We start from the raw sequence: 144,179 nt of genomic DNA, 5'->3' as shown, positions 1-144,179 counted from the left end.
CAGCCTCAAGACTTAAAAAGCAAGTTTACAGTTATAAGGGAAAAAGGACAGAGGGGAAGAATAGATTGGGAGTTTGGGTCTGACATGTTCACACTGTTATATTTAAAACAGATAACCAGCGCAGACCTATTGTGTAGCATAAGAAACACTGCTCAAAACATGGTAATAACCTAAATGGGAAAAGAATTTGAAAAACAATAGAAATATTTATATATATAACGGAATTACTTTACTGCACACCTGAAACTAACACAACACTATTAATCAACTATGCTCCAATATAAAATTTAAAAAAATTTAATATATTCTCATTCCTGACTTCTTAAAAATAATCACTGTCAGGGTGGGAGTGGGAGGAAGAAAAAAACAATCACTGTTAATTTTATATTAATGATGTAATCAATTGCTTTTAAAGTCTCATAAATACATCACTTTTCACATTACCAAGCTAATTTGGAGGAATTTTAAAGTAAATGGCAAGTCTAAAGTAGTTCTTTGCCAGCTATAATCAGAATCACCTGCCGAGATTTTTAACTACTGATCGCTAAGTCCCACTAGAGACTGATTAAAAATCAGAATCTCCGAGTGTTCTAAGAGCATCCCTGGAAAATTTGTAATGTAAAGCCAGTACAGAAAAGCTGGTAAGTCTAGATCTGTGATTCTCAAAATGTTCCCAGATTAGCAGCACCATCTCCTGGAGACTTGTCAGAAATGTGACTTCTCGCTGCTGACTCACACCTACTGACTCAGATACTACGGGACTGGGGACCGGCAGTCTATGTTTCAAGGATCCCTCCAGGTGAGCCTGGTGCACACCCGTGTTCATTTCCTAGGGCTGCCATGGCAAATTACCAGAAACCGGTAGGTTAAAGCAACAGAAATGTATTTTCCCACAGTTCTGGAGGTGTCAGCAGGGCTGCCCTCCCTCCGAAGGCTCCTTCTCTTCCTGGCCTCTTCCGGTATCTGATGGCTGTTGACACTCCTTGTGGCTGCCTCACTCCAAACCTGCTGCTGTCTCCACATGGCCTTCTCTTCTCTATCTCTTATGAGGACACTCGTCATTGGATTTAGGGTTCACCTGGAGATCTTTAACTTAACGACACCTGCAAAGACATCCATTCCCATCACATTCACCGGTTCTGGAGAAAAATCTTTTAAGGAGATCACCATTCAGCCCACTTCAACACTCAAGTTTGAGAAGCCCTGCTGCTGCTGCTGCTACTATTTGCTTCAATCGTGTCCGACTCTGTGCGACCCCATAGACGGTAGCCCACCAGGCTCTCCCAACCCTGGGAATCTCTAGGCAAAAATACTGGAGGGAGTTGCCATGTCCTTGTCCAATGCATGAAAGTGAAAAGTCAAAGTGAAGTCGTTCAGTCGTGTCCGACTCTTAGCGATCACATGGACTGCAGCCTACCAGGCTCCTCCATCCGTGGGATTTTCCAGGCAAGAGTACTGGAGTGGGGTGCCATTGCCTTCTCCGTGAGAAGCACTGGTAAAGGGAAAATTAATGAAGAAATACCACATCAAAAGATACTCCCTTTAATTTCACATGAACCCTCTGCTCTCCCTTTCTCCTCTGTATAGTCTTGTTTAATCCCGTCTCTTCATTTATCTATTTGTTAAGTTTTTCTATTTATTTTCCATTATTTAACTTATTTCTATTTCCTCACATTCCCTGAGAAAAAAAAGATCTTTCCATTATTCCTGAATTCTTTTCGTTGTAATCTTATTCATACTGCAAACTTCACAGAATTTAGCAGAAAATGCAGGGTAGCCCTCAAATAAAGCTGCCTTTTTCAGAGGAAACACCAGAAATCACATTGCACATAAAATGTGATCAAACTTTATTCCAGAATTAATACTCAGTTCAGTTGCTCAGTCATGTCCGACTCTCTGCGACCCCATGAATCGCAGCACGCCAGGCCTCCCTGTTCATCACCATCTCCCGGAGTTCACTCAGACTCACGTCCATCGAGTCAGTGATGCCATCCAGCCATCTCATCCTGGGTCGTCCCCTTCTCCTCCTGCCCCCAGTCCCTCCCAGCATCAGAGTTTTTAACAATGAGTCAACTCTTCGCATGAGGTGGCCAAAGTACTGGAGTTTCAGCTAAAGCTGAAAGCATGATGCTAAAGCATCCTTCCTTCCAAAGAAATCCCAGGGTTGATCTCCTTCAGAATGGACTGGTTGGATCTCCTTGCAGTCCAAGGGACTCTCAAGAGTCTTCTCCAACACCACACTTCAAAAGCATCAATTCTTCAGTGCTCAGCTTTCTTCACAGTCCAACTCTCACATCCATACATGACCACTGGAAAAACCATAGCCTTGACTAGATGGACCTTAGTCGGCAATGTCTCTGCTTTTGAATATACTATCTAGGTTGCTCTTAACTTTTCTTCCAAGGAGTAAGCATCTTTTAATTTCATGGCTGCAGTCACCATCTGCAGTGATTCTGGAGCCCCAAAAAATAAAGTCTGACACTGTTTCCACTGTTTCCCCATCTATTTGCCATGAAGTGATGGGACCGGATGCCATGATCTTCGTTTTCTGAATGTTGAGCTTTAAGCCAACGTTTTCACACTCCTCTTTCACTTTCCTCAAGAAGCTTTTTAGTTCCTCTTCACTTTCTGCCATAAGGGTGGTGTCATCTGCATGTCTGAGGTTATGGATATTTCTCCCAGCGATCTTGATTCCAGCTTGTGCTTCTTCCAGTCCAGCGTTTCTCATGATGTACTTACTCTGCATAGAAGTTAAATAAGCAGGGTGACAATATACAGCCTTGACGTACTCCTTTTCCTATTTGGAACCAGTCTGTTGTTCCATGTCCAGTTCGAACTATTGCTTCCTGACCTGCATACAGATTTCTCAAGAGGCAGGTCAGGTGGTCTGGTATTCCCATCTCTTTCAGAATTTTCCACAGTTTATTGTGATCCACACAGTGAAAGACTTTGGCATAGTCAATAAAGCAGAAATAGATGTTTTTCTGGAACTCTCTTGCTTTTTCGATGATCCAGCGGATGTTGGCAATTTGATCTCTGGTTCCTCTGCCTTTTCTAAAACCAGCTTGAACGTCAGGGAGTTCACAGTTCACGTATTGCTAAAGCCTGGCTTGGAGAATTTTGAGCATTACTTTACTAGCATGTGAGATGAGTGCAGTTGTGCGGTGGTTTGAACATTCTTTGGCATTGCCTTTCTTTGGAATTGGAATGAAAAGTGACCTTTTCCAGTCCTGTGGCCACTGCTGAGTTTTCCATATTTGCTGGCATATTGAGTGCAGCACTTTCACAGCATCATCTTTCAGGATTTGAAACAGCTCAATTGGAATTCCATCACCTCCACTAGCTTTGTTCATAGTGATGCTTTCTAAGGCCCACTTGACTTCACATTCCAAGATGTCTGGTTCTAGATTAGTGATCACATCATCATGACTATCTGGGTCGTGAAGATTTTTTTGGACAGTTCTTCCGTGTATTCTTGCCACCTCTTCTTATTATCTTCTGCTTCTGTTAGGTCCATACCATTTCTGTCCTTTATCGAGCCCATCTTTGCATGAAATATTCCCTCGGTATCTCTAATTTTCTTGAAGAGATCTCTAGTCTTTCCCATTCTTTTGTTTTCCTCTATTTCTTTGCATTCATCACTGAAGAAGGCTTTCTTATCTCTTCTTGCTATTCTTTGGAACTCTGCATTTAGATGCCTATATCTTTCCTTTTCTCCTTTGCTTTCCGCCTCTCTTCTCTTCACAGCTATTTGTAAGGCCTCTCCAGACAGCCATTTTGCTTTTTTGCATTTCTTTTCCATGGGGATGGTCTTAATCCCTGTCTCCTGTACAATGTCACGAACTTCATTCCATAGTTCATCAGGCACTCTATCTATCAGATCTAGGCCCTTAAATCTATTTCTCACTTCCACTGTATAATCATAAGGGATTTGATTTAGGTCATATCTGAATGGTCTAGCAGTTTTCCCTACTTTCTTCAATTTAAGTCCAAATTTGGCAATAAGGAGTTCATGATCTGAGCCACAGTCAGCTCCTGGTCTTGTTTTTGTTGACTGTATAGAGCTTCTCCATCTTTGGCTGCATATAATATAATCAATCTGATTTCAATGTTGACCATCTGGTGATGTCCATGTGTAGAGTCTTCTCTTGCATTGTTGGAAGAGGGTGTTTGCTATGATCAGCGCATTTTCTTGACAAAACTCTATTAGTCTTTGCCCTGCTTCATTCAGTATTCCAAGGCCAAATTTGCCTGTTACTCCAGGTGTTTCTTGACTTCCTACTTTTGATTTCCAGTCCCCTATAATGAAAAGGACATCTTTTTTGGGTGTCAGTTCTAAAAGGTCTTGTAGGTCTTCATAAAATCATTCAACTTCAGCTTCTTCAGCATTACTGGTTGGGGCATAGACTTGGATAACTGTGATATTGAATGGTTTGCCTTGGAGACGAACAGAGATCATTCTGTCATTTTTGAGATTGCATCCAAGTACTGCATTGTGGACTCTTTTGTTGACCATGATGGCTACTCCATTTCTTCTGAGGGATTCCTGCCCGCAGTAGTAGATATAATGGTCATCTGAGTTAAATTCATCCATTCCAGTCCACTTGAGTTCGCTGATTCCTAGAATGTTGACGTTCACCCTTGCCATCTCTTGTTTGACCACTTCCAATTTGCCTTGATTCATGGACCTGACATTCCAGGTTCCTATGCAATATTGCTCTCTACAGCATCGGACCTTGCTTCTATCACCAGTCACATCCACAACTGGGTATTGTTTTTGCTTTGGCTCCATCCCTTCGTTCTTTCTGTATTTATTTCTCCTCTGATCTCCAGTAGCATATTGAGCACCTAATGACCTGGGGAGTTCCTCTTTTGGTATCCTATCATTTTGCCTTTTCATACTGTTCATGGGGTTCTCAAGGCAAGAATACTGAAGTGGTTTGCCATTCCCTTCTCCAGTGGACCACATTCTGTCAGGCCTCTCTACCATAACCTGCCCGTCTTGGGTTGCCCCACAGGCATGGCTTGGTTTCATTGAGTTAGACAAGGCTGTGGTCCTAGTGTGATTAGATTGACTAGTTTTCTGTGAGTATGGTTTCAGTGTGTCTGCCCTCTGATGCCCTCTTGCAACACCTACCATCTTACTTGGGTTTCTCTTACCTTGGATGTGGGGTTATCTCTTCACGGCTGCTCCAGCAAAGCACAGCCGCTGCTCCTTACCTTGGATGAGGGGTGTCTTCTTACCACCACCATTCCTGACCTTCAACGTGGGATAGCTCCTCTAGGCCCTCCAACGCCTGCGCAGCCACCGCTCCTCAGGTTGCTCCTCCCGGCTGTGGGCCCTGGCCTTGGGTGCATGGGTGGCTCCTTCCAGCTGCCATCCCTAGCCTCGGGCTCAGCGCGGCTCCTCAGGGTCCCAAATTCTGAATATAACTTTTTAGGAATACTAATTTTTAATCATTGCAACTAGTGCCCTCTAGTGGCCAATATCAGAACTGATAAAAACTAAAGCCTTTTACTTGCTCGTTGACTAAACATATTGAGCATCAAATGTATATCAGATACTGTAGAAATCTATGTGAGATACCTAGACAAATAAACTACATATCCTGACCTCCAGTTGTTCAGATTTTTTCCCACAGTTTTCTTGGTATTTGGGGTTAGCTGACTGGACATACTGCACTTCTGATCAAGCAAAGCATTTACAGGGACACAAAAAATCCACATTTCAGTTTCCTGATTTGGCACCCCAGGCCATTGCAGCTCCATCTTGGGTGTAGAAATTTATTTCAGTAAGTAATTGCAACACAAACCAGAAATCATGGGTGTGGTTTAATGAATCATGAATGTTGCTATGGAAATTTTTAACTCTTTGACATTCTTTTACCTATGATATAATCACTTACCTTTTTTCCCTTTAAAAACTAGCAGTGATGGCTACTTTTCAAGATACCTAGCCAAGCATACACATTTTCCTCTCTCTCCTTCCCAATCATATCAAATATAAATAATTTTAAAAATATACCAGTTGTAAAAGAATGAAACTAGATCACTTTCTAACACCCCACACAAAAATAAACTCAAAATGGATTAAAGATCTAAATGTAAGACCAGAAACTATAAAACTCCTAGAGGAGAACATAGGCAAAACACTCTCAGACATAAATCACAGCAGGATCCTCTATGATCCACCTCCCAGAATTCTGGAAATAAAAGCAAAAATAAACAAATGGGATCTAATTAAAATTAAAAGCTTCTGCACAACAAAGGAAAATATAAGCAAGGTGAAAAGACAGCCTTCTGAATGGGAGAAAATAATAGCAAATGAAGCAACTGACAAACAACTAATCTCAAAAATTTACAAACGACTTCTGCAGCTCAATTCCAGAAAAATAAACGACCCAATCAAAAAATGGGCCAAAGAACTAAATAGACATTTCTCCAAAGAAGACATACAGATGGCTAACAAACACATGAAAAGATGCTCAACATCACTCATTATTAGAGAAATGCAAATCAAAACCACAATGAGGTACCACTTCACACCAGTCAGAATGGCTGTGATCCAAAAATCTGCAAGCAATAAATGCTGGAGAGGGTGTGGAGAAAAGGGAACCCTCCTACACTGTTGGTGGGAATGCAAACTAGTACAGCCACTATGGAGAACAGTGTGGAGATTCCTTAAAAAATTGCAAATAGAACTACCTTATGACCCAGCAATCCCACTGCTGGGCATACACACCGAGGAAACCAGAATTGAAAGAGACACATGTACCCCAATGTTCATCGCAGCACTGTTTAGAATAGCCAGGACATGGAAACAACCTAGATGTCCATCAGCAGATGAATGGATAAGAAAGCTGTGGTACATATACACAATGGAGTATTACTCAGCCGTTAAAAAGAATTCATTTGAATCAGTTCTGATGAGATGGATGAAACTGGAGCCGATTATACAGAGTGAAGTAAGCCAGAAAGAAAAACACCAATACAGTATACTAACACATATATATGGAATTTAGGAAGATGGCAATGATGACCCTGTATGCAAGACAGGGAAAGAGACACAAATGTGTATAATGGACTTTTGGACTCAGAGGGAGAGGGAGAGGGCGGGATGATTTGGGAGAATGACATTCTAACATGTATACTATCATGTAAGAATTGAATCGCCAGTCTATGTCTGATGCAGGATACAGCCTGCTTGGAGCAGGTGCATGGGGATGACCCAGAGAGATGTTATGGGGAGGGAGGTGGGAGGGGGGTTCATGTTTGGGAACGCATGTAAGAATTAAAGATTTTAAAATTTAAAAAAATAAATAAATAAAAAATAAAACATTTTAAATCTTAAAAAAAATTAAAAAATAAAAAAATAAAAATATAAACATGAGAATAACTCTGTAGAGAGTTGAAAGATGAGAAAGGTGACAGTAGACCAAAAGGAAATGGAATTTTGAAAGAATGTATACATGGCAAATATATAGAAGATCCATGTAAGGCATGTGATCTTGTGGTTACTATAGGGCTTTCCAAGGGCTATGCTGGTATTCACAACAAGAAGAAATTAATAGGGAAGATGAGATCATAGCAGGGAAAAATCTAGGAGGATTCAGAAGAAACAAGAAATTAGAGCAGGTGTGACCTAAAGAAACATAAATTTCTAGAGAACTCCGGAGATACTGGGGATAACACAGATTTCCAACAGCATGTGGGACTAATGTTGAAATAATTCTATTAGGACCACATAATCTCCAAGGATATGAAGACAACCAGACAACAAATTGATGAGTATCAAAGAGCTAAAGTTTGAAAATTATTCGTGTGTTTTTCTAAAAAAAATAAAGTAGAATGGTCTTGTTCTCTTAAGGGTCTAGTATCACCCTTATTTACTTGCACTTAACATACTTAACTGATTGAAAAAGGCAAAGTAAGCGTTAGCTTGAGGGCAGTAAGAATGTGACCATGGTTATACTGTACTGGAGAATATTATCCATCATGTTTCAATGCAGGAGAAAAAACTGAGATGATTCATTTCATGGAAGTCACTGAGGGAGCCTGTCCTGATGATTCACCTGATATGTTGTTTGTAACTCCGCAGTTGAGGAATACTCAACCAAGTGTTGGCGCATACTTCCCTGCATGATGAGAGCAGAGAACCAAGGAAAAAAGATTGCTCCTTCAGTGCCCTCACACCCAAACCAGTATTCTTACCCAAAACAGCCCCAAACATCTATGTTCCTTGTTACAGGCTGTGCTGTATACCCCTCAAATTCACATTGGGTGTTCAAGGCCTAACACCCAATATTTCTGAATGTGATTGTATCTGAAGACATCTTTATGCCAGAACAAGAGTGATATTCTTGGGGGGATGGTCCTAAGATGGCAGAGGAATAGGAGGGGGAGACCACTTTCTCCCCCACAAATTCATCAAAAGAACATTTCAACGCTGAGTAAATTCTACAAAACAACTTCTGAATGCTGGCAGAGGACATCAGGCACCCAGAAAAGCAGATCATTGTCTTCAAAAACAGGTAGGAAAAATATAAAAGACGAAAAAAAAGAGACAAAGGAGGTGGGGAGGGAGCTCCATCATGGGAAGGGAGTCCTGTCCTGAGAAGGGAGTCTTAAAAAGAGAGAAGTTTCCAAACACCAGGAAACACTCTCACTGCCGAGTCTGGCGAGCCTTGGAAGCACAGAGGGCAACATAATAGGGAAGAAAAATAAATAAATAATTAAAACCAACAGATTACGAGCCCAACAGTAACTCCCCCAGCGGAGAAGTAGCACAGACACCTGCATCCACCACTAGCAAGTGGAGTCTGGGCAGGGAGGTGCGGGCTACAGTGCTTTTTAAGAATCGGGCCGGAATGCCCCAAATGTAACCAGAGCAAACTAACTTGGGCTAGCATATCAGACTGTGGGGTAGCTACCATGCGAAAAGCTCTAACATAAGACACCGCCAGGACTGTGCATAGAACAAAGGATGGAACAGAAATAGCCAGCTGCAGACTATCTCCCACTGGTGACAGGCAGCCAGAGCCGTAAGGGCTGGAAGGGGGCAATCGCAGCCCTGGAGAGACTTTACCTACCAAACTGCAAGCAGGCTTCTTTGCTAACTAAGACTTCTTGGGGTCCTGGACAGTCACCATCTGCCTGGCAAGGGGTGCCAGCGGTACACCCAGAGAACTGAGCAGCAGGGACAGGCGATAAGTCGCAGCGACCGCGCTCGCCAGACACCGAGCTACTCGGTCCTGGGAAGGGCACAAAAGGCAGGCCGAACCGAATCTGTGCCTCTGGGGTGAGGGCTACCTGAGAGCCGAGGCTGAGCGGCTTAGACCGGGGAGGTGCATGCAGCCTAGGGCTGGCCTCAGACAGTTCCCGGGGGAGCAACTAGAGCCTGAGCGGTGTGCGCCATGTGCAGGGGCATGCCCCGCATGGCTGAGACACTGCAAGCACACGCCAGTGTTGTTTGTTTGCAGCATCCCTCCCTCCCCAGAGCGCGACTGAACAAGTGAGGCTAAAAAAAAAAAAGTTTCCACCACCGCCCCCCCTTGTGTCAGGGCGGAAATCAGACACCGAAGAGACCAGCAAACAGAAGAAGCTAAACAGAGGGAACCGCCTTGGAAGTGACCCCACACTGCCCACAACACCAGAGAAAGGACTAGATATATCTTTACTATTTTTACGACCATTCTCTTTTTTGTTGTTGTTGTTGATGTTGTTGTTTGATTGTTTTTTCTTCTTTTCTTTTTCTTCTCCTTTTTTTAAAACTTTTTAAAATTTTTAAGTCCTCTGTCTCTCCCTTAATTTTTTTCTCTTTTTTCTTTTTTTCTCCTTTAATTTTAATTTTTATAACCTACTATCACTTTTCAAAAAAAAAGACCCTATTTTTAAAGCAAATGCCGTATTTTGTGTGTGTGTGGTTGTTGTTGTTTTTTAATAATTCTCGTGACTTTTTTTTTCTTGTTCTTTTTCTTTTCTTTAATATTGTATTTTTGAAAATCCAACTTCTACTCTAGATTTTTGGTATTTGTTGTCAAGTTTGTATATTTAAAAACCCAATCTTCAGTACCCAATTTTACCTGAGAGCGAGATTACTGGCTTGACCACTCTCTCCTCCTTTGCACTCTCCTTTTTCTCCACCAGGTGTCCTCTGTCTCTTTCCTCCCCCTTCTCTTCTCTACCCAACTCTGAATCTCTGTGTTCCAGACGATGGAGAACACTTAGGGAACTGGTTACTGGCTGGATCTGTCTCTCTCCTTTTCATTTCCCTCTTTTATCCTCCTGGCCACCTCTGTCTACTTCCTCCCTCTCCTCTTCCCTGTATAACTCCGTGAACATCTCTGAGCTGTCCAGACTGTGGAGAGCATATAAGGAAGTGATTACTGACTAGCTTGCTCTCTCCTCTTTTGATCCCACCTCATCTCATTCCAGTCACCTCTAACTACCCCCTCCCTCTTCTCTTCTCCATGTAACTGAGTGAGCCTCTCTGGGTGTCCCTCAATGTGGAGAAACTTTTCATCTTTAACCTAGATGTTTTATCATCGGTGCTGTATAGATGGAGAAGTCTTGAGGCTACTGTAAAAATAAAACTGAAAACCAGAAGCAGGAGACGTCAGTCCAAATCCTGAGAACATCAAGGAACTCCTGAATCCAGGGAACATTAATCGATAGGAGCTTATCAAATGCGTCCATACCTACACTGAAACCAAGCACCACCCAAGGGCCAACAAGTTCCAGAGCAAGACATACCACACAAATTCTCCAGCAACACAGGAACACACCCCTGAGCTTCAATATACAGGCAGCTCAAGTTACTCCAAAATCATAGACGTCTCATAACACATTACTGGACACTTCATTGCACTCCAGAGAGAACAAATCCAGCTCTACCCACCAGAACTCCAACACAGCTTCCCTAACCAAGAAACCTTGACAAGCCACTGATACAACCCCATCCACAGTGAGGAAAATCCATAATAAAGAGAACTCCACAAATTCCCAGAATACAGAAAGGCCACCCCAAACCCAGCAATATAACCAACATGAAGAGACAGAGGAATACCCAGCGGGTAAAGGAACAGAGAAATGCCCACCAAACCAAACAAAAGAGGAAGAGATAGGGAATCTACTTGAGAAAGAATTCCGGATAATGCTGGTGAAAATGATCCAAAATCTTGAAATCAAAATGGAATCACACATAAATAGCCTGGAGACAAGGACTGAGAAGATGCAAGAAAGGTTTAACAAGGACCTAGAAGAAATAAAAAAGAGTCAATATATAATGAATAATGCAATAAATGAGATCAGAAACACTCTGGAGGCAACAAATAGTAGAATATCGGAGGCAGAAGATAGGATTAGTGAAATAGAAGATAGAATGGTAGAAATAAATGAATCAGAGAGGAAAAAAAAAACGAATTAAAAGAAATGAGGACAATCTCAGAGACCTCCAGGACAATATGAAACGCTCCAACATTTGAATTATAGGAGTCCCAGAAGAAAAAGACAAAAAGAAAGACCATGAGAAAATACTTGAGGAGATAATAGTTGAAAACTTCCATAAAATGGGAAACGAAATAATCACCCAAGTCCAAGAAACCCAGAGAGTTCCAAACAGGATAAATCCAAGGCAAAACACCCCAAGACACATATTAATCAAATTAACAAAGATCAAACACAAAGAACAAATATTAAAAGCAGCAAGGGAAAAGCAACAAATAATACACAAGGGGATTCCCACAAGGATAACTGCAGATCTTTCAATAGAAACGCTTCAGGCCAGGAGGGAATGGCAAGACATACTTAAAGTGATGAAAGAAAATAACCTACAGCCCAGATAACTGTACCCAGCAAGGAGCTCATTCAAATATGAAGGAGAAATCAAAAGCTTTACAGACAAGCAAAAGCTGAGAGAATTCAGCACCACCAAACCAGCTCTCCAACAAATGCTAAAGGATATTCTCTAAACAGGAAACAAAAAAAGGGTGTATAAACCCGAGCCCAAAACAGTAAAGTAAATGGCAACGGGATCATACTTATCAATAATTACCTTAAATGTAAATGGGTTGAATGATCCAACCAAAAGACAAAAACTGGCTGAATGGATACAAAAACAAGACCCCTATATATGTTGCCTACAAGAGACCCACTGCAAAACAAGGGACACATACAGACTGAAAGTGAAAAAGATGTTCCACGCAAATAGAGACCAAAAGAAAGCAGGAGTAGCAATACTCATATCAGATAAAATAGACTTTAAAACAAAGGCTGTGAAAAGAGACAAAGAAGGACACTACATAATGATCAAAGGATTAATCCAAGAAGAAGATATAACAATTATAACTGTATATGCACTCAACCTAGGAGCACCGCAATATGTAAGACAACTGCTAACAAGCATGAAAGGGGAAATTAACAATAACACAATAATAGTGGGAGACTTTAATACCCCACTCACACCTATGGACAGATCAACCAAACAGAAAATTAACAAAGAAACGCAAACTTTAAATGATACAATAAACCAGTTAGACCTAATTGATATCTATAGGATATTTCACCCCAAAACAATGAATTTCACCTTTTTCTCAAGTGCTTCTCCAGGATGGTTCACATCATGGGACATAAATCTAGCCTTGGTAAATTCAAGAAAATTGAAATCATTCCAAGCATCTTTTCTGACAATAATGCATTAAAATTAGATCTCAATTACAGGAGAAAAACTACTAAAAATTCCAACATATGGAGGCTGAACAACACGCTTCTGAATAACCAACAAATCACAGAAGAAATCAAAAAAGAAATCCAAATATGCATAGAAATGAATGAAAATGAAAACACAACAACCCAAAACCTGTGGGACACTGTAAAAGCAGTTCTAAGACGAAACTTCATAGCAACACAGGCATACCTCAAGAAACAAGGAAAAAGTCAAATAAATAACCGACTCTACACCTAAAGCAACTAGAAAAGGAAGAAATGGAGAACCCCAGAGTTAGTAGAAGGAAAGAAATCTTAAAAATTAGGGCAGAAATAAATGCAAAAGAAACAAAAGACACCATAGCAAAAATCAACAAAGCCAAAAGCTGGTTCTTGGAAAGGATAAATAAAATTGACCAACCACTAGCCAGACTCATCAAAAAACAAAGGGAGAAAAATCAAATCAATAAAATTAGAAATGAAAATGGAGAGATCACAACAGACAACACAGAAATACAAAGGATCATAAGAGACTACTATGCGCAATTATATGCCAATAAAATGGACAACGTGGAAGAAATGGACAAATTCTTAGAAAAGTACAACTTTCCAAAACTGAACCAGGAAGAAATAGAAAATCTTAACAGAACCAATGCAAGCACAGAAATTGAAACTGTAATCAGAAATCTTCCAGCAAACAAAAGCCCAGGTCCAGATGGCTTCACAGCTGAATTCTATCAAAAATTTATAGAAGAGCTAACACCTATCCTACTCAAACTCTTCCAGAAAATTGCAGAGGAAGGTAAACTTCCAAACTCATTCTAAGAGGCCACCATTACCCTAATACCAAAACCTGACAAAGATGCCACACAAAAAGAAAACTACAGGCCAATATCACTGATGAAGATAGATGCAAAAATCCTTAACAAAATTCCAGCAATCAGAATCCAACAACACATTAAAAAGATCATACACCATGACTAAGTGGGCTCTATCCGGGGGATGCAAGGATTCTTCAATATCTGCAAATCAATCAGTGTAATTCACCACATTAACAAACTGAAAAAAGCCATATGATTATCTCAATAGATGCAGAGAAGGCCTTTGACAAAATTCAACATCCATTTATGATAAAAACTCTCCAGAAAGCAGGACTAGAAGGAACATACCTCAACATAATAAAAGCTATATATGACAAACCCACAGCAAACATTATCCTCAATGGTGAAAACTTGAAAGTATTTCCCCTAAAGTCAGGAATAAGACAAGGGTGCCCACTTTCACCGCTACTATTCAACATAGTTCTGGAAGTTTTGGCCACAGCAATCAGAGCAGAAAAAGAAATAAAAGGAATCCAGATTGGAAAAAGAAGAAGTAAAACTCTCACTGTTTGCAAATGACATGATCCTCAACATAGAAAACCCTAAAGACTCCACCAGAAAATTACTAGAGCTAATCAATGAATATAGTAAATTTCAGTTCAGTTCAGTTCAGTCGCTCAATCGTGTCCGACTATTTGTGACCCCATGAATCGCAGCACACCAGGCCTCCCTGTCCATCACCATCTCCCGGAGTTCTCACAGACTGATGTCCATCGAGTCAGTGATGCCATCCAGCCATCTCATCCTTGGTCGTCCCCTTCTCCTCCTGCCCCCAATCCCTCCCAGCATCAGAGTCTTTTCCAATGAGTCAACTCTTCTCATGAGGTGGCCAAAGTAAAGTTGCAGGATATAAAATGAACACACAGAAATCCCTTGCATTCCTATACACGAATAATGAGAAAGTGGAGAAAGAAATTAAGGAAACAATTCCATTCACCATTGCAATGAAAAGAATAAAATACTTAGGAATATACCTACCTAAAGAAACTAAAGGCCTATATATAGAAAATTATAAAACACCGATGAAAGAAATCAAAGAGGACACTAATAGATGGAGAAATATACCATGTTCATGGATCGGAAGAATCAATATAATGAAAATGAGTATACTACCCAAAGCAATTTACAGATTCAATGCAATCTCTATCAAGCTACCAGTGGTATTTTTCACAGAGCTAGAACAAATAATTTCACAATTTGTATGGAAATACAAAAAAACTCGAATAGCCAAAGCAATCTTGAGAAAGAAGAATGGAACTGGAGGAATCAACCTGCCTGACTTCAGGCTCTACTACAAAGCCAAAGTCATCTAGACAGTATGGTACTGGCACAAAGACAGAAATATAGATCAATGGAACAAAATAGAAAGCCCAGAGATAAATCCACACACCTATGGACAACTTATCTTCGACAAAGGAGGCAAGAATATACAATGGAGTAAAGACAATCTCTTTAACAAGTGGTGCTGGGAAAACTGGTCAACCACTTGTAAAAGAATGAAACTAGATCACTTTCTAACACAAGTCACAAAAATAAACTCAAAATGGATTAAAGATCTAAACATAAGACCAGAAACTATAAAACTCCTAGAGGAGAACATAGGCAAAACACTCTCAGACATAAATCACAGCAGAATCCTCTATGATCTACCTCTCAGAATACTGGAAATAAAAGCAAAAATAAACAGATGGGATCTAATTAAACTTAAAAGCTTCTGCACAACAAAGGAAACTATAAGCAAGGTGAAAAGACAGCCTTCAAAATGGGAGAAAATCATAGCAAATGAAGCAACTGACAAACAACTAATCTCAAAAATATACAAGCAACTTATGCAGCTCAAGTCCAGAAAAATAAATGACCCAATCAAAAAATGGGCCAAAGAACTAAATAGACATTTCTCCAAAGAAGACCTATGGATGGCTAACAAACACATGAATAGATGCTCAATATCACTCATTATCAGAGAAATGCAAATCAAAACCACAATGAGGTACCATTTCACACCAGTCAGAATGGCAGTGATCCAAAAGTCTACAAGCAATAAATGCTGGAGAGGGTGTGGAGAAAAGGGAACCCTCTTACACTGTTGGTGGGAATGCAAACTAGTACAGCCACTATGGAGAACAGTGTGGAGATTCCTTAAAAAATTGCAAATAGAACTGCCTTATGACCCAGCAATCCCACTGCTGGTCATACACACCAAAGAAACCAGAATTGAAAGAGACACGTGTACCCCAGTGTTCATCTCAGCACTGTTTAGAATAGCCAGGACATGGAAGCAACCTAGATGTCCATTAGCAGATGAATGGATAAGAAAGCAGTGGTACATATACACAATGGAGTATTACTAGGTCATTAAAAAGAATACATTTGAATCCATTCTAATGAGGTGGATGAAACTGGAGCCTATTATACAGAGTGAGGTAAGCCAGAAAGAAAAATACCAATACAGAATACTAACACATATATATGGAATTTAGAAAGATGGTAATGCTAACACTGTATGTGAGACAGCAAAAGAGACACAGATGTATAGAATGGACTTTTAGATTCTGTGGGAGAGGGACAGGGTGGGATGATTTGGGAGAATGGCATTGAAACATGTATACTATCAGGTAAACAACAAATTGCCAGTCTATGTTCAATACAGGATACGGGATGCTTGGGGCTGATGCACGGGGATGATCCAGAGAGATGATATGGGGTGGAAGGTGGGAGAGGGGTTCAGGATTGGGAACTCATGTACACCCGTGGCTGATTCATGTCAATGTATGGTAAAACCAATACAGTATTGTAAAGCAAAATAAAGTAAAAATAAAAGAGTGATATTCTTACTGGCAAGGGTGGAAAGTGGAGAGTGAGAGAATTCTGTACAAAGAGATCTTGTTGAAAAGTAAATATAAGATCAGCTACAACAGTGTTTTTAAAGCTGCACTGAACTTGGGAAACTCCATGTTTTAATCAGGTAACTAGGTATCTCTTCATGGCTCTGCATGTAAAGAATTGATCCACTATCATGTTAATGAGAAGGTTTCTTACTAGGTACATGAAAGACATGTACCTAGACAGCATATTAAAGAGCAGAGATGTTATTTTGCCAATAAAGTTCCATCTAGTCAAAGCTATAATTTTTCCAGTAGTCATGTAAGGATGTGAGAGTTGGACCATAAAGAAAGCTGAGCGCTGAAGAATTTATGTTTTTGAACTGTGGTGTTGGAAAATGCTCTTGAGTGTCCCTTGGTCTTCAAGGAGATCAAACCAGTCAATCCTAAAGGAAATCAGTCCTGAACATTCATTGGAAGAACTGATGCTGAAGCTCCAATACTTTGGCTACATAATGCAAAGAAATGACTCATTGTCATTTCCCTGATGCTGGGAAAGGTTGAAGGCAGGAGGAGAAGGGGACAACAGAGGATGAGATGGTTGGATGGCATCACCGACTCAATAGACATGAGTTTGAGAAAGCTCTGGGACTTGGTGAAGGACAGGGAAGCCTGGCATGCTGCAGTCTATAGGGTCAGAAAAAGTCAGACACGACTGAGCAACTGATGTGAAAAACACAAGATACAAAGTGTCCCCTCTGAGTATGGTACTGGCACAAAATCAGAAATATAGACCAATGGAACAAGACAGAGAGCCCAGAGAGAAACTCACACATCTATAGGTACCTTATTTTTGACAAAGGAGGCAAGAATATACAATGAGGCAAAGACAGTCTCTTCAATAAATGATTCTGGTAAAACTGGACAGCTATGTGTAAAAGAAGGAAATTAGAACACTTCCTAACACCATATACAAAGATAAACTCAAAATGGATTAAAGACCTAAATTTAAGACCGGATACTATAAAACTCTTAGAGGAAAACATAGGCAGAATACTTGATGACATAAATCAAAGCAAGGTCCTCTATGACCCACCTTCTAGAGTAATGGAAATAAAAACAAAAATAAACAAATGGGACCTAGTTAAACTTAAAAGCTTTTGCACAGCAAAGGAAACTATAAACAAGATGAAAAGACAGCCTTCAGAATGGGAGAAAATAATAGCAAATGAAGCAATGAACAAAGGATTAATTTCCAAAGCATACAAGCAGCTCATTTAAGTCAATACCAGATAAACAACCCAATCAAAAAATGGGAAAAAGATCTAAACAGATATTTCTCCAAAGAAGACATACAGATGGCTAGTTGTTCAGTTGCTCAGTCATGTCCAACTCTTTGTGATCCTAAGGACCGCAGCACACCAGGCCTCCCAGTCCATCACCAACTCCCAGAGTCCACCCAAGCCCATGTCCACTGAGTCGGTGATGCCATCCAACCATCTCATCCTCTTTCATCCCCTTCTCCTCCTGCCCTCAACCTTTCCCAGCATCAGGGTCTTTTCCAATGAGTCAGCTCTTCACAGCAGGTGGCCAAAGTATTGGAGTTTCAGCTTTATCATCAGTACTTCCAATGAACACCCAGGACTGATCTCCTTTGGGATGGACTGGTTGGATCTCCTTGCAGTCCAAGGGACTCTCAAGAGTCTTCTCCAACAACACAGTTCAAAAGCATCAATTCTTCAGCACTCAGCTTTCTTTGTAGTCCAACTCTCACATCCATACATGACTACTGGAAAAACCATAGCCTTGACTGCTACTGCTACTGCTAAGTCACTTCAGTCGTGTCCGACTCTATGTGACCCCATAAATGGCAGCCCACCAGGCTCCCCCATCCCTGGGATTCTCCAGGCAAGAACACTGGAGTGGGTTGCCATTTCCTTCTCCAATGCATGAAAGTGAAAAGTGAAAGGGAAGTCGCTCAGTCATGTCCGACCCCTCGCGAACCCATGGACCACAGCCTACCAGGCTCCTCTGTCCATGAGATTTTCCAGGCAAGAGTACTGGAGTGGGGTGCCATCGCCTTCTCCATAGCCTTGACTAGATGGACGCTTGTTGGTAAAGTAATGTCTCTGCTTTTTAATATGCTATCTAGGTTGGCCATAACTTTCCTTCCCAGGAGTAAGCATCTTTTAGTTTCATGGCTGCAGTCACCATCTGCAGTGATTTTGGAGCCCCCAAAAATAAAGTCAGCCACTGTTTCCTCTGTTTCCCCATCTATTTGCCCTGAAATGATGGGATGAGATGCCATGATCTTAGTTTTCTGAATGTTGAGCTTTAAGCCAATTTTTTCACTCTCCTTTATCACTTTCATCAAGAGGCTCTTTAGTTTTTGTTCACTTTCTTCCATGAGGGTGGTGTACATGAAAAAATGCACAACATCACTCATTATCAGAGAAATTCAAATCAAAACTGCAATGAGATATCACCTCACACCAGACATAATGGCCATCATCAAAAAATCTACAAACAATAAATGCTGGAGAGAGTATGGAGAAAAGGGATCCTCTTGCACTGTTCGTGGGAATGTAAATCAATAGAGCCACTATGGAAGGTGGTGTGGAGATTCCTAAAAATCTAGGAATTTACCCAGAGGAAACAAGAACTGAAAACGACATATCCCATTGTTCATTGCAGGACTACTTACAATAGCTAGAACATGGAAGCAACCTAGATGTCCTTCAAAAGATGAATGGATAAAGAAACTGTGGTACATACACAATGGAATACTACTCAGCTATAAAAAAGAATACATTTGAGTCAGTTCTAATGAGATGGATGAACCTAGAGCTATTATATAGAGTGAAGTATGTCAGAAAGAGGAAGATAAATATAGTATACTGATGCATATATATGGAGTCAAGAAACATGGTACTGATGAATTTATTTGCAGGGCAGCAATGGAGAAACAGACAAGGAGAACAGACTTAAGAACACAGTGGGGTGTGGAGAGTGCACAGAAAGGAAGGAGAGGGTGAGATGTATGGAGAGAATAACATGGAAACTTACATGTAAAGTAGATAGCCAATGGGAATTTGCTGTATGACTCCGGGGTTCTGTATCAAACAGAGGTTCTGTATCTACCTAGAGGCGTGAAATGGGGAGGGAAAAGAGAGGGTGGTTCAAGAGGGAGGAGACATATGTCTATGGCTGATTCATGTTGATATTTGGCAGAAAACAACAAAATTCTGTAAATCAATTATCCTTCAATTAAGTGTCCATTCTGAGGGGAAAAGATTTTACTCACTGTGTTATGCTTGTGGTTACATCTCTTTAAAGAGATGACTAAGTTAAAATTCAGCCACTGAGGTGAGCTCTTATCCAATCTGACTAATGTCTTTATAAGAAGAGGAAATTTGGTCACACAAAGAGACACCAGGGATATACACACACGAAAGAAAGACACAGCAAGAAGATAGCCAACTTCAGGAGAGAGGAAAGAGGCCTCAGGAGGAACCAAACCTGCCAATATCCTGATCTCAATCAAGCAGCCTTCAGAAGTAAGGAAATAAATTTTTATTCTTTAAGCCACCCAGTCCGTGATCTTTTGTTGGAGCGGCCCTGCACAGTAATATATTTCTCGAGATGTAATACCTGATTTCTCTTTTTCTATCTCACTAGTCTCTTTCTTCTGCTATTAAAGTCGACTCACTAAAAATCACCAAAACACCGTCTTGATGAAAAGGTTAGTTTCACAAGGACACACTGTATATAGCACAGGGAACTCCACTCAATGCGATGTGGCAGCCTGGATGGGAAAGGGGTCTGGGGGACAATGGATACATGTATGTGCATGGCTGAGTCGCTCTGTTGTGCACCTGGAACTACCACATTGTTAATCGGCTATGAAATCAAAGTGTTAGTTGCTCAGTCGTGTCTAACTCTTTGTGACCCCATGGACTGAGGCTCCTCAGTTTATGGAAAGTAAAATAAAAAGTTTTTTTTAAAAAAAGGTTAAGTTTATTAGTTTCCTGTAGCAAGAGGAAGCACATACATCTCAAACTAGAATAGTTAGAGAAAGGTATTTACAGGGTTTGGGAGCCTGGAATTTGTCATTCAGTGGTTTTAGGACAGAAGATAATGAGCAAGGTCTTTGGTGGGGATCAGTAAAAATTTGCCAACTAGGTGAGTTATTGGTACAATCAGTGGTTTTTATCTTTAAAAGATACAAGTCCTTATACAGTTACCATTAAATCAAGTTTGTGACTTCTCTTGAATGTAGGAGTCTGAATGAACTGGTGTTAAGGGGATCCGAGCTTAGACAGTTTGCCTTGCAGTCATGCTTTGGTACAAGTTTCTCTGCTTTGCAAGTTATGGTAGTTTTGCAAGCTGTGGTTTCTGTGTCATTTCTCACTACTCAGAACCTCTTTGTGCTTCCCTCAGTGATCTCAGATCAATCCAGAGAGCTGATATGGATAAGTGAGCACAGTATCAGTGAAGAGTGAGTATGCCTACTTTCTGGGTGATTCCAAAGTTCCTTATCTATTTATGAACCATCATAATCCTTAGATTAAAAAGAGGAAACTAAAATATGAAAAACCAAAATGTTCAATCCAATTAACACAAATTTACTTTTTCATGTTAAAGTGAAAGTCACTCAGTCATGTCTGACTCTTTGAGACCCCATGGACTATACAGTCCATGGTGTTCTTCAGGCCAGAATACTGGAGTGGGTAGCCTTTCCCTTCTCTGGGGGGTGAGGGGGTGGATCTTCCCAACCCAGGGATCGAACCCAGGTCTCCCACATTGTGGCCAGATTCTTTACCATCTGAGCCACAAGGGAAGCCCTTTTCATGTTAACTGAGACCCAAATAGTGGGACTGCATTAGCAATTTAGCTTAAAATTTGAAAACAGGGCTCTGGAGTCAGGTAGATCTTGATTCAATTCCCATCTCCATGGCTTGTTTTAGGATCTTAGGCAAATACCCAGATGGTAAGCAGGTTAGAGGATCATCAGACTTATCTAGCAGAATTTAGAAGAGAAGCAATTCTTGCCAGCGACTGCAGTATGCAGCACTGAGTAGTTACTGGAAGAACCATCCTACAGAACCTCCATGTTTGTGTCAAGGTGAAAAGTCTAAAGGTGCCATACAAATAAATGCAAATACAGATATACAGAAACTGATCATGAATAGACACGATATCTATAGGCTAAGGGGCACAGGAAAGTTGATGTACAAGTGGCTAGCTGGGTCTTCATTGTAGCTCAGTCTTCTCTAGTTTGGGTGTGCAGGTTTAATTGCCCTGAGGCATGTGGGATCTTCGTTCCTTTACCAGGGTTGAACCCATGTTCCCTGCATTGATTCTTAACCAATGAACCAGGTAAGTCCCAAGCCACAGTATCTTAAAGCAGAAGAAAAGTAGATGAGTCTGAAAGGGAACTTGAACTTAGGAGCACTTATGCAATATCTGGCTTCCTAGATGGCTCAGTGGTAAAGAATCTGCCTACTGCTACGGGAGATGCAGGAGACATAGGTTCTAACCCTGGGTCAGGAAGATGCCCTAGAGGAGGAAATGGCAACCCATTCCAGTATTCTTCCTGGAATATGCCAAGGACAGAGGAGCCTGGTGGGTTATAGTCCATGGGGTCACAATGGGTTGGACAGAATGGAGCATGCAAGCTCATGCAATATCTACAAAACCCTGCCTTGGACATGCAGTCTTAGGTAAAAGCCAATCTTGGCACGTTGATGGGAATGCTGGGAAAGGATTGATAGGCTGGGAAAGTATTTTAAGCGACTAAGTGTAAGGCTATCATAAGACTGAAGTACCCATCTCCATAAACAGCATTCTTATAGGAAAACTGCCTTATCTTTATAAGAAGAATAATTAGAATCTTAACACATGACATCCAGTCCCATCACTTCATGGCAAATAGATGGGGAAACAGGGGCAAACTTTATTTTGGGGGGCTCCAAAATCACTGCAGATGGTGACTGTAGCCATGAAATTAAAAGACACTTACTCCTTGGAAGGAAAGTTATGACCAACCTAGACAGCATATTAAAAGGCAGAGACATTACTTTGCCAACAAACGTCCATCTAGTCAAGACTATGGTTTTTCCAGTAATCATGTATGGATGTCAGAATTGGACTATAAAGAAAGCTGAGCACCGAAGAACTGATGCTTTTGAACTGTGGTGCTGGAGAAGACTCTTGAGAGTCCCTTGGACTGCAAGGAGATCCAACCAGTCCATCCTAAAGGAGATCACTCCTGGGTGTTCATTGGAAGGACTGATGTTGAAGCTGAAACTCCAATACTTTGGCCACCTGCTGTGAAGAGCTGACTCATTGGAAAAGACCCTGATGCTGGGAGGGATTAGGGGCAGGACGAGAAGGGGACGACAGACGATGAGATGGTTGGATGACATCACCAACTCAATGGACATGGGTTTGGGTGGACTCTAGGAGTTGGTGATGGACAAGGAGGCCTGGCGTGCTGCGGTCCACAGGGTTGCAAAGAGTTGGACACGACTGAGCAACTGAACTGAACTGACAGAGCATTTTGGAATCTTTGAGTTCAAGGTTAGACATTTAATGTCATTATTCTTCATTTTTACAGTCCTTAATTTGAAAGATAGAATCACAATGCATAATCTCCTGCATCATACCCTCTGAAGAAATTTTAAATAGAAAACAACTTCCCAGGGATCGAACCTGCATTGCAGGAGGATTCTTTACCAGCTGAACTACCAGGGAAGCCCTCCTTATCTTCAAGTGTAGGACTAAGACCAAATGATTTATAAAAATTTTTCCAGCTCTGGATATTTTTATTTTTACTTTTACTTTTTGTGATTGCCTGAATTGTGAACAGATGTATCTGCCAGACACAATGTTTCAAGATCAGCAAGTCAACAATTATGTCCTTTGTTGTTGGTGATCAGTTAAGTTGCGTCTGACTCTTTTGTGACCTCATGGACTGCAGCCTGCCAGGCTCCTCTGTCCAAGGGATCTCCCAGGCAAGAATACTGGAGTGTGCTGCCATTTCCTTCTCCAGGGGATCTTCCAGGGATGGAGCCCATGTCTTCTGCACTGGTGGGGGGTTGGGTGGGGTGAGGGGTTTTCACTACCATTAAGCCACCAGGGAAGCCCATTATGTTTTACATTCTCTTTTACTCTCTAGGTTTGACTCATAGACAATTTAAAATGAAATTTTAAAGATAAGGAAGTTAAATTTCAGAGAAGAAGACAAGAACTTAGTACTTATTAAATGAATAATACAACTAGTATTTTCTGTATATTATCTCGACATCTGCAAACCCATTTTGCTTGGAGCCAACAGTACTCTCATTTTAGAGATGAGGAAACAGGCTCAGAGAGGTTAAGTGACTTGCCTGAAGTCATTCACTGAATTTGCAGCTAATCCAGGACTTAAAACAACTCTCCCTGAAAATGAATGCCTTTTTCTCTATGCCGTATTTTGTAAAACATATGGCCCTCTGTTAGTAAAAGGAGAAGTCAGAGTGTTTTTTATTCTTTTGACTTTTTTTCTGAGAATGTCTTGCTCTATTTGAAATTTCTAAGAATGTCTACAGTGACAATTTCTTTAAAAAAAAAAAACAGCTATATATAAAATATTCTGTATTTCTGAATCATAGGGAATGATTCCATCAATGATATATAAACTGATATTTCAGACCGCTTGACATAAATGATATAAACAAGCATTTCAGAAATGGTCAGTGCTACATAAATCACAAATTAAATCTTTATATAAGTGCTTATATTTCCTTGATTTGCAAGGTCCAGCCTCTGTTTGGGAAGCAATTATCTGATTTCAGAATCCAAATAATATTGATCATACCTCAGTGATACCCACAATTAGCCAGAAGTAATTCTCTTTGCCTGAAATCTGAAAGATCATTGTATGACCATTTCAGAACTACTCATTATATATGCACATACAGTGTAACTTGTATGTATAATTTTTTTTATTTTAATTTTTTATTTTTTTTTTAATTTTAAAATCTTTAATTCTTACATGCGTTCCCAAACATGAACCCCCCTCCCACCTCCCTCCCCACAACATCTCTCTGGGTCATCCCCATGCACCAGCCCCAAGCAAGCTGCACCCTATGTCAGACATGGACTGGCGATTCAATTCTTACATGACAGTATACATGTTATAATTCCCATTCTCCCAAATCATCCCACCCTCTCCCTCTCCCTCTGAGTCCAAAAGTCTGGTATACACATCTGTGTCTTTTTTCCTGTCTTGCATACAGGGTCGTCATTGCCATCTTCCTAAATTCCATATATATGTGTTAGTATACTGTATTGGTGTTTTTCTTTCTGGCTTACTTCACTCTGTATAATTGGCTCCAGTTTCACCCATCTCATCAGAACTGATTCAAATGAATTCTTTTTAACGGCTGAGTAATACTCCATTGTGTATATGTACCACAGCTTTCTTATCCATTCATCTGCTGATGGACATCTAGGTTGTTTCCATGTCCTGGCTATTGTAAACAGTGCTGCGATGAACATTGGTGTACATGTGTCTCTTTCAATTCTGGTTTCCTCGGTGTGTATGCCCAGAAGTGGGATTGCTGGGTCATAAGGTAGTTCTATTTGCAATTTTTTAAGGAATCTCCACACTGTTCTCCATAGTGGCTGTACTAGTTTGCATTCCCACCAACAGTGTAGGAGGGTTCCCTTTTCTCCACACCCTCTCCAGCATTTATTGCTTGCAGATGTTTGGATCACTGCCATTCTGACTGGTGTGAAGTGGTACCTCATTGTGGTTTTGATTTGCATTTCTCTAATAATGAGTGATGTTGAACATCTTTTCATGTGTTTGTTAGCCATCCGTATGTCTTCTTTGGAGAAATGTCTATTTAGTTCTTTGGCCCATTTTTTGATTGGGTCGTTTATTTTTCTGGAATTGAGCTGCAGAAGTTGCTTGTATATTTTTGAGATTAGTTGTTTGTCAGTTGTTTCAGTTGCTATTATTTTCTCCCATTCAGAAGGCTGTCTTTTCACCTTGCTTATACTTTCCTTTGTTGTACAGAAGCTTTTAATTTTTGGCCACAGCAATCAGAGCAGAAAAAGAAATCAAAGGAATCCAAATTGGAAAAGAAGAAGTAAAACTCTCACTGTTTGCAGATGACATGATCCTCTACATGGAAAACCCTAAAGACTCCACCAGAAAATTACTAGAGCTAATCAATGAATATAGTAAAGTTGCAGGATATAAAATCAACACACAGAAATCCCTTGCATTCCTATACACGAATAATGAGAAAGTAGAAAAAGAAATTAAGGAAACAATTCCATTCACCATTGCAACGAAAAGAATAAAATACTTAGGAATATATCTACCTAAAGAAACTAAAGACCTATATATAGAAAACTATAAAACACTGATGAAAGAAATCAAAGAGGACACTAATAGATGGAGAAATATACCATGTTCATGGATCGGAAGAATCAATATAGTGAAAATGAGTATACTACCCAAAGCAATTTACAAATTCAATGCAATCCCTATCAAGCTACCAGCCACATTTTTCACAGAACTAGAACAAATAATTTCAAGATTAGTATGGAAATACAAAAAACCTCGAATAGCCAAAGCAATCTTGAGAAAGAAGAATGGAACTGGAGGAATCAACTTGCCTGACTTCAGGCTCTACTACAAAGCCACAGTCATCAAGACAGTATGGTACTGGCACAAAGACAGACATATAGATCAATGGAACAAAATAGAAAGCCCAGAGATAAATCCACACACATATGGACACCTTATCTTTGACAAAGGAGGCAAGAATATACAATGGAGTAAAGACAATCTCTTTAACAAGTGGTGCTGGGAAAACTGGTCAACCACTTGTAAAAGAATGAAACTAGATCACTTTCTATCACCGTACACAAAAATAAACTCAAAATGGATTAAAGATCTAAATGTAAGATCAGAAACTATAAAACTCCTAGAGGAGAACATAGGCAAAACACTCTCAGACATAAATCACAGCAGGATCCTCTATGATCCACCTCCCAGAATTCTGGAAATAAAAGCAAAAATAAACAAATGGGATCTAATTAAAATTAAAAGCTTCTGTATAATTTTTATGTATGTATAAGATATACATTAATTATATATATAGAGAGAAAATATGTATTAAGAAATGTGCATTTGATCTCCCTCCCCTTTTCCTGGCCCACAGTTCCTTAAAACCCTTGTAACCTCTGAAGCACTAAGTGTCTTTTTTGTATGCTAATGACATGACTAACAGCTGGGGGATCTTGGAAAGCCTCAGGATGAAGGCTGTTAATCCAGGGAAACAAGACTGTGATAAGAGGGTTGGAACTTTCAGTCCCACCTGGGAGGAAAGAGGGACTGGAGGTAGAGTTAATCACCTATGACCAATGATTTAATCAACCATGTCTGTGTAATGAAGCCTCCATTAAGAAACCCTAAGAGAAGGGGTGTGGAGAACTTTTGGGTTAGTGAACAGGTGGAGAGCACCACACTCAGAAAGGCAGGGACACCGCCGCCCCCAACCTCATTCTTTCCCCCACTCTTGGCCTTATGCAGCTCTTCCACTTGGCTGTAAACTATTTTCCCAAGTTCTGTGAGCCACTTTAGCAAATTATCACACTCAAGATGGGGCAGGAGGTCATAAGTATATCTGAATCATAACTAGCAGGTCAGAAGCACACTGGGCTTGTGCCTGGCCTCTGAAGAGTGACCAGGGGCAGTCTTGTAGGACTGAGCCTTTAACTTGTGTGATATTAGTGCTAACCCCAGGTAGAGAGTGTCAGAACTGACTGAATTACAGGGCTCTGGTTGGCCTCCAGGAAGCTGGAGAATTGCTGGTGTGAGGGAGATACACACATTGGTGTCCGAGTGTAAATAGTAAACAGATTCTCTTTTTTGGCCTCCACTGAGGCCTATCCCCAGTTTTGCTAACATAAAGCAGTCCGTAAGAGCCAGCGGTTGAAACCACGTTGACCATGTGTCATCTACTCACTGAAAAGGCGCTTAAGAGGTGGCTGGTGCCCGAGCTGGAAGTGGAGGCCTGGGCTCCAGTGCCCCAGGGCAGGGGATATGAAGACAAGGAAGCCGGCAGCCTTTCTTCGTGGAACTCACCCTCGGAAATGTGGCAACAGCAGGGATGCTGGCTGCCCCAGAGGCAGAGGGTGCAGCAGAGCACAAGACACAGTGGCAAGGCCTTCTGTTCCAGGTGCCAAAGCCACAGCTTCCCCCAAACGCCAACCTGGTGCTGCAGGTAGTGGGGAGAAACCTCCTTGCCCAGACCTCAAGAGATTAGCCGGGTCAGGTGGGAGGGGGCGGATCAGCAAGGTGAGGGCAATGGGGAGGGTCCTCCAGAGACCCACCCCACGCTGCGTCAATCCAGCCCCCTTAGTTGTGCTTCTGCCCACGGTCCCCTTCAACGACAGGTAGTCAGTAGTGGCCCGCATGGACGCCATACTAGTCTGGAGGGGAGAACCCTATGGAGACCCCCCTGGACTGGCTGCTGAATGCATCGGGAAAATCTGATTTACAAGTATAGCCTGGTTAAGGTAGCAGACATCGGAGCACCAAGCCTTGAGTGTGCAGCCAAAGAAATGTAGATTTTCAAAGTAAACAGAGAACCATTTGAAGGACAGGACGGGGAAGGAAATTATGGGCGCGGGAAAAGGTCCAAGCACCTGTGGGAGGTTAGAATTCAAGCCCCTGTTCCATTCCTGCAGCTTCACCTGCTGCTAAAGGTGGAAATACAGGGAAATCTGATTTGCTTTCCATTCTTACAAAAAAATACTAAATATGTACCTTAATGTTTATGGCTTTTCATAATTGCCAAAAACTGGAAACAACCCAAACATTTAGCAACAACTGTGTTCCATTCATAAAATGGAAGTTTAAAAAAGGATACATGCAACAAATTTGAATAACCTCAGAGATATTATGCTGAATGAAAGAAGTTTGTCTCAAAAGATTATATGCTGAATGATTCCATTTATATGCCTTTCTGGAAAAGACAGCAGGGCTGGGGAACAGATCAGTAATTGGCAGTCACTGGAGTAATTGACAGCTGGTGGAGTAGCAGGAGGGTATGACTATAAAAGGATAGCCCATGAAGTTATTTGGGGCAGGGAGCTATTCTATATCCTGATTGTGGTGGTTATGCAAATATACACATTGTTAAAATTCATAAAAAAGGGGGAAGAGTCAACTTGGCTGCATAACTTTTGTAAAGCACTTAAACTCTATGCCAGGCACTATGTTATCTGAGGCAAAAGCAATTTGCTCAATGAGATAAGGAATGAAGAGAAACACAAAGTAACTATGGCACAAAATTATTTGACACATGATAACTGAAAAGTAAAAACAGCAAATGTTACAAGAAATAAAAGGAGAAAGAGATCATTTCCAGCTTAACTAAACAGAAAGTGCTTCAGGGCAAGAGATTGCCTTGAATTTCAGTTTCAAGAACAAGAGAAGACAGATGATCATTCCCTGTGGAAAATGGTCAGTTAGATCGTTTTATCACTGGTGTGCAGGAAGGAACAGAACAGAAAGTGCCTGAGGGCAGAAAGTATGCCTGGTTAGATGGTAAGGAGTTTGGGGAGAGCCTGAGTTGGCATGCTGGCCATCTAGGACAGTGAGCCTTTCCAGGCAGCTGGACCCACCCCTGCAAGATACCTTGGAGACCATGTAGAAGGTTCACTTGGTCCACATTTTCATTTTATTACCACAAATGAGTTTTTTGCCTCATTTACAAATGTAGCACACATCTTCATCTTACTTGCTGCAACTTGCCTGAATGCTTAGTTGCTCAGTTGTATCCGGCTCTTTGCGACCCCATGGACTATCACCTGCCAGGCTCCTCTGTCTAGGGGGTTCTCCAGGCAAGAAAACTGGAGTGGGCTGCTGCAACTTCAGTTCAGTTCAGTTCAGTCGCTCAGTCATGTCCGACTCTTTGCGACTCCATGAATCGCAGCACGCCAGGCCTCCCTGTCCATCACCAACTCCCGGAGTTCACTCAGACTCAAGTCCATCAAGTCAGTGATGCCATCCAGCCATCTCATCCTCTGTCGTCCCCTTTGCCTCCTGCCCCCAATCCCTCCCAGCAGTCTCTTCCAATGAGTCAATTCTTTGCATGAGGTGGCCAAAGTACTGGAGGTTCAGCTTCAGCATCATTCCTTCCAAAGAAATCCCAGGGCTGATCTCCTTCAGAATGGACTGGTTGGATCTCCTTGCAGTCCAAAGGACTCTCAAGAGTCTTCTCCAACAACACAGTTCAAAAGCATCAATTCTTTGGTGCTCAGCTTTCTTCACAGTCCAACTCTCACATCCATACATGACCAGAGGAAAAACCATGGCCTTGACTAGACAGACCTTTGTTGGCAAAGTAATGTCTCTGCTTTTGAATATGCTATCTAGGTTGGTCAAAACTTTTCTTCCAAGGAGTAAGCATCTTTTAATTTCATGGCTGCAATCACCATCTGCAGTGATTTTGGAGCCCCCAAAAAATAAAGTCTGACACTGTTTTCACTGTTTCCCCATCTATTTCCCATGAAGTGATGGGACCAGATGCCATGATCTTAGTTTTCTAAATGTTTAGCTTTAAGACAACTTTTTCACTCTCCTCTTTCATCAAGAGGGTTTTCAGTTCCTCTTCAATTTCTGCCATAAGGGTGGTGTCATCTGCATATCTGAGGTTATTGATATTTCTCCCGGCAATCTTGATTCCAGCTTGTGCTTCTTCCAGCCCAGCGTTTCTCATGATGTACTCTGCATAGAAGTTAAGTAAGCAGGGTGACAATATACAGCCTTGACGTACTCCTTTTCCTATTTGGAACCAGAGGACCATTGCTTTACCATATATTGTTGACACTGGGAGACCAAATTCTTTAAGTGTTGACCTTACGGCGGAAACATACAATATTGCAAAACTTACCAATTTAAATAGGTTGTTTCCATTTTGAAGGCAAGGCATATATAAGAGCAAAACAGAACTAGACATGGAGCAACAGACTGGTTCAAAATTGGGGAAGGAGTACATCAAGGCTATGTACTGTCACCCTGCTTATTTAACTGCAGAGTACATCATAAGAAATGCCGGGCTGGATGAAGCACAAGCTAGAATCAAGACTGCAGGGAGAAAATATCAAAAACCTCAGATATGCAAATGATACCACTCTTACAGCTGAAAGCCAAGAGGAACTAAAGAACCTTTTGATGAAGGTGAAAGAGGAGAGTGAAAAAGCTGGCTCAAAACTGAACATTCAGAAAACTAAGATCGTGGCATCCAGTCCCATCACTACATGGCAAATAGATGGGGAAATGGTGACAGGCTTTCTTTTCTCAGACTCCAAAATTACTGCAGATGGTGACTGTGGCTATGAAATTTAATGATGCTTGCTCCTTGGAAGAAAATCTATGACAAACCTAGACAGCATATTAAAAAGCAGAAACATTACTTTGCCAACAAAGGTCTGTATAGTCAGCTATGGTTTTTCCAGTAGTTATATATGGATGTGAGAGTTGGACCATAAAGAAGGCTGAGTGCTGAAGAATCGATGCTTTTGAACTGTGCTATTGGAGAAGATACTTGTGAGTCCCTTGGACTGCAAGGAGATCAAACCAGTCAATCCTAAAAGAAATCAATCCTGAATATCCATTGGAAGGCCTGATGCTGAAGCTGAAGCTCCAATACTTTGGCCACCTGATGGGAAGAGCTCATTCATTGGAAAAGACCCTGATACTGGGGAAGACTGAAGACAGGAGTCAAGGGGATGACAGAGGATGAAATGGTTGGATGGCATCACCGACTCAATGGACATGAGTTTGAGCAGTCTCCAGGAGATGGTGAAAGTGATGTCCATGGTCTCGCAAAGAGTTGAAAACAACTGAGCAACTGAACAACAAAATAAGAGCAAAATGGTAACACCAAATAGCCTTTCAACTCAAAATAATCACATACAGGACCTATGCTCTTTCAAGCCCATCAAACCACTCCAAAGCAACAATATAAAACTGAAGTAGTGGCAGGGATAATCTCCTCACTTCAACTTTGAATTATTTCAACCAGGTTAAGCTATGCACCTCTTCCCTATACTTCACAGAAAGTATATTTATCTTGAAAACCACTACTACTATATGTAAACACACCTAAATGACTGTAAGGAAATATCATTGTCCTCCCCCCATTTTAAAAGCATTTTAGGGAATCCACTCTTCACAAATAACAGTGCTTTTGAAACACAAGTTTGTTAACACATTCTTCATCTGTACACATCAATTTGTTTTTAATGAAAACCCTCATTCAAGCCTATGAATAGCCAACATTTATTTAGCAGTTACTCTGCCAGGTACTATCCAAAGTCATCAGCGTAGATCATTTTATTTAATCCTTTTTAACGTTAGGCAATGGGTACTATTCTCCCATTTTACAGTTCAGGAATCTGAGTGTTTAGGTAACCTGTCTATGTGACTCGGCAACAGGCAACAGAACCAGACTTGAATCAGAGAATCCCACTCCAAAGCTCATACTCTTGGCCACTGCTTGAAGCATTCTTCGTTTATATAAGAACTATAGGAGATTTAGAGGTCACCATTATCTCCTTTGCTGATTAGCCTCTTTTCCTTTTTGTCTCTTCTTCCATTTCCCTTTCTGCTTCCTCTCCGTCTAACTCACACCTTCAGATTCCTCCGTTTTCTTTTCCAGCCACAGCCAGGAAACCTGGCCTCACTCAGCTCCTAGTTGGCAACAGCACAAGTTTAGATGGAAACCATAAGCAGAAGGCCACCAGCAGAACAGCAGAACTGCCTGGGAGCATGAGGTTACAACCGCGTCCACGATGAGCTCGCACACTTGTGTAAGAAACATTCCCTGACCCTTCTGAAGGGACGCACTTATTTTCATGGTGAGGTGGAAATACGTGAGGAGCTCTCAGACTATTTGAGGGAAATGGTGAAGTTAGCAGTGCAAACTCAGAGCAAGGTGAATAGCTGCTAATCTTGACTTTCCTTCTTTAACATTTATTCAGTCTACTGAGCATTAACTTAGAAATTTTGGGAACTTGAGGGTATGACCTGCTTCGTTATATCATATTTCTCCAGGGTTGTGTGTGTGTTAGTCGCTCAATCTGGTCTGACTTTTTGCGACCCCATAGACTGTAGCCTTCCAGGCTCCTCTGTGGGATTCTTCAGGCAAGAATACTGGAGTGGGTTACTATTCCCTTCTCCAGAGGATCTCCCAACCCAGGGGTTGAACTTGTGTCTCCCACATTACAGGCAGATTCTTTACTGTCTGAGCCAGCAGGGAAGAACCCAAAAATGTTGCCAAAATTTTTCTGGGGTAAAAAAAGGGGATTTTTTTTTTTAATTCTTTTTGAGGGTTAATTAAATAACACATTTAATTAAGTTAGCTCAGTTTATTTCATGCTACATCCAAAGCCTGAGTTAGAAAAGAAGCTGGTCTGCATCAATTTTTCTGGCAGGCTGCCAATGGCGTCACCCGCCAGTTGCAGTAGGCAACAGATGCATGAGCTCAGGAGTCAACCAGACCTGCTTTTCCACCTTCAAGCAGTGCAACCTTGAGACCGTTACTTAACTTCTTCAAACCTCATCTTCTTTGTAAAAAGGTAAGAGCATTAATGTTTGCTGCCTGGGGTTTTGCTGTAAAGATCAAGTGACATCATGTCTATGAAAGTGCCTAGCACAGAACTGGCAGCATAGACACTTAATAAATGGTTGTTTTATTTAATTTTATGTCATTTTAAGGGAGGAGAAGATGTACAGGCTTGTTATTAAGAAATAAAGAGACAGAAACCATAGATTTGTGGTTTGCAATTTTTCCTTCACTTAAGAAAATTGTTCACCAAAGCTATATTTTCAGTTAAAATAGCAAGAGCAGGGTCTTTTGCAATACTTCTCCCACCAAAACCTCAACTTTTAGTAATCAGACACTTTGAAGTCTGACGTGTGGTTGTCTGTGTATTACTGCTGCATATGTATTTACAACACAAAATTCAAGAGAACAAGCACAAAGTCAAACAGGGAAATGCGGAGGATCAGTGTCAATGTTAGACTCTTGTAGCCTATCAAAAGCATCATTTATAAGAAAAGAAAAAATACCAGTGAATCAGAAATTCTACACAGCAAAAAACATTTATGAAGAAAGCTTATATGGAAATATTGTTTTCTTCTGCCTAAAATTTCTTAGATTTCATTTTCAGCATTTCTAGTTTGGTTTCTAAGATGGGGGAAAAAAAATAAGGTCACCATGGCTTTGCTCAACATTTCCCTTTGGGTAAAAATATAGCCAATCCTATTTTTTAAAGTAGCCAATAGGGGTGAGGGGGGATCAGTGAAGAAACACAGAAATTGACAACTGTAATGCATGGCACTTCAACAACAAATAATTTGCGCCATAGCAGTCCTGGAAAGAAACTAAAATGGGAACCTTCGATAAAAACTGGGCTTTTTTGCATGAGGTTATGGAGTTAACTCATTAGAAAAGACTCTGATGCTGGGAGGGACTGGTGGCAGGAGGAGAAGGGGACAACAGAGCATGAGATGGCTGGATGGCATCACTGACTTGATGGACATGAGTTTGAGTGAACTCTGGGAGTTGGTGATCGACAGGGAGGCCTGGGGTGCTGGGATTCATGGGGTCGCAAAGAGTCGGACACGACTAAGTGACTGAACTGAACTGAACTGATGGGCTTCCCTGGTGGCTCAGCTGGTAAAGAATCTGCCTGCAATGCAGGAGACTGGATTCGATCCCTGGGTTGGGAAGATCCCCTGGAGGAGGGCATGGCAACCCACTCCAGTATTCTTGCCTGGAGAATCCCCATGAACAGAAGAGCCTGGCAGTCTACAGTCCATGGGGCCAAAAAAGAGTCAGATATGACTGAGCAACTAAGCACATACACTGGGCTGATAGCGGGACCATTGTCTCACTGCCCGAGGGGCTGGAAGGCATCTTCTTTGTTAAGGATGCAATGGCTGGGAAGGAGTTCAGGCCACAGTGACTATCGGAAAGCTTGGGTTGCAGTAAAACCTCCAATGTCATTTCTAGAATATAATCAAAGCTCTCCTCTGCACAGAGTCTGAGTGGTGGCAATTTCCTGGAACTGGATTTTGTTGCTGAGTTCAGCATTAAACAATCTCTGAGAAAGCTCAGATAAGCTAGACTGAATAAACAAGAAGCAAAGTAAATTTTCTCATGGAGTTTCAACCACAGCCAAATTGTATATTGTGGCTATTGCAACAGAAAAAACTGAGTATATACCTAAGTCTGCCCTGCATTGCCAAAAGAACTATATATAGTTGGCCAACTTTCTAGAATTCTCTTAATGTTAAAGCAATGACAGTAAGGCCTCTTTTCCTCAAATGCATTAAAAATCTACATCAAGTACATAGTATTTTCATTAAAATTATCTATATTTCTACAAACGTTATCTCTACCAATGTTAAAAAAAAAAAAAAAAAATTGAGTGCTTAGTTGGCAACTATCCTGACTGTCCCAGGCCCAAAGTACACAAGAATAAAAAGTCAGAGATTTCCCATTTAAAAAAATAAATACTTAAAAGGTTCTGTGGGAAAAGAATCTCAGTAAGGATTTCATATATTCAAGACTATGCTTATAAAGTAATAAAAATGTTTAAATTTAGGTGTTTCTTTTAAAAATAAAATACGCTTTTTTTTTTTTTTTTTTACTAATTTCAGATTTTGTGCTCATCTCTGACTGTTAATAATTGTACAGATATCTTTCTATTAAAATTTATTTGGGATATTTGACAGACCTTGAACAGGCTTCTCAGGGTATCCTTTCTCAAAGCACCCATGGAGAGAAAAACCAAAGTCACAGACAGAGGAAACTCCTCTACAGGCAGTTATTCATTTCCTGAGCTAGCCCACTTCCTTCTTCAAACATTCCCTTCTCTTCACCAATGTGTTTTCTGAACTTAGCATCAAAGTCCTCTTGCAAAACATACTTCTGGATCTGAGGCCTAAAATCTAGGCAAATGCCAATGGCCATGTCTTTTTTTAGTATCATCACTACTGTGATCAAAAGTAGAATCTCAAATGAAGTGTCACTGTGGTAGTACAGAAGGCTCCCTGTAATGTTACACTGATGTTTTATCAAAAGAAGCCAGATCATTATGAACTAGAGCCATGTTTAGAGAAAATAACTTACCAAAGTGAAAAATTGAATGGGGAAAAAATTTCATGGCTCATGGCTCCTCCATTATGGAAAACTACAGCATCTTTCATAATAAGGAAATAATTTTTTGTTCATCTTTCAAATCTTAAGCAAACTGTAATGAGTTGCTAGATTTTTTCACATTAAGTATAACATCGGAGAGAAAATCGAAAGTCTCACAGCGTTTAAGTTTGGGATGGACGCGTACACATTGCTGTATTTAAAATGGATAACCACCAAGGTCCTAGTGTATAGCACAGGGAACGCTACCAAATGTTATGTGGCAGCCTGGGTGGGAGGGGAATTGGGGGAAGAATGGATACATGTGTACATATGGCTGAGTCCCTTCCCTGTTCACCTTAAATTACCACAACATTGTTAATTGTCTATACCCCAATACATTATAAAAAGTTTTTTTTTAAGTTTACTTATTTTATTAGAAATGTATCTCCTCAATGATTGCTGCCTTGACTTTAATCAAAGCAGATATATCAACAGAAGGCTGAACAGAAATTCCACAGTACTATGCCAACTTGATCCCCTAACACGCTGAGAATCTCCCACGTCCACAGTTTCCATCCCACAGCCTCTGAAGAAGGGGAGGGGCTTAGGGAGCCCCACCTTGTCTTGTACCAACAATAAAGTACACTGTACCCAGAAAAAAAGAAAGAAATTTGGCTGCTATGACTTCTCTGCTAATAATACAAAATGTATTTTAAAAAATCTAATCAGGCTTTACCTAAATATAAAAAGCTTTATTTATTTATCAGCAAAGAATAATACCATAAAACAGACAAAAGAAATAAAGTCTCTTAAAATGTTTATTTTTGTCAGAATAGCTGACAATTTTCTGTTAAATCTTTTGGTTTATTATTATAATAAGCATCCCTCCCTTGAAAAATCCATTCAAAATATCTCAATCCTTGAGGTAAAGAACTTTAAAAAAAAAAAAACACCTGACTTTTTTAAAGAAAAAAATTTTTTTAATTCCATTAAGCTTGATAAATAGAAATAATCTCTTCTTGTTCTACTCTGGTGAGCAAATATGTACTTTATACAGCAAAATATCCAGTCACTTATTGGCAAACTGAAGGTGAGAACTAGTCACAAGTTTTACTCAAACACAGTGCAATACTGCCACGTTCATATAGACTTTTCTTTTTTTTTTTTTTACAGTTACCAACACTCTTCTGACAAAGACAAGGTTTTGAAATGGCAAAAGCAATAGAAGTTTTAGATCTCAAAGCTCCGGAAGGGAATTAATCTGAGTCTTCATCATCAAGATAGTCCTCGGCATTGCTTAATGATCGGACTGCATCTAAAAGGAACAGGGGGAAAAGCAAAACAGAAAAATTAGAAATGGCTTGGATTTTTTTTTTCACTTTCAAAGCTCCTAGGGGTTGTATTTCCCCCAAGGATCTTTCTCTACTTTTGCTTTCCAGGCTAATCAGCTTCTGCTGCCACAGAGGCTGACAGCTATATTGGTCTGCATGTTACCTAGACACGCACAAAAGCAACAAATGTGGTGCTGAGGTGCTGTTAGTCTGTCTCCCACCACAGAACACAACCAGCCACATGCGCCAGGACCAACGGGGGACACACCAAAAGCCCGTCCACCCTGACACCTGTGCTTCCAAACCTCCTCTCCCAGTGACAAGTGCACAGGTGGCTTCAGCCAGTCCACAACCTGTAGCCTTACCTGAAGGCAAGGTCACTGGGCAGAAAGATAACTAATGAGGGGGAAAAGGAAAAGAAAGAGAATGAAAACATAGAAGCTTCAGTTTCATTTTAGCAAACATTGATAAAGAATATGCAGAAGCAAGGAAACTGAAATGAAAAATAAATAATGTTTTAAAACAGAAAGAGCTGAACCCCATCAAATGTTGTCAACCCTAAACAGAGTTCAAAAGAAAGGTATCTGATCTTTTTACCTGTTTACCTGTCCATTCACATTCAAATAGTCTAATCAAATTCCTACAGCAACAGCTTACACAAGGTATAGTTTTAAGCGAAAAACTGAAATGCAAGTATAAACACATCATTGTTCAGTTCAGTTCAGTTCAGTCGCTCAGTCGTGTCTGACTCTGCGACCCCATGAATCGCAGCACGCCAGGCCTCACTGTCCATCACCAACTCCCGGAGTTCACTCAGACTCACGTCCATTGAGACAGTGATGCCATCCAGCCATCTCATCCTCTGTCGTCCCCTTTGCCTCCTGCCCCCAATCCCTCCCAGCATCAGAATCTTTTCCAATGAGTCAACTCTTCGCATGAGGTGGCCAAAGTACTGGAGTTTCAGCTTTAGCATTATTCCTTCCAAAGAAATCCCAGGGCTGATCTCCTTCAGAATGGACTGGTTGGATCTCCTTGCAGTCCAAGGGACTCTCAAGAGTCTTCTCCAACAACACAGTTCAAAAGCATCAATTCTTCGGTGCTCAGCCTTCTTCACAGTCCAACTCTCACATCCATACATTACCACGAGCTCAATAAATGTGTATTATAGCACCCAGAACATTGTCTCTAAATACTTTAAGCCCCTGCTCATTGGAGATATGATTGATTCCAAGTCTGGGACAGAAACTGTAAAAGATGGACCTGAAACCCCTTCTTAAGCTATAAAACAAGGATCCTAGCAAACACAGCATCATTTTAAAAGGGCTTAGGATCTAACCAGAAGGGGTCTCCACTAGCCAAAGGTAGGCTACCAGTAATTAACAATACTGGATCAAAACACAGCAAATATTTCAACACACAAAGAGAATTCATTGGTTCCCTTCAAAATAGAGATCCAGCAGGTTGCTTTGAAAACTCTTAAAGGGCTTTCAAGGGCAGAACTCTTATTCTGCCCCTGCTATACAAACTATTGCTCTAAGTAAGCAAACAGTTGATAAGGGGAAATTTTTCTTTATAGGATGTTCTAACTAATAACCGAGAAGGGAATGAAATTAAAATATCACCATTTTGTAACCATCAGTGAAACAATGGATCTAGACAATAATCATCCATGGATGCCAACATCACAGGAGAAGTGACAAACAGATATTAATATTATGATGTGCCTCTGATAGAAGAACACAATTTTCTTTATTACGTATCCTTCCCTCTACCCCTGAGACAGATAAAATCTAAGTCTAACCAAGCTTCTGGACATAACACCAATTGACAAAAAGATGAGGACAGAGGAGTGTGACAGACTACATCATGGAAATGCATGCTTGCCATGTCTAGACTGGGAAATTCAGGGAAACTGTCCCAATTTCTTTACCAAATAAAAAGCAAGGCCAAACAAAGAGGAAAATCAGAGGGGAAGGAAACATTAATTGAAAAACAAAAGCAGAGAAAAAAAGAGACATAGCTATCAATTTGGACCCTACTTAAACTATAAATAAATAGATAAGTAAGCAAAGAATAAACAAACATATGAAAGAAAATGGTAAATCTAGACTATAACAAGATATTTGATGCTACTGTAGTCTTTTAAAGAATATGTTTAGGAAAATAATGATTTTTAAAAAGGGAGGGGCAGGGGAGAGTCAATATGAGGGATATAGAAACCAACTTATCTTACATCGTATACATGGAACAAAAAGAAAGGGAAAAGAACAGTGAGTATAGGCAGAACAGAAGTATGCTTCAGCAATTTCACACCAGCTTCCAAACTACTAGAAATCTCCAGGTTGATTGCACTTGTCTCCATTCTCCTTCAAAGGAGTTCTGGAGACCTGGGAGGAAGGTATCTTCTTCTATCCCACACACACCCATGAACTTCACGACTGGCTGTGAACTGGTAGCTTTTTAAGTTAAATACAAAAAGACAAATATAGCAAAGCTCTCCCCCTTTCTTTTGTACTTTGCTACTACAATCCTATGTTTTGCTATATCGGAAATATTCTCGATCCTTCAATTGTTACTTTGGCACTTTGCTTTAAGCAAGAGAAAGATAACTTGTCATGGTACAAATGCTGACCGCACACAAAGTGAGAGATAGGCAGGCTAATAAACTCCTTCTCCTTCCTTCCTTACTCCCACAGACTCTCTGAGACACAGTTTCTCTGGAAACTTCCAACACGGCCAAGTGCTGATGAAGAGCTGTATCTTCAACAGCCCATCCTGGGGCGTCACCATCATGGTAATGTATCTCCCAACAATGTTTCTCAGCCTCTCCTGCCTCACTTCCATTTTTCCCTCAGTCTCACTGCCCTGGATTACACGTTCCAAGTCAAGCACCAGAACGTAAGACAGAAATACAAGTGAATAAATGAATGATGGAGGGAAAAACACAACATGGATAAATCTCACAGACATGTTACATGAAAGAAGTTAGACATCAAAAAGCACACACTGTTTGATTCCATTTATATTAACTTTGAAAACAAGCAAAACTAATCTATGGTGAGAGAAGCAGGGGATGCTGAGGGAGGCTTCTGGGATGTGGGAAGGGCCCTCCATCTTGATCGGGGTTGTGGTTAACAAGTGTAAGCACAGTGGGAATTCCCTGACCGTCCAGTGGTTAGGACTCTGCACTTCGACTTCAGGGACCCAGGTTCGATTCCTGATGGGGGGGACTAAGATCCCCACAAGCCTCATGATGCAGCCAAAAAACAACAAGAACAACAAAATTTCAGTTTGAATTAAACCAGGTTAATGAATTTAAAAAAAAAAAAAGGCAAAACACAGTGAAAAAAAAGAAATCACCAAGATGTTCAGTTAGGATTTACATATTTTAGTTAGTGTAAATTATACCCCAGCTTTTGAAAACTGGAAGAACAACTTAAAGGTTCAAGGTTCAGTCCTCAGTCATGGCCTGACCCTACCCCTATATCCTAAAGTTACTCTTCATGTTAGTGTAACATGTAAATTATCTTGTCCCGATAAGAAATTCAAGAGGTACTTTCAAAAGTGGCCAACAATATGAAAATATACCTTTTCTAGTTTAGAATTCATGTTGGCAATTGGCTATATGACCCAGAATTCAAGCTCTTATTCCAACTAGGATCAAAATACAAATTAAAAAAAAGTTTAACTGGATGACTAGGGGAATGAAACAAGAAAAAAAGCAGAGAAAAAAGTATTATGAAAACTGAAATATGAAAATTCATTTCTTGGTTCTGTGTGCCAGGTCCCAAGATTATACCTCAATACTGAATTGAGTATTGCACAGGTTTAGAGAGGTAGACTAGAGATACTTGGAGTAAACAGAGAAAAAGAGCATCTACCTCCTAGCCCTTTTCTACAAAGACTACAAAAAAAATCGAAGGGGAAAAAGAGAAAAGTTTTGTCACCTGCTTCTTCGTGCTCCAGTTGTTCATGTGGAGCCTTCGAGGTGTAGCCCTCTGGGGTCTGAGCAGGTGTGGTATCTTCCTTGTCTATCACAGTCACACTCAGTGTGCATGAGACTGACACCCTTTAACTCATAAGAAACTGCCACTCCTCAGTCAGGATGCTTTGGAGGTACTAATACAGCAATAGGAAGTCAGTGGCAGAGAAAGGAAATTAGGTCACAGTCCTTCTTCCTGACTCAACCAAGGCAGCAGGGAGTGGGAGATCTACCTCAAGTAAAAGGGTCTCTCCCACATGGCTTCTAACATGACTTCTGGGTCAAAATGTTGCTGGGGAGCACCACTCAGCTGGTAAAAACTTTCTTACTTTGTTAGTAGAACCTGTATAAATCTATGCATGAGTAATTTCTTTAAAGGACAACTTGCTCTGCCAGTGAACATTCATGGCTTAAATAAGTAAGAAATCCCTAACTGTTTAATGGTTTATACTATACCTGGACTGAGGTTAAATAAAAATCTGGTACAAACACTCATCTGAAATAAGGAACAGAAGGAGCAATGGATTTGTGAGGAGAACTACGATGAGAATTTGATGATAGGTAAGGAAGATGATGGGGCTTCCCAGGTGGCACTAGTGGTAAAGAACTGCCTGCCAATGCACGGGACACTGGAGATGTGGGTTCGATCCCTGGGTGGGACAACCCCCTGGAGGAGGACATGCAACCCACTCCGGTATTCTTGCTTGGAGAATCCTAAGGACAGAGGAGCCTGGCAGGCTATAGTCCAAAGGGTTGCACAGACTCAGACATGACTAACGCAACTTAGCACACATGTACGGAAGAAGGATGATTCTGGGAAGTGCCCCTGGTAAGCCAAGGAGAGAGGCAGGCTGTTTGTTTTTTTTGACTGATGAAGCCAGGAGACCAGGCAACTGACTGTACTTTGTTGCTTCTGCTAGAAATGGACTATGAGACAGCATAATACTGACTCTTCTCATATATCAAGGGATAGGAGAAATAAGTTTCCCAAGAATTCAAACATGAATTGGAATTTGATTCAAATGATTAAAACAGAAATGAGTATCTCATTGACCCAAGTTTTAGAACTCTGAAAATGATAATACCCTAAGGACAAAATGAAAATACATGCACTTACCCTCTACAATAGAAATTTCTTAAAAAGTTGTTTTGGTCATTCTCCACCAACATGGACCAGACTAAACTTTGGGCTCTAAAGCAATACTAAAAAGAGTCCACAATGATGAGCAGCAACGTGAACTCATGCAAAAGGTGAGTCTTCCATTTTTGCACCCTCCCCCGCCACCGGTAGCTCAGCTGGTAAAGAAACTGCCTGCAGTGCAGGAGACCCCAGTTTGATTCCTGAGTTAGGAAGATTCCCTGGATGAGGGAATGGCAATCCACTCTAGTATTCTTGCCTGGAGAATCCCCATGGACAGAGGAGCCTGATGGGGTGCAGTCCACGGGGTCACAAAGAGTCAGACACAACTGAGAGACTAAGCACAGCTCCTTTCTAGAAAATAGTAGTAAAAACGTATCCATGGGACTTCCCTGGTAGTCCAGTGGCTAAGACTCAATGCTCCCAATGCAGGGGGGACTGAGTTCAAATGTCCTCTCCAACCAAGCATCTTTTTTTCAAACCCCTCTGGGTTTCTCATGGGCCAGGAGGCTAATGAAGAATGAAAGAGGGACAAAGGAGAGATGGATGGGAAGAAGAGTTCAAGGCACACCGTTCTACTCCTCCCAGAACTCCTTTTTGGAAAATCACCATATCAGAATGAATGTGGAGGAGCACATTCAATAGGCTACATACTGAGAAGTCAAATAAACAGCCAGTTTCTGAATAGTATCATGAATGGCACAAATGTGTTTAACACCTTTTCTTTCTTTTAACACCTTTTCAAAACCACCAAACTGTTTAAACTTTTCAAACCTCTTCTCCCACATCAATAGATATTATCTTTGAGATCGTACACCCTATCTTTAAAAACCACCCACAAAAAATAAATAAATAAAAAATAAAAACCACCCACAGAACTGTGAACAGATAAGTTTCCAAAGTCTAGAATAATTTTGATCACAGCCTATTGATACCATCATTTACAACAGAAGCAAATTATAATCATAAAACTCCTGAATACATAAATAAAAAATATTTAGCAATAACCACTCATAAAACATTACTCGTTGGAAGGAAAGTTATGACCAACCTAGACCAACCTAGCAAATTAAAAAGGAGAGACATTACTTTGTCAACAAAGGGCTGTCTAGTCTAGGCTATGGTTTTCCCAGGAGTCATGTATGGATGTGAGAGTTGGACTATAAAGAAAGGTGAGTGCAGAAGAATTGATGCTTTTGAACTGTGCTGTTGGAGAAGACTCTTGAGAGTCCCTTGGACTGCAAGGAGATCCAACCAGTCCATCCTAAAGGAAGTCAGTCCTGGGTGTTCACTGGAAGGACTGATGTTCAAGCTGAAGCTCCAATACTTTGGCCACCAATGGAACAAGATAGAGAACCCAGAGATTAACCCACATATCTATGGGTACCTTATTTCTGACAAAGGAGGCAAGAATATACAATGGGGCAAAGACAGCCTCTTCAATAAGCGGTGCTGGGAAAACTGGTCAGCTACATGCAAGAGTGAAATTAGACCACTACCTAATGCTATACACAAAAATAAAATAGATTAAAGACTTAAATGTAGGATCAGAAACCATTAAACTCTTAGAGGAGAACATAGGCAGAACACTCAATGAAATAAATCAAAGCAAGATCTTCTATGACCCATCTCCTAGAGTAATGGAAATTAAAAACAAAAATAAACAAGTGGGATCTAATTAAGCTTAAGTGCTTTTGCACAGCAAAGGAAACTACAAACAAGGTGAAAAGACAATCCTCAGAATGAAAGGAAATAATAGCAAGGGAAACAACTGATAAAGAATTAATTTCCAAAATATATAAGCAGCTTATACAACTCAATACCAAAAAAGCAAACAACCCAATCAAAAAGAGGGAAAGGGACCTGAAGAGACATTTCTCCAAAGAAGACATACAGATATCTAACAAGCTCATGAAAAGATGCTCAACATCACTCGTTATTAGAGAAATGCAAATCAAAACTACAATGAGATACCACCTCACACCAGTCAGAATGGCCTTCATCAAAAAGTCTACAAACAATAAATGATGGAGAGGGTGTGGAGAAAAGGGAACATTCTTGCCTTTCTGGTGGGAATGTAAACTGATACAGCCACTATGGAAGACGGTACGGAGATTCCTTAAAAAGTGAAGAATAAAACCACCTTATGACACAATAATCCAACTCCTAGACATATACCCTGAGGAAATCAAAACTGAGAAAGACACAAGTACCCCAATGTTCACTGCAGCACTATTTACAATAGCCAGAATGTGAAACAGATGAATGGATAAAGAAGGCATGGTACATCTATACAATGGAATACTACTCAGCCATAAAAAGGAATGCATTTGAATCTGTTCTAATGAGGTGGATGAAACTAGAGCCCATTATACAGAGTGAAATAAGTCAGAAAGAGAAATATAAATATCATATACTGACACATATCTATGGAATCTGAAGAGATAGCACTGATGGATTTAGTTTCAGGGCAGCAATGGAGAAACAGACACAGAGAACAGACCTATGGACAAGGTGGGAGGAGAGGAGGGAGAAGGGGAGATGTACGGAAAGAGTAACAGAAATTTACAATATCATGTGTAAAACAGATAGCCAGTGGGAATTGCTGTATGACTCAGGGAACTCAAACAGGTGCTCTGCGACAGGCTGAAGGGTTGGGTGGGGAGAGAGATGGGAGGGAGGTCTGGGAGGGAGGGGACATGGGTGTACCTATGGCTGATTCTTGTTGATGTATGACAGAAAACCACAAATTCTGTAAAGCAATTATCCTTCAATTAAAAAATCTAAAAATATATATATAATCGAAAACAAGCGTATGGAAACAACGGTTCTTTGATAAAAAGAAATAGAAATATTTCTTTATATATATGATATATATAATATAATAGAAAGTAAAGTAATTAGAACTTGATTGCAAGGAGAAACATACTAATCACAGCAAAAGATCAGTGTCTCTACAAATTTATTTTTACAGATACATTTGTCCATGTTGGAGGTTCTGATTCAGACCAAGGATATAAAATCTAACTCTAGAATCATCTGTAGAATTCAGCAAGAAAAATCTTTCCTCAATACTGAATCAATAAATCTTAAATCGCGATGGCATTATGAGGGAAAAGGATTAAAATCAAGTACCTGTTCCCTGTTTCTTTTTCAGGAGAGATGCACAGACAGCATTAGTAGCCATGTCCAGGGCCAGCTTCTTCTCATTGTTTCTTAAGTCTGTTCTAGCACCTTCCCCAACACAAGAACGGAAATTAGGTGTTTTGAAGACTCTACAGTAGCAGCCAATCATTTTTTTTCTTAAGTTTCTTTTTCCTCTCTCTTTTCTTCAAGTTATACTGAGATATAATTCACACACAACACTATAAGTTTATGGTACATAGCATAATGATTTGACTTACAAACATCATGAAATGATTATCACAAGTTGAGTGGACACCCGTCATCCCATATAGATACAAAATTAAAAGAATATTAAAAAATGTTTTCCTTGAAATGAGAACTCTTAGGATTTACTCTCTTAACTTTCTTATATAACAAACAGTAATGATGTTAGTTATAGAGCAGCCAATTCTCTTTCCATCAAAACATCGCTTTTGGCAAAACTAACGACAGAATCATCTGGCCCTAAAGTAAGCTCTTTCAGTAAAACTTTCACAAGACAGCAACAGCATATTTGGCATCTTTAATCAGGGAGCTTACTGCTGCACCTATAATAATTATATACAATTGAAATACAGCCTTTCCTTTCAAGTCCCTGTAGAACTGCATGTGAAATTTTTCCTGAGAAGTTTACCGTCTCCATGTACAACACTAGGTCAGTTAGACTCAACATTCCTTGCAATAACATACCCTTTGCCTCTTTCGTTCAAGAAGGTCTTTAGAAAAGATGATGTGAGTTGAGCTTGAGGAGATTAATATTTATCTTAAGTATACTTTCAAACATTATTAGCAGAATTAGTAAACCTTGAAATCTGGAGGCAATCCATTGTTTGCATAGCTCATCTTCCACTCACCTTTTCCCCATCTTTATTATAAATTACATCAGAATTCATAAATATATTCTCATTGTCAAAGATTTGAAAATACAGACATATGCTAAACAAAAGCTTATGTCTCATTTCAGCTCTCAACTAACCCCTTCCTTCTCCATCTTCTACCTTACACATAGGTGACCATTCCCAACAAATGGGCATCAGTTCCCATCTCCCTTACATGCAAGAGTGCATTCACAGACACTAGTGGACACATATACAAAATCATACTACAGGTATTGGTCTGTAATTTGATGTGGGTTTTTTTTTTCACCAGTGGTATTTTCCTTTAAAAAAAAAAAAACTGATGTATGGTTGATGTATAATACTATTATGTTTCAGTTGTACAACAGTGATTCACAAATTTTAAAGGTTATATTCCATTTATAGTTATTATTATACACAGTACTTTGTGCCTTTTAATCCCCTAGCTCTATTTTATCCTTCCCCCTTCCCTCTTCTCACTCATAACCAATAGTTTTTATATTTTTTTGGTTTGAGAATATTGTTTCACAATATTGTACTGGCCTCTGCCATACTAGTTTTGGGTTTTTTAACTTAACAATATATCATGCTATTTGTCCCTTAGTACTTATAACTCAATTTATTTAAATATTTATAATTAATCCATTCTGTGGATGTTCCAAGATTTATTTAACCACCCCTCCCTGACAGGCACTTAGATTCTAATATTCATTATCACAATAATACTGCCATGAACCTCCTTGAAACACATCTTTTATGTATTTCTGAAGGATGTTTTTCTAGTGGTGTTGAAATATAAGGATATGTATGTTTTCATTCTGTTAGCTATTGCCAGATTGCCTTCCAAGAAGGCTTACCAATTTACACTTTCTGCCACAGTGTTTGACAGTGCCATTTTCTCTACAAACACATCCTCTTTGGTAAGCAAAAAATAAATGTCCTAAAACTCAAAGGCACAAAAATATCGCCAAGGAAGAAAAAAAAAAAAAAAACAGGAAAAAAAGCCAAAAGAAAAAGAGAGAGAAAGTACATTTAATTAGCAATATGGTGATTGTGTGTGAAAAAATCTCTCGTGAAGAGCCTGAGATCTATCCACAGCTGGGGTGATATAGAAAACCTCATTCTCTCGCTGTGCTACAAGTCAAACATCCTGCGTGTTCACAGTTCTGAGATTAATCATATCTTACTTTACACTTGAGAACTCACACACATGATTTCTGTCAGGATGGGAAATGTTCAGAGACAGGATGCCAGAGGAAAACCATTTCAACCAGTGCTGCCCAATGGAAAATTATGTGACCCATAGATGTAATTTAAACTTTTCTAGTGGCTGCATTTTCAACAAGTAAAACTCACTTAAACAATATATTTTACTTAACCCAGTATATCCAAAATGTTATCACTTCATCATGTAACCAATATAAAAATTATTGATACATCACTTTTCTTCCCCACTAGGTTTTCAAAACCTGACGTTCATTTTCCACTTCTAGCACATCTCATTTCAGACTAGCCTCATCTCAAGAGCTCAGTAGCCTGTATGGTTAGTGACTGCCATAGCAGACAACACATCTCTTGGCATATTTTTGAGGGGTACTACAGAGGTCATCAAGGTGTCTGATCTCCTATTCCTAGAGTTTACATCATCAACAAACTTCAAATTAAAAACTCACAACATTGTTCCAAGGATCCCTAATGACAGTACATCCACATGACATGCAGGCTGGGAACTCAAGTATCCTATATTATAGCCTTCTAGACCAGGGTGCAATATGTGGTGATATTCCTGGCACCCTACAAGGGTTAACTAAAGCTTGTGGGACAAACAGATGAATAGATGGTTGAGTCCATTCTTTCACTGTTCCTTCTGACTTGCGTAAAAACGCGGAATCAAGGCATCTTCTCATTTGCTGTACACTGAGCACCTGCTCAGCTCAAAAGCAGGACACCGTGCCACAGCATCCTTTCTTATCTAATCAAGACTTGCCTGTGAGAACCCGGGGCCTCAGCAACTTTACCCACACAGCTTTCTTAGAGAGATCTCCTCTGTATGTGTGTACACACACATGTATGCAAACACACACACATACCTTCTTTCTAGGTCCCTTTAAATCCTGCAGAAAAATAAATTCTTACTAAAAGTAACATATATAATGCTAAAGCTTACCAAAATTTTGATTTAAAATGAAAAACAGAAACCACCTCAATAATTTTATCTTATCAGAAAAACTCCATGATGCAGACAGAGATCAAAATCCCAGTTATAAAATAAGAAGCCCATTATTTTCCCTAAAATTTTTAAATGGTGTAATTGGATGGAGCTTGATTTTCAGAGTGATCCAAGACCAGAAAAACTAAACACTTTACCTTTTGCCAGAAGCAACTGTACAATATCTGCATAACCCTTCCAGGCAGCGGCATGCAAAGCTGTGTCTCCCAGCTTGTTCTATGGTGATAACAAGAGAGAGCAGCATTTTTAAAAAAGAGAGTGAGGATTGAAAATATACACAAATTTAGGTTTACTCTAGCCTAAAGTAAATCTAAAATGAGAACAAAGTGAAAGAAACATATAAAATTCCAAAGAGGGAAAAGAGACTCAAGAGATGAGTGATGAGTCATATGGGGAGAGGGAACGTGATGGCGGAGGAGCAACTGACTTGGCAGAGCACGTGTGGAAATGCAGATGCTCACAGAGGGAGATACCCAGAGTAAGCAAGCAGATCTGTCCCTGTAGAAATCAGCATGAAGGAGGAATTGGAGACACTGGAGACTCTGGAGCAGGAAGGAGGCATGGGAGTGAAACCAAGAGTACTAGGTGAAAGTGTTTCCACTGAATAATTAGAACCCCCAAACCCTAGATCACCTTTCTCTCTCCTTGCTGTCAGATGACCCAGTACAGATGGTAGAATTATCATATTTTGAAATTAACCGGACAGTTTCCAAGCTTATGGAACTTGGAGGTATAAGAGAAGGTAGTAATGAGGCCAGGAATTAAAAGCAGGGGGCTAGCTGAAAAACCTACACAATGAGCAGTAAGACCCCTCTCATAGCTGCCTTTACCTACCCCACATACCCTCACCCCACTGCCCCAGCTTGCACACACACACACACACACACACACACACACACACACACAGCCCCAGTGTGTATAGTCTAGCATCTACCCCAAGAAGGAGGCTGGGGAATGCTGCTCTGATAGAGCTGAACAGCCCCAACAGAGAGGAGGAAGTGACTATTTTAACTGGCATCTGGGTATAAGCCAGAAAAACAGTGAGGACCTCACCATTTCACCCTACAGAGAAACCCACCAGTCAGTAAGCCCCACAAGCACACACAGCTTCTAGTCACACTCAAACATGAATGGACAAAGGCAGTATTTGAGGCACTATATATTTGTATCCTGTATTTGAAGAAAGATCAAAACAAAACTAACAGATCTCAGAGGGAAAAGATACAGTATAGTGAATAACAGGAAATGTTTTTAAATATGTATATAATTGCTTTACTGGTAAGCGGCCTGCAGTGACCCCTAAAAATGGTTCGCTATTTATCTGACCCAGAAAACCCCAGAAAAACCTGGAAAACACCAGAAATCATGCAAATCAAGAGGTTCAAATCTTCATGTTCACTTTCAGAACACTTGTGAAACTGCCCAGGCCACTAAGGGCATGCATATCCAAAAAGCCACCAAACAGGTGAAGAATGTTGCTTTACAGAAGCAACCTGTGCCATTCGGTTGTCACCATGGCGGAGTTGGTAGGTGAGCTCAGGCCAAACAGTGGGGCAGTCGGTGGCCGAAAAAGAGTGCTGAATTATTACTGTTCGTGCTCAAAAATAGAGTAATTCAACCCAAAATTCTATCGGCCAAATAATCAAGCCCAAGCTCCCCTTTCTCAGGAATCTATTGAAGGTGTTCTTCAACTAATGGAAGATGCAGGATTCAGAAAAGTGAGGACACACTTTTCTGAAGGGCAGTGACGGGTTTCCCAGGAAGACATCAAAGAGTAGAGGAGATCAAGCTGCTCCAATCAGAGAATGAAGATGGAGGCCTTCAGCATGATTCCAGAAAAAAAACAAGAAAGCAATTATCATATACATTTTAGAAAAGTATATCAAGAGAGGACAAAAGGCTATAAATACAGAAACAAAATAAATTATATAAACAGCAAACAATATTGAAATAGCTACAATACCATGAGCATTATGTAGTAATATAACCCAAAATTATGATATTAGGAGAACCAAAGGAGGAAAGATTGGAAGTTGGGTGGTGGAAGACGACAGGCTGTTGACAAGCATGGATCGCTCTACCTGCCAGATAGGATGCCAAAACACTTATGAAGATGGTGAATTATGAGACAGCTCCACAAACATATTTCTCAGTAGTGTGAAGATAAGAGGAAAGCACTAAAAGCTTAAAGTGATATACTAGGAGGAGTGTGGCAGGCATTCTGAGCTTTATACAGTTTGCACTTTAGTGCAAAAATAATTTTTAACTATGTGCTTGAAGTATTTGGATTAAAAGTTTTATGAAAGATAATAAATGGGAAAAATTGAGTTTCAAGACCTCAAGACAGGATTTTACACACCTATAAGCTGTACTATGAGAGAAAGGCAGGCAGGTTAAATGATTTCTGCGTAAGCAAACTCACCTGTTGGTTCAGTTCAATGTTTGGTTGAGTAAACAGCATTTCCACTATATCTGAAATTCAAATAGAAACAATCTTTTTTAAACAATGGGAATAAAAGCCTGATAAGACTCTGCATAATAATTTTAAAAGGATTCTTTTTAGAAGAATCTTCAAAAAACTCCTAACAATTTTTTCAACATTTATGTAAATAGAAGACTTAAGACTCTAAAAAACAGAATTATTTAGGGATAATTTTTTTCAAATACTTTGGCTTTTGCATTTTCACATGACATCTGTGATAGGAATATTTTTACATTTGCTGGGATACTTAACAGTCATGTCACTAATTTGTGCTTAAATTTTCCTTTGGCCATGCTATTTAACTTTTTGGATTTTTTTTTTCCTAATACTATTGGGATTATTTTCTGTGTGCTGTAGAGAGAGGGAGCAAGAGAGTAGGTTGCCGTAGATTCTCGGCCAGGCTGAAATGCATCTAGAAATTCCATCTGTCATTATTATTGATTATAAGAGAGAAAGTTATCAACTTAATCACCAACTCAAGCAAATGCTGTCTTTCTGCTAAATCTTAAACTTAGAATATAAATCATAAAAGCTTTGGGGGATAAACTAAGCTAGAGGAGTCAACTGTGGCCCTTGTTTCAGTGAGGTTAGACAGTGGGGTTTGTTTTTATATTACTGTTGTTTTCCTGTTGCTCTTCCAAGCTTGAGAGAGGAAAGGAAGCTTTCACTCTTTTTAAGTGGAAAGGTGCCCACAGTGAGGCTGACCAGTCACATTCCACCTACAGTTTTACAGAACTTTCAGGAACTGGGCTTTTAAAAGGCTGATGTCCTGAAGAATTTAAAAAGAATAACCAATTTTTCTTTTTCATTTCTGTAACTCTGGGTCCCCTAGATGAAGCACATTTTCAGTGGCAAAGACATTTATGGTAACAAACAAAATGTCATACCTTTGTGACCCCCGTGACAAGCCCAGTAGAGGGCAGTGCTTCCAGCTTTGTCCAAACCGTTAACACCCACTCGGTTGTCCAAACACTCTCTCAACCAGCTCAAGTTGCCTGAAAACGTTTTATAATTATAAAAACACATGAAAAATATTTTCATTTTTTTGTTTTGTTTTGCTTTTAAATCAATTTCATCCTGCATAAATTTTTATTTGCAAAGGATTAGTCAGCAAGTCTGAAATTAAAACCTGCCCTTGTAATGCATTCTCTATGGACCATCTTGACTTCCAGTTTATTAATGGAAAGCATTAACATCAATTTTTAATGGTAGGTTAATGGGAACAGTTGCTAAAATGGGTCTACCTAAGGTATTTTTACACTGTGGAAAAAACTGTTTTTCCTTTGTGAACTCCTAAAATTTTGAGGGGGGGAAATAAACAATCAAACCTAAGAACAAGCAGCCACTACTCATATTCATATTTAAAACACACTTTCAGTTCCTACAAGGACATAAAAACTAAATAACCTACTCAAAGTACTGTTCTTTATGTTAAAGTATAGCTATTAATTTAAAATCCTCTGGCTAAATGCCCTAAATATTTACTTAAAAAAATTTTTTTTAAATATCTAGAAATTTTTAAATGTCGATTTAGTAGTTCTATTTATGCATAATCCTAAACAAATAATTTCCTTTTATATATTCAGATTTCAAGAAAATCTAAAATTAAATGGGAGCTTATTGTAGCCTGACAAAAACTCCCCATTATCTAGGGCAGGGTTCTCAACAGTGGCCCAACTGACATTTGGCATTGGAGGATTCTCTGTTATGGGAGCAGTACCGTGCACTGCAGGGTGTTGAGTGACACCCCCAGCCTGTACCCAAAAGGTGCCAGTATCTCTCCAGATATTGCCAAATGTCCCAAAGTCTGGAGAGAGGAATGACCCTTCAGTGGAGAACTGCTGATCAATAGGATCAAGTCCCATGTACTCTGTAACATCTTACAGAAAAAACCCAAACATTTTTTGGCCAGCCCAATTCAAATCCCATCTCTGGTGCTCCTTTCCTCCCTAAGTCCATCCTCCCATACATACCAGCCCTATACCAAGACTCTCCCAGAGCCTGGACCCCTGAGAGGCCCCAACCCTCTGCCCTGAATGAGGCCAGTTACTCACTCTGGCCTCTATAGCCTGTTTAACTGACCCACACTTCAACCACGGTCCTTATCACAATGTCTTGTAAAGATGTGCTACACACATCTCTCCCTGCCAGAGTCTAAGCTCTGAAAGTCACAGACCATGCCTTTCCACTTGCCACTAAGCACAAGGCAGGTAAGGGGCTCAAAAGTATTTGTTGACGTTTTAAAAATTAAAATCACACATTTCTGTAGAGTGAAAGAAGGCAGAATGGAGCCTGCCTTTGTGGGAGGTAAGGATTTAACTGGGAAAGGAACTTTTGGGGATAATGCAAATGTTCCAGATCTTGACCTGGGTGTTGGTTACACGGGTGTATACATTTGTTAAAAGTCATCAAATTATATAATTATTATCTGTGTGTTTTACTGCACTATTTATCTCAATCGAAAAGAATCATACCTACCTCTTTTTGCAGCTTCATGCAATGGGTTGTCAATGGATTCTGCCTGCTCTGCCACTAGATTGAAAAGAAAAAGTGCAAACTGATGCTGAGAAGGCCACTCAAAGGATTCCGTGAAACCAGCTTAGTACCCAAGCTTCAGAAATGCCAGGACCTTTCACCATACAGCTACCCTGACTTACTGTGGATTTTAAAAATGGCAGAAAATCAAAGTGATGTTTTGTGCTTTGAAAGAAGCTGAATGTGTCAAAAGAAACCAAGCTAAGACAATAACACAACAATTAACTGGGAGTATAAACAGAAAGAAGTGCAGCAATTAATTGGAAGTATAAATTAAAAAAATGGACATGAACTTGGGCAAACTCTGGGAGATGGTGAGGGACAGGGAGGCCTGGTGGGCTGCAGTCCCTGGGGTCGCAAAAAGTTGGACACTACTGGACAAGTGAACAACAACAATAAATAAAAACACACAGATCCAAGGCCTGCATACTAGCTTGCTCAGATATTTCAACAAGAAATTTAGTCAGCAAACTGCAAAAGAAAGCATTCGAGGTTCATTTTTACATTCTTTAAAAACATCCTGCTTTGAAGATGGCTGAAAATAATTGTTTCCCTTGTATGCATGCATAAGAGCGGTGGGGTAAAGGAGAAATATTTTGTTTTCTGTATTCAGAAAGGGTAATTAGCACGCCTACCTGCCTCTAAGAAAGGTGTGTTCACTGCTGTCCCAGAATCAGCAGGAGTGACCACATGAAGACTTGCTCAAATGAGACTTCAGAGGCACCCCTCCCACCAGAGGGCTGTAACTGGACACTCCCTTGGCTACCAGGGATCTAGCAACTGAGGAACATATTGCACCCTCGGTGTCTCTGAGCAGCTGGGAAGGGAGTGCACAGAAGTTGTTTATTTGGGATTTCAAAGAGGAGTGTAGAAATGTTTAAAGCCTTTTAAAATCCAGAATGGTATGGCCCTTAGACCAGGTAAGTGAGGCCCCTGTGTGAAGGGCCTTAGCCTCACTCATTTCCCTTCCCCCTCCCCTCTCCTCCCCTCCACTCCTTTCCTCTGGCTCCTCCCCTTCCCTCCTCTCCTTTGCAACCTCCCCCTCTCCTCCTCTCCCCTCCCCTCCCCTCGGAACTGTGAAGTGCTTCCTAGAAATTTTGTAAGTCACCTTACAGTGTTTGGAACTAGTGCCTGATACAAGCACTATTGGTCTGAGGATGTATCTAATTAAAATGTCCAATGGAACCTTAGAAGTGATTTGAATCAAACTTCTCATGATACAGATGGAGAAATGGTCCCACGGGCACCAGTGAAGTCCCTTAAGTAAGGTCCCTCATTGTTAGGAGTAGAAGAAGAAGAATTAAAAACCGGGACCCTTGGTTTATCAATTTGTGTGCACTTTTTACTTTGAAGATGTCTATGAAAGTCTGCTTTGTCCCCCTTGCAACTACAAGTGGCTTCAAGGCAAGGGCCCATGTCTCACTGTGCTATTACTCATTTAATGAACATCACTGCCCCAGACATTAATTAACATAACAAGGCAAAGTAATTTACTAAAGAAAGGGCTAGTCTAAAAAACAAAAGAGAAAGCAAAGAAAAAGAAAAATGTTCTAACCTTGAATAAAGTAAAGCCAAAAGCATTTCCCTGGAAACCTTAAGTTCTTCCAAGAATGTTACAATGGGCATTTTCTTAAGCCAAAGAGTCAAGTTCAAGCACCTCAGGGTCCATGACCACTCTATTAAGAGAAGGCTCAGAGTTGAAAATGTCCCAGACTAGCAAAGACTCCATCAATTTCTCAGCCATAGGAGAAAGCAGAAAGGCCTCAGGAACCAGATGATCGAGAATGCACAAACTACAGCCCAAGTAAAGCCACTGCAGCCGTCTTACCATAGTTGCTTGGGATCAGCCCAGTCCTGCCTTTGGAGGTACCTTTCCACCAATTGGTATCACTCTGGTGAAAGAAGAGTTAAATTAAGTGGCACCAAATCCAGTTTACATCCAATCACTATTAAAACCATGTGGCTCCGGCTGGCGTCATTTTAGCCTTTTCAAAGGCTAGAGCAAGAGATGTTTTTGTCTTATTTTAGATAAAATACATGCTTCCAATTCAAATGCAGAGTTACTGCTTTGAACAGTAACTCCATCAGCCCTGGTCACATTGATCAAGCTTCCTGTTTCCCTATTTATTTATACCTACTTATACCATTCCCTTTATCATTGAATTACAAATATACACACATCTGCTTACAACAAATCAAATACACTTCATCGAAGAGTTCCAAAGTTTAAACAAATCACACAGAGATAATATGAAAGAGAAGTGAAACAATTATGTTTAGTTTAGACTGTAGGATTTTTTTTACCCGAAGTCTAATTTCTTAGTCTCAAGATATACATATATTTGATTTTCTAAAGATCTATTTCACTTTTTTTGGGGGGGGTAACTTTTTAATCATTAAAAAAAAAATGCAAACCTGTACCAAAGTAGAAGGAATCATATAAGGAACCTACACATATCCATTTCTTAACTGCATGAATTATTTACTCATAGCCAATACTGTTTCATGTATTACCTCACTTACAACTCCCCTCCCCTTCAGATCATTCTGAAATAAATTCTAGACATCGTATTCTTTATCTGTAAATATTTAAATATGAATCTCTAAAAGATAAGGACTTTCTCAAAGACCTAATGATAATACCATTATCACAGCTTAGAGTTTTTTCCAACAATTCCTTAATATCGCCAAATATGTATAATATTCAAAATTTCTGATATGTCTCATAATAAGGCCACACACTATGACTGGATGATTTGCCTCTTAAGTCTCTTTTAGTCTATATTTTCCCCCTTCACTGATTTTTTTTCACTCCTTCACAATATATTTGTTGAAGAAAATAGTTTGTTGTAAAGAGTTTCAAATAGTCTGGATTTTGCATATTGCGTCCCTTGTTTTTAAAAAATGTGTTCCTTTGCACCCTGTATTGTTTATAAACTGGTCATTAGTTCTAAAGGCTTAATTAGATTCAGATTCAACTTCAGCAAGATGATTTCATCTGTAGCACTGATTCTTCCATCAGGAGACACTCAATGTCTGGTGGTCTCTATTTGTAGCATCAGTAACCACTGATGAGCATCTGGATCCATGATTTCATAAGGGTTGCAAATGGTGCCATTCTAATTCTATCATTCCTTCTTCATTCAAATAACTAGTATGCACTTGCATGCTCAGTGGCTAAGTTGTGTCTGACTCTTCGCAAACCCAGACAACTATCTGGGTACAACTATCTGGCTGTAGCCCGGCAGGCTCTCCTGTTCATGAGATTGCCATTTCCTCCTCCAGGGGATCTTCCCCACCCAGGAACTGAACCCATGTCTCCTGCATTGCAGATGGATTTTTTTTTACTGCTGAGCCACCAGGGAAGCCCTTAAATAACTAGAATATTACTTTAAAGACAAACTTTTCCTCATCAACTCTCACGTGACCCAGAGATAAAGTTCATAAAGAAAAGGCAGAACAAACATTGATTCTTTTCCTTAACAGCTGCCAGAATAGAAAGCTGGTTCCCTAGCATTCCCTCAGGTTGACCAATGAGGTTTAGTTTTGTTTTTAAGTACCATTAGGAACTCATGAATTCAAACAGAGTAGATTTATTTCGATCCTTGGGATTGTTGCCCTAATTGATTGCTCAAACTGTCCTATCTTTGACTAGTGGCAGCCTCTTCTATTTAGTTCCAGTGTTTTTCCAGTGTGACCCTCATAGTCTTTGCTGGCTTCCTTGCTTCCTAATAGGAAGATGTCCTGGGCTTATCTTGTGCCTCTGCTGCTCTCAACCTAGTACCAGACATTTTTCAAAAGAACTTTTTTCCTTTCAATGGGAAACATATTATTAGCAGGATGGTCTTTTTTTTTTTTTTTTTTTTTTTTGCCTATTCAAAGGACAGATTAAGAAATATTTTTGTTTCTTTTAGGTAAAAAACAACACACTTTGAATTCAAATGTAGAGCTACTTAACTTCATTGATCTTATATCTATCTGTATACCCTTTCTTGCAGACTGAAACTCCCAGTTTTCTACCTCATTGACCTAATGACTCATTTGCTCTAAACTGCAACACGCATGCAGCAATCTCAGAATAACAATACCAACATTTCTCCAACAACTTCATGATTAAAAACAGTTTATAATGTGGGGCGGCAGTTCTTTCTGTTCCTTATATTATTTGACTAGAGATATTCAGTCAAAATGCCGAGTTTTAAAGTCACTTGGAATAGTTCCTTTCTGTGTGTTGTACCTCTCTGGGATATAACTAAGTTCATTTGATTCATTCTGCTTTTCATTTTCAGGTACGGCTTTTGTATCATTTAATTTTATAACTACACAGAAGCTCTCTCCAAAACAAGGTGTAATTTTTTTACAAGTCTTTATTCTGTCTATATATTTCCTCTATTCTATTTCCCTTTCCTTTCAGAGAGGAAACTACTTTTTAAAAATGTATAACTCTTCCATTGAGTTTTTATTTTAAATTGAGGAAAATAAGTATACATATATCCTCTCATCCTTTCTTAGATAAGAAAAGGCACACTATCTACAATTTTTTCACCTTGCTGTTTTTCACTTAAATTACCCCATAATATTATATAGAGATATTCCTCACTCCTTTTTATGGCTGAAGAATACTTTCTTTGTATATACAGCAAAGTTCACTCAACTATTTTCCTACTGATGGACATAAGGTTTACTTCCAATCTTATGCTATTACAAATTGTGTTAAGTGAATCGACTTGGGTGTATGTATTTCTATAAAGCTGTACATGTAAATAATGTACTGAAAAATAGTCTTTTATATCTTTAGTTCATGCATGGTATGAAAAAATATTAACTGGGCTTACCATGTCAGTAATGTAGATAATATCACCTTCTTCAAAGTACAATTCATCTGGCTGAAGAAAAAAAAATTTTAAGTTTTACTCTATGCAATTTTTTTCATGAATTAGAACACAATCATGAAAATAATTACACAAACTCCAAATCCTAAAATATCCTTATAGGCAGCATAGATTTTTACATACTTAAATCTGCACATAAACCACATAACAAAACATTATTAACAAACTAACATAAGAAGGTGAATCTTCCCATGAGAAGCTTCAAAGAATTAATATAACAAATAAGAATTCCCAGCTCCACACACACACACATCTTATCTTCCTGCACAATAAAAGAAAGGTGTTTTTATGCCAAAACAGGATTATTAATAAAAGTTTCTTACTGTAAAATTTTCAAATGGTGATATATATATTTTCATAAAAGGATCAATGTCTACAATTAAAGCCATGAAAAACAGCTAGAAGTTTGGCTCTCTCCTAAATGATTAGGCTTCAAATCTAAACATTTTCATATCAACATCACTAGCCACTTATTTTGAGAAAACTAATACTTTATCTCTTCATGCTCAGAGGGAATGAACATCTCATATATGAGAACTGTTAATACACAATTCAACCATTAATAAGGCTAAAGACCTGAAAGATATGAAGCAGTAACTCAGTCTGGACCATAAGCAGTTCTAAGGGGTTAATTGATTACATGGACAATATGTGCTTTTGGACCAACCAAACTCTTTGAATAAAGCCAGGCACTTTGATTAAACATCTTCTTTTTCCCATCAGTAGATAACATTTATCAGCATAACTTTATTAAATTAAATGATGTCTAGGGAGTTCCCGGGTGGTTAGGACTCAGTGCTTTCACTGCCATGGCCCAGGGTCAATCCCTGGTCAGTGAACTAAGATCTTGCAAGCCACACAACCAAAAAAAAAAAAAAAAATTATACACACACATATATATATAATATCTATTGAGGGCAAGTTTCATATATTGGGAAATGTTTACATTACCATATTGAGTGAAAAATGTAGGGCACAAAATTTTACACAGGATAAGATCAAAATTATGCATAAAATTCTATCATGAGCATGCACTACTTTCATAATTTTGATGTGAAAAATATTTTTTAAAGGCTTTGATATTTCTGATTATGGTTACTATTCCATACAAATAACAATTATGCTAGTGAAACAAATTTTATTTCACTCTCATTTTCCTTTTGTTTATCTCCTCTCTTAGCTGCAGACTTGGGCAGTAAATGTGACTCTGCACCAGTAGTTTATTTAGTTTCAGAGATTATATCTATTATCATTTTATTTTCCTTGAATATAAATGAATAGTATATCATGCTTTAAGCAACCACAATTCATAAATATTTAGATGCAATATGCATTCATATATAAAACAGCAAATGATTAAGGAAACCAAAAAATGTCTGAGTTCCTCTAGAAAGCACTTCCTGAAACATTTGTTGAATTTATACTTCGATCTGCAGAGACTAGACTTACACACAGTGTATCTATGCAAAATCAACTGAACCTATGTAGATCAATGGCATACATTTTAAAATTACTGCAAATAGACATTTAGAAGAAAAAGAGTAAAGCCTTCTAAGATTTTCTCTAATCTTTCTCTAAACTGCTCTGATGATCTATGCTCAATATTACAACCAACGTGTGATGGAAATAATAAGTCATTAGAGAAACAAACTATTTACTTTAGGAGTTCCCTACTGCAAACTGGCTTACTTGTCAGAGGCCAGAAAGAGAACTCACTTTCCACCACAGCATCCCCGGCAGGACACAGCGGCCACCCTACAACAGTAAGATTGGCCTTCGCTGGCAATCTGAATAGACTCACTCTCCTTCAGATGACAGTAAAGAATGGGAGGAGAGAAAAAAGCAGAATGTAAGGGAGTAAAGAAAACAGGGTATATGTGAAAACTTCACATGTTTTGGAGAAACTCTGAGTTTCTAAGAGTTCTGAAAGACTTCAATGTCTTGAATAGAAGTTAACCTTGCCCACTTATGTCTAATAATGAATCCTCCTCAATCAGTGCTTACGTTTAAGTGACAGAGTCATCTCTACCGACAGTTCTGACCTTCTAAAATCACAAAGGTCAAGTTTGCCTAAATTTCCACACTTAATAAGATCATTCACCTTTGAAACAAAAGGCACATTTTAAGAAAGAACCAAACAAATGACTTAAAAAGAAACAAAGAACACACAGTCACAGACACACACACACACACACACACACACACACACACACACACACGAGTCCCTGTAATTAGTCTTCATCATAAAAAGGAATAAAGCCTGGAAGAGTGGGAGGTAAGCATTTAATGGGTACAGGGTTTTCCTTGGGGGTAATGAAAATATTTTGGAACTAGACAGAGGTGACAGCTCCCCAACATTGTGACTGTACTAATGTCACTGAATTGTTTATTTTAAAGTGGTTAATTTTATGTGAATTTTACCTCAATATTTTAAATTGTATGGTCTCAAATGATTATTGTCATTCATGGTTTGGTATAATGCATGATTTGAAAAATGTCACCAAGTACAGTCATTTCAAAACTTCCAGTGCTATTTCAGATTTTAAATTAATGAATGCTGTTCAGTAGCGGTATCTGCCTCAGCCATGTATTAAATCAGACTTGTTTTTCAACTAAGGCAGCAACAACAGGCAGTCAATTTCAGTCAGGTAGAAAAAGTCTTGCTATTTTTCATCCAGAGAAAAGAGAATGGATGGTTTACTTTCTTTTTAATCAATAGCTCCCAGCACACGATGCTACTCTTTAGTAAGAGTAAAATATCTTCTTGCAAAGAAACTAGGAGCAGTTTTTCCTAACTGAGCTAAGGAGGTGCTCTATCAAACTCTTCAGACTGCTGGCAGTATAGACAACAAGGCAATTTCATGGTTTTAAAAGTTAGATTTTTATCTCCAATATTCATATTTTCCATTAAGAAACCACTTGCGGGACACTTAATGTAAACTGTTCAATGCGGATCTACTTTTAAATTCCTGGCATCATATTCATGGAATATGATGGGAAAAGAGTGACACAATCAAGTAAGCACTTCTCTATTTCTAGTTTATTCTTTAGTTTTTAACCATATTCTTTTTTTCCTTTCTCCTTGAAAAACCACAAGGTATTAGAACAAGTTACTTGTTGGCCACTGGGATGTTATGGGGATGAGTACAAACTTGGTAATGTATATCCTTGTTCCTGTTCCATATATTCTTGGTAACATATAATTCTCAAGGCATTAATTTTCTTGGTTTACACAAATATATATTTTATGAAAATTTTTGGAAAGTGTGACATTCTTTTAAAATTTTTTCACTTCTGTCAATCTGGAACCCTGGGAATTAATAAAAGAAAAAAAATCAAATTTACTACAGATGCTTTCATTTAGCACTTTATAGTACTACCATGTACCAGGCACTGATCTGGACACTTATAATCTCACCAGCAACACTGCGAAGTGGGTGCTATTCTTATCATCACATTAGAACTGAGAAGCTTGTCCAAGGCCATACAGCAGATACATAGTAGACACTGAACTTGAACCATGACAGGCAGATTCTGGAGTCCCTGTCCTTCATTGCCACTTCTGCTTTCTGTCATACTGGAGTGTCTTGCCTAGCCATTACTGGTTGCCATGGTGTCATGACCAGGATAAAAGGCAATGGCTGTGGAAATTCTCTTGTTTCTCCCTACCCTACCCCAACATAATGCAATACAGCAAAATCAACAGTAGTACCCTGTACTTGCAAAGCGTACTTAATCTCATTTGATCCTTACAACAATCCATTAAGGCAGGGCTGGGTCATGGGTATAATCTCCATCTCACAAGCAGGCTCGGAGAGGTTCAAGAACTTGCCACAAATCACACGGTTTGTGAGCAGTGGGGCTGGGCTCCTACTTTAGCTTTTAGAATCCCATTCTAGGGCTCCTTCCACTACAGATAGTGCTGTAAACCTAGAGGAGCCCAGCAAGCACTATATGATAGAGGTGGGTCCTACTGGTTTCCTTGAAGAAATCAACATAAATCCAGCACATAGGAAATGCTGCTCTCTCTGCATCAGTGCAACTTTACACTGGTCTATCCAGTCTTGCAGGACCTCTATATGGTGGTTTATCAGACTGAGGGTTGGGCAAGAAATAAGAACCAAACAGGGCTGGGTAGCGCCAGGACTACCTTACCTTCGATCAAGACAGAGAAGAAACAGACTGGCCAGAAGAACCAGGAGCAACAAGCTTCCAGTGTCCTACTTGTTCAGTGGCTCACCAAGAAAGTGGGGCATTGCTGTGCCTACTCCTGAGAGTACTACAATAGCAAAAACTGGACCCAGGTCTTCCTGGGGTGTTGCACATGTCAGCGATGGTCTCACAGCTCAGCCCTTCCAACTTGCTTTGTCTCAGTGACTTTCAGGTGAGTTTAGGATATACTTGGGGTACACTGATCCCACTAGAGAAGACAGCTACTTGGTTTCAGGGGAGAGAGACCAAACTGGGTTTTTCCAACAGAAATTCTCATTCAGAAAACGAATGTAAGACTAACCCAGTTCTGGGATGACGTTCAAAATACTGAACAACTGGTAAAGCACGGGCACTTAACCAGTCAGGAAGACCCCCTAAGACCTAGGGGTTACCTGCTCAGCCAGATGTCTCCCCCATTAACATCTGGACTGAAGGGAGATGGAGAGGAGCAGAGTGTGGGGCCAGCAGGGCATGGGGTAGTCATTAATGACCATCTAGTACATACAGAATGAATTAGCAGCACTGCGCTAATTCCAGGATCCTCAGGACCATGGATATTAAAAATAGCATTTTAAATGGGGAATATTCAAAGAACCTAATGAGTTAGGGACTTCCTTGGTGGTCCAGTAGCTAAGATGCCACACTTCCAATGTAGGGGGCACATGTTCAATCCCTGGTTGGGGAAGTTCAGCAGGCTGTGTGGTGTGGCCAAAAGCAAAGACCCTAATGAGTTAAATGGGCTTCCCATGTGGCACTAGTGGTAAAGAACCCACGAGATGCAAGTTCGATCCCTGGGTTGGGAAGATTCCCTTGAGGAGGGCGTGGCAACCCATTCTAGTATTCTTGCCTGGAGAATCCCCATGGACAGAGGAACCTGGCAGGCTATGGTCCATAAGGCCACACAGAGTTGAACACGATTTAGCATGCAATGAATTAAATGTCTATTTTCTCCTGTGCATTTGATAATAACTAAGACTTAAAAAGCAGTAGAGAGTCCATCTTGGAGTAGAACTACAGTTGAATTAAAGTAGTCAATATATCAACCAATCAAAAATACGTGTTAAGAGTGCTGGAGACTTGGATCATAAAGAAGGCTGAGTGCCAAAGAACTGATGCTTTTTTCAAACTGTGGTGCTGAAGAAGACTCCTGAGTGTCCCTTGGACAGAAAGGAAATCAAACCAGTCCATCCTAAAGGAAATCAACCCTGAATATTCATTAGAAGGACTGATGCTGAAGCTGAAGCACCAATACTTTGGCCACCTAATGTGAAAAGCTGACTCATTGGAAAAGACCCTGAAACTGGGAAAGACTGAGGGCAAGAGAAGAAGGGGGAGACAGAGAATGAGATGGTTAGATGGCATCACCAACTCAATGGATATGAGTTTGAACAAACTCCAGGAATACTGAAGGAAAGAGAAGCCTGGCGTGCTGCAGCCCATGGGGTCACAGAGCTGGGCACGACTTAGTGGCTGAACAACAAGAGTCTATGAATATAGAAATCACTACTCCTTCTAATAGTAACAATGACTCCTTAATAGCAGCTTTACACAATAATATCACTTAATTCTCACTAAAATCCTATGAAATTATTATTATTACTTTCCCTTTATAGAAAAGTACACTGAAGCACAGAGGTTAGGTAATTTCCGAATGTAACAGGTCACACAGCTGTTAAAAGAGGCAGAGTGCGTCCTAACGCTACTGGCAGCTTGAAAGCCCTGTGTTCTCCCCACTAGACACTGTGCTGATGAGCAGGATTTCAAGCCAAGTGTAGAATTCAGATCAGGGAGAGACATCTCACTCCACTGGGGGATGATCAAAAAGTCTTTATGGAAGAGGAAGGGTGTAATCAGAGTTTAGAGGGGTGCAGAGCCATAAGTTTAGAAAAAGGTCAGGGGTGAGTTCTCAGTTCAGTTCAGTTCAGTCGCTCAGTCACGTCCAACTCTTTGCTACCCCATGAATCGCAGCACACCAGGCCTCCCTGTCCATCACCAACTCCCGGAGTTCACTCAGACTCACGTCCATAGAGTCAGTGATGCCATCCAGCCATCTCATCCTCTGTCGTCCCCTTCTCCTCCTGTCCCCAATCCCTCCCAGCATCAGAGTCTTTTCCAATGAGTCAACTCTTTGCATGAGGTGGCCAAAGTACTGGAGTTTCAGCTTTAGCATCATTCCTTCCAAAGAAATCCCAAGGCTGATCTCCTTCAGAATGGCCTGGTTGGATCTCCTTGCTGCACACCAAATCTAGACTGGAATAACCCACCAAGAGGAAGAAGCAGAGGACAGGAGGACTTGGAAGGGGGCCGAACCACATGGGACTCTGTCCATAGTCAATTGAAGGGTTGAAGCAGGTCATGGCCATTTAGGACAAAAGGAAATATCTAAATGAAATCACCTTCGGTTTTTGTATCTTTTTTTTTTTGGTCACACCCTGTGGCATGCTGGATTCCCTGACCAGGGATCAAACTTGTGTCCCCTGCAGTGAAAACACAGAGTCTTAACCACTGGACTGCCAGGGAAGTCCCTTTATGTCAATATTGGGACCGATATACTTACAGTTCTGGGTTCAAACGTATAAAGAGCTCTGAACACTTTAACTTGCCCTAAAAGAAAGGAAACAAAAAACACATGATCAGTTTTTTCATTTCTTAATTTTTGGTGAATAGTTTTTATTACCTTTCATATTCTTCAGAATTCCCTAACTAAAAGCCTCTTGATAAATTATTTTGGAATTAAATGTTTTTTCTACATAGAAGGTATTTTCTTAAATATTTGTTAAATGAAAGTATGAATAAATACACCTCTGGGGGGGTGATTTTTGCTTCCCTCTCTCAAACAATAGGAGCTACCTAATTATTTGTACTTAGCTTCTATCCTATGTAAAGCCTTTCCAACCTGAAGATCTAAGTTTAAAAACCCAAAGGTAACAGTTTAACATAAAGATACTTACTGGGAAAATTAACAGTAATTACATATTCTTAAATCAATGGCTCATGACTTTATATTTTCCAAGAAAAAGGAAATACCAGGAAGAAAAAAACTACCTGTTGGAAAAATCTATGATTAAGTCCCACAACAGAGTGCAATCCACAAAAGAGTCATGTTCATGAGAACTATCCTCTGTTCTGCCAAACCATGAACCCACCTGCCAATGCAGGAGATGCAAGAGACATGCGTTTGGTCCCTAGATGGGAAAGATCCCCTAGGGGAGGGCATGGCAACCCACGCCAGTATTACACGGGCAGAGGAGCCTGGCGGGCTACAGTCCAGGGGGCTGCAAAGAGTTGGACACAACTGAGCAACTGAGTACATAACAAAACAGCACACATCTTCTGTTCTGCCAAGCCATCTCCCTTTTTATATGTCCCTTCACTGCATTTCCATAATACCTGGTATCAGAAATAACTGATGTGAGAGCCTGTCTCATGTGAGGGCAGGAACCCTGACCTGTTCAATCTCCTGGCACCTACCTGGCATATGGTATGAACTTAATAAATTCTTGCTAAATAAATTTATAAGAACAAATGCAAATAGTATAGGGAAAAGCCTACAAATATAAAAACCAAAGACCTACTTAAAATGTGACAACAGTTCAATTTCAGTACTGGAATAACCTTTAGAGATAACCGCCTAGTCCAAGAGCACCATTAGGAACAGCGGCTCCCACGGTAGGACACAGAAAGACTACTTCAGAAATTATGTACATTTTAAAAAGATAACTAATGAGGACCACGGTGTGGCAGAGGGAACTCTACTCAGTACTCTGTATAGGCCTATATGGGAAAAGAATCCAAAAACAAGTGGATATACGTATATTTATACCAGATTCACTTTCTGTACACCTGAAAGCAACACAACGTCAAAATCAGCCGCTGCTGCTGTTTAGTCATTCAGTCACATCCCATTCTTTGCGACCTCATGGACGGTAACCTGCCAGGCTCCTCTGTCCATGGGATTTCCCAGGCAAGAATACTGGACTGGGTTACCATTTCCTTCTCTGGGGGATCTTCTCCACCCAGGGATCAAACCTTTGCCTCCTGCTTGATAGGCAGATTCTTTACTACTAGGCCACCTGGGAAACCCATAAATCAACTACATCCCAATAAAAAAATTTTTACAGTGGAGTTTTGTACATTTTTATCTTATTTGTTTTCATTCGTATTTTAACATGTTTTAAATATAACAGCATGATATAGAATACATATAGGGGTTCCCTGGTGGCTCAGACAGTAAAGACTCTACCTGCAATGCAGGAGACCCGGTTCAACCCCTGGGTCAGAAAGATCCCCTGGAGAAAGGAATGGCAACCCACTCCAGTATTTTTGCCTGGAGAGTCCCATGGGCAGAGGAACCTGGCAGGCTACAGTCCATTGGGTCGCAAGAGTTGGACGTGACTTAGCGACTAAACCAAAAATACATTATCGGAAGCAGTTAAAACCTGTCAGTGATACAATATTAAGCCTTATGAGGGCAAGTGTTTTATGCGTGGTATATCGAAGTACCTAGCACAATGCCTGGCACATAGGAGGCACTTACTTAATAATTATTTATTGAAGGGATGAAGAATAGATGAATAAAAGAAAGCAACATGCACTCAAAAAGAAGTCTGAAAACCAACAGATTAGAATAGCACTGTCTAATACATTTTTACATAATGATGGGAAAGCTCTCTATCTGTGCTACTCACACAGAGCTACTGAGCACATGAAATACGGCTAATGTGACTGAGGAACTGATTTTTACACACCACTTAATCTGAATTAAGTTAAACTGGCACAAGTGGCTGGTGGCTAGCATTTTGAACAACACGAGTCTAGAACACGAGAAAATGAGAAGTGATGAGAGGGGACTACATAAATCAACTCCAATTCATCCACCTGATAGAGTCATTTAAAAAGAATGCTTCAGACAGACTCACAGACACTGACGTGGCAAAAAGCCTGTAAAACATTCAGTGGGAGAAAACAAGTTATAGAACAGTATGCCAAGTACCATCCATTTATGTTGACCACACACATCTTGACTGGAAACACCAATTATGGGAATCTTCACATTCTACTTTACATACATGGTTTAAATTCATGGCTACTAATAAAAGTAGCGTGTACTACTTTTATTATCAATGAAAACAAAAAAGATACTTTCACTGGAGGCACAGAGGTACGGAAATCACTCTTTCTTTTAAACACCTTAATATAGAAGAGCTGCTCAAATCCCCTGTTACTTAGTGTGGCTGCAAAAAAAACATTATTTTTGCAATCTGAACTCTAGTGCCACTTCCAGAAGCAAAAGTGAAAACTCTTTTTCATTTGGAGTTTGTTTTTCACCCACATATCCTTAGGTCTAAGAAAGCAAACATTAAATGGAAGGAGAAATATTTTCTGCTGACCTAACTGTCTAAGGGAAGATTAACTGTCTTGATTACATCAAACTTTCCAAAGAGAAGTTACACAAAGAAGCATATGCTAGTGACCAAAATTAATAATGACAGAACTTTCTTGCTCCTTTGAGGGCAAGGCAGTGATGAGACAAATGATGGCTGACTTTGGGAACAAAATCCAATGTCAATGAGCTTAAATTTTAAAACCTGGAGAAAAATAAAACGGAGTGTGCCTAAGCTGATGATTCTTTGTAACTGTATCTTTTATGACTGTCTTACTATAAAATGTATACAACTAAGAAGAAAGTTGGAGATTTATTCATCTCTATACTAAGCAGACAGCATCAGGCAACTGTTCAGGCCATCACATGAGGGAATGTTCTCTTCATGTAATGCTGCAGAAAACATTTTCACATACAAATCTTTTACTCAATTTTAATGTTGAGAATTAGCCCTGTAAGGATCCCTTTGAACCCATATATCATAAAAGTCCGAGGCCTTAATTTATTCCATCCTCAAGGCTGAGTCAAGTTGAAACAAAAGAATACAAAGAACAGGCAGAGGTTATGAAAGAATACCATAAAGAGGAAGAGCAGATGACTTTCATGATTACAGTTTACCAATCGTGGGTAGAGCCTTTCAAGAAAATGCCAATTAATAAGACTTAACTCACTGATCATTCTTACATCATGTTTAACTCAACTGTGTGCAATGTTCTCTAGGTGTACAGGATTACACAGAGGAATGAAGGGAAAAAAATCAGGGTACTCTGTATTTCTATAGTATTGTTCTTGTGTGTGTGTGTGTTCAGTGGCTTAGCCATGTCCAATTCTTCGCAGTCCCATGGACTGTAGTCCATCAGGCTCCTCTGTCCATGGAACTTTCCAGGCAAGAATACTGGAGTGGGTTGCCATTTCCTCCTCCATGGGATCTTCCTGACCCAGGGATCAAAACCACATCTCCTACATCTCCTGGATTGGCAGGTGGATTCTTTACCACTAGTGGCACCTGGGAAGCTCGGTATGGTCTTTGCAGACATCAAAGAAAAAAAATCTTAATAAATCATAATGCTGATCAATTCCAAACATATTTAATGAAGGCGGATTCACAATGCAAAATAGTTGTGTTCTTGTATATTGCCAAGAGGCTAAATTAGATGCTTTCTTCAGGTGCCCTCCCTCTTGATCATTTTCTCAAGGAAGTCTGGTTACATGCCACAAAGGGAGAAAGTGGAGCCAAGAAGATAACATGTGAATTCATCCTGAATTAAGACTGGAAATGGGCCCAATCTTTTGCCTGATGCTTTATGTGACTCTCATAAACATGAACTAGCATGTGAATGGTACTAAGGATTTCAGTAGGGCTGGCCTCCTAACATAAGCAAGATGAGCAAATTCCCATGACACCAACAGTGGCTGGCTCCTTACCTTGCTAGGCACTCCCTTCTCTTTTCTCTGAAACCTCACCCAGGCCCATAGTAAAGAGCTGAATCTACTAATCATCAGCCAAACACTGTTTTCCTCTGGAGTTAAGCTGACTGTCCCTGCTCCCCTCATCCACACTCTCCAACTTCACTAAACTAATCCTTGTCCAGAGTAATTGAGGCTGAATTAACTGACCTGAAGTAATTGACCTGAACAGGCAACAGATAAGAAAATATGCTGTTTCTGGGGTCTGCAAAAAGAATACATATTGTTGCACCACTAAGGCTCTGAAGCAGCACTTAGAAGGACTTGGGGCTTATAAACCCAAACACAAAATTTCTAATCTACTTTATTCTCTGTTGGTGAAAGAGTGGAGAAGCTGCTAGTCTGAGCCACTATGACAGTAATAAAAGGTGACAGCTCACTACAATGGATAAACATACCATAAACAGCAAGGGAATGACTATCAAAACATCAGAACTAACAGATCGACTATTTCGTTTATAATCTGCTGAAAAATGTTGGGAGGCATGAGACATTTTAGATGGACTTCATTTAAAACGGCTGTGATAACTACCACACACTGACTATGATAGTTAGATCTAAAAACAATGACAATGCCAAGTGTTAAGAAGGATATAGGACAACTGGAATTCTCAGACACTACCAGTGGGCGTGTAAACTGGTACAACCACTACAGAAAATTACTTGGCAGTAGCATTTTTTTTTAACAAGTCTTAACATGTCTTTGGGATCCTAAAAGCATTCTGAGGAAGAAAACCAACCTAATGTTGCATACAAAAATGACCCCTCTCAAATGGTATTACTATCCCCAGAGTACACTGAGTCTCAACATTTTTAAACTGTAGATCATGACATATTAGTAGATGGTAAAACTAACTTAGTGGTATTTAAAAATACTAAATAAAACAGAAAAGACCAGAGTACACTGCACATAATGGAACCAATTATGATTTTGTGAAACTTTTGTTTCACTGGGACTGGACAGATGAGTAGAGACATGAGTGTTTATTTTAGAAATTTACCAAATACACATTTTGACATAATGCCAAATGGTCAAATATTAAAATCAACATTTACCAAAGCTAAATGTTACCTTTACAGAATGAACTGCTGGGAAACAAATATAAATCTGAAATTTTATTCAAAAATTAATTATGATTATAGTTTTACTATTAAAAATTCTAGTAGACCCATTTTTAAAGCTTGACATAAAAGGGCAGGAACTATAATTCCTCAGAATTGCTAGCTGTAGGCTGAATGAAGTTTCTGCAAGGCTAAATAAACATTCGCTATAAAATGAGGTCTGTGTAAAATCAAGATATTATGGCGCTAGTTCTGCCAGCGTAGCTTCTGTTTGTGATGATTCTGCCACAAAGTTTGTAAGGTCCTTCCTGCCTAATAGAAACTGACTAGGGTCAGGACTTACCTCCTCTTCATCTCCTGGGCTTAAAGATTTGCCTAATGCTGGGGATGCAATTTCACTGAAAACAATCCCACAGAGAGACAGCGGTTTCCCCCAAATTATTAGGAATCATATTCTCTCACCAATGTCATTTCACACCTATGATCTTAACTATTTATATAAAAATATTTGGACATTTAAAATCCATAGCCTCACAATCATCGTTAATTACCACAATATTTTATTCTCCAATAAGTACACTTATACTTTCAGTTGACTGAGAGAATTTTCAAATATAAAGTACAAAGAGGATATCGGAACTAAATTAAAGTTAGAGTATATACCTGTCTTTCAAAGTAAACATTAAGAAAACAATAAATCCAAATGACATGCCTAGCTTGCATCACTGGCATGGCATGAGGAATACCTAAGCAATCTACCATCCTTGATAAAATACAAGGTGTGCCAAATATGACAATGAAGTATGCATTTCACCATGTGGTCAGTCACCCAAAGCTGAATGGCAGGTTTGGGAAGAAATTTGAGGCGAAGGTAAATTTCTGTGAACCCCTATGCTCATACGTATCTGTGTGGCTCTGCATGTGCGTTTTTGAATGTACCAGGTCACTAAGTAAAAGATACATCTCTTACTGGAGGTCGAGGTCAAAAAAAAATTGTGAAAGCCACTACTCCAGACTACCTGATCAAGTTAAGAGATTTGCTACAGGACTCTAAGGAATGGGTGATATTCTTTTATTTTATAAATCTCAAAATTCAGCTAACATATAAAATATAATATTCTCTTATCACCCCCAAAGCAGATATTCTTACCATTTTAAATAATTATAACCAACCGAAAAGAAACAGGAAGAAAATTACTTGAGAAAGGGAAAATTACAGAAAAATAAGAACTTATTTTATACATATATTCCTCACATTTATCTAAGTGAACACAGGGAGTACTGGGCTTCCCCAGTGGCTTGGCAGGTAAAGAATCTGCTTGCAGTGGAGGAGACACAGGAGATCCAGGTTTGTCCCTGGATTGGGAAGATCTCCTGGAGAAGGAAATGGCAACTGACTCCAGTATTCTTCCCTGAAAAATCCTATGGACAGAGGAGCCTGGTGGGCTATAGTCCAAAGGACTGCAAAGAGTCGGGCACGACTGAGTAACTAAGCACAAGTAGGGTGTATTACTCTTCTTACTTTATATCATGTGGGTATGGGAAAAAAAAGTCTCAGGGTAAGTAAAAGTATTAATATTATTTCCACAAGGCATGTTTAAATTATTCTATTCAACAAGCATGATGAAACAGGATGTTTTCTGTTTGAAAACAGAACAGAAGGAGCCTATGTGATAGTATCCAGGAGTCAAGGCCATCACTTCCATTGCTGGGGTGAAAGGAAACAGCTGTGCTCTGTTAGGTCAACATGGGGCTCCCATGGGCTTTGTGGGCTCCAACGCCCATAAACAGGATGGTCAGCTCAGAACAGGCTTCTGGGTGAAGATCTCTATTCTCGTCAGTCCACACAAGTCCACTGCTCTTGAAAATAAAATGTTTTTCTTGCAAAGAAAATCACTGTGTGAGTATAGCAATAAGCTTCTCCCTTCATACTTATATTCTTGGATGAGTTAAATCAAATCCAACGAACTCTATTTACATGTACCTTTAAAGGTTGTAACTAGCAGAAAAGACTAGGAACGTAATGCTTTCATCTCTCCTTACTCCAGCACCATCTCTTTCCTGCTACCCTCTTATGTAATCAAAAAAAAAAAAAAAAATCTAAAGAATTTGAAATGTGTCTTGATTTCAGCTGCAGGAATGGCAGACTCATTAAAAACAGTAGCCAGTGTGTTTTCTGACAAGAGGATTCTGTTTATTAACAGTGTGCCTTTCTTACCCATTTTTTCCTTTGCCTATACTTTTCAGTGCCTTTCAGCAAATTTCGTTATTTTCACATCTGCTGGTTATTTTTATTTCTTCTCCTCAGTATAACATAAAAGGCCTTAAGAGCAGGACTTTTCAAATGACAAGTTCACTGCCAATATGTTTTGATGGGTTAAAAATTAGAGGAAAGAAAGCAATGGTCCGTAAAACTCTTCATCTCAAGACACCTTGCTTCCAAAGTCAGCTTGGGGAGATCTCGGAGAAGAATGGAAGAAAATTCTTGATTTCAGTTCTTGGAATTTAAAGTAAAAAGGCTCCACTGACCACAGCACCTTCTGCGAAGGGACAAGGTGAGTCTGGGGACCAACTCGTGATAGCAGTGCCTGTTTTTGTACAATCTGTGAGCTAAGAATTAAGAACGGCTTTACATTTTACAATTTGAGCCACCGGGGAAGTCCCAAGAATGGCTTTATATTTTAAATTGGCTGGGAGGGAATGTCATTTCATGGCATATGAAAATTACCTGAAATTCAAACTATAGTGCTCATTAATGAAGTTCTTCTGGAACGGAGTCAGTATTTATATGTCATCCACGGCTGCTTTCCCACTACCATGGCAGGGTCAAGTGGTTATAACAGAGACCATTAGGCTCACAACGCCTAAAATATTTACCATCTGTACGTTTACAGAAAAAGTCTGCTGCCCCCTTATCTGGTGAAGGACAAGTCAGACCAAAGGAGCACGTGTTACAGCCTGAGGAGGCAGCAGGTGTGCCTCTGACCGCCCTGAAAGCAGCCTGGGGCTCAGCCTTGTCCTGTGGGAAATGACTGGCTGGGCAAATGAATTCATACATCCAAGACTGACGCAGCATTTCCTAACACTGATACCTCTAATCCAAAAGGGAATGACCCATCAAAGCTCACATTTATGGGACACTTTACACAGACCAGATACTATACAAAGGGCTGACTTGTAGCAACTTCTAATCATCAAAACAATCCTGAAACATAAATACCTTATTCACACTATTTTACAGCTGAGGAAACAGGTTAGGGTGGGCAAGGTGTCCAGGTCCACACAGCTAGGGCAGAAATGAGGTTTAAACCCAGGCTGTCTGGCTCAGGGTTCATGCTCTGAACACTATGGACATGGCTCAGAAAGATCTGAGCTTTTGTTGCTGGGACACTGAGATTAAATGGATTTAAACAAATTTATATATGTAAAGTACTATGTGTAATTCCTGAGACATTGTATGTACCCATGTTAGCTTTTATTAATTACTATAAATTTTTATTTTATCCCTTGTGTTTTTATCTTCACTGGCAAGACAGCCTTATCAAAATCCTATGCATTATATAGGATTATATACATCCTTTATATTATATATATACCCTGTATATCCTTAATATTGGGCTTCCCTGGTGGCTCAGACAGTAAAGCATCTGTCTACAATGCGAGACCCGGGTTCAATCCCTGGGTCAGGAGATCCCCTGGAGAAGGAAATGGCAATCCACTCCAGTACTATTGCCTGGAAAATCCCATGGACAGAGGAGCTTGGTAGGCTACAGTCTATGGGGTCACAAAGAGTCGGACACGACTGAGCGACTTCACTTTATCCTTTATATTAGTTTATCATTTATAATACCCCCACAGAGAAGCTGAAATGCTTTTGTTAAGCAAACAAAGCATAACAGCTAATATTATATACCTTGTGTGTGCTATGTTTAGTTGCTCAGTCATGTCCGACTCTTTGCAACCCCATGGACTGTAGCCCGGCTCTTTAGTCCATGGGATTCTCCAGGCAAGAATACTGGAGTGGGTTGCCATGCCCTCCTCCATCTTCCCAACCCAGGGATCGAACCCAGGTCTCCTGCACTGCAGGCAGATTCTTTACCATCTGAGCCACCAGGGAAGAATATGATATTCTTTAGTGGCTATTAAAGAATTCAGTTAGAGTTTTAAACCTCACTGTCATTTTGAAACCTATAGCCAGTGTCCTCAGTCAGCTCAGGCTGCCTCAACAAAATACCATGAACTGGGCACCTGAACAACAGACATTTACTTCTCACAGTTCTAGAGAGAGGCTGGGAAGTCCAGGATCAAGGTGCTGGCAAATTTGGTTTCTAGTGAGAGGGTTCTTCCTGGCTTGCAGATAGCTACTTTCTCACCGCGTGCTCACATGGCCCTTCCTTGGTACGCACAGACATAGATCTCTCTCTCACTCCTTTTAAAAATCCCACCAGGTGGGTCCCAACCTCATGACCTAATCTAACCCTAATTACTTCCCCCAAGGTCCCATCCCTATCACATTAGGTTTAAGGCTTCAGTACATGAATTTTGGGGGAACATAAACAGTCTATAATGGCAATGAATATAGAATTATAGAAAAAAAAAAACAGAAATGCATGAACATATAAATGTATGCATACATTGGAATACAGGTTATCACAGTAATTAATTAAAAAAGGATTTATTATGACTTTTATAAATAAGCTTTTGGAAGATATGCTTACATTTTACAGATACATAAACATAATGTCACAGGTGGTAATATTATATATACAATCAGCTATGTAAAATAAAGATATGCATAGAAGAAAAACTGGAAGGAAACAACACTACAATGTTAACACTCATCTCTGGGTGATGGAACTATAAGTCATGTTTATTTTCTTCTCTATTTTCTTATCTAAAAGAATATAAATCCCATATATAACCAGGAAAAGGTGGTCTAGTTTAATATCCTAGTGAGCCAAAAGTTTATGTGCACTTTATTTATCAGCAGAGTATTTATTAATATGAGTTCTCTTTTGTCCTCTTGGACTCTCTGATCTCACTACCAAAAAAAAAAAAATTATGGGTGGAAAGACAAGCAACTGTAACACCAAGTATGCTCACAAAAATGAGAATACACGGATCATGTAAGTAACACAGACAGTGAGTAGATTTTTAGGTCAGTGCTGGTCATATGGGAGATAGCACCTACTTTGTTTTTGGAAAAATAATAGGAGTTGAAAAGAGGGGCTGGTGGCAGTCTAGGGCAGACTAGAATACAGAGCAGAACGTAGACAGAGGGGCTGGAGGCCAGAAAGGGTGAAAGGTGGCCTAGGAATGTCTTGAAGATCAACAGGCCTGAAGCCTGGCAGGAGAAATGGTGAGAGATTAGGCTGGGGACATGAGTGCAGACAGGCTAGAGAGTTCTCAAATTTTTCTGAGACCCATAACAAGAAACATTTTGCATATCATGACCCAGGAAACACACACTCAAAAACAAAAAATTTTTCGGAAATACTTATCATTACATTTATATATGAATGTACATAACCAGTGTTTAGAGATCAAATGGGAATTTTTCAGATTAGATATCTGGTAGTCCTTGCAAAAATAAAATACTCTCAGAATATATTAAAAATGGCCTTGGAAAGTATTCTATTTTTTCAAGAAATTTTTTAAAATTTTGAGCAAATAATATATGGACAAGCTTAAAGACTTCATGAACGACTAATTCCTTAGGAAATTACAATTGTACATAGAAAATAAAACTCTGCAACAATAACAAAACAAACAGTCTTAGTCCTCTATAAAGACAAAAGCTAGCAAGATAACATGATGATAAAAATGTTTCCTTTATTTAAAGCAGAACCCCTTAAAATCTGATATAGGGACAAAGGTATATACTATATTTAAGAAAATGATTAGAGACTCTCTAGAGACATAGAACAGAGTTAAAGGACTCACTTCCTACCTACCTAATAGACACACAGGGGTCAAATCTGTAGTGAGAGCATTTTACTACTTCTAGTTAATCCTAGAACTCTTGCATAATACACTCTGGATGAGTGAAAAATATTATCAAACACAACAGGAAAACGTAATAAGTGGAAGCAAAGAGTAAGCAAAAACTTTGAGTCTCTCTCAGCTCAGAAAAAAATAATTCAAATTGTCTTCTATAGCACATATGAGAGACTCTAAACAAGTTTCTTTCCAAAATTATAACAGAACCAAAAACAGGAAAGTGAGTTCAGAAGGTCACCTATAGGAAACCAACAAGATGTCTAAGCTATTCCAAGATCATCGACTCACTAAGACAACAGCCTTTAAACTGGAAACTGTTTCCCTAACTGCATTCCTTCTCAAGTCATATACTAGTGCTCCTTCAAAAGGTCTGTGAAGTGCTCCCAAGGGTCACGTTCCAGGTGGCCCCAGAAAAGTTGGACGTAACACCTCTGTTGGAAGCTACATCCCAGGGCCAGACCTGGCATTGCTGAAGACTCAGCCCCAGAAAGGGGATGTGCTCAGTTGTGAGTTCCTCCACCCAAATCAACCTGGTTCTGAAAGTCAACACTGTTTATGGAAAGGAGGGGCTACAACTGGAAGGTCTGGAAAGACCCAAAAAGTCCAAATGACTCCTGGAAAAGGTCAGGGGAGAATCTTAACCCAAACAAATGTTCAGGTATTTTTCCAAACCAGATTAGCTGTTGGGAGGACGAGGGAGTGAGAATTAAGTCCTGAGGATTTCCCCAAAGGCTAGACAGAGACAAACACAAACAGCTGTAGTTTTCTGGAGTTATAATTAAAACAGGATAATTATAGGACCATTCGTAGGAAAATCTTCCTTCTACTCTAGGCCTCGGGTGGGGCTGTGATAAAATTCCTGAGGGTTACATGCTTATTTTCAGGGACTAACCTCAGCACTCTAAGACCCAAGGCAAATTGCTTATGGATTTTTTTTTAAACTCTTTTTCATTAATGGATGCCCAGAAGATCATTTCTCTTTTTCAGAAACATGGGGTCATAGGGAATTTGGAATTTGTTCTTAAACTTCTAGGAAAACCTCTGGTCCCCTCCCTTGAGCCTGCAGAACTATCTGCTGTTTATAATGTGGAAGGGTAGACAGTGAAAATAACTGCTCTGCCCACAGGGACGGAAGACGGGACACTCTGCACTCTCTAGGGTTTGGCTTTCCACCAATATTCAGTGGTCACCCAAACTGCAGGCTTCCATAATAATTACTAGGAATGTGTCCTACCATCTAGATGCACAAGTGCCCTGCCTTCTTGGCATCTGTCCTAACAAACTGCAGTCCCTTATCTATAAAGACATTTAGGGAAAAATTAACACTCAAGATCACTATAATAATTTTCAACTGTGAACCAAATTTTCTGTATTTGAGTCTAAAGTTACAGCAATAAAACTTATTCCCATCAGTACAAGTCTAACTAAAACTTATTCCCATTAGTACAAGTCTACGTTCTTAACATTGCCATTATATCAGAAGCCCTGTAAGTATGTAAATGTTATTTTCTTGAACAAATTGGTTTCTTGTGTCAGATCTACATAGCTGACAGAGTAAAGGGTGGCCTGAGAATCACTCTCTTACAGGAGGACTATCAATCAGCTTCTAGAGAAAAGCATTGAAAACCCTCCTTTCTGATAAAGAATCCGCCTGCCAATGCAGGAGACACAAGAGACAGGGTTTGACCCCTGGGGCAAGAAGATCCCCTAGAGTAGGAAATGGCAACCTACTCCAGTATTTCCTGCCTGAAAAATGCCATGGACAGAGGAGCCTGGTGGGCTACAGTTCACGGGGTCACAAGGAGTTGAACATGACTGAGCAGAGAACTTGATTTTCTCTCCGTGTGCTTGATTAGAGCTCTCAGGCTCACTTATCTAGACCATATCTAATTACTGAGACTGGGGTGGGGGAGGAGGGGAATGGGTAAGAAGCCTTTTAAACTTTACCTATTACAACTGTTATTTATAAGCTAATGAGTTTTATACTGTAATACCTGATTCATAGCTAAGTTTAGAAAATGAGGTGGTGAGATCTCTGGTTGTGCCTGTCTATACGTTTATGCGTGTATTAGTGAATAGTGAATAGTGAAGTCACTCAGTCGTGTCCAACTCTTTGCGACCCCATGGACTGTAGCCTACCAGGCTCCTCCCTCCATGGGATTCTCCAGGCAAGAGTACTGGAGTGGGTTGCCGTTTTCTTGTTTTTACCTTTGGATGGTATTAGCAAAATTAATTTGTAAGTGAGCACTACTTAATTAGATAAAAGGAAATTAAGTGCTTATATAAATTCTCAAAAAAAAAAAAAAAAAACACAAGGTAACTGGCCAGAATTAATTTCAGTTCACGTGAACTGGGAAATATTCAATATTATATTAATATTTGGTATTAATGTTTAAGCTTGTTGATCTAATTAACACAGACTTGTCTTTAGAGTCACCAACGTTAAACATAATATCTTTATTGTGCCTCGGTTTAATAGAAGTCAAACAAGGCCTTATTATATCTGTTGCAAATTTGTCAGCAAGAAAAATAATTTGGTATGATGAAATTTTTATAAGTGTAATAAATGCTTTGGATGAACTTTTAAAGAATAATTATGTTTTAGGAATGTCTACTTGAGCATGATCTTTCAGATATTTGGTAATGTGAAATTTTACAGCTGTGTTAAATTAAGCTTTAAATAATGGAAATCTGTTGAATAGCTTGGTCATTCCCAAATAAAATAAGATACTGAGACATCAATTACTAAATAGAGAAACTAAAGATATTTAGGACTATTAATGAATATGCTTGGAGCTACCCTGAGATGTTCTCTATAAAAAAGCAAATGTTTTTAAAATTATCACAGGAATTTATGTTCACCAATCTACAGAATGCTAAAGTAAGATAGTTCATAATTGTTTCATTCTTAGTTTTCACTAGAAATTAAGGTTTTCAAGAGTTGAGGAGTCTAATTCAAACATGTAATTAGCGTTAATAGAAATAATAAAGGAAGCATTTCAGTATACATTAGGAAGCCGGATATATGTTTTCAGCTATATGAGGGTATATGAGGAATAAAGAGGGTATATGAGGAATAGAATTGCATTTTATTAGGAAAAAGAAAATAAGTCTGCCTGAGAGCTAATGATTTCTGGATGAAAAAGAAAAAGTAATGGATACAGAAAGTGAGGGGAGGATTGTGGGAAGTGGACCCTGAAAAAAGAGTTTTGTACATAGTCAGGACTGGCTAAGTTTAGAATAAATTAAATTGAGTAACTATATTTTAAAACTAAGCTGGTCTAAAACTTAAGCTTCTCTCTCTGATATGAGGACAACTTTTCTTAAAATACTGGATTGCCTTTGATAACAGATTTTAAGTTTCTTTACCTTTTAAGTGATCTGTTCTGTATTTGCCTTTGAAATATTTTATTGTTACTTTTTTTGGGGGGGGGTTTGTAAAGCTGCTCAGTCTTGTCCGTCTCTTTGCGATCCCATGGACTATATTGTTACTTTGGCTAAGTGAATAACTACTATTTCACAGAGATCCATGATCCTATTTGACTGAGTAGATAGGATTTATATTTTTCAGACAACTTCAAAATCTTTTGATATTTTTCTGACAAACTTCCAAAATATAAATTTTTAATTATAGTTCTTTTGACCTCCAGCTAACTTTGAAATGTTTTAGAAGGCCATAATGCATCTCAGACAGAAATATTAACTAGTACATTAAATTATTTGGTGAGCATTATTATTACATGAGTGATAACCTTTTAAAATATATATATCCATAATGTATGGATATTATTAATACATTATGGATTTGTACATTATTATCATTAATAATGCACATTATTAGTATATTATTAATACAGTACAGTCTATTCTAGGCTTTCCTGGTGGTTCAGATGGTAAAGAATATGCCTGCAATTGAATCCAGGGTTCAACCTCTGGGTCAGGAAGATCCCCTGGAGAAGGAAATGGCAACCCACTCTGGTATTCTTGACTAGAAAATCTCATGGACAGAAGAGCCTGGCAGGCTACAGTCCAAGGGGTCACAAAGAGTTGGACATGACTGAGTGACTAAAACTGGGGTTATTCTAGAAATTACATGGAATTTCAAAAATTTAGTATGCTCTATTCTAGTTATTTCAAAATATTGCATGTCACAGCAAATTTCTTATCAACTACATTATGATCAGATATTTAATCATGACTCTTTAAATCTTTCTGTCATTTATAGACAGTTGTACTCTGCTAAATCTCAAATTATACTGAAGAACGGTAAGAAAGAATCTTAAGGAAACTTGATGACTTCATCAAAAGTTTAACAAGAGGATTAGTTATGGAGTGAACTGGTGAATGCAGTTATAATGCTTATTTTTCTATCCAAAACATTTAATCTGTGTTTTCCAGATATAAAGAAACCCTTCCCCTCAATCTAATTATGACTTACCAGCAGTTTAATAATTACACCTCTGTAAGCAGACTGAAATATTTTTCTTTCATCTCTACCTGACCCCTCCATGGACTGGAAACTCTTAGGCTGCCAGCAGCTTTATCAGATAAACTAGAAAAGCCACCTTCTCACAGGTGCACGTGTGAAGGTACTTTGCAGACCTCAAAAAGGAAGAATTTACCTAAGTAGAAATCTGTGACAAGTCATTGGCTTGGCTTTCCTGACTCAGAGACACCTTTTATCAATTGATCACACTTAATTTGTGAAAAAGCTAACCTTGATTTGACTATACTGGAGAAGGAAATGGCAGCCCACTCCAGTATGCTTGCCTGAAAAATCCCATGGACAGAAGAGCCTGGGTGGGCTACAGTCTATGGGACTGCAGAGTCAGACATGACTGAGCAACCAAGCAGTAGACCACATTTGTAAAAATGAGGGTAATTTTAGAGAAAAAGAGACGTTTCAGTGGATATCAAAATCTAACTCTGTTTACTGAGGCCTGTATTTCCTGAGACTCACTTCCTAGTTCCTCGCTGTTATGTTATATTGTTGTGAAGTTTAACTGAATTATGAGAACGGCACTCTAAGTCTGTTTCTGAAGCATAACTGAGTAACCTATCTTTGGATGAAGATCAGGTGCTCCATGATCTGCAACCAGGAGGTTAACACCAGGGTATGGTCATTTAAACATAAAGGCTCCCCTCATGCTGGGGAAAATTAAACCATACTAGAGATAACCAGCATAGTAACACTAAGAAACTGGGCTAGGTGCCTTATGGATATAACTTCCCTCAAAGATAAGGATTGGTACAGAACAGATTAAGAAGATCCGGGATATAATGGGTCACACCTAATGGAAGTTCTTGACTTAAATTCTTACTTAGGACTTTACTAATACTGCTAGCTAAATAGTTCTCTGCATTTCCAAAAGTGTGACTCTAGCTCTGATAAAATGAAGTTTCATAACCATACCAAGATCAACAATGGTAATAGTGTAACTCCAGATATGGGAAGAAGCAACAACAGAGAATATTTTCAGGGACCATAAAAGACTATTAAGACAGGTAGTCCAGACGCTTTTGGCTACTGTTGAGTAACAGTCTTTTATGGTCCCGGAAAATATTCTCTGTTGTTGCTGCTGTTTACCTCTGACAGGGTCCAACAGTTTCAGGCTAAACTCATGTTACTATGAGGGAGAATGCTGGTTTTGGGTGAAGACTACCTCGTGGTGAGAGACTTCTACTCTACTAGGTAGGACTATTCCCACTCTCAACAGGAAGTATTTGTAGAAGAGATCTCTACCTCAACTCCCAGGAAGTATATTGAGTATAAAGTCTCTCAGGGGGGAATTGTTAGGGGAACCACTAACTGAAACCATCCTCCAGCCAGGCACCTAGTAATCACTTGCATGAGTTATCTTACAACAGGAGGCCCTAGTTAAGCAATGTAGATGTAACAAGATATCACCAACTAGAATAATTTAGGAAAAGTTAAAAGGAGAGAGAAGACACCAGTCCATACATCCTACCAAACTCCTAGAATCCTTCTGGCTGGAAGCCATCTTGGCTGAGAGATGAACGTGCCATTAGGAAAGACCCTGAGTTAGAATGATTGGCCAGAGACAAACAGGAAACTAACCTCATTACCATAAAACCAGAGACTGCAATACACGTGGCAGAGCAGTTCTCCTGGATTCCCTTACCCTGCTCCTCTCTGCCCCGGCATCCCTTCCCCATAAAGTCTCTTGCTTTGTCAGCACCTGCGTCTCCTTGGACAATTAATTTCTGAGTGTAGACAAAAGGCCACTCTTGAGCCCCGGAAGTGGTCTCCCTTCCTGCAACAATAATGGCCACATTTTGCGAGCATCTTATTGGCATCCATGCATGTATGCATACCCCAGACACATTTCTGCAGAGCCACTTCAATGTTGCCTTCTAGGCAGGTGTAAGAAAAAAAAAAAAAAAACACTCCACCATCCTGTGTAGCCAGAGACCTAAGTGAAATTACCCCAGACCTAATTAAGAATGTATTATGTCCCCATCCTAGCCCACCTGCCATCCTCTCTCTCTCATAGAAATGTGAATTTATGAACTGCCCTTAAAAAGTATTTAACTCCTCCATGTTTTCATTACCATGGTACTGATCACTGGGAGTAGCAGGGAGATGAGTAAGGGACTACCAAAAATGTCCAGGGCTCTATAAAAAGCACAGGATGAAATTATGTAGAAATTTGAGGAATTATTTGAAAAGTCAGTCTAAGGCAATCGAGACTCAGAATCAGATTTAGAATCAAACGAAAAAACTGAGGTCCAAAGTACTCTATGGACTGACTTATCAAAGTGACCTAATAAGTTAATTAAAAAAAAAAATTGAGATCAGAATTTCACTCCAAAGCTAACGTTCATTTCCCATTACTATATTCTGCCTCTCTCCCCTCCAAATCAGACTTTGGTCTTAGAATAGCCTAATTAACCCATCTTTATGCCTAAATTCCTATCAGTAACAACTAGTTCATCTGAAAAAGGAATTTCTCTCTCAGGAATCTCTTTTTAGCTTATTTTTTAATGTAAGCACATTGGGGAAGACGATTCTGATAAATCAATGATTTGTTTAACACTGCAGGTAAATCTGCTCATCATATGTGAAGCAGTGAGTTTATTCGCAGAGGCCCATGGAACTGAGAAAACAGGAAGCCAAGTGCCAGGTGATGTCAGTGACGAAAACCAGGATGCTCCTGGGCAAGATATGGTTGTAAGGCTCTCTGGGCACGTGGCCTTGGTCCCCAAATCAGAGCCCCAACAACAACGGACTATGGCACTCAGGTCTACCAAAGGTTAGGTCTGAAGAAGGATGGACACCCAATGGGAAATCCATCTAAGATCAGACATAGACCCATGCCAATCTTAAGGTCACAGCATGTTGGAAAGGCTCAGTGTGTTAGCCAAAGGCCATATAACAGGGAACATATGTCCAAGAAAACTAAAGACAAGTGTTCAGGGGAGACCAAGCAGCATACATCCCAGTGCCAGTCAACAAGAGAGTGCCTGATTAGATGTCAAAACATCAGAGAGATCCAGTGCCAACTGAGAATCAGGAAATGAGCAGGAACCCATTGTGGAGAACAGAGCTCCTACTAAGTCAGTGTCAAGTCCTAGGGACCATTTAGAGACTCAGTATTTAGGTATAAACTTGGACTCTCCTGAGTAGGAAGACGTTAGGCAAGAACTAGAAGCAGCTCTATTGAGGGGACAGGCTTCCTGAAAGAGGAAGTGGGCAGTCACCATAAGCACTGACTCCCACTCAACAGCTCTTCTTAATGTATACCCAGGTTGTGATTTGCAGCTCCTTGGATGACTTCGATTTAGAACCTGAGTTCTGAGGAATAAAAGAGAATGATTTATTCTTCAACAGAAAAACTAGGCTGAAAACAATCTTGGGTGTGATATACTATTCAGAAACTAACTTTGGAGGGACTGGTGTTTGTTGCTATATTTCTCAGACAGTTTTCTTGTCTGAAACACTAGTAAGAATACCTTCAGTTTAGGTCCTCCCAGGGATATTTGACCTGTATTCAGGTCAAGAAGCAACCATTAGAACTGGCTATGGAACAAAGGATTAATTAAAAATTGGGAAAGGAGGATGTCAAGGCTGTATATTGTTACCCTGCTTATTTAACTTATATGCAGAATACATCATGCAAAATGTTGGGCTGGATGAAGCACAAAGCTACAGCTAGAATCAAGACTGCCAGAAGAAATATCAACAACCTCAGATACACAGATGATACCACTCTAATGGTAGAAAATGAAGAGAAACTAAACAGCCTCTTGATGAGGGTGAAAGGAGTGAAAAAGCTGGCTTAAAACTCAGTGTTCAAAAAACTAAGATCATGGCATCCGGTCCCAAAACTTCATGGCAAATAGATGGGGAAAAAGTGGAAACAGGGACAGATTTTATTTTCCTGGGCTCCAAAATCACTGCAGCCATGAAATTAAGACACTTACTCCTTGGAATAAAAGCTATGATAAACCTAAACAGTGTATTAAAAAACAGAGACATCAGTTTGCTGACAAAGGCCCATATAGTCAAAAGCTACAGTTTTTCCAACAGTCACGTATGGATGTGAGAGCTGGACCATAAAGAAGACTGAAAGCTGAAGAGCTGATGCTTTTGAATTGTGGAGCTGGGGAAGACTCTTGAGCATCCCTTGGACAGCAAGGAGATCCAACCAGTCAATCCTAAAGGAAATCAACACTGAATGTTCATTGGGAGGACTGATGCTGAAGCTCCAATACTTTGGACACATGATGTGAAGAACCGACTCTTTGGAAAAGACCCTGATGCTGGGAAAGATTGAGGGCAGCAGGAGAAGGGTGCCACTGAAGATGGGATGGTTGGATGGCATCACCGACTCAATGGACATGAATCTGAACAAACTCCAGGAGATAGCAGGAGACAGAAGAGGCTGGTGTGATGCAGTCCATGGAGTCACAAAGAGTCAGACACAACTGAACGAATGAACAACAACAGGGCTACTGTCAACAAACTTTCACAAACTCATCAAAACAATAGACCCCCAAAGCAGCTCCCAAACCCTGTAAACCTGCATACACAACAATTCAGAGAGAGTCCTAAGAGTCTGATTTCCAAGAAAGGAAATATGAGACTCTGTGGAATCTTCCAAATCTGGAGTCTGGAGACATCTGCCAACTGTGCCAAAAAACCTGGAGGGTCTTCTCTCAGCCTAGCATTTCTCATCTGTGCTCAGAAAACTGTAACTTGGAGGGATCCTCTCCATAAGCATGGATTGGATCAAGACATTTCTAGAAGATACAGCCACCCCAGAACACTCTCCAAGTGGAAGTCATACAAGTATCATACCAGTGGGTTGAATCAAGGCTGATTCTCTTGCTCTCATAGACAAGAGAATCCTGACACAGAAGCCCTGAATTCCCCAGAAGCCAGTAAAATCCCTGAGTCAGGGATGTCAGAAAGGCTCTCGGGGCGGTTTTCAGATCACTGTAAGAGGCTGACCCTCCAGCAAGAGAGAAAACCTGGTCTAGACACCTGAGAGTCAGTTTCAAGGGTCTCCTTTAATTTGAACTTAAACTGCTTTCAGGCTCCCTGGGAAACAGGAGCAATAGACTAGGAGAGAACCACCAGATACCTCCCTCCAGGGACCCCAAGCTCTCACCACTCCATGGTCCCCTCCGTGGCTTGCCGCTGCTGCCACCACCCCCACCCCTTGCTTGTCTTACACAAGTGCCTGAGTAGGGGCTTCCTCACTGTTCTGTCCACCCAGCAGCAACTGAAGCCAGGCACCTACCTCTTCCACTTCCTCTCAAAGCTACTCTCATGCCCTCAGCCCTGACAACTGCACGGTGAAGAAGTCTGTCTGCTTGCCTACTGATTCAGTGCGCTACTGGGTGTGGCCCCTCGGGCCTCCTGTCTTCTTGGCCTCTGGCTGACAGGCTGCCCAGGCCCACTACACCTTCCTCCCAATCTGCAACTTGTACCCCCTCTGACCTGGCGCCTCTAATAAATTCAAGTTCACACGGGGGCGGCAGGAGGTGGAGACAGGGGTGAGAATTAGTACCTTCTTTGGTTCCAAGAATATAAAACCAAAGCAATTTATCAAATTCTAAGGAAGCTAATAAGTTTAAAAATGCTCATCAAAATGCACAAATACGGAACTCTCCCCTAACTCTTACCCTAAGAGTAAGTTGAGGGATTTGCCTTGTAACTTTCTAAAAATTCTACAGATACTCAAACACTGAGTGGGAAACAACTGGAAAGAATTAATGAAAAGGAGGTGGCCTCAGCAGCCCCACCAGTGACTTGTGTGAGTGAGCTGAAGCTGTGACCCTCTTTAACTCACATCTGCAAACTAACCACCCATAGCTCCTGTTAACCACTGACAAATTGATAAACACAGGAGTAGATGGTTCACACGTGGACATTCAAATGCTCACTTTCTGCGTGGAGCAATAATGTTTTTCACAAACTGCAACACTAGGCAAAAGGCTTTCTCTTTAATTTGGGACAAGTTTCTCCAGTTCACAGTTCCACACCAAATATCCCTGGCTTCTGTGAGAGAAGCTCAGGCCCTGCGCAGTCAAGCAAATGTGGACAGGCCATCGTGTCAAGTTATTTCATTTCTTTACATGTCAAACAACTTCCCTCATTTCTGCCTACTAAATTCTTACTCAGCGTTGGAGACGCTACTTAATTTTTCCCTCTTTAGCAACACCATCTCAGGGTCTTCAAGCTCCTTGCTTTGTACTTCTAGCCCTCTAACCATACTTTGATAATATCTCCTATCACATGTGTGGCAATTTTTCACATGTGTAAGGCATGCTCAAACATTTTGGGTAGGAAAGTAAATTAGAACTCCCTCTTTGGGAGAGTGTTTTGGAAATGTGTGTGAATGTGGCAATGTATTAATACATACCCTCTGGAACAACAATCCCACTGCCGGGACTCTGTCCTGTGTATCTACTCACACATGTAAGCAACAAGGCTGTTGTAACACTATTTGCTGTAACAGAAGAAACGACTGAAGCGTGGTTCATGGGTTTGGTTAAGTAAATACAATAGAGTACTAGAAAGCTGTTCAAAAGAGTCAAAAATCTCTCTATATACTGATATCTGAAACTATTTTCCCAAGCCCATTTAATTTGTTTGATAATGTTTTTTCCCCAGCTTTATCAAAGTATGAATGAAATGACAAATGAATAGAGAATTTGACTTAATAGTTCAAATCAGCCCACTAAAAGGAAGTGTCTGTCCCCCGTCTCTCTCCCTCTTCCCAAGCCCATGTATTTTGCTTCCCATGGCCATTACTCAAGTGAAGACAAATTTGGCAATGGTTTTCATTGGACCTCAGGTATGAGATGAAGAGGATCAGAAAATGTCACCCCAAGATGTAAAGATGGGCCAAAGGATGTTGAATGATATTTGGACTAGAATCCTCTCATTCTAAGCAGGTCTGATAACCTTCCCATGTGGCCGGAAGCCTGATGCCTGTCTGACCTTGACCAATTCTTTTAAATGGCTTATTGATTTTCATGATGGAAGTAAAGCCGCCTAAATATTTCACTGTCTTGGGAAAATAAATTCAAGGGGCTCTGAAGAAGTAAATGTCAATGTTTTGGGTTCCTTCATATTTACAGCAAAAACATTACAAAACTTCAAAGATGTCACACATATGCTGCTGATATAACACCTTTGAGAGGGAAAAGGTTTTCATCTAAAATGATCTGAAGTTTTGTATAATTTTTTCCTCTCTGAATAAATGAATCAGTTAAAGCTATCACTAGATGACAGCTAGGGATGATTTTTATACTTTCATTTATTTATTCATTGTTCTCTGTACTACAGCTTCTAAATTTTCTATAACAAAAACACATTACTTCCTTTTTTAGCTATAAGTTTTTTTCAAGCAAAATGGATAAGTCAGCCATCCAATTATAGATAGGCGACAATCTAAGATATTTTCTGGAGATACCTAAATCTCCCCTGTTAGTTTCAAAAGCTTCAGGGACAAGATCTTATTTTATTGTTCCTTGGAGCACCAGGGTCTAGCACAGGGCCTAAAATATAAGCTGCATGTACTAAGAAGTGTTTAGCAAATGAATTTTGGATATGGCCACTAACCGAAACTCTGGTATAACCTCAGGAAAGTAAAAAAGGAAATGAAGTGGCAGGGGTCTCCTGCCAGCAGCTGACTAGGACTCTGAAAGAACATTCCTTTGGAAAATGGTACCCCTACTGAGTATACACCAATCACCCCGACAGATACATCAGCCCACATTATAGCTACATGTCCACTGCTACTAAAACCTTCCAGTAAGTCCTCTGTCCTCCTTCACCTAAGCTCCCCTTATTTCCACACTGCCTCTGAAATTGAACCATGCTGCTTCACCTGGATCTTGCACTGCAGGAAGCTCTAAAGACTAGCATTATGATGTCCCACTTGTGTTTCTTGTAGACATGTCCAGTTCACTGCAATACTTAAAGAGAACCCACCCATGAGAAGTTCATTTCAGATCTCACTACCACTGTAATAACTCTTCTCAGAGCAAGTAATACATTTTAATTTTATGAACACTGAGAATCTTAGTAATTGATCTGTTCTCTCTCTCTGCTTGAAGCAAAGAGCCAAATCTACAGGCCTTCTTTAGAAACTTTGCAAGTTCTTACAACATGCATGTCTGTCAGATAACTTTCTCTCCAGTTTCCTCTTGTTATTCTTCCCTCCTCCTATAGGACCCCACTTCCTGCGTCTTTTTTTTTTTTAATCAAGTCTCATTCAGGATGAGGCAGGGGTGCAAACAAACCAAGAAGCTAAGAATTAAATACACCCTGCCTTCCAATTCCAAGTCTGCTTTTGACATTTTCACCCATCTATCTTGCCTACAGGACAAGAAAGTAAATGTCAGCACCACCCTTCTTGTTGCTACAGCCAAAGGGTGCGTTTGTGACAAGAAAGTCTGACTGAGGACCAGAGACACTCTCCTTCCCACTTCCTGCCTACCAGGAAGTACACATGATGACAGGAGTTAATGGTAGGCTTTGATGTAAAGTACAGTAACATCACGGTTAAGAGCTCAGACTCTGGGGCCAAACTGCCTGGGTTCTAATTCTGCCCACTCCTCTCCACTCAGTGGCTAATCTTGGGCACCTTAATTTGACCTTTCTTGACTTAGCTTCATTTCCGCATCTGTGAAATGGGAACAATACAGGTACTGACCTCATAGGGTTATTGTGAGAGGTAAATGAGATAATACACGGAACGTGCTTAGATCAGTGCCTGGTACACTGTAAACGAGAGCCAGGACTATAATAGTCCCCTTCTGTTTTCAACTAAGCCAGGCCACACAAAGTTTCAAGTTGGATTAAAAGTAATATTTCTCACTGTAAATTAGGTCACTGACAGATTATTTCTAGGGTGATCTTATTTTAGTTTGGATCTCATTTACAAATCAATGTGGAGTCTGAATAGTAGTCATTTTTTAACCATTTGCGTTCTGATTTACTGAATAGAAGGAGAAAGCAGGAAGGTCAGACAACAAAAATGGTTCCTGAGAGTGCATTTCCAACTGGTCACAGTGTGATCCCTACACCCAGGCAAATACACAAAAACATATCACATCCGTGCCCCTCCAGCTGTAGCACAGACATCACCAAATGTCTAGAGATGAAAAACCTCATGAATGGCTTCTCAGGACCTTCTTTGAAATAAAGTACTCTGTTCAGTTATCAAAGAATAACTCTGTTGTGTTGATTACTTGAGGTCCTGATTTATACTTAAGTTTTAAAAGCTGCCATTTTCCACAAATGCATTTAGAAGGCAAATTCCTCATCAGACTCCATTTCTAAAGAAACACAGAGCCCAATCCTAGCCATGTCCCACCTTTGCTCACACCAGAGCCAAAGTCCCAGCAAAGTCACACGCCAGTCCACCAAAATTCAGGTTCTGGGTGTCTGACTATGTCATATATGCGAGTGTGTACAGAATTTTCAAATAAAATGACTTGAAACTACCACTGCATGATGGTGAAGAAAGAAAACTGGATGAGATGAAAGTTGAACAGCTTGACTAAAGTTTAGAAAAATCAAGAAAAAAATCAATCACTGAAACGACTCTCTTAATCAAGGTTACTTTGAAACTGGATGTAAATAGATACATTTCAGCCTGTAACATACTGAAGTTACCTAAGACCAGGAAGAAAAAAGCTGAGAATATGTCAGAGCCATTTCTCGTCCATTTTCTACGTTTTCTGTAATCACCTACCCAATGAAGGTATGAGTTTCTTACAGTATCGAACTGAAATGCCTCAGTGCCTTTTAAATTCTTTCTCCCTGTCCCAGAAAATATTCTAGGGATCGAAGAAGAAATGAACAAGGAACATTCGCCAAAAGACCTGCTTTGAGGAAATCTCACCCTTTCCAGTTTAACTCGACAAACTCACAGAGGGAGTAAAGCAAAGGACTTGTTCAGCACTATAAAGTGACATTTCCGAATAGTAATAACTGAGATTACGCTGCCGCAGCCTAGATTTTTCTAGTCAGGAGCTCAATTACAGTTTCCTAAACGCTTTTCCCAAGATCTTAAGGTCAATTTGCTGCTCCTCTCTAAAGTCCCGAAGGAGACTCGCTCACCCACCCCACCCTATAAGCAGCGCACTTCCCGTTCGCTTTGGCCGGTCAAGAACTCAAACTTGACAGTGACACACAGTGAAGGAAAAAAAAAAAAAAGAGGAAGTGGATGAAGAAAAAACCATTTCAAGACTTTTTTCTCCCCCCTAAGGGAGATCAATGGCCCTGTTTTCCAGGAAAGCGTCAATGGGACGTAGCCATCACATCGATGGGAAAGCTGCAGCGAATGACAACGCTGAAAAACCGAGGGTGACTCCTCTTTAAAACTGAAAATTTTCAAATTCCTCGAAAATCTTGCGATCTGTCTCCTGGAGCGAACGCAACAAATCCCACCCTGGTGCGTGGATCGCGAAAGCGAGGCTCGGGGCCGGGTACGTGCCTGACCTGCCCTGCCAAGGGGGCAGAGGGAGCGCGGGGCACCGCTGCCGGCCCGGGATCCCCCGAGCACCTCCCTTACCTGGTTTGACTGGTTTGGGTGGCGGCTTCGACATCTCTCTTCCTGGAGCGGCTGATTCTGAAGACCACGCACGGAAAGTCAACCAAACGTGCCTCCAGCCGACACTCTGAGCGCCTCAGTTTCTTTTTGTCTGCTTTGCAACGGTGCGCCTCCAGGGACCGGTGTCTACTCTCGGCAGCCGGACAAACCGAGGCAGGCAAGGCGGCTCAGCGAAGTGCCCCGCCCCGCCCCGCCCCGTGGCCGACCGAGCTGTCCGGAGCGCGCGGCCCCGCAGACGAGGAAGTGGCCGCCGCCTAGCCGCGTGCTAATTGGCTCCCCGGCTGCCCGCTCCGCCGCGGCAGGAGCGCGGGCGGCGCGCACGGCGGCGCGCCCGGAGGCAGAACCAGGCGGAGCCGGACCGGGAAGCCGCAGGCTCGCGCCGGGGCCGGCCTGGCCGCGCGCACCCTGGTCGGGAAAGGGCCGGACAGGGCAGGATCGCGCGCGCAGGCGCGAGGCCACGCACGCCGGAGGCCCGCCCCGCCCAACGCCGGCCAGAGCCTGCTGCCGCGTCCGCTCCAGGTGGTACGGAACCTAGGTTGGCCTTCTCTACCCTGGGCAGCCTCTGACCCGGAAGGGGAGCGGGGAAAGAGGCTGTGCGCCTCTTGGTTAACGAGCTTCAGGGGTTGCGGCGGATTAGTGACAGGCGCGCGCGTAGCGATCGCCTGTGCCGCTTTGCTCGGGAGCAGTCGAACGAACTAGCGCCCGGTGAGTAGTACCTGCCTGACTCCGCGCTCCCCGCCACGCAGACTCGCTGGGGCCTGGAGATGTTCCCAGAGTGTTCCTGCGCTGGAGCCTGAGCCTGGCCGTGTCTTGCAAGCTCTGTTAGGAAATCTACCACCCTAAATGGACTGATAAGTGGCCTGCCCAGGAGAAAGTGTTGTCCTGATGGGGTACTACTCTCACGCCCCCTAATAATCCTTAAAATGGGAGTCGGTCTTCTGGAGACGGAGAAGTCACTGGGGTAGGGGTGAGGTCTTGATCCCTATCGGAGGAGGCAATCTACCTCCTTTAGCGCTGAGAGTGACTGACGGAGGCCCTCGTTGTTGCCTGTTACTGTATAGCCTAAGAATGATTTTCACGTGTTTTTTTTTTTTAGATGGATTAAAAGAAATCAAAAGAAGTAGAGTTTGTGGTACGTAGGAATTATATGAAATTCAAATTTCAATGTCCGTAAAGTTTATTAGAACACAGCCACGCTCATTTGCTTCTGTATTGCCTGCGGCCACTTTCACTTCCTAACAGCAGAGTTGAGCAGCTGCCCACGAAACCCAAAACATTTACGGTCTAGAACTTAGCAGAGCAAGTTTGCCCACCCCAGACCTAGCAGGTTGAATCTTCACTGGGAGGCAGGGGCTAGAACAGACAAGAAACGCAGCGGGTGAAAATTTAGAATAGTATAGGCAATATGATAAATCACTTGTATTGACGGGGGGAGATAAAAATTGAGAAGAAAAAACTTTGCATGAGAGTCTACGTAAAATAAAGCTTCGAAGTCTACTAGGAATTAAGTGAAACAGTGATTACAAGACAAAGGGGCAAGGGTTGTGTATTCGGACAGGCAAGCCTTGGTGTTTACCAAAAGGGAGCAAAGTTAAAAAAAAAAAAATAGTAGAAAAAGACTTCCCTGTCACATAGAAAGTAATCAAAATGTTGAAGAAAATAAATTGAGTGAGAAGTCCTGAAACATTTCACTCTTCTAGAAAAACCAGGCTGGTGTTGAAACTGATTGAAAAACCTTTTTAGTTTTGTCATCATCCATTCCTACTAGGGAGTTGCTAGCTTTCTTATAATCTGCTGATTCCACCCCTGCCACCTGTGACTGTTTTGCAGTTTAGTATCCAAAATGTACTGTTTAGTAGTGAAATAATTTAAATATACAGATGGAAATACCAGACCACATTACTTGCCTTCTGAGAAACCTGTATGCAGGTCAAGAAGCAACGGTTAGAACCGCACGTGGAACAACAGAACTGGTTCAAATTGGGAAAGGAATCCATCAAGGCTGTATATTGCCACCCTGCTTATGGAACTTATATGCAGACTACATCATAAGAAATGCTGTGCTAGATGACTCACAAGCTGGAATCAAGATTGCCAGGGGAAATATCTACAGCTTTTAATGACAGAAAATGAAAAGGAGCTAAAGAGCCTCTTGATGGAGGTGAAAGAGGAGACTGAAAAAGCTGACTTAAAACTATTTAAAAAACTAAGATCAAGGCATCTGGTCCTATCACTTCATGGCAAATAGATGGGAAAAAATGGAAACAGTGACAGACTTTATTTTTTTATTTTCTTGGGCTTTAAAATCACTACAGACAATTACTTCAGCCATGAAATTAAAAGATGCTTGCTCCTTGGAAGAAAAGCTATGACAAACCTAGACAGCATATTAAAAAGCAGAGATATTACTTTGCCAACAAAGGTCTGTCTAGTCAAAGCTATGATTTTTCCAGTTGGGGCACAGAAAATACCCCACCGATAATAAATCAATCACAATAACGTCTGTTATACAGAAGAGCCTCACAATTAAGGCAGCGCACGTACACCATTCTTTCTCTGCTCCTGGTAGTAAAGTGCTTTTTAGCAGCTTTGAAAGATGATTAGAAGTTGACTCACTTGGTTTAGGTTTGTTTCTAGTTTTGTTCTTTGGCTGTACCGTGTGGCTTGCAGGATCTTAGTTCTCTGACCAGGATCCAACTCTGGATCCAGCAATGAAAGTGCTCAGTTCTAAACCATGGAGTACCAGGGAATTCCCTCTAGTTTTCCATGTACTGTATGTGTGATCTTGAACAAGTCACTCCATTGCCTGGGCTATTTTCAACTTGTGCAGAGTGAAGGAGTGTGGACCGTGTGATCTCTTAAGATTGTATCTCTCCAGGCTTGAGAATTTAGGCTGTGATAAATTATCCAAAAATAGGTGCGCTGGAAGCAAGGAACAACAAAGTCTATGAATTTTTTTGTTCTTATTTTGCTAATTAAGGACATGAATTTACTATTACCTACTGCCAACATAAGTTTGTAGGAAAAAGGACATGTTTTAAAAGTGCAAGATGTTAAGATGTAAGAAAGCTACCATCTCAGGATAAAGGGCAGCCTTTCCCATCCTAAAAAAGGATAGTTGGCAGGCTAGCACTGACATATTGAAAATAAGAGTAGGGTAAAATATAATTCAAAAGCAGAAAAATTACAATGTAAAAATTTATTTTATAATACTCATTATATGTAATTGTTCCTTGATACACTTTGGCAATTTGGATGGGGATAAATATTTTCAATATTATGCAACTCCCGGTAAAACTCAGATGTCCAGCCTGATGTATTATTTTATTTCTGACACAGTCACATTCTTGTCTCACATAGGCTAGTAAATGAAACTGGAACCTCACCTTACCCAATTGCACTCAATTTGGAATACCCGTTGTTCCTCAGTATCAAGGGTGGTAGGGATTGGTTCCAGAACAATACCCACCGACCCAGGAATGCCAAAATCTGCAGGTGCCCAAGTCCCTTATATAAAATGGCAAAGTATTTGCATTTAACTTGTGCACATCCTCTCACGTGCTTTGAATAATTTCTAGACACGTAATCCCTAATACAAAGGACATCCTGTGGAAATAATTGTAAATTCAATGCAAATGCTATGTAAATATTTGCTGGTGCAGCAAATGCAAGTTTTGCTCTTTGGAACTTCCTAATTTTTTTTTCCCCGAAATACTTTCAAACCAGTGTTGGTTGAATCTGCAAATGGGGAGCCCTCAGACACCAAGGGCCAGCTGTGTTCCAGAAAAGCTGAAGAAAAGCCAAGGAACACCATCCCTCTTTCTACCAGATTGCTCTCCCTACTATCCCCACAGAGGGAGTCTGGACACAGGCCAGGGTAGGAGCTGGGAGGGCAGCCAAGACTAGACACCACGTACCCAGGGTGGCACAGCTTAGGTTCCTAATCATTCCGCTAGAACAGTCAGGAATAAAGAGCAGCATCAGTCAGAGACAACCTTCTAAAACCACTGTGCTAAGGTTTCCTGCTGCTGGGCTTCATCTTCTCACTTAAAGAGATGACAGTGGTCCTTAGAATATCCACAAGAGTACTTTGGTAAAGCTTAGGGGGCCATGCATTAAACTGCCCTCCACCTCCAGACCAGGGGTCAGCCAGCAGCGGCCTGCAGCTAAAACCCAGCCCAGTGCCTGAATACTTGTAATATTTTGTAATAGGAAACACTCATTCTGAAATTCAGTAAGGGAAATGTTATCCTAATAAAAAAGGAATCCCATTCTTCTCATTTGTAGACATGCATTACAAAAAAAAGTACTCAATTATTATTATGTTTTCAGTTCAGTTCAGTCGCTCAGTCGTGTCCAACTCTGCGACCCCATGAATCGCAGCACACCAGGCCTCCCTGTCCATCACCAACTCCCGAAGTTCACTCGGACTCACGTCCATTGAGTCAGTGATGCCATCCAGCCATCTCATCCTCTGTCGGCCCCTTCTCCTCCTGCTCCCAATCCCTCCCAGCGTCAGTCTTTTCCAATGAGTCAACTCTTCGCATGAGGTGGCCAAAGTACTGGAGTTTCAGCTTTAGCATCATTCCTTCCAAAGAAATCCCAGGGCTGATCTCCTTCAGAATGGACTGGTTGGATCTCCTTGCAGTCCAAGGGACTCTCAAGAGTCTTCTCCAACACCACACTTCAAAAGCATCAATTCTTCAGCACTCAGCCTTCTTCACAATCCAACTCTCACATCCATACATGACCACAGGAAAAACCATAGCCTTGACTAGACGGACCTTAGTCGGCAAAGTAATGTCTCTGCTTTTGAATATGCTATCTTATGTTTCGGCTTCTGTCAAAAAGTTTGTGGAAATGGTTTCTCTCTTATAAGTTCTTACATAATAACCCTGACTTTGCCTCCTGGCCCACAAAGTCTCAAAGATTTACTTGCTGGCCCATTGCTAAAAGTTTTTCTACCCTGGCCCTATAGTGAGGAAATAGCACCCTTAATGGGAGCACCCTTTAATTGCCTGGAGCACCCTCCAGCCTCTGGCCAGCAGTGACTTTCTCCCCATGTCAGAAGGAAAAAGAGGCCATCTCAGCCAACTCCTTGCCTTGGGGTTAATGGGTCATTCTTGGGTGATTCAGTCATGTAGGTGACAAGTCATCTGCCTGAGGGGAGCAGGAAACTCTGTAATATGCCCCATGTCTCTGCAGCTCTTCCCTGCCCTTGAAAACAGATCCTCAGGGATGTGTGCTTGGCCATGGGGGCCCTTTTAGTTCGCTTGACTTGGCTCTCGGGCCCTGAGTACTACCTGCCGTTGGCGCTTAGCACGAGAGTATGGCAGAGAGAAGCTAGTACTGTTTGAAGCTCTCCCATGGAATGTGGGTAATCCAAGGTGGGTAACCCAGAGTTCAGTAGCATCTTCTCCTTCAGCTGGCCCTCCTAATTTAGGACTCTCTTTTATCTTTTTGGACACCTAAGTGATATCCTTCGGTTTTTGTGGTTTTTTTTTTAGGAGGACGTGATTTTCAAAGCTAATTATGAAAACATTTGTCATTGGAATCAGTGGGTGAGTAATTTTGCTACCGATAGCTGGTCAAGATACTCAGGATGTCCAAAGAGTGTTGCCATGTGGATGTGGTGGGAGAAGAAGAAGCAGTGAAAAGGAAAGAGAAAAGAGAGCAAGCCACTGTTGAATTTAAAACAGTTAAGTATTGGCTACGTAGATGCCAAGAAATGGGAGAGTTTCCTGTAAACAGAAACAAGAGAGTCAGTACACAAAGTTTACCTGCCTGACTTTATTTTCTGAAGCTGACACCAGCGGCAAGGCCTCATCAGATGCTACTTTGGTTTGGGGTGATATATCATTCTCCACATGGCTGCTCCTCCACTGTGACCTAGAAAATCTATTGTTTCTTTCCACTTATGCTCAGTTTGGACATGTGGAATGAGGAACCACCTCACCTCTACTCCTTTTTCCCCATACTTTTTTATCTTGAAGTAGTCCTTATTGCCGTGGCATGATTATTAATCACTTACCCCTCTTCCTCTTAGAAGTGTCCTAAATTATATGGTCACCCTTACCCATGTAACCAGAAGTGGGCACTCAAATAAGACTACAGCAACTCAAGAGGACGTTGTTTGTTTTGCTAGTGCATTATATTCATCTTTCTTCTGAGTACTTTCATGTTGTGTATAGTCTAGTTAAAAAAATAGTTAAGACTATTAAAATTAAATTTTGTAATTTGGGCGAGATCATCGTATTATTGTATTACATTACTATAGTGAGTCATCAGTTAAAAGTAAACTTGCGTGAATTAAATGCCGGAACTTTGCCTTGACCTGCTCCCGTCTAATTAGAACGAAGTTCAGTTTTTCTCTGCCTTGGCTTCCCTTCTCCATCCCTTGCTTTCCATGCTCATTGCCACCATCCTAATTCAAGCCCTTATATTCCCTGATTCCAGTCTCCTCCTCTTCATCTTTCCTACATACCTCTACCAGTTTAATCTTTATACAAAATTTTTTAATTATTCTCTCACCTGATGAACAATATCCCGTGGTTCCCAATTATTTAAAATGGAGTCTGAATTTCTGGATATATGAGGACCATCCAAAATAATAAAATATATTAGCGTCAGGGGCAGGCAGGGTACAGGAAAGATTTGATGTAGGAGCTTAGGGGTGTCACCAGAGACTCCATATCTCTCTGTGTCTTCCTCCTTTTGAATTCATCTAAAGTTGGCTCCATTATCTGGTCACAGGAGACCACCAGCAGTTCCTGGGACCTCGTGCTGCTTCTAAGCCTAGCACTAGGGCAGGGACTCTGCTTCCCCCAGGCCAAGGGTCTCTTAGACTCGACCAGCTGTGTCACATACCCACAGTCACAGTCGAAGGCAAAAGCAAGGGGACTGCCTTGATTGGTTTAGGCCAGTGGGGCCCTGCTCTGAAGTTGAGAACAGGTCACTCCAAACCAGACCTTGGAAACAGGGTGGCAGGAGGGGGAGCCCAGGGAGGCCACTACCAGATCCACTACAGGATCCAATCCAACCTTCATTCCGCATACGTGCAAATAAATGCCCCGCATCTCAGTATTCCAGCCCTCCGTGTGGAAATCTGGGTCATGCTTTCTTGCCATGTGCATTACTCCCTAAGAAAGCCTGTCTTCACTGTCTCTTCCTCAGCGTGGGCCAGGATTTTGTTTTACTGCTGCTTCTGCTTCTGCAAAGCCCTTGCCAGACTCAGCTGCAGTTCCTGCCTGCCTTCCTCCAAACGCACTGTGCTGTATCTCTCTCGTACTTAAAATTTGCTGCCCTGTGAACTAATTACCAGACCTGCCTCTTGAGAAACCTGTATGCAGGTCAGGAAGCAACAGTTACAACTGGACATGGAACAACAAACTGGTTCCAAATAGGAAAAGGAGGACATCAAGGCTGTATATTGTCACCCTGCTTATTTAACTTATATGCAGAGTATGTCATGAGAAATGCTGGGCCGGAAGAGGCACAAGCTGGAATCAAGATTGCCGGGAGAAATATCAATAACCTCAGATATGCAGATGACACCACCCTTATGGCAGAAAGTGAAGAAGAACTAAAGAGCCACTTGATGAAAGGGAAAGAGTGAAAAAGTTGGCTTAAAGCTCAACATTCAGAAAACGAAGATCATGGCATCTGGTCCCATCACTTCATGCAAATAGATGGGGAAACAATGGAAACAGTGTCAGACTTTATTTTTGGGGGCTCCAAAATCACTGCAGATGGTGATTGCAGCCATGAAATTAAAAGATGCTTGCTCCTTGGAAGGAAAGTTATGACCAACCTAGACAGCATATTAAAAAGCAGAGACGTCACTTTATCAACAAAGGTCCGTCAAGTCAAGGCTATGGTTTTTCCAGTAGTCGTGTATGGATATTAAGAGTTGGACTATAAAGAAAGCTGAGCGCTAAAGAATTGATGCTTTTGAACTGTGTTGTTGGAGAAGACTCTTGAAAGTCCCTTGGACAGCAAGGAGATCCAACCAGTCCATCCTAAAGGAAATCAGTCTTTGGTGTTCTTTGGAAGGTCTGACTTCCTTCGTCCCAATATTTTGGCTACCTGATGCAAAGAACTGACTCATTTGAAAAGACCCTGATGTTGGGAAGGATTGAAGGAAGGAGGAGAAGGGGACGATACAGGATGAGATGGCTGGATGGCATCACCAACTCAATGGACATGAATTTAGGTAAACTCTGGGAGTTGGTAATGGACAGGGAGGCCTGGCGTGCTGCGATTTGTGGGGTCGCAAAGAGTCGGACATGACTGAGCGACTGAACTGAACTAATTATTCACTTGAGACTGCAAGGAATAATGAAGTTTCTGAAGGATTCAAGGGGCATCCATGAACCTTGTGAAACTTAATGCTTGTGTGAAAATATTCATTTTTCTAGGGAAAGGTTTTATAACCTTCATCAGATTCTCACGAAGTTCCTTGATGTTAAAAAATGTAAACTCCCTGGGTGTTAGAGTTGGATTTTGTATCTCATCTCCAGTTGTTACCTTGGGCAAGTTTTTATAAACATACAACTTTTCAACACTTAGTTCCTAAACTGGACAATGGGAATTTTAATTCTGTCTGTTGAAGGAGGGATTCTCCACTTGTTGGAGTAATTACAGACAGCTTTTTTTAATTCCTCCCTAGCCAGATAGTGGTGGTGGTGGTCGCTAAGTCATTTCCAACTCTTGTGACCCCATTGACTGTAGCCCAGCAGGTTCCTCTGTCCATGGGATTTTCGAGGCAAGAATACTAGAGAGGGTTGCCATTTCCCTAGCCAGATACCATGTTCCAAATACAGTGACCTTTCTTGTTACCTGTCACATGAAAAATGGACTAAAAATTTTTGTCACATTAGAAAAATGGACTAGAAGTTGTGCATTTATTTGGATTTTGTGAACAAAGGAGTAAGTGGGCCCAAGTATACCCATTTCCTTCCCTATATCCCAGGATGGAATCTGCTCCATCTGGACAGTCTGGCCCTGTGGTTGGAGAGCACACAAAGGAGGCTGTGAGCCTGCTGGTGCACAGTGGTTATGAGCATGCTGAAGGAGAAGAGTTGAGTCTTAAGGTGTCAGCTCACCAGGATGGTTGCAGACGAATTATAGTTTCTAGGCTCAGACGGGTTAAATTCTTCCCCTCCTCCCCCTCCCCCACACCGCCACCACATCTCTCTGACCTGGACTGCCTTCTAGCTGGTCCATCTCCTCTGATTCTGAAAAAAATGAGGTGCTTATTTTTCATTGGCTCCAGCTAAGTCAGTGAAAAGGAATCTGTTAGTTCACCTACATGATCTTAACTAAAGAGGTAGGTCTAGAAAATAATACATTTTCCAGCCAGATTGCTCATACTGTAATAAAGTTACCCTTGTTTACTATGTATTTTAAACCAAAATTCAGTAACTAAATTATGGGCATTCAATATGGATTACAGTCATTTTTGTTAGAGGGAGAAAAAATTCTCACAACAGCATTTACTCAATACATAGGGTAAACCCACCCTCCCACTTTTCCTTTTTTTCACATTTTACTTTGTTTTTGGGCATGTGGGATCTTTAGTTCCCCAACCAGGGATCAAATTGAGGCCCCCTGCATTGGAAACTTGGAGCCCTGGGCACTGGACTAACAAAGAAGTCCCCATTTTTCCATTTTTAAGGAGGTTGCCTATATCCAACCCAATTGTGTGGACTAAGGTTAAACTCAATATGCCAGCAAATTTGGAAAACGCAGCAGTGGCCACAGGACTGGAAAAGGTCAGTTTTCATTCCAGTCCCAAAGAAAGGCAGTGCCAAAGAATGCTCAAACTACTGCACAATTGCACTCATCTCACACACTAGTAAAGTAATGCTCAGAATTCTCCAAGCCAGGCTTCAGTAATACATGAACCATGAACTGTCCAGATGTTCAAGCTGGTTTAGAAAAGGCAGAGGAACCAAAGATAAAATTGCCAACATCTGCTGGATCATGGAAAAAGCAAGAGAATTCCAGAAAAACATATATTTCTGCTTTATTGACTATGCCAAAGCCTTTGACTGTGTGGATCATAATAAACTGTGGAAAATTCTGAAAGAGATGGGAATACCAGACCACCTGACCTGCCTCTTGAAAAACCTATATGCAGGTCAGGAAGCAACAGTGAGAACTGGACATGGAACAACAGACTGGTTCCAAATAGGAAAAGGAGTATGTCAAGGCTGTATATTGTCACCCTGCTTATTTAACTTATATGCAGAGTACATCATGAGAAACGCTGGGCTGGAAGAAGCACGAGCTGGAATCAAGATTGCTGGGAGAAATATCAATAACCTCAGATATGCAGATGACACCACCCTCATGGCAGAAAGTGAAGAGGAACTGAAAAGCCTCTTGATGAAAGTGAAAGAGGAGAGTGAAAAAGTTGGCTTAAAGCTCAACATTCAGAAAACTAAGATCATGGCATCCAGTCCCGTCACTTCATGGGAAATAGATGGGGAAACAATGGAAACAGTGTCAGACTTTATTTTGGGGGGCTCCAAAATCACTGCAGATGGTGATTGCGGCCATGAGATTAAAAGACGCTTACTCCTTGGAAGGAAAGTTATGACCAGCGTGGATAGTATATTGAAAAGCAGAGATATTCCTTTGCCAACAAAGGTCTGTCTAGTCAAGGCTATAGTTTTTCCAGTGGTCATGTATGGATGTGAGAGTTGGACTGTGAAGAAGGCTGAGCGCAGAAGAATTGATGCTTTTGAACTGTGGTGTTGGAGAAGACTCTTGAGAGTCCCTTGGACAGCAAGGAGATCCAACCAGTCCATCCTAAAGGAGATCAGTCCTGGGTGTTCATTGGAAGGACTGATGTTGAAGCTGAAACTCCAGTACTTTGGCCACCTCATGCAAAGGGTTGACTCATTAGAAAACACTCTGATGCTGGGAGCGACTGGGGACAGGAGGAGAAGGGGATGACAGAGGTTGAGATGGCTGATAGCATCACCCACTCGATGGACATGAGTTTGAGTGAACTCCGGGAGTTGGTGATGGCCAGTGAGGCCTGGCGTGTTGCGATTCATGGGGTCGCAAAGAGTCGGACATGACTGAGTGACTGAACTGAACTGAACTAAAGGTTAAACAACAGCAACAAAAAAAAATTGTGAATCAAGTTCCTTTTACTTTGTAGCTATAAGGTATTTTGGTAATAATTTAATTATATCCAGTAAAAAATTTTGATGAAAAAAATTAGATCCTTTTCCCTTTCTAGATTATAAACATATTACAGTTCATCTTACTGGGGAATAAGCACAGGTTCTTACAAATACATGTGCAGTCAGGAGTTTTTTGTAGTATAGACATTTGATGGTATGGTGAAGTCTTGGTTTCTTACAGTAGTGGTTTAAGTACACAAAATAAAAGAGGAATGCAAAGGAAACCAACTGTGATATTAATAGTTATAAAAATATTTTTAAAAGCAAAATTTGTAGCATTGTGATGTACATGCTTCTTTGTTAACTCACTAAATAGCACTGTCCAATGGTAAGTCTAAAAACTACAGTAAATTTGAAGTAATAATGAGTATCAATGGTATTAATACAAGATGTCTGCCCCAAGTGCAACATGTTATGAAACTATTTGTGATTTCAATTGGTGAAAAAGTCACAGGTACAATTAACAATAGTGTTGTTTCTGATTTATATTTATAATGAAAAGAAATGCCAAAAATCTGTTAGAATTTAGTGAAAATAAAGATGTAAATTTTTTTCAAGTTCACAAAAACCTTGAATCTGTCCATAGACTCTTTAGAGTTACATCAGCCTTAGGTTAAAAAAAAATATGAGTTACTGAGAGGAGGTGTGCTTTCCGCCCACTATGCATGTTTCTGAGTACCAGAAAACTGGATATATACGCGGAGGAGTTGGTCAGGGTCCCCATTCTCCTTGATGTCACAGTCCAGCCAGAAGAGACAAGTAACTACTGGATGCAGTAAGCTACAATGGACCTCCCAACCAGCCCAACCAGTGGAGAAAGATTAGAAGGAAAGGAGGCACCCACAGGAGATGAGAAGTCTTGATAGGTGGGCTTGTAATAAGCCACTCCTCCACTTTTCTTCACTGTACATTGAGACAGAATCATAGTGAGCATGTACAGTTTCATATACTTGCACTAAGATGTGCTGCTCACCTCTGAGTGCCATGTGAACTCTGTAAATGTTTCAGCATAGACAAAAAATTGTTCTACTTCGACTATAATAGCTGTAATTTAAGTCTTAGTATTTAATATTACCCAGTTCACTTGCCCAGCAGTTAGTTACCTTTCTGCTCCATCCTGTCTGTTTCATAAGACCTACTTGGGCCTACAGTTTTGCCAAACAAAGAAGTATTATCTATAAAGGAAATAATTCTTCTTGGTTATTACATATTGTGTGAAATATCCTTTTTGTAAGGTCAGTTTTAAATGTTTTATGTTCTTTTAATGCATCTTCCTTCTCAGTATTCTCTTTTTTTTTTTTTTTTTTTGGTTCAGTGTGACAAATGGTGGGAAGACAACACTGGCTAAGAATTTGCAGAAACACCTTCCAAACTGCAGTGTCATATCTCAGGATGATTTTTTTAAGGTATCTATGAAACTTCTCAAATAATTTATTTAAATCGAAACAGTTATAATAGCAATGTCACTTGAATTACATCCAAAAGCCTTTGCTAAGTGATTGAGCTTTTGTAGCGAAGACAGGCTCAATGCAATAGTGTTACTTATCCACCAGATGGCACACTTATGGGAGCTAATCTTTGATTTTATTTATCCTCATCACCAAAGCATTTGTTAAAGGTTTATCACCTCTTCCTTCTATGACTGTATCATTTCTGCACTGAAGTTCTTTTGGGTGCTTTATTGTTTTTCCAGCCAGAGTCTGAGATAGAGACAGATGAAAATGGATTTCTGCAGTATGATGGTAAGTAGATGAGCTTAGAGAACATCATGTGCTAATGTTCATTCCTTTTTCAAACCCAAATAACTTTGCTATCTCTGAAGAGAGTCTCAGAATAAGTTTAAATAAGTTGCTATACTTTAAGCATGCTTTTGTAAGGGCTTCTGGTACATGTTCAGCTCTAAATAAATGAAACCCTTTCCCCTGTTTTATGGTTAAAACTGAAAACATTGGAACAATAGATTTTTCTTTTGAAGGTGGGGCAAGAAAAGTCTCTGTTGTTCGGATCCCTCCATAGGACACACACAGCTACCTAGACGATCATCTGTGTCCCATCTTGCCTAGGTCAAACTCTAGGACTATATGTCTCCTGACCTTACTTTCCCAGTGACCTAAGTATTGGATCTTGTCACTGCTCAAAAAAGATTAGTAAATATTTTTTAGATAGATTCACTTCACCCCTCCTTGCCCACTTTAACACTGCTTTGAAGCCAATAAGGTAAAGTCCATCAGAAAAGCATCTACTTATACCTATAAAGGAATATCATGCTAGGAAACCATATTTAATGGTCTTATCAACTTTTAATAAGATCATTGTGTACTTATGCAAACTAGCTCTCTTAAAGAACCATGAGATATGTTCCTTATTTTTAACTTTGATAACCTGGAAGGGAAAATGTTATGTAGTCAGTTCTTAGAGAAACATGATAGCTTTAAGAGAGGCAAAATCCTTGACTGGCTATCTGCTCTTGTGTCTTGAGCCAGTAAATTTTTTTCTTCTCTTCCCCTCTTCTATTGGTTAGTGAGAAAGATTATTACAAAGTAAGAGTTAAGCAAGGAAAAAATATTTTCAATAATTGACAAAGATTTATTGCTAATTTAAATGAGTTCTTACAAACTAATAAGAAAAACACTAATATCTCAAATGAAAATTGTCCAATAATGTGAATAACTATTCACAGGAAGCATAAGGTTACTTGATTAATGAATGTACAATAAAAAGTCAACCTCAAAAGTAGTTAAAGAATTAAGCTTATTTTTTCCCACTTACCTCATGAATAGATTTTTAAAGCACTAATAATAGTGCTATTTAATAATGGCATAGGCCATATAAATAATGGGCATAGGCCCATTAAAATAACTTATGCTGCTGCTGCCGCTGCTGCTAAGTCGCTTCAGTCGTGTCCAACTCTGTGTGACCCCATAGACAGCAGCCCACCAGGCTCCCCCGTCCCTGGGATTCTCCAGGCAAGAACGCTGGAGTGGGTTGCCATTTCCTTCTCCAATGCATGAAAGTGAAAAGTGAAAGTGAAGTCACTCAGTCGTGTCCGACTCTGTGCAACCCCACGCACTGCAGCCTACCAGGCTCCTCCGTCCATGGGATTTTCCAGGCAAGAGTGCTGGAGTGGGTTGCCATTGCTTTCTCCAAAATAACTTACAGGTGAATATTAATTGGTACAATCTTTTTTGAAAAGGAGGTTGAGCATATGTCCCAAAGACCTTAAAATATTCATGCCATGTGTTCAAGTGTCCCACCTCCAGGAATCTATCTTAAGCAGAATTCTGAGCTCTTTAGGTAAATATACAAGTTTAAGGTAAGTCAAGGTAATGTTGAAATCTTTATAACTACCAAAAGAATAGTTTTAAAGTATATAGCTATCACATTTATAAATAGATGGAATCATTAAAATATAGCTGATAAATACAAAAGAAGTAAAAAATAGAGAACTAAAATATCAAAGGATGGTGGAAAAATAGAAGATGGTGTAAAATGATGCTTTAAATAAAATATATCAGTAGCTGTATTGAGTTAAATCAACTAAACATGTTAACAGGTTGTCAGACTTTGGATTCTCTCAAGTCTTAATACATTTCAATGTATTGAAGTAAGACAGAGATGTATTCTAATTACTGCTACTACTGCTACTAAGTCAGAGAACTGAATTAGAAATCAATAGCAAAAGAGTAAGTATAAAATTCCAAAGTGTTTGAAAATTAATCAGTGGTTTTTTTTTTCTGATTTTTATAAACTTTTTGTTATGGAAAATTTTAAGCAGATACAAAAGGAGGCAAGAAAAGCATAATGAACTCTCATGAATTCACCATTCTGCTTTTAAAATGATGAACTCTTGGCCAATTATATTTCATCTATACCCTCACTCACTTTCTCCTTCTGTATTATTTTGAAGCAGATCCCAGACATCATCATATTTTACCTGAAGCAAGATGCTTCATTGTATCCCATGGGTCAAAGAACAAATCACAATGAAAATTAGAAAATATTTTTAACTGAATGTAAAGAAAATATATTAAAACTAATGGTACGTCTTGTTCTACCCAAGATGGCTTGCCCCATTACTTGCTATTCCTCTCTCTTATAACTAAAAACCCTGGATAGAATACAGCAAACCAAGACTGTGAAAGACGAAGAGAGCGTATTGACTAGGGACTTTGGATCTTGAGGAATGACACTGCTGTGAGTTCCCTGGGCACTTTTTTTTTTTTTTTTGCCTGTCATATATATCTGGAAAAAGATGGTAGAGAAGTGTGCTACGTGGAACCATCAATAGGTATAACTAAAACCCCCCAACAACTCTGTTCCCTTTCAGTTCAGTTCATTTCTGTCGCTCAGTCATGTCTGACTCTTTGCGACCCAATGGACTGCAGCACATCAGACTTCCCTGTCCGTCACCAACTCCCAGAGCTTACTCAGACTCATGTCCATTGAGTTGGTGATGCCATCCAACCATCTTATCCTCTGTCATCCCCTTCTCCTCCCACCTTAAATCTTTCTCAGCATCAGGGTCTTTTCCAGTGAGTCAGTTCTTTGCATCAGGTGGCCAGCGTATTGGAGTTTCAGCTTTAGCATCAGTCCTTCCAATGAATATTCAGGACTGATTTCCTTTAGGATGAACTGGTTGGATCTCCTTGCAGTCCAAAGGACTCTCAAGAGTCTTTTCCAACACCACAGTTCAAAAGCATCAATTCTTTGGTTCTCAGCTTTCTTTATTGTCCAAATTTCACATCCATACATGACTACTGGAAAAAACATTGCTTTGACTACACAGACCTTTGTTGGCAAAGTAATGTCTCTACTTTTTATGCTGTCTAGGTTGGTCATAACTTTTCTTCCAAGGAGCAAGCGTCTTTTAATTTCATGGCTGCAGTCACCATCTGCAGTGATTTTGGAGCTCAAAAAAATTGTTCCCTTTAGTCAAAGGAATAGAAAAACAGTGCCCTAATAGAAGAGAAAATTATTTTGGTAATATCCACTTTAGTGTAGCCAAACAAAAGGAAAAACAACTTCCCTTCGTGGTGTTAACAGGGCGCAGTGCATTTCTAGACTTTTGGACCAGCAGCACCAGCACAGCAGGGTCCATTGGCTTTCCATGTTAGCATAGGAATCATATCAGTAATGCCAAAAAGAAAGTTGAACTTCCATACCTAACGGGCAGCGAAAAAAAGGAATAAGGCAGTGTGAGGTGGTGTGAGGTGGCACTCCCCTTTCCCTAACCAAGTTGTGTCAACTACTGTCAGCAGGACCCACTGGAGAGCTGAACTTCTGTCCTCACTGAACTGTAATGAAGCAATACCTGAATGCTACTACTTGCCTCTTTCTCCTTCCACAGCCATCCCAACACCTCAGTATGGTGATGCTCAGCAGACAGCTGAACATCCACCCAACCTGGACCTGCACACTACACCTGAACAGAGTAACTGCCTGCAAAAACAAGATTAAATAGGCTCCAGAGCCTTGTTACATAATACCCAAAATTTCCAGGATGAGACTGAAAATCACTTGTCATTCTAAGAACCAGGCAACTTTCTATTTGAATGAGAAAAGACAGATACCAACACCACAATGACACAGATGCTGGAATTCTGACAAGGATTTTAAATAACATCCATAAAAAGGCTTCAGTGAACAACTGTAACCATTCTTGAATCAAGTGAAAAATTAGAAACCTCAGTAAAGAAAGAGGACATGTGAAAAAGTACCAAATAGAAATCTTAGAACTGAAAACTGATATAAAATTTTAGAACTCACTGGATGGGCATAATAGCAGTATAAATATGACAGAGGAACAAATCAATGAACTTGAAGACAAAACAATAGAAATTATTAACACTCAATCTGAACAGCAGAGAGAAAATAGACGGAAAAGAAATGAACAGAAATGTGGGGCAATAACAAAAGATCTAACATTTGTATCATCAGAGCCTTAGAAGGAGAGGAGAAACAGTATGGTGCTGAAAAGTATTCAAATTAGTAATTGTCTAAGACATCTCAAATTTGGCCTAAGATGTAAACCTACAGATTGATGAATCTTAGTGATCCTCAAAGTTAATCAAAACTAATCAAGAAAAAAATAGAGAAAAACAAAAAAAGTCAATATCACTACAAATTCCACAAATATCAAAAAGATGAGTATATTAGGAACAATTTTATGCCAGTTGAAAACTTAACCATCTTACCAAATGCAACTTAATCAAAACAAATACTAGAACAAAGAGAAAAGCTTAGTAGCTCTATATCTATTAAAGGGATTAATTCATAATTTTAAAATCTTCCACTCTAATATATCTACATACAGATGGCTCAATTCAGTTGTTCTGAAGTAGGAGTGAGAATTTGCATTTCTGATAAGTTCTAAGCTGCTGCTGCTGCTGCTGGAAGTACCACAATTTAAGAATCTCTGTTATAGGGTACTTTTCTAGAATTAACAACTGTAAGCTCTGAAAGTATACACATTTTTAAGTTTTGAGTATTATATATTTGTGTCCTTTGTAAATTATTTTAATGATTTACCTCCTCTTATTTATCTGTAAGAGCTCTTTATATATTAAGGATACCCATTCTTTGTCAAGTATATGGCAGGTAATTTCCCCAGTGTGTCACTGTCTTTCTATTTTATAAATATTTTGTCATCCAAAAATGTTACACATTTATATAGTCAAGGGGGAATAGAAGTTATAAATAAAGCAATGAGTTTATAATTGTCAAAGTTGGTAAGTGGGGACATGGGAGTTCATTGTACTCTACACTCTACTTTTGTATGTGTTTAAATTTTCCCACAATGAAAATATATCAAGCATACCACTGTATCAATGTTAGAGTTTATACTTTTTGTCTAAAATGTTTGTTCATTAGGTGTTTTGAAGGAAAAATAGAATAGTGTTATTTTTATGTTTATAGGTCACTGGATATCCTCATCATAAAAAGCCACAGCTTAAAACTTTTGTTGTATTTATTTCATATTTGTGTCTGTTTGTTTGAAGTGCTTGAAGCGCTTAACATGGAGGAAATGATGTCTGCCATTTCTTGCTGGATGGAAAACCCAACATACTCTCCGGTATCAACACATGAGGAAAGCATTAAGGAAATTCCCATCTTAATTATTGAAGGTTTCCTTCTCTTCCATTATAAGTAAGCATTCCCCACTCAATTAATGACTGTATGAATGGGGAAAAAACTAAATACGCACTAAATATGCTGTTATTTTAGGCCCCTTGACACTGTATGGAATAGAAGCTATTTTCTGACAATTCCATATGAAGAATGTAAGCGAAGGAGGAGGTAAGTTTTGAAAATGCCTTTGTGGACTGTAATTCAAAAGACAGACTTTAAGAAAAACAAGGAAACAGCATTATTGAACAATGTGTATAAGTTATTTTTCAAGCAAGGGAAGCCTCAACTCTTCACAAAGAACAAGACCTTTTTCCATAAATGGCCACCCACATGGAGTAATGCAAATTACTTTTCTAAGAAAAGGCCCTTGTATGAATACAAGCTGTTTGGCTTATCTTTCCTAAATCTTCGTATGGAGCAATTTCATTTTGATTATGATTTTAAGTTAATTGGCCTGTATTCTGCTACAGCCATTGAGGACACTGATTAGTTTAAAGCTTACTGCAACATAACAGTATTGCTATCATTATTTATATTAATATTGTCAATTCTTTTATAAACCACTTGAAGAGGAAAAGATGATTAGGAATGGTAGTCAGCGAGTTACAAAGTTCATGTTTAGATTAGAGGACTAAGTCTGTCGTATGTTATCTTTGTAACTGGCATTGGGTCTAAAAAGTATGGTCTTACCCCTTCTCTGAGTGATTTCCCCATGGTCCTGACCATTATTTCACTTTACCAGTTTTGTGTTTCTGTCAACATGAAGTTTCCTACATGTTTTGACAGTACAAGAGTCTACAAGCCTCCAGACGCCCCAGGGTACTTTGATGGCCACGTGTGGCCCATGTACCTAAAGCACAAAAAAGAAATGGAGAATGTCTCATGGGAAATTGGTGAGTGTCTTTTTCCCTTCAAGGAAGACTTTTAACTGTCATTGCCTCAAAGTACACAAGATTTTAGAAGGCATTTTTCTCACGTGTTAGATTGTAAAAGGACATTTTAAGCCAGAGCCCCCCTTTCCCACATTGGCTTTCCTGGCTTCTGTTTCTCTCTCTATGACTCTTGTTAAAGTGCAGCAACTTCTAAATGCTCATTCATTCAACAAATACTGATTGAATGCATTCCCTGAACAAGGCACTGCTCTGGTGTTATCAAGGGAAATAAGACAGACTTGATCTCCAGTCTTAGGAACCAACATTCTATCAGGGAAACAGATGTTAAACACACTTGCTGCTCAAGTTGTCCTTTCTAACTATGCTGAGTACTGTGACAGTGAGCTTCAGGAGGACTGTCCCAGTCTCAGGAACTGGGGAAGGTTTCCTTAAGGAAGCCACATTTAAACCACTTTATGATAGATTTAACTGGACGAAGGTAGGGGTGGGATAGAAGGTCACCCCAGACAGTGGGTATGGTGCATGGAAAGGCCAGGGGGCACTGGCAAAAAAGTTGTGGTAGAGAAAGACAAAGCAACGGGTGATGTTGGTGGTACAGGAAGGGTACCTTACAAGGCCAAAGGTCATTGTCCTAAGGAAAGTGGGAAGCCCTTTGCAGAAAGGTTTATTACAAGGATATGGTAAATAGAAAATTTTTGTTTCAGTCAGATCCTTGTGGCTTTGTGAAGGGTAGATGTGTAGGGTGTGATATGGGACATATGTATTCAGAGGAACTGAATGATAGAATAGATATGGAGGGTACAGGTAGTTGAGGTGTCAAGGACAACAGCTCAGGAATTGTCAGAACCTTGGGATACAGAATACAACATGGAGAAGATGCCGGAGGCTGGAGACAGAAGGCTTTTGGATGAGGCAGAGCAACCAGAGCAGACACATCTTTTCAGAATAAAGGGAGTTGCCCCTACTCTGAGAGACTTCATGGCCTGTTTGGTAAATACAGAAAGCACACGGGACCTCCCCATGGTCTGGAGGCTCTTACGATCCCTTCTTCAGTCCAGTCCAACCCCTCTTCCGCATCCCCAGGGCCTGTCATGACGTTTTGGTCACACTATTTCCAACCTAGACCATTGGTTGCAGGGATGTCTTCTTAGTACTACCTGTCCCCCCGCCTCCACCATCTCATGCGCCTACCTTGCTTAAATGCTTCCAAAGAGTCTCCAGCCCTCTGGGATAAAATCTAAATGGGCAGGAAGGATCTCAAGGTCTCCAAAGGCTAAGGCAGAGCCTCGCTCTAAAATCTCATTTCTATACTGTTCATGCCTCCCCACATTCTAGCCTTTCCAAACTGAGCATCTTTTTCTTAACCGGCAAAATTCTCTTCTACCTCCCCCTACCTCTGCAGTATTCTGACTAGAAGGCTCTTTCCTTCCTTTAACCTACAGAATTTTCTTATAACCTACTTCTTATACCAAACTGACTATGGCAATTTAAAGTATCTCAAGGCCTGGAGAATGCAGATTCAGCACATACGTGACAGAAATCACACACACAAAAAACAGCAGGCAGAAAGACACACACACACACAGCATGGTTTAAGAAGCTTCACAGGTTATCCTAAGTTTGAGAACTATTCCCTAAATGATTGTTTTGAGAAAGCACCTATTTGGTGCTCCTAAAGTGACGTATGCACAATGCCACTTAACTCTGTGTCTTTTTTGTTTTTATAATTCTCACATCAGCTAGTTTGAATTTCTCTGTAATAACCCAAATCTCTAACCTATTGTATCAGCTTTATATTTTTCTTTTTAATGGCTATTAATTTCTTTTAAAACTAAGTTCCTGGGTTTTTTAAACTTATGGTGTCTTCAAGAGATGCCAAATGCCAGAGTAAGCATCCCATATTAATAAGCCTGTTAGCATTTGAACTAGTCTTTTTTCCCCTTCTCAGTTTATCTAGATGGAACAAAATCTGAGGAAGACCTCTTTTCACAAGTATATGAAGATGTAATACAAGAACTAGCAAAACAAAAGGGTTAGTATTGTCCAATCGAAGTGGATTGTAAAGGAGCAACCAGGAAAAATATTTCATTACATACCCATGAATGTTGTTGTTATTTTAGTCACCAAATCATATCTGACTCCTTTGTGACCCCGTGGACTGCAGCCCACCAGACTCCTCTGTCCATGGGATTTCCCAAGCAAGAATATTGGAATGGCTTGCCATTTCCATCTCCTGGGGATCTTCCTGACCCAGGGATTGAACCTAGGTCTCCTGCATGGGCAGGCGGGTTCTTCACCACTGAGCCACCAGGGAAGCCCCAAGAATGGTATACCAGAATGCTAATGTATCGTATCCATCCCCTCATTGCTTTGAAGACAGTTCAGAATCAGACTCTTAATGGGTCTAGGGAGTCGATTACTTTTTGAGGGTGAAAATATTCACCCTTTGTTATCTCTCTTAATGATATGTCTGATATTTTGTTCAAATTTTTAATAGATGGCTGTTATTTGAATAGGACTGAAATTATTCTTTGAATTGAGTGAAATTAAATGCTGATGATCTTGTTTTAATAGGTATAGAGTTCTCTTTCTCCTTTATTCCTCAAAGATTTTTCATAAATACTTATTTCCCAAAATAAACACAAGATTTTAAAAATAACTTATTGAGTATTTCTTTAAGGTTTTCATATCAGATAATACATTTTGCAAGTGACAGACATCCTCCTAAATCTGGCTTAAGCAGAAAAAAACAGGAGTGGCAGTGGCTTCAGGCTCAACTGAGTTAAGGAGAGCCAATGGGGTCCTCATGGTTCTGCCTCAATTTCTCATTTTCTGTTTGGGTGTATTTTGAGGTCAGTCTCTCTCCACTAACAGACATGAAGTATTTTGGCAACACCATCCTCCTAAATCCAATAGCCCCAGTAAAAAGACAGTTTTATCCTTTTTCAATATTGTCTATGAGTTGATAAACAAAGCTGAGTATTGGATACAGAAGGGTCTATATGTTATTCTCTCTAGTTTTGCATATATTTTAAATTCTTTACTTTAAACATTTTTAAATCAATTTTCCATATTATCCCAGCTGAAAAGTCCCAGGAAACATTTTGATTGGTCCTGCTTGGGTCACACGACTTTTGCTAAACTAATCACTATGCCTGGGAGATGGCTTACTTTGCTTGGTTGGAAGTGGATCATGTACGCATCTTGTAATTGAGTACCTTAGGAAAGGTGTCCTGATTTAAGGGGAGAAATCCTCCAAAGGGAAGGCAGAGTAGGAGGTAGAAACCAGAAGAAGGAAAACAAAGTGTGCTGGGAAAACAAAACTGTAGATCTAGATCTTTGCCTGGCACTGTTTGAGCTAACACTTTGCATGGCTAACATACAAAATGCAGTCATCAGCTGGCTCAGGAGAAGACAGTATGAGTCACTTTGGCAGTGAAGAATATTACATGCTCTTTTGGTGAGAAGCAACTCCCCTGGTGCATATGTCATCATCTCTCAGAAAGAATTAGATTTCCTGTGTCCTCAGTAAATTCCTAACTGACTAGAGGTTTGAGCCCAGCCAGGCAGCTCATTGATCCTAACACACTCCCAGTTTCAGAATCAGCCCTTCATGTAGGTATGAACCTATTTAAAGAAATGTCAGGACCATACTAAAATTTCTTCCTGTAAGTGGAACTTAAAATCCTTGCCAGGTATGCCTGCTTACCCCTGCCATCTGTTACTCTGATGAAAGGCATACCCCCCCATCACGAAGCTCAGGCCCCAGCATCAGTGGATACAGAGAATGTAGAGTGAAGGGAGGGACTCAGCCTTTGTAAATGGCTGAGAGCTGTTTGCTCCCTTGCTGACCTTGATAGGGTACTTGCAGGGTGTTGATACTTACAGTGGTTGAACACCTATACCTTTCCATTCTCTCAATAATGGCTAGGCTTGGGTCCCAGTTGTCCTTTAATGACCAAGTCACATGCTGACGTTTGGCCTTATGCTGTATCTGCTGATAAAAATGAACGAGCCTCGATCATGTAGCTCAGGCAGATTGCATACTGAATGCCAGCTTTTGCCATCTGGTCCAAGACCCAAGAAAAGCTGGCGTGTTTTGCCGGGGGCTGAAAACCCACAGGAAAGTACATTTCCATGTCTATAACACCCTCCTCTTTCCTTACCTACATCCTAGAGGTTTGTAAGGAAGTAGTCCTTCGTAAGACTATCTTGCCTGCGTTTGAGATATTGGATAAAGCTTAAAAGAAAAAAAAAAAAGAAATGTTATAAGAGACATCAAATCCAAGGAATATCAGCTTTTCCTACCTCTAAGATTTATGTTCTTTTTATTTTCTTTTTTTTTCCAGTTGTATAAATAAGTTACTGTGTTATTTATAGTAACCCATCACCTTTCCCAGTTCTTCCAATCACAGTGCCCTGGCAAAGCTAGCCTGGAGGGATCCTTAGCATAGCCTGGTTTAACCCTCAGTGAGGTTAAACCAGGCTATTCTGGACTCCTTCAAATGTTTCAGTTGAATATACCTCATGCTTCTTATAGTGTCTAATAAACTAATTTTCTATTAATAAACTAATTTTCTATTCTAAACACAGAATCATAATTGTGATAAAGCAATAATAATGAAACAGAAACAAAGATTGAATTTAAATCTCTCTCTTACATGGTTAATTGCCATGTTTACTTTTATTTTTAAATTAGTATTTAATGTTGAATAAGCTTTGTAGAGTCCATTATATAATGAAACAATAAAACTAAATAGCTCTCCCAGTTTCCCAGCTAAAGGATTCAAGGTTGAGTTCTGTTTTGCTCATTAAAAGTAAATTATAAGACCTGACATTGATATCTTCCTGCAGAAGAAAGATGTCAAATCAGAGGGATAAAAATTGCAAAATAAAAATTTAATAAAATGAATTTGGGGGGATATTTTTCTATGTTGAATTTAAAATATAATTTCCAATTATAAAATAATAGTATAATTGCCATAAAATTATTGAACCATGTCCTACTGTTAGATACTTAGTGTTGTTAAAAAGATTTTTACCTTGGCAAATAATGTACTGTAAAATATCTGTGTGTGTTGCTGGTTTTCTTTTGAAAGATATGTAAAATTTTCAGAAGTAGCACTTGCTGGGTCAAAGAGTATAATCATTTTTATATTTTGCATGCTTCAAAGATTACCAAAAAATGTGTGCTTTTCTAACATGAGATGTGTGATAAGAATGCGGCAGGCTGATCATTGACTTTCTAAGCCAAAGTCACTAAATATTCAGCTCAGCGTCCCTACTTTTAAAAAAGGTAAGAATACTTCTTTCCTCAAACCAAGGATATCATTCCAAAACAAGAATATTACTGTATCAGCCATCTTTTGTGATATTCTTCTAGTTCTCAAATTATTTCATTTCTTGAAGTCAGGGATCATTATACCAATTGCAAATAATACTGGATATCTGAAAATGGGCTAAAATTTAGCACAGGATTAAAAGAATGAGATTTGGACTCAATTTAGTTCTTTACAGAAAACCGGCATTTCTGGTCCCAGAATCTGTGTAATCTTAACACACCTTGATGTTAGTGTGAAGATTTAATAAAATGACAGTTGGAATTCTTCATTAATTTCTTTTCTTTTTGTAATTATTCCCAAGGTGTGTAAGTGACAGCATAAAGTGAAATGGACTGAAATCTTCCTGGAGTGAATTGGAAAATTCAAAGGAATCTGTCCAAGTACTATAACCAAGATACATTGTGCACTTTGGTACAATGACAGTCTGTTGTTTCGTTTGTTCTGCCTCACATGATTTCCTTAACACATGGAACAGTAAGTGGCTATCCATGATAATGGACAGAAATGTACCCTAATGCTGTTCTCACACCAAGAAGCGCACAGATACAGCGTAGCTCACAAAGACTGAGTCATTTCACTAGACTAATGATTTTCAAACTTTTATGAATGGGATCCAAAGTGAAAAATAAGATGTAGCTCACAACCCAGTATATGTGTAATCTGCTGATGTGTGTGTTTGTGTGGATGAGTCTATATATGTATGCATATGTGTCTATATTTGTTGCATGTATCATATCAATTATCATATAACATTTACCTCACGTCTAGTTTACTCTTCATATTTTTCTGTTTTTAATTTTTAAAAAATATTTGTCACCATCCCATACCGATGCCCACCTCCTGCAAATAATGGGATTACCAGGAGTAGCAATCACATTGAATAAATCAACAATTTGCAACGGTACATTTTTGTATGTGTTTTGTCCTTGTTACTGCTATAATTGTTTCTCATATGTATCTAAAACTGCTGGATCATTTGTGTCACTTATATTGAGACTTTGTTACAAATAAGGATTTTTGTGTGCATGTTTTATTTTGTTTTTGTCAAACCAATGGTCTAAAATTCCATAAGTAAGCCACAGTGACTTAAGTGGTATACAATACAGGGGACCTTTCATTGGAAAGCACAAACAGGTGATCTGTATAATTGTATAATTTCTTGACGCCCCATTCAGTGCTGGAATTTAAATTACTGATCAACTTGTTATTTATTAATAATAGATTTCTGACATTTTTTACATAAATTACAAAAACATTTCTGACAGTTTTTACATAAATATAAAATATATTCTTAAATTAACTTTAAACAATCTCTACAGACTCATCTGATCAGCTCTCATTACTTAGAAGTTTGTAACTAGCTTGCACTCAGTAATGATTAGGGGGTTTTTTTGCTCACATACACTATTTTAAAAAAAAAGAAATCTGGGCTAAAATTACAGTTCATTCACTTAATAAATTTTTATGTTTTTGATCAAACCCTTTAAAGTCTTTATTTCCTCTTTGTAAGGTGAGGATACCAACAGTACTTAGTGTGGGTATAGTGGAGAGTAAGGATAAGTTTTGAAATCCTTAACATGGCCCCCAAGGCATCCACGATCCACCTTCTAAGTGCCTCTCTGCCTACAGTTCCCATCACTCAACTCTATGCTGCTCAACCACTGGAACCTCCTCTCCTCAAACTCACCAGGACTCTTCCCTTGTCACAGCAGCCTCACGTGCTGCTGCTGAGGCTTGGAGCAAACTTCTGCAAACCTCCCTCCAACTAGCCCACCAACTCCTATTCTGCCTTCAGTTCACTCTTGTGATGCCACTTCTCAAGGATTTCCCTTCTCCTTACCCCGCCCTCATCAGTGCTCTCTAGGTTCCTCTACTTTTCCTTCAAAGCGCTGGTCACAGTTGTAATTACTCTGCCACCTACAGAATCACTCATTCAGTGGCTGTCTCTCCAGCTAGACTGCAAGCTCCTTGAAGGCAGGACCTACCTCTGTGGCTCAATTACAAATACCCCCTGTTAACTAGCACAGTGTCTAGCACATAGTGAACATAATAAATGCTGGGTGCTTCTTACAAATCACTACTATATCAGGAATGAGTTCACATGCAAGCAGTGTGTTAACTTGACTAATAGTAACTTACTGAGGTAATCCTTTTTACGCTAACAAACGTTTAAGACATGTAGTCTAGGGTCTTTACATAGAGTTGTCAGATTTAAGGGGAAAAAAAAAATCAGAGGGCACATGGTTAAATTTGAATTTCAGATAAACTCTAAACAACTTTCAAGTCCTAACTATTACATATCTAAGACTTGTTCTTCAGAAATTCAACAACTTGAAAGTGTCATAGAAAAGCCACAGTCTTTCATCCTTGGCCTGTGGAGCTATCACCAGGAGATCACAGGAAGGCCCCACAGAAGCTCCCAGCACAGTGTCAACTATCAAGGAAGGAACTGGGTACAGGAGGCAGACAGCCACAGGGCTCCCCAAATTACCCAACGGTGACCCCAGCAGCCATGGCTCCCAAGGCCACTCTCACTGCAAAAGAAGCTGGGAAGAAGTTGTTAGGATAGATTCAAACCACTTATGAATCACTGCCCTGGGATGTTGCCAAGTTGAGGAAAGGTGGGGGATACGGAACTCTTTTACTAAAGAAGGAGGAGGAAACAGGTAAGCAACTGCAAGTATTTTGCAAGTATTACGACATTTTTTTTTTTCTGCTTATCCTCCCTGGCTATAATTTTCTTGAGCTTAGATGGATGTAATTTGTTTTATCCAAACAGTTAAAAAAATTTTTTTTAGTATTTATTAATTTGACTGAGCCAGGTCTTAGTTCCAGCATGTGGGATCTTCAATTGTCATTGCAGCACACAGGGTCTTTAGTTGTAGCATGTGGGATCTAGTTCCCAGACCAGGGCTCAAAACCTGGGCTCCCTGTATTATGCCCCTGGGCCACCAGGGAAGTCCCAAAATCTTTTTTTTTAATATCGAAGTCTAGAAATGACTTTTCAAACTTTGTTTCCCAAAATTTCTGAAATACTCTTCCCCACAGAGAATATTGTCGCTGTTGATTGAGAAGCATCACATTTGACTTTTCCCATTTCAGCATGTGAAAATAGATCAGAGACTGTTTATCTTGGTGTGTGTGTGAGGGGGGAGTGCGACACTAAGACATTAAAAATGGAAACATTCAAATTATGTTGGGAAGAACAAAATGTTTTTGTTTACTTCTCTCAATGAAAAATTGGGAATTTGAAATGAAGAATACTAGCATTTCATTTCCACTATGTGCTTTCACATTTAGTTACTCATCAAAGCAGTTAATGAGGTGTTGGATTGGCCAAAAAGCTCCCCCAGGTTTTTCCATCAGATCTTATGGAAAAAAATCTGAACAAACTTTTTGGCCAAGCCAATATCTGTTTAGAAAGGCTAAAAGGAGCAAATCTGCTGAAGACATCACTTTTCTACATAAATAACCTCAATCCCTTTAGATTGAATTTGCTGTAGGAAGGTTTTGTTGTACTAAATGTTAAGCCCCAGAGGAAGGAGTTTAGAAGAGGGCCTGACTGTTATACTACAGGGTGACATTGAAGCCCAACAAGTTATCTGTTAAGGATACACTTGTGGTGGTACATAGAATCTTAAAATGTTGGAGTAGTCTCAGCTGGTCTGATGCTCTGTATATGAATGTAGAAATTAGAACCAGAGCTGGTGACCTGCCCAACCCCATGCAGCTAGTTACTAGCAGGACCAGGGCCAGGCCATAATTCCTACAGCATACAAACATGCACACACACACACACACACACACACACACACACACACACACACACATTTTCCATTTCAAAGCAAAAAATGGCAGAAAAATCTCTTGCTAGAGTACATCTCTCCATCTTTGCTTTGAAAGGAGCAAATTAAGGAGCTTGGAAAGGCAAAGGCTGTGTCAGGGGAAAGGGAAACTTTCTGTTCTGGGCAGTTAGAGCCTTGTCAAGGAGGCAAGCCAACTCATGAGGTTATCTGAGGGGCAAGGTGCAGTGGAGAGCTTATGTGAGCTCCATGTTGCTGTCTGCTGTGCTGATCTTAGGTTTGTGGCTTGAGCTGTTCCTTCAACAACTGAAGCCGTGGTGGAGACCTAGGAAAAAGCACAGATAACGGAAAGGCAGAATAGGCATTACACTCCACATCTGTGCACCCATAGAAGCAGATGAAAATTGCAATAGCAGCTTTGGGGCCCTCATCAAGGTAGCATGACCTGTACATAAGAGCACATCAAAAACAGAATTTCTTACCAAAGTGAGCATAGCTGATGCATTCATGCCCACATATCAAGAAACACAACATCAATGTGAAAGCAGAGGTTAAAATCATATGCTCCCCGGTAGCTTCCAGATCCTAGAGAAGTTAGGTTGTCTTCTTCAAAATTAAAAAATGAGACCCTGGCTTCCTTGGTGGTCCAGTGATTAAGACTGCATGCTTCTACTGCAAGGGGTGCTGAGTTTGATCCCTGGTCGGGGAACTAAGATCTCACATGAGGGGCAGTACAGCCAGATAAGTAAATAAATAAAATAAAGATTGAGATTTAAACTCATACAAATAAATCCTTATTGACTTTTCTTCGTGCCTAAACAGCAAGTTTCTAGAACTTACTGTTGTAACAATGGTTATTAAACCTTAGTGTGTACCAGAATTCTTTGGAGGGCTTATGAAAACCCCGGATTGCTGGTCCCCAGAGTTGCTGGTTCCATTGGTTGGGGGTAGGGTACTAGAATCTACATTTCTAACAAGTTCCCACATGATGTTGATATTGCCAACCCAGGGATCATGTGGAGTTACTGCTCTAAGCTGACAAATAGCAGCAGGCAGGCCCAGGAGGACCCACACTGGCTGTTACTCAGACAGCATCAACCTGAAATTATCACTACTGTCAGCGCCTAAAAGTATTACAGAATAACTCTTGTGTCAGTTACTGATTTTACTCACTCTTAACTCCAGATTATCCCTTTTTGCTTCTTCTGTGAAAATGAATCTGGGCCCTCTAAATAATTTTCTCTTGTCAAGTGGAACAATGTTAAGCTTTGTCAATAGGGGGCGCTGGAGAGCCGTTGCAGGAGAAAGATTTTGCTTTTCGCTTCCGCTGAATTGGGCTCCCCTACAATGGCATCCCACTCCAGTACTCTAGCCTGGAAACTCATGGACGGAGGAGCCTGGTAGGCTGCAGGGGGTCGCTAAGAGTCGGACACAACTGATCGACTTCCCTTTCACTTTTCACTTTCATGCATTGGAGAAGGAAATGGCAACCCACTCTAGTGTTCTTGCCTGGAGAATCCCAGGGATGGCGGAGCCCAATGGGCTGCCATCTGTGGGGTCGCACGGAGTCGGACACGACTGAAGCGACTTAGCAGCAGCAGCAGTGGTTCAGAGTCGGACATGCCTGAAGTGACTTAGCAGCAGTGGTTCAGATGGTTAAGTATCCGCCCGCGATGTAGGCGACGTTGGTTCGATCCCTGGGTTGGGAAAATAGCCTGGAGGGGGATCCCCCTGCCCCTGCCTCCTGGTGGGGCTGTGTATGGTAAAGTCTCCCCGCTGTGGGTGTTCCTTACCTCTATCTTCTTTAAAATTCTCTTTACTCCTTAGCAGCCTTCCTTGTGTTTTATTTACAAAATGTTATCCCTTGCTGATGTTTTATTTATAAAATATTATCATTAATTATTTAAGTAATTATTGTTTATATGTGTTATATCTTTATCTTACACATTTTTATTTTACATACTTTAAATATATGCTTTATATAAATATATTTAAATATATGTTATATACTTATTTACAGCCATTTTGGTACATTTTCTATTTATTCTTTATTAAATTTCTATAAATATAATTATTTTAAAAAATAATTATATTGATTTTTTTAAGAATTTATAAAATTCTTTATATCAAACTTTTCTTGTTCATATTAGTCTGATTTTTCTTTCCTTATTGGACCCAGTGGATAGATACAACCAATGGATATATTAATACTATTCAACTGATTTATGCAAGATGAATTTGGGCAACTGTGGGGCTGCTTTTTTTCCTTTTTTTTTTTGCCTTTGTAATGTAAAGCATAGGGAATATAGTCAGTAATATTATAATAAATTCGTATGGTGACAGTAACTAGGTTTATTATGGTTATCATTTTTGCAATGGATATAAATATTGAATCACTGTCATACACATAAATCTAATACAGTATTGTGTGTCAATTATACTTCAATTTGTAAAAGTCAAAAACCCCACACTTTGACAAGTAAAAAGGGCCACAGCCCGCAATCTTATGATCTGTACCTCACCATCCTTTCTGTAACAGACTTTAAATGGATTCCCGAAGGATATCTTGAATATTCTCAATGTGACGGTAAAATTTTTCATGCAGGAGGAGAGGCTCAGTTTTTTGAATCAGGCTTTCAGGAAAATTTTTTAAATATAACTTGTCTTTTTTAACAGATCTATCATCTGTAAGTCCGAAGGTTGTATTGGAGGACTTTCTTAAAACTTCAAAATGACCATGATGAAACAATCTAAACAGGAAAAAAATATTCAACAGTGACGATGCTTATGTAAAAGGATCGTATTTATTTTACTGTTTGGGCTTCTATCTAGTGGTCTATAAATTTATAGAAATAAGTAACCTTCACTAAGTACCTACCATGTTTTAGGGATGTCAATCATCGTTAAGAAAATTTTCCAAAACTGAGAAATAGGCCAAAGGGCTCCTGCATATCCTTTCAGAGTTGTCTCAGCATTTTCTAGCCAACCCACCCAGCCACCAAGGGTTAGCTAGTTTCCAGGAGTGTGTATTTTTGTTTGACTTGCTATTTTCTCTTGATTAGGATATTTTATTGATAAACTTCAGAAGAGTAGATGTTAACTTGTAGAAATTGATAGACAATATTTCTCAACCTCAGCACATTTGGCACTGGGGACCGGATATTTCTCTTTTGTTGGGGGCTGTCCTGTGCATTGAAGGATGTTAAGACCATCCCTGCTCGCTCCCCACCGGATGCCAGTAGCGCGCGCACGCACACACACACACACACACACACACACACACACACACACACCCGCGCGCACACACACACAGCTATAACAACCAAAAATGTCTTCGCATGCGTGCATGCTCAGTTGCTTGGTCGTGTCCAACTCTTTGCGACCCCATGGACTATATAGCCCACCAGGCTTCTTTCAGACATTGCCAAACATCCCCTAGAAGGAGAAATTACCCTAATTGAGAACAACTGCTGATTGTGAAGAAAATTAAATTTGTTCACTAGTGATGTGAATTATGTATCTGATAAAGAAGACAACCCCAGATGTTATAGTTTTATTGCTATGTACATTAACCAGTTTTGTAGCTAAATTAGCCATCTTATTCAACCTTTTTCTTTAGCCACCACAAATACTTTGCTCTCTCCAATGTTCTTTAAACCATTTTGTCTGTTCTCTCTCAGTCATATGTGACATGAATCTTCTACACATGCTGACTTTATATTTGTATGAGAGTCATTTTTTAACTTTTGGAAAGTATATCTTTACAGTTTACCTTACATATATTACTTTATTTAATCTTCATAGCAACTATGTAAATCTGAGGCTTTGAAAGATAGCATAACTACCCAGCCACCATGTTAACATTTTTTGGAACCAGATTTGGAGCCCAAGACTTCATGACCCTGAATGGTGAACCACTGTGCTACCATGTATTACAGGGCTAGTCCTGAAACTCTGTGACCCAGCTTGCTGTTGTCACTGCACTTAGCTTGCAGCTAGACCTCCACAGCTCTTGGCCAGCTAATCTATACACTATGAAAGGGCTCCATAGGATGACAGACAGTAACCATGTATGAAAAACACATGTGATAATAAAAGGAGCCATCACTTGTAGAGTGCTTACCATGTGCCAGGCATCATTCTAAACTTCCTGCGTATATTATCTCATTTGAACCCAGTGGAAAATTCTGTTGTTTTCCAGATGAAGAAACTGAGGCACAAGGAGGTAAACTAACTTGCTGAAGGCCATACAAGTTGTGGCAGAGCTGAATCCAAGTTTGGTTTGCAATTGCATGCTGTTAACCACTACACTCTACCATAATAACAGGAATGCTTGACTACGCAATTGGTGGGACTGGAATGAGGGGCTTAAAGAGTAAGACTTCACTGAAGATGTCACTCTAATGGCAGAGAGTGAAGAGAAACTAAAGAGCCTCTTGATGAAGGTTAGAGAGGAGAGTGAAAAAGCTGGCTTAAAACTCAACAAGCAGAAAACTAAGATCATGGCATGTTGTCCCATCACTTCATGGCAAATAGAAGGGGGGAAGTAGAAACAGTTACAGATCTTATTTTCTTGGGCTCCAAAATCACTGCAGATAGTGACTGCAGCCATGAAATTAAAAGATGCTTGTTCCTTGGAAGGAGAGCTATGACAAACTTAGGAGAGCTGTAGAGGTATAGGTCTATACCTTTAGACAGAGTATATAAAAAGCAGAGACATCACTTTGTTGACGAAGGTCCATATAATCAAAGCTATGGTTTTTTTCCAGTAGTCATATATGGACGTGAGAGTTAGACCATAAAGATGGCTGAGCACCTATGAATTGACGCTTTTAAACTGTGGTCCTGGAGAAGACTCTTGAGAGTCCCTTAAACTGCAAGATCAAACCCGTCAATCCTAAAGGAAATCAATCCTGAATATTCACTGGAAGGTCTGATGCTGAAGCTCCAGTACTTTGCCTGCCTGATGCGAAGAACTGACTCATTTGAAAAGACCATGATGCTGGGAAAGATCGAAAGCAAGAGAAGGGGATAACAGACAATGAGAGGGTTAGATAACATCACCAACTCAATGAACATGAATTCAACCAAATTCCAGAAGATAGTGAAGGAGAGAGGAGCCTGGTGTTCTGCAGTCCATGGGGTCACAAAGAGTCAGACATGACTGACTGAACAACAACAATGACTGGCTGAGTGTCCTGTAAGCCAGGATATGTAGGGTATGTAAGAGGAGAGAACCTCCAGATTTCTATTATGATGTGGTCCTTACTGAAGCAAAGGTTGTACAGAGCTTAGAAAAGGAGCTATTATCACTTTGACAATACTGAATGGAAGACATTTTGCTTAGCTATACAGCTGCTAAAAATAACAGATTTATTTGATGAGAGAAGATATCTTTTTTATAATCTCAGGTATTTTTATTATGTATTGCTTTTAATAAGCCATAAACAACATGGAAATGTAATTGCATACTTGTATGGTATAAGAGGAGTTAGAGGTTTGAGGCCATTAATAATAGAGATGATGTTTACCTCTTGAAAATTATTTATTTAACTCAAACACATATAGGCGCACAAAGTACATCTTATCTTTCATGCCACCTATCCTTCCACACCCATGAAAGTTAGGCCAAACTTAAGAAATATTGCCCAACTAGACAACAAAGGAAAATGAGATGCCAAGATGCTATTTGTGGCCACTCAAGTTGTCTAGTTTGGAGACAGATTTTTAATAAAACAAAAGTACACCTTCCTAGAAAATGGAATTTATTTCAGTACAAACTGTGAATTAGTTATCTTTTCTATTTCAATATATTCTCCTTTGCCTCTCTTTTTTCTTTCCAATAGGCTTGTAATAAAGTGGTTGCCCCAAAAAAAAGAAAACAAACAAACAAAAAAAACCAGTACTTAATAGTACAGATGTTCAAGCTGGTTTTAGAAAAGGCAGAGGAACCAGAGATCAAATTGCCAACATCCGCTGGATCATCAAAAAAGCAAGAGAGTTCCAGAAAAACATCTATTTCTGCTTTATTGACTATGCCAAAGCCTTTCACTGTGTGGATCACAATAAACTGGAAAATTCTGAAATAGATGGGAATACCGGACCACCTGACCTGCCTCTTGAGAAACCTATATGCAGGTCAGGAAGCAACAGTTAGAACTGGACATGGAACAATAGACTGGTTCCAACTAGGAAAAGGAGTATGTCAAGGCTGTATATTGTCACCCTGCTTATTTAACTTATATGCAGAGTACATCATGAGAAATGCTGGGCTGGATGAAGCACAAGCTGGAATCGAGATAGCTGGGAGAAATATCAGTCGCCTGAGATATGCAGATGACACCACCCTATGGCAGAAAGTGAAGAAGAACTAAAAAGCCTCTTGATTGTCGGGAGCCAGCGTGAGGAATCCCACCCGTGACAAGGTCATGCAGAAGGAAGCCTGACAAAACGCTAGGACGTGTTCGGCTTCAGGGGTTCCCCCTGGAAACTCCTGAGCATCCACCCGCCAAGATCAGAATCTGCCTGCTTTACTATGTTATGCTTTCCACCTACTCTTCTGTCATTAACAGGGGACTGTCCCCCCACCACCTTTTTCTGGAAAAAAGTTAGAGCTTTTAGATAATAAATCTCCTGGGCATAATACGAGTGTTTCAATCCAAAAACCCCTCTGATGGCTTTCTAGCCCGCCTGCAGGACTCATACAGCTGCACATGTGATTGTTTGAGGCCTCCCAACTGCGGGAGGCACAGGAAGCTTAAAACATCCTAGGAATGTCGAGGCTTCCGAGGAGTCAAATCATTAGAATAGGACTGATTAAAGGTTTCGTTTGTTGAGCCAATACTTGCTGCCAAATTTTCATATCTTTTATTTTTAGGTATAGTTGGTATATAAAAAAACAGGTCGTAGACCTGGTATTAGCAACACTAGATCTTTGAGTTAAGTACTTTCTTTGTTATAACCCACTGCACCTTTGTTCTATAGGAATGTAACTCTTTTGTACTTTGAGGGTGATGCAGAGTAAAGAGAAAACACTTCCAGGGAAAAGGAGTTTTCTGGACAATTATCCAGGAAGAGAGCCATAAAAATGTTAACAAGCTTCTTGGCCAGAAGATAATGTAAAGCACCTGAGACCTTTTGTATATGGGAGGGTATGCAAAAAGAAAGCCTTGTCTCAATGAGGGTCATGATTGCTGCCCCTGCATAACTCTATTTCTTTATGTACAACTTGGGGTATATAAGCTGATTTTGAAAAATAGTTTTTGGAGTCTTGCACTGATGCTGGGCTTCCCCATGTCGTTCTTTTCTTTTTCCGGCTGAATTCCCATCTGGAGCAGGGAGGCTCATCATGTCTACTTTTTTGTCCCGGCTTCTAAGATCCGTAAGAGAGAGAGCCCAAGGCGGGGCACTCTCCGATATTCAAACGGACCCCGGCGGCCTAACGTAGATGATGCAAGTTCCTTTTCTGGAGCTTTATTGGTTTTCCACATAACCCAAGTTAATCAGCCTCTTCTCTCCAGTTAATCTTCCTACTACACTATTTCTTCCTAATCTAATCTTACATTAATAAATAAATAAGTCTTTCCTCGCCAACACCGTCCCCGCTTCGAATTCCCTGGATCCACCTGGGCTGGACCCCGGCACTTGATGAAAGTGAAAGAGGAGAGTGAAAGAGTTGGCTTAAAGCTCAACATTCAGAAAATGAAGATCATGGCATCTGGTCCCATCACTTCATGGGAAACAGATGGGGAAACAGTGGAAACAGTGTCAGACTTTATTTTGGGGGGCTCCAAAATCACTGCAGATGGTGATTGCAGCCATGAAATTAAAAGATGCTTACTCCTTGGAAGGAAAGTTATGACCTACATAGATAGCATATTCAAAAACAGAGACATTACTTTGCCAACAAAGGTCCGTCTAGTCAAGGCTATGGTTTTTCCTGTGGTCACGTATGGATGTGAGAGTTGGACTGTGAAGAAGGCTGAGTGCCGAACAATTGATGCTTTTGAACTGTGGTGTTGGAGAAGACTCTTGAGAGTCCCTTGGACTGCAAGGAGATCCAACCAGTCCATCCTAAAGGAGATCAGCTCTGGGTGTTCTTTGGAAGGACTGATGTTGAAGCTGAAACTCCAGTACTTTGGTCACCTCATGCAGAGAGTTGACTCATTGGAAAAGACTCTAATGCTGGGAGGGATTGGGGGCAGGAGGAGAAGGGGCCGACAGAGGATGAGATGGCTGGATGGCATCACCGACTCAATGGACATAAGTTTAAGTAAACTCTGGGAGTTGGTGATGGCCAGTGAGGCCTGGTGTGCTGCGATTCATAGGGTCGCAAAGAGTCAGACACGGCTGAGCGACTGAACTGAACTTAACTAGGGTACTATAAGTCTGGGTCTGCAATTATTGGGTCCTCTGTATTTTGGGAGTCCCAATCTACCATCAGATGAAGGTTAAGTCAAGGGCATAGCCTGTGGAGAAAGTAGCATCAGTGGTTGGTGAGACTGGAAAAGGAAGCAGCCAAGTGAAAAGCACATAGGACTGGTGGAGGAAAATTGGGTTCTCTTTCTGGCTCTAATGCTTGGCTGTGGGCACATCATTTAACATCTCTGAGCTCAAGGAAGCTAAATCTCCCTCAAAACTGAAATGACTAATACTGACCTCATGACATTTGGTTAAAAATGTTATGAATATAAAGTACTTAGTCAAATGCCTGGCACTTGGTGGGTGTTCACTATTATTAGCTCTATCTTTCAGATTCCATCCTACAAACCTAAAGGTTATTCTTAAGATCAAATAAAATGTTATGAAATCATCCAAGAAACTCTAAAGGAATCTGCAAATGTTAAAGATATTAAGGACTTAGTAAGACAGACCTAAGTCGATCATCACAGTTAGAGGTGAGTCACATATACCCCTTGAGGTTTTAAAAATTCTTATTTTTCACCTTCAAGCCTTCCCATTTTAATCATTTTTACCCTATACAAAATGAACAGGGATGTTGGAACATATGGTATATTTGCTCTAGGACCTAAAGCACTGTGTAAGGATGGTCTTCAGCCTTTGGAACAATAGATATCCCACCTATAATGGTCCCCCTCCTCCCACTCAAAAACAGCTTCATCCCAGCTGCAAAATTGTATAATACCACGTCAGCCTTGTTCTCTTGGATTGCTTGATCTGGGGAAAACCAGCAAACAGATTGTGAAAAGACTCAAGCAGTCCTGTGCAAAAAACCTCTGTGGCAAAATAACAGGACCACCTACCAGTAGCCAGAGACAGACCGCCAGCCATGTAACTGAGCCACCTTGGAAGTGGGTCCCCCAACCCCAGTCAAGCCTCTAGATGACTGAAACCCAGCTGACACCGTGATTTCAATTTCACGAGAGATGCTGCGGCAGAACCACCAGTTAGGCCACCTCCACCAAATCCTGATCCACAGGAAACTGTACAGGGTAAGTGTGTTTTAAACTGCTAAGATCTGAGTTGGTTAATTTGATGTGCAGCATTAGATAATAATTCACAACTGACTCCAACTGTTGGATGAGACTGATCTAGTTACATTTCTGCTGCTTCTGATCAAAGAAACTTTGTGTAAAACACCTTCTGTACCAGAATCACTTGGGACAGGTCACGAACATCTACAGTTTTTTAAACCTCTACAGATAACCTTATGTGCAGTCCAGTTTAAAATGTCTGTTTCATTTTGAAGTAGATATATTTAACATGTAATTATACTGCACTGGATTCAAATTACCTAAACTCCTTTCTTTCCTCCATGATGCATTTTGAGGGTTAGGACCAGTTTTTAGGCCAGTGGAAGCTCAGGTAAATTGCTCCAACATTAAGAAAATCTGAGGTTTTTTCCTCTCCTCTATATCTAATGTAGAAATGAGTGGAAAAGACTCACCTTCACTGCTTTCTGCTTGAATTTCCATTTTAGCTTCACCATTCCAGGCTAAGACCAAAGGCAGCTTCTTTGAAATATTCCTCCTGGCCATGAGACAGTGGCTTCCATCACATCCTGGGGTCACCTTTGCCCCTGACTCAGACATATTAACTCTTTCCTGCAATATTTAATAAATATTTGTCAAGGATGTATGAAAATTCCATTTAAACCAAAGAACATGAGGGCTGTGATGAGATGTTGACTTCTCTCACTCATAGATGCAGACCAAAGATGCTGCATTTCCAAACCTGAAACTCAAAAGCAGGAGTAATTAAGTAGTTGGAGATCTCTTTCTCCCCCTGTCTCCCTATCTTTGCATCACGAACATGCAAACAACCTCTTCTAGCAGCCATACACACCAGCAAATTAGTTAAAAAAGAAAATCTCAATACGGAATCTGGATTACAAAGATCTTGGCCCAATTGATTATGGAGTCACCCATCTACCTGATATCCTAATATCCTAGTAATTATCCTCACTTCCTCTCTCACCTTGCTTCGCTCACAGAAATAACTCCCCAGCTCCTATTCATTTTATTTTGGAAATCTCATATTCAGACCTTCACCCCCATCCTGACAGTCGCAGCTTTTGTTCAGAAAACCTTCATAGCCTGCCTAGGCTATTACAACAGCCCTTTAAGGGGGACCTTGACAACAACCTTCCTTCTCTTTTGTTTACTCTGCATCTCACTGCCAGAGTTATCTTTCAGAACTGTAGATTGTATCATGCCATTCCCTTGATTAAAAACATGCCATTGACATCATGTACTCCCCAATATGCTGCACTGGGGAGGGCTCGTCACTTCTGTGGTATTCCGGCCTCGATCTAAACGTGGGTTAAGCCCAGTTGAGGGGCATTTCATAAAACAAATGATGAGTACTTTTCCAAAGTGTCAAGATCATGTGAAGAAAAGAAAGATTGAGGAGCTGTGACAGACTGGAGAAGACATGGTGAGTAAACATAATGCCACATCCTGGGTTGGATTCTGGACCAGTGGAAGGACAGTAGTGGAAAAACTGGTGATATGCATCTAAATTCTGTAGCTAATGATACTGTACCAATTTCTTAGTTTTGATCATTGTAGTATGGTTAAGCAAGATGTTCATATGCAAGGAAGTTGGATAGAGGGAATATAACTCTCTGTACCACTCCAGTAACTTTTACAAAGTAAAAACTTATTTCAGAAAGTAGATGGAAAAGAGACCAGAAAGGAAAATTAACTATGTTAGTAGTTTTTTTTGTTTGTTTTTTTAGTATAGCAGACATATAACATTGTATTAGTTTCAGGTGTACAATATAATGACTCTCAGTATTTATATGTATTACAAAATGCTCACAAAAAATTTAGTTAACATACTATTACAACAAATTCCAGTCCACTATATAGGCTTACTAGAGAAGGTGAGAGGGATAGGTGGAAAGAAGAAAGCGGAAAAGAAGGAGACACAGAAAATGAATGTGTGTTTGGCAGGCAGGTCCCTGGGGTGAGATGTGAGTTTATAAGATCTCCTACTAGTTCCTCATGTACACATAGAGTATGAACACCCCACAATACTGGATGTGGCTCACTCTTTAGAAAATACAGCCCCTAGATGCAAGCCAGTTGCTTCATCTGGTCCTCAGCTGCGGAAACAGTGATCTGTTTCAATAGTAGAGGGAAAAATGACTGTGGTCTTGAATGTGGCAGAGACTCTCCCAATTTCCATCTGCCCCTCTTTCTTTAGAAATAAAAATCCTGGTTTTCAGGCTGGAGCATTGTCACCCAGCTAAAAGAAATTTAGGAGATTATTTATTTGGGGAAAGGGTATAATGTGGCAGTGAAAACCAGGGCTTGGTGTCCATCACATAGAGCAAAATCAAATACAGCTGTATGACCTCAAGCAAGTTATTGTCTATGTTGAGGCTTAGTCACCTTGTCTATGAGATAAATATAATGATAATCCTACTTTATAAATTTGCTGTGAAGATTAAATTTTTAACCCATGCAAATGCTTTAGATTTAGTATAGTAATCTGGCCCAAGATATGTGTTCATTAAATATTATTATTTTTATTTATTATTTAAATCTCAGTTATTTAGAGAGAATATCTAAAATTTATTGTGGTGGAAAGTTAGTGAAAAGACATTCATGTATATCTCTAGTTGAATGCACCATTAATCTAGTAGTGCCTCCTAGACTATACTCCTTCAGGACAGTCTCTATATTCTACCCACCAAATCACTGGATCTCTCCAGGTTCCTAAAATAAGGAGTCCATCCTCTGCTCTAGTGACCAGAGAAGGGGAGCCGGAAGGGAAAATGAGTCTCTTTGCCTGAATGCTAATGTGAGTCCCATCCACCATCAAAAGATCACTTCACCTCATGCACTTTTCATCTTTCCTCTTCCTTCTTTTCATCTATATGTAATTGATACTCCCAGTTGAATAGTCCTAATTCCTAAGATTGTATAAATAAGCTTTTTTTTAACAGCTGAAAGTTATAATAAAACTTCAGAATTCTTATCTATCTGCACACGTATACCACATCTCCTTTATCCATTCATCCGCTGAAGAATACTTAGGTGGTTTCTATATCTTGGCTATTGTGAATATTGCTGCTATGAACATGGAAGTGCAGGTATCTCTTCGATACTGTTTTCATTACCTTTGGTGGGGTGTGAGCAAGTATTTCAACCATATTATGTGAATTAGGATATCAGTAAGTAAATTTCTAATGAGAAGATTTTGTGATTATAAAAAAATATCATTTAACAGATCATGACCATTAAACTTCTTATGCTTATTTTATCATTTAATATTTTCATATGGAAACACATAATGGTGGAGGTGGGTACCATAATCTTTCAGTACTTAGAGTCTCTAGCAGTCTTTATCCAGGCTACCAAAAGAAACTATAGGCTAAGAAAGCAAGCTTGTGGGACAGCAGTATTGGGAGAAAGAGAAACCCACTTAAAAAAAAATAAATTTCTATTAGTAATATCTTTGTAACTCTAGCTACAACCTTTCCCTTACACTTTGATTCTCCTTTTATTCATCCCCTATATTTGATTTAGTCTTTTCTTCCTTTGAAAATAATATTTAGATTTACCTTAGTCTCTTCCCTTCACTATTGCCGTGTAGGATAAATCTTTATCATGCCATTTTAGGATTATGTGAACAATTTCCTTTTCTGGTCTTTCTCACAATAGTTTAGCTGCTGGCTCTTATCTGGTTAATTGTTCTATAATTCCACTTTTACCATATCACTCTACTGCCTCAGAATCTAAAATAAATCACCACTGCCTAGTGACTCACTCAATCTCTTCTCTCTGACTTTGAAAGGTTCTAATAATTTTATAGCACCTGAATTAACAAAATTTGTTTCCCTCTATTTCTTAATATGGATTATAATCAGACTGGTCTTTGCTTTCCTTTCCACCTTGCTCATGTTGTTATTCTCCAACTATGCCAAAGATTGTTATGCTTTCGTGTCCAGAAGTGTTTTTTACCTTTTCGAGCATCACTCAGAATTTCCTTTGGGAATCATCTCGCTTTTACCTTTGGTCCATAGGTTTGCATGTGGGTGGACATGTGACCCAAGCGTGGCCATTCAGAAGACCATGATCCTTTGGTCACAGCAATCAATTCAATAAAGAACACATGACCCCAGCTGGTCCAACTTGAGCCTTACCTGAACCTTCACTACGAACTTTTAGAAAAAATTAGTGCTTGAGAAAGCCAGGAAATAGCAACTAACATATTCCTGATGACATAATTGAGCTTCTAGATCTACCTATGCCTGATCTCCTTGGTAATAAGAAACAATAAATCTTTTTTTTTTTTTTCTGTCTTGACTGAAACCAGTTTGAATTGGTTTGTAAAGAGTACTCCCATCTCTTTGCCTCTTCAAGTTAGACTTATACTTTAAGATCTAGCTCTCATGTCACTTGCAAGCTGTTCTTCCCTTTCCTTAACTCCCATTGTACCTTACTTAATCTAGGAAATGGCATCCCACTCCAATATTCTTGCCCGGACACAGGAGCCTGGAGGGTTGCAGTCTGTGGGGTTGCAAAGAGTCAGACACGACTTAGCAACTTAATGAACAGCAACAAATCTATTTGTTTAACACTAAATCATCTCAACTGTTTAATATTTTCTAGTTTTACTTCCTCACTGGACCATAACCTTGAACGCTTGGAGCATAAATTACATTTCTCTTGTGTTCACAACACTTAAGAATGTTTTATACTTAAGATGCAAAACTGATAAATTTTCGGATATGTTATTTTTCTTTAGGATGCCAGTGGTTAGAATTTCAAGAATAAATGAAAACTGGGCAAATTGTTGCTAATCAGGGCCTAACTCTTTTGGTAATTTTGTTCTCACCTTACTGATTTAAAAACAAATATGGTAAGAAAGAAAGGGAAATGATATCAGTGACTGTGTTATGGAGTCACATTTTGCACCACCTCCTGCAGATATATTTTGGGGTCTCTAGAAGGGCCTGATGACAGTTCCCTGTTTTAAAATGCAGGCTTCATTATTATTCAGGTATGGTGAAACCAAGAGTTCAGGAGACAGCTACCATTGACAGGATGGCTTTTTACTTACAGTCTTCAAGAGGAAGGGCACATTTCACCACACAGGACCATGATGGGAAGCACTAGGACCAATCGTGAGATGGAGGGGATGGGGGAGCAGGGGCACAAGGCTTTATTGTGGTTTTCACAGGAAAGGGAAGGCAGGGTAAGCAGTCTTAGGACTAGCTAGTTTGAATAATTTTGGCAGGCTCTGCTGTGTAGGGACTGTCGTCAGTCATCTGGTACATGTAGCTGGGTTGATTAGGACAGGGGAATATTGACTTACTGTGTGCCAGTTTGATAAAGAAGGTGGTTTAAAACAGAAACAGACTCATAGACTTAGAGAACAAACTTTTGGTTACCAAGGGGGAAGAGTTGGGGGGAGGGAGAGTTAGGGAGTTTGGGATTGACATGTACATACTGCTATATTTAAAGTAAATAACCATCAAAGACCTACTATATTAAAAGAAAAAATGGAGAAGTGTCGAGAAAATGATGTAGATGAGATGAGATTGGCCATGTGTTGATAATTCTTGAAGCTAATTGATGGATTCATGGGAAATTATTACACTGTGTGTATTATTTTGCATGTTTGAAATTTTCCGTAATAAAAAAGTTTTTTTAGAAAGATTGAAGGAGCTAAATGGGTTCTGGATTGGTCAATTTGTCTATGCAAGGTTCAGGAGAGTTGTTAGTATTGGATGATTAGCTAGCCTTGAAATGGGCAGCATTAAGAACATAGAATATAAGGGGTGGGCGAGGACCTGCTACACCCTAGAGGGTCAGTGCCTCAGGGGCCACTGCTGGGATCTCCCAGCTTGAGATCTGCTGACCTGAATTCTTGAGGTGAGCCTCTCTCATGGAGCCCTTTGAGGATTCCTGCCCCTCTTTTTTTTATTATGGTTATGTAACAAACAAATGTCATTCCAATTGTATTTTACAAATTGCAGAACTGAAGATACAGAGGAATGCCACCCAGTGAGCTAGGCATAGACTCCAAATGCCTTGATTCCCATTCTTTTGCTCTGGAGGTGTGTGCCTACTTTGTTTAGTAGCTAAGTCATGTCTGACATTTTTGTGACCCCATGTACTGTAGCCCACCAGGCTTCTCTTTCCATGGGATTTCTCAGGCAAGAATACTGGAGTGGGTTGTCATTGAAGATTCCCCAGGGGATCTTCCTGACCCAGGGATGGAACCTGCATCTCCTGCATAGGCAGGTAGAGTCTTCATCATTGAGCCAGCAGGGAAGTCCCTGTGCCTACACTGGGTGGTAGAGGTTAAGATGCTAAATCATGTCTGACTTTTGTGACCACACAGACTGTAGCCTACCAGTCCTCTCTGTCCATGAGATAAGACAAAGTAGAGGCAAATAGTAAGCACGGTTTCTTTTCTGTTACTCATGCCATAAAATCCTTCCCAGTTGGAAAAGCTGTCCTGGTCAATACTGCTATGACTATACCAGTAAGTCTGACTAATTCTGGATGGAGTTAGAGTGTCCATTTGACCCTTGTATAATGATGTACTCTCCAAGGTAGGCTTCAATCAGTAAAAAGGAGGAAAATTGGACCACCATCTGCCTGTATTTTGTCTTACTGCTCAATTGTTCTAAACCCAAGGGGGAAAGAGGAGAATGTACTAACTGTATTGCCATTAATTACTTTCTCCAGTTTTCCACATTACCTTAAGACCCTCGTAGGCCTCAGATATTATCTCTAGATCATTCTCTTTTTTAACTATTCAACTTCAAAATACTGTTGTAGATGGTTTATTAGTTGACTATACACATACAAGTTTGTGAAGTAAAATGAATGATACTGTATTTTTTTGTGACAACATAATAAAAAAGTATATCTTGACAGAAAATCCAGCCAGTCATCAGTTTTTTAAATAAAGTTTTATTGGAACACAGTCAGACCTATTCCTTTACATGTCCTATGTAGTTGACTGGATGCTGTAACAGTGGAGTTGAGTAACAGTGAACGACTATGACCAGGGGCCAGTGCCCCTGTAAATATTTTCAAAGCTGAAAATACTTACTATCTGATTCCACAGAAGTTTGTTGACATTGTTATGCCCAGAGTCGGAGTCCCCAAAACTGAGAGAATAAGACTTCCACAGCAATGCAAAAGCACGAAGGGGTTTTATTTCTAGCTCGAGCTAGGGCTCCCGCCACATCCAACACAGTGGAGTGGAGCAAGGAGCCCCGAGCCCAGATTTACAGCAGTATTTATAGGTTTTAGAACAGAGAGTTGGCAAGGGCTGATTGGCTGCAGGAGTTTCCTAGTATTTACTAATTGGCTAATCTTTATTGGCTGCAGCAGTTTCCTGGTATTTACTAATTGGCTATTGGTTGCAGGGGGATGTCTTTTATGTCCTGATAAACTCAAACCAGGTTATGGGGAGTATGCTGATTAGACAAGTCCTGGCATCTGCGGGGATGACCTCACTGGGCAATGACTCAGCCTTTCCCGTGAGTCCTACCTTAGTCCCTGAAGCCTATCATGGCGTTTGTTAGGTCCCAACATTCCCCCCTGTCCTTTGATCATGGAGAGGAATCCTCCTCTTCATTCTGAGACATTGCCTGATATTGTTGTCTCAGCATCATCACTTGAACCGTACTGATATGTTCTTTTTACAAAGGTCCAAGGTCGAAGAATAAATCTGGCCACCAAGTATTGGGGGGATTCCAGTAGATGAATTGAGTACCTCATGGGTTAGTCCATTACAAAGCGTCCAGGTGATCTTAGTGGGTTGATGTGGGTTAGCACCAGCAGTTCCGGAGTGGAGAAGGAGGGCCACCAACAGGAGAGTCAGGGGGATTCATCTGGGGTCAGCTGGCAGACGAACTTCATTTTTAAGGGGTTGGTGGGATGCGGCGTCGCCTTCCATTCTTTTTGGGCCTTTTCTTGTTCCTCTGGGGTGGCATGACGCACGTGGTTGCAGTGCACCCAGGATCCAATTCTGTCCACCTTTAGGGCAGTGGGGGTGGTAGGGAGAACAACATAGGGGCCCTTCCATCTTGGCTCTAAGGTTTTTGACTGGTGTCTCTTAACCCAGACCCAATCCCCCCGGGCCCATATCATGGGGCCATAAAGAATGGGGGTTCTTGACAGCAGAGGGAAAAGAGATTAAGAACCTTCCTGAAATATGCAGACTCTTGGCAGCGGTCCACTTGCCCTGGGTGGTATCCATAGTACATGTCCCAGGACACCAGAAATGTGTCCTTTACTCTGGCCCTCATGAACTTCTCATATCAGTGACCAGATATGTTTATGCACTTTACTTAAAGCCAGCATCTGTTGTTGGAATGTGCGTAGCAAGAGAGATTGTTTAGTCTTTCCCTCAAACACTGAACAAATGGGGGGTGGACTTCCATATACAATTTCAAAGGGAGTCAAACCTAGTTTATAGAGGGTATTGCACGCCCGAAAAAGCGCAAAAGGAAGGAGGGTTACCCAGTCCCCGCCAGTCTCTATTGCCAGCTTTGTTAAAGTTTCTTTTAGGGTCTGATTCATTCTTTTTACTTGTCCTGAGCTCTGGAGACTGTACTCGCAATGTAGCTTCCATTTGGTCCCCAGGTCTGAGACCAGTCCTTTAACAATTTTGCTCACAAATGCAGGTCCATTATCAGAGCCAATAGATGCCGGCAGCCCAAACCTAGGTATTGTCTCTTCTAGGAGCTTCTTAGCCACTATTATTGCTGTCTCCTTTTTAGTGGGGTAAGCTTCTACCCACCCAGAAAATGTATCAACCAAAACTAACAGGTAATGATAGCCATATTTGCCTGGCCTTACCTCTGTAAAATCTATCTCCCAGTGCTGTCCCGGCCTTTCCCCCCCGATATCTTACACCCGTATGCTGTCCTTTTCCTGGTCTCATCATCTGACAGGCCTTGCAGGTGCGGACTATGTCCTGTATGGTTTTCTTTTGTCGGGGAAACCGCAGCTGTGCTGCTTGTAGAAGCGTCAAAGTCTTTTTCTCTCCCAAATGGGTGGTTTGATGTAAATGGGTACAGAGATGTCTGCCCAAGTTGGCAGGAAGCAACAGGTTGTCATCCTGGTCCCGATACCATCCATCCTTGCCCGAGGGCGGTTGGTGTTATCCTGCATCCAGCTTAAATCGGAGGGGGAGTATATGGGGCTTGGGGGGAGAGTCCCCATCCCCGGCGGTGGTAATCCTACAGCCAGCACATGAGCTTGGCAGTATCCAGCGGCCACCTCGCGGGCCGCTGCATCGGCAGCATGGTTGCTTCGGGCCCTGGCATGTTCTCCTTTCTGGTTTCCTGGGACATGTACTATGGATACCGCCCGGGGCAAGTGGACTGCTGCCAAGAGTCTGCGTATTTCAGGAAGGTTCTTAATCTCTTTTCCCTCTGCAGTCAAGAACCCCCGCTCTTTATATATAGGGCCTTGAATATGCACGGTGCCGAGTGCATGCCGGCTGTCAGTGTAAATGGTGATCTTTTTTCCTTTCGCCCTCTCTAGTGTTTGTATCACAGCCATCAATTCTGCTTTTTGGGTGGATGTTCCAGGGGGCAAAGCCTCGGCCCAGACCACCCTCCCAGCGTCATCTACTATGGCTGCCCCCGCGTTTCTCTGCCCATCCTTTATATAACTGCTCCCATCTGTGAACCACTGTCCTTTAATGGTATGTCACTGAGGTCTCTTCGTATGGCGGTTACCTCAGCCAATACTTCAACACAGTCATGGAGAGGCCCATCCTCCTCCGGGATGGGCAAGAGTGTAGCAGGATTTAGAAAACAAGGTGTCTGAAAGTGTGTCCAGGGAGCAACAGCAGGGCTTGGTAATGGGTTAAGCGAGCGTTAGAAATCCACTTACCCGGTGGCTGTTTGAGGATCCCCTCTATGGCATGGGGAGTGTAGACCAGGAGGCGCTGTCCATAAGTCAACTTGTCAGCGTCATGGACAAGGAGAGCAGCGGCCGTGATGATACGGAGACAGGGCGGCCATCCAGCAGCTACCGGGTCCAGCCGTTTAGAGAGGTATGCCACAGGCCGCCTCCAAGGTCCCCATTGCTGTGTTAGGACTCCCTTTCTCACTCCCTGCTTTTCATCCACAAACAGTTGAAATGGCTTAGCTGGGTCAGGGGGAGCTAGGGCCGGGGCTTCTAGCAATGCCCGCTGGAGTTCCTGAAACACCCGCCTCATTGGCTCAGTCCAAGTCCAGTTCTTATTTTCTCTACTTCCTTCATATAGAGGCCGGGCCTTTTCAGCAAACCCCAGGATCCATAGCCTGCAGTACCCAACAGTCCCTAAGAACTCCCTCACTTGCCGAGGAGTCGTTGGCTCGGGGATCTGTAAAATAGTCTCTTTCATAGCCTGAGTCAACCATCTTTGCCCCTGTTTTATTTTGTACCCCAAGTAAACGACTTTCTGTTTAGCAATTTGGGCCTTCTTTGCACTCGCCCAGTACCCCAATGTCCCCAAAGTCTGAAGGAGGTTGCCTGTGGCCTCTGGGCATGCCTCCTTGGTAGTAGCAGCCAGTATGAGGTCATCCACATATTGCAATAGGACAACGTCGGGATGGCTAGTCCTGTACTCACAGAGGTCCTCGCCTAGAGCCTCGTTGAACAACGTCGGCGAATTTTAAAATCCCTGTGGAAGGCGAGTCCAGGTCAGCTGTCCTACAGTTTGACTGTCTTTCAGTCCATTCGAACGCGAAGATCTCTTGGCTCTGGGCGGCCAGAGGCAAACTGAAAAAGGCATCTTTTAAGTCCAAGATTGTATACCAGATGTAGTCTGGTGGCAAGCCGCTCAGGAGGGTGTTTGTGTTAGGGACAGTGGGATGAATGTCACTCACCCGTTTGTTGACTTCACGAAGATCTTGGACGGGTCTAAAGTCCGTTCCCCCAGGCTTTTTCACAGGCAGTAGGGGAGTATTCCATGAGGACAGGCACTTTTTAAGAATCCCTACCTTCAGGAGGTGCTGTATGTGTGGCGTGATTCCTTGCTGGGTCTCCTGACTCATGGGGTACTGCTTTATCTTCACAGGGGTAGCATTTGCTTTTAATTCAACAATGATGGGAGGTCTCTGTTTTGCCAGTCCTACTCCTGCGGCCCAGGCCAGAGGGTATTTTTGGATCCATTATAGCATAGCCGGATCCACAGCTGCAGGGGGTTTTGGTGAGTATAGTCTGTATTCATCTCTCAGTGCCAGGGATAAAACATGAATTGGTTGTCCAAGTTCGTCTGTGACTGATATCCCTCCAGAGTCAAAGTGAATTTGTGCATTGACTTTGGACAATAGGTCTCTTCCTAATAAAGGGGCCGGACATTCCGGGATCACCAGAAATGAGTGGGACACCCGTTGGGCTCCCAAGTCCACTTTTCATTTAGTAGTCCAGTAATATCTTTTTGTCCCAATGGCTCCCTGGACCAAGCTAGTCTTTTTGGACATCGGCCCGAATTTTTGATTGAGGACCGAGTATTGGGCTCCCGTATCCACCATGAAGCCGACCGGTTTTGCCTCCACATTAATAGTTACCCAGGACTCGGGGAGGGGTGCCGGGCCCTGACCCCCCTAATCACTATCTTCTCCTACATATAAAATGTGGGTACCCAAGGGAGACTCTTTTCTTACAGTCCTTTTTTTCAGGTTTCTCTTGGGGCACTCATTTTTCCAGTGCCCTTGCTCTTTGCAATAGGAGCACTGGTCTCTCTTTAGGGTCGGTCTGGCTGGTTTCGCCCTTCCTTTCGGCTGGGTGTCTCGAGTCTTCCGGGAATCAGGTCCCAGTCTCGTCCCCGCAAAGAAAATTTGAGCCAGCTCTTTCTGATTTCTTCAGTTTTCCTTAGCTTTAAATTCCCTTTCCTCCCGTCTAATTCGTTCCTCCCTCTCCTCAGGGGTCTCTCTGTTATTAAACACTTTCTCAGCTGCCCTCACCAGATCCTGTATTGACTGTTCTCCCAGCCCCTCCATCCTCTGTAACTTCCTCCTGATATCCGGAGCTGCCTGATTAACAAAGGCTAGCAAGACTGCTGCGCGTGACTCATCAGCCTGAGGGTCCATGGGCGTATACTGCCTGAAAGCCTCCATTAACCTCTCTAAAAAGGCTGCCGGGCTCTCATTTGGCTCCTGCCTTATCAAATTTACCTTAGACAAATTTGTTGGTTTCCTGGCGGCTGCCCGGAGGCCAGCCATCGGAGTCTGGTGGTACACTCGGAGACACTCCCTACCTTCAGCGCGTTCAAAATCCCAGTTCGGTTGCATCAAAGGAAACCCCTCCTCGATTAGGTGGGGCTGCGTGGTGGGTCTTCCATCCACTCCTGGAACATGTTTTCGTGCTTCTGATAGAATTCGCTCCCATTCCTCCGTGGTGAAGAGCACCTGCAACAGCTGCTGACAATCATCCCAAGTAGGATTGTGAGTAAACAAGATAGAATCTAAGAGATCAATAAGACCTTGGGGTTTTTCGGAAAAAGAAGGGGTTTGAGTTTTCCAGTTATATAAATCACTTGTAGAAAACGGCCAGTACTGGTATGTTCGCTCCCCACCGGGATTTACTGGCCCCACCCGGACAGGGAATGCCCGAACGGTGGATGAAGGAGCCTCCCGGCTTCCGTCCTCAGACAAGTCTCCAGCCCTTCAGGTCCTTCCACGAGTTCCTTGGGCCGGTCCCCCTTCCCATGGTGGAGGTGAGGGTTCTGGGTCCCTCCTTTGTTCTACGGACGACACCTGCGGTAACTGCGGAGGCAAGGGTGGCTGCATATATGGGGGAGGTGAGATTTCAGTGTCTAAGTCAATCAAGCTAGGATATAAAGAGGATTCCTGGAGTATCGGCTTCTTCTTCTGACTCTCCCAATCTTCATGGTCAGTCATTACAGACAAAGGGGTGGAAGAGCTTTGACCCATAATGATGGAGCTCACAATGAACACACACAAAAAACAAAAATGGCGCCGGCACACAAAGAAAGGCAACAGACGGAAGACAAACAAATATTGGCCGAGAACACAGAACTAGGTCTATCCCAGGTTACTGTCGTCTTGCTTCCCAATGTTATCTCACCGAAGGGCATCCACTGCCCACCAGATTTGGAGTTGGGAGAGATGTTCCTTCCCAACCCCTCACAGAACCAGCTGCCTTCCAGCGCAAATGCTGGGCCCCGGTCTCATGCTGGCTGCCAGTTGCCTCCAGCGCACTCACTGGGCCTCGGTCTCACACTGGCTAGGACGACTAATTCACCTCTGATTAGGCCTAACAAGAGCCAGCTGCCTTCCAGTGCATATGCTGGGCCTCGGCCTCACGCTGGACTCAACCAGACTTAACACCAGTGTTCAAATATCTTTCCTCCTAGTGAGGAAACCCCTTCTACCAGGAGAGTGTTATTCTCCCCAGTTAAAGGGATCCCAGACGAGCCCCCAAATGTTATGCCCAGAGTCCGAGTCCCCAAAACTGAGAGAATAAGACTTCCACAGCAATGCAAAAGCACAAAGGGGTTTTATTTCTAGCTCGAGCTAGGGCTCCCGCCACATCCAACACAGTGGAGTGGAGCAAGGAGCCCCGAGCCCAGATTTACAGCAGTATTTATAGGTTTTAGAACAGAGAGTTGGCAAGGGCTGATTGGCTGCAGGAGTTTCCTAGTATTTACTAATTGGCTAATCTTCATTGGCTGCAGCGGTTTCCTGGTATTTACTAATTGGCTATTGGCTGCAGGGGGATGTCTTTTACGTCCTGATAAACTCAAACCAGGTTACGGGGAGTATGCTGATTAGACAAGTCCTGGCATCTGCAGGGATGACCTCACTGGGCAGTGACTCAGCCTTTCCCATGAGTCCTACCTTAGTCCCTGAAGCCTATCATGGCATTTGTAACAACAGACACTTAGACTTTATTCAATAGGAAGTGGAACATCACTGAGGAATTTGAATCAGAAGAACAACATAATCAATTCACTTTTGAAAAAGAAAACTATTGAGAGAAGAATCATCTAAAGTCTCTAATATATCTGGGCACTCTCATATATGAGGGCAATCTGGAGGCTGCAGATTAAATTAAGGAGTGTTGCAAAGGACTAAATTCTTGACCTAGGCCAAGTCCAGCCCCAAATAACTTTTATGTAAGTCTATATATTGGCAAGTACATATCAGAATTCATTTGGCATACAGCATAGAGTTCATAAAGGAAGCTAAAGCCAGACATTAATTATACATACATTGTTATTTATACTTAGAGTGTAACTTATACTTACACTACCTTAACATGAAGATAAAGATAGTATTGAAACTGTTTACCTCAGATTGGGACTTGAACCCACGTGGCTGGGACTCAAACCTGGCCAAAACCTAGTTTGGGACTCTAATCCACATGGCTGGGACAAAAACCCAATCAAAACCTGATTTCAGGACCTAATGAAGCTCAGGTACTGATGTCTCATTGCAGAAAGAATTCAGTGAGAAACAAAATGACAGATAAGAATTTATTTAGAGGGAAACACATTCCACAGACTAGGTGTGAGCCATCGCAGAGGGTGAGTGCAGCAGCCCAGAAATGTGGCATTGTTAGCTTTTATGGGCTGGGTAATTTCATGGAGGATTATTCTAACTATTTTGAGGAAGGGGATTTCCAGGAGTTGTGCCATGGCCCACTTTTTGGTCTTTTGGCCAGTTCCAGTTGACCTTGAAACTGTCAGGGTGCCTCTGGGTGTGTCATTTAGCTTGCTGATTGAGGATCAAGGTTTAGTCTGAAGTTGACTTGTCTGTCATCTGGGACCCATTTGATTCTTATCGGTTTATGTTGTGTCCTTGGGCTATGTTCTTTCAAAAGTTGAGCCCTGACCCCTTCCCTCCTGTTACAGTATTAGTTGCCTTCCTAGCAGCAAACTACCCCCATCCC

At 40.5% G+C, this 144,179-nt stretch overlaps 2 protein-coding genes and 1 pseudogene across 6 annotated transcripts; 1 reads left to right on the top strand and 2 right to left on the bottom strand.

The window, feature by feature from the left end:
• OSTF1 (osteoclast stimulating factor 1) lies at positions 36,429–91,671 on the bottom strand. The gene is made up of 10 exons (XM_005683787.3): positions 91,424–91,671; positions 65,010–65,056; positions 58,184–58,234; positions 55,177–55,240; positions 53,292–53,345; positions 51,701–51,808; positions 50,754–50,803; positions 48,469–48,547; positions 45,215–45,313; positions 36,429–36,943 (listed from the first exon to the last, which is right to left on the bottom strand). Exons 1-10 carry the CDS (start codon positions 91,455–91,457, stop codon positions 36,885–36,887), a joined length of 645 nt encoding a protein of 214 aa, XP_005683844.3. The 5' UTR covers positions 91,458–91,671; the 3' UTR covers positions 36,429–36,884.
• On the top strand, positions 91,833–116,927 carry NMRK1 (nicotinamide riboside kinase 1). 5 transcript variants are annotated; one of them, XM_018052083.1, is made up of 10 exons: positions 91,833–91,981; positions 92,559–92,594; positions 96,970–97,023; positions 103,976–104,066; positions 104,354–104,402; positions 109,659–109,806; positions 109,885–109,956; positions 110,575–110,681; positions 112,630–112,713; positions 116,325–116,927. In XM_018052083.1, the coding sequence occupies exons 3-10, from the start codon at positions 96,995–96,997 to the stop codon at positions 116,330–116,332; spliced, it is 588 nt and encodes a 195-aa protein (XP_017907572.1). In that variant the 5' UTR covers positions 91,833–91,981; positions 92,559–92,594; positions 96,970–96,994; the 3' UTR covers positions 116,333–116,927. The 5 variants fall into 5 exon arrangements, with proteins under 5 accessions (XP_017907572.1, XP_017907571.1, XP_017907570.1 ...); XM_018052082.1 differs by having other exon boundaries at positions 91,833–91,984; XM_018052081.1 differs by having other exon boundaries at positions 91,833–92,167.
• LOC102191796 lies at positions 136,851–140,797 on the bottom strand (annotated as a pseudogene).

Source organism: Capra hircus, chromosome 8, assembly GCF_001704415.2.
Source record: "Capra hircus breed San Clemente chromosome 8, ASM170441v1, whole genome shotgun sequence".
Taxonomy (NCBI): Eukaryota; Metazoa; Chordata; class Mammalia; order Artiodactyla; family Bovidae; genus Capra; species Capra hircus.
Note: the sequence above shows the minus strand (reverse complement) of the source record. Positions and strands in the feature narration are given on the sequence as shown.

Bases quoted from the DNA above. Each gene is read 5' to 3' on its own strand.
- OSTF1 (XM_005683787.3), bottom strand. From the start codon at position 91,457: ATGTCGAAGCCGCCACCCAAACCAGTCAAACCAG. The intron at 58,235-65,009 runs GTAAGTATATCG...TTTTTTCTTCAG, and splicing joins ATACGTTTGAACCCAGAACT to CCAGATGAATTGTACTTTGA. The intron at 45,314-48,468 runs GTAAAGTGTTTA...GTGTTGGGGAAG, and splicing joins ACAGTTGCTTCTGGCAAAAG to GTGCTAGAACAGACTTAAGA.
- NMRK1 (XM_018052083.1), top strand. From the start codon at position 96,995: ATGAAAACATTTGTCATTGGAATCAGTGG. The intron at 104,067-104,353 runs GTATCTATGAAA...TTGTTTTTCCAG, and splicing joins CTCAGGATGATTTTTTTAAG to CCAGAGTCTGAGATAGAGAC. The intron at 109,957-110,574 runs GTAAGTTTTGAA...ATGTTTTGACAG, and splicing joins GAATGTAAGCGAAGGAGGAG to TACAAGAGTCTACAAGCCTC.